This window comes from Kogia breviceps, chromosome 6 (assembly GCF_026419965.1).
Source record: "Kogia breviceps isolate mKogBre1 chromosome 6, mKogBre1 haplotype 1, whole genome shotgun sequence".
Taxonomy (NCBI): domain Eukaryota; kingdom Metazoa; phylum Chordata; class Mammalia; order Artiodactyla; family Physeteridae; genus Kogia; species Kogia breviceps.
In genome coordinates this window covers 72,658,816-72,780,711 of record NC_081315.1, presented here as the reverse complement: position 1 = coordinate 72,780,711, position 121,896 = coordinate 72,658,816, and the positions used below count along the sequence as shown (strand labels likewise).

General features: G+C 36.7%; 1 protein-coding gene across 2 annotated transcripts; it reads left to right on the top strand.

Moving 5' to 3' along the window:
• The first annotated feature begins 7,520 nt into the window (after positions 1-7,520).
• Positions 7,521-92,415, top strand: GABRA4 (gamma-aminobutyric acid type A receptor subunit alpha4). Of its 2 annotated transcripts, none has more exons than XM_059065965.2 (9): positions 7,521-8,087; positions 8,492-8,610; positions 23,223-23,290; positions 24,262-24,482; positions 24,655-24,737; positions 27,398-27,541; positions 28,987-29,139; positions 36,079-36,338; positions 69,900-74,364. In XM_059065965.2, the coding sequence occupies exons 1-9, from the start codon at positions 8,002-8,004 to the stop codon at positions 70,431-70,433; spliced, it is 1,668 nt and encodes a 555-aa protein (XP_058921948.1). In that variant the 5' UTR covers positions 7,521-8,001; the 3' UTR covers positions 70,434-74,364. The 2 variants fall into 2 exon arrangements, with proteins under 2 accessions (XP_058921948.1, XP_066892144.1); XM_067036043.1 differs by lacking the exon at positions 69,900-74,364 and adding an exon at positions 91,232-92,415 and having other exon boundaries at positions 7,824-8,087.
• Positions 92,416-121,896: the final 29,481 nt, after the last annotated feature.

Below are 121,896 nucleotides of genomic sequence, written 5' to 3'. Positions count from 1 at the left end.
GAGTCGCTTCATATCACAAGTAAAAAATGATAAAAATAATGCGAATACATACAATAAAATTGCATAAAACACACAATGTGTTCCACATCTTTACTACCTGGGCTTATTTAATTGCCAAATATTTTCACTACATACTGTTTTTCTTAAAGTTTGCATAGCAAATAGTGATATTTCTTCAAAGGCTTAAGCCCTTTTCTCCTTAAAGAAAGTTAAAAAGTGTTTTATTTAAATAATTGTACTGTACATATCTATTTTTGCTAGTGTTATATATTCTCTGAAATTTCTATAATGAACATATATTATTTGGCTAATTAAAAAATCAAAGACAAACACTACATTGTAAATCAACTATACTCCAATAAAAATTTTTTTAAAATCAAAGAGACAAAATTAAAATATAGTGATTCATTTAGAACCTCAATTATGGCTCATGTATGTTTAACATTTATACATGCTCACATATCATAAGTGAGTCTTTACCTGTGTCACAAAAAAACTGCCCATCCTAAGAACAACAATGGCAATAAATTATTACAAGATAACAGTCAGGATTCTATAATAATTTCATACCACTTATTTGGGGAAGGATTTGATGGCATTTGAAAGGTAAGAAAATAATTACTTGTTGAATGGACACAGCATTAAATTTTTCTCATACCCAAAAGATTCAATAAACATTTAGTCTTATATCCCCAGACCACTTGTGTCAGATTAGGGCTGTGCAGATAAACAGAACCAATAGGGATTGAGAGAGAGAGAGAGAGGGAGATTTTAAGAAATTGGCTCACACAATAATGGAGGCTGGAAAATTCAAAATCTATAGGATAGGTTGGCAAGCTGGCAACCCAGGGAAGAGTTACAGGTTAAATCTGAAGGTCTGCTGGTAGAATTCCCTCTTCCTCTGGGTAGGTCAGTCTTTTTCCTTAAGGCCTTCAACTGATTGAATGAGGCCCACCCACATTAGGGAAAGTAATCTTAACTTAAAGACTTCTGATTTAAATGTTAACTTCATCTAAAAAGAACTTTAACAGAAACATCTAGAATAATTTTTGACCACATATTTAGGTACCATAGCCAAGCCAAGTTAACACATAAAATTAACATTCACACCACTCATATAAAATGCTATTCAATTTTTCTATGAAATATTTCAGGCACAGAGAAAAGTATATGTGATAACTAGTCTTCAAATATAGCCATCCAATGAACCATGCCTCCCATGTGCATCCTCTTTTTATGGATGTGGTTTGGTCCTATAACTGGATTTGACCAATAGAATGCAATAGGGGTGACACTCTAACTTCTAAGGCTTGTTCTTAAGAAGTTTTGCAGCTAAGTCTGACTCTCCTGAGACCATCCTGTTGTGAGGAAATCCAAGCTAACTAAGTAAGGAGGCAAAAGACAGAGATCGAGAGCGATCTAGTCAACCCTCCAACTGTTCCAGCTGTTGTGTCAGTCACGTGAAGCATTAAGCTATCTTCATAGACAGCTCAGTCAAACCTTCAGAGGACCACAGCCCCAGTTGCCATCTAACTGCAACAGGGTGAGGCACCTCCATGGAGAACCACCAGATGAGCCTGATCAAACCATGAACACTGAGAGATCATCATTAATTGTTGTTTCAAGCCAGCGAGTTTTGTAATGGTTTGTTATACAGCAATAGGTGGTCAGAACAATACCAAAAAGTAATATAATGAAGACTCAAGTCCTAACAACCAGATTTATCAATATTTAACATTTTGCCGTATTTGCCTCATTAGATAAATAATTGAAGTAGCCAATGTTCCTCTTCCTATTCTATTCCTTTCTTCAGAGAGCCATTATCTCTAATTTGGTGTTTATTTTTTCATGCAGGTTTATCACTACATGTATACCCATAAATACTGTAAAACATTATTTTTCATGTTTTAAATTTTGTATAAATGGTAATTTATTGAAGGTATTATTCTGCCACTTGTTTATTTTGCTTACATTATATTCTTGGCATATATCTATATTGATATATACCTGATTTCCTTAATTTTAATTGCTTTATAGTGCTTCATTTACACCACAGTATAATGTATCCATTTCCCTGGTAAAGGATATTTAATCTGTGGTTATTTCCCCACTATTACAAACAATATACTATTGTGTAGGTCCCTTGTTGTGAATATGTATGAGAGCTTCTATGGGCTATAAAACAGGCATGGGATGGCCTCATCATAGGTTATGATCATGTTCAACTTATGTATACGTTTTGCCAAACAGCTTTCCAAATTGGTTGTAATCCCATATTACTCTTGAAACAAGACAATACAGACAGAGAAAGACAGATACTGTATGATCTCACTTATATGTAGAATTTAAAAATTGAACTTATAGAAACAGAGTAGATTGATGGTTGTCAGGGGCTGGGGGTGAGGGAAATGGGGAGGTGTTGATCAAAGGGATTTCAAACTTTCCATTAAAAGAAAAATAATTTTTAAGGATCTACAGTATAGCATGAAGACTATAATTAACAGTACCATATTGTACACACGAAATTTGCTGAGAATGCTTTCACCACACACACACACACACACAAGGTGTGAAACTCTGTGAAGTGATGGATGTGTCAACTAACATTATTGTGGTAATCATTTTATAATATACACATATATCAAAATAAAACAACGAAAATAAATTTTATCAAGTGGTTCTTCAAGGAAATGGAATAAAATCTTGACCTTTCCATTCCCCGGTCATGTAACCATGAGAAAATTATTTAACATTTTTAAGTCTCAGTTTCTTTATCTATAAAATAAGCGAAATAATACCTAACTGTAAACATATTTTTCTGAAGATTTAAATGAGATTAACTATTAATAAAGGATAATTGCTATTATTATAATAAAGATTATTATTATCATCATTATTACTATTGACATAAACAAATCACATATGTCGGGGTTCCCGGGTGGCGCAGTGGTTGAGAGTCCACCTGCCGATGCAGGGGACACGGGTTCGCGCTCCGGTCCAGGAAGATCCCACATGCCGCAGAGCGGAGGGGCCCATGAGCCATGGCCGCTGAGCCTGCGCGTCCAGAGCCTGTGCTCCACAATGGGAGAGGCCACAGCAGTGAGAGGCCCGCGTACCGCAAAAAAAAAATCACATATGTCTTTGTGGCTTAATGAATTTAAAAAATCATTACATACACATTACTTTCATTTTGTTTACTATATATAGTTGAAGGCAGATCACCACTGTTATGTGCTGAACTGTGTTCCCTCCAAATTCATACATTGAAATCTTAGTCCCAAAGCCTCAGAATGTGACTCTACTTGGAAATAGACATTTTAAAAAGGTAATTCAGTTAAAATGAGGTCTTCAGGGTGGACCTTGTAAGGTGTGGTGTCCTTACAAGGAGAGGAAATTTGGACTCAGATGCACACGCATACAGAGAAAAGTCCATGTGACACAGTAAGAAGACGACCACCAATAAGCTGCAGAGAGAGGCCTCAGAAGAAACAACCAAGCTGACATCTAGATGTCAGACTTCTAGCCTCCAGAATTGAGAGAAAGTTAACTTCTGTTAATTTAGCTAAAAAAAAAAAAGAAAAAAGAAAAATAATCAAGACAATATACTTATCATACGATAGGCACTCGGCAGCAAATGTAACGATATGTTTAATTTTGAGCTCTATTGGTTGTGCATAAATTGCCCTTGCTAATCATTACTATTAGATGCTGAAAAAAAACTATCACTCAGTATTTTTTTTCAGAAACTTTGAAAATACACACATGTACATAAATGCAATCAAGGGAATGTTCCTTCTAATACTTAGTATTTTGTATAAAGTTTATAGAATATTCACACACAAAAATACAATCTTGACTCTTTGGAGTCTGGTATAAAATAGTACCTCTGTAATTACTCTGAGAACTCGCTCCAGAATTCAAGGTCTAACAAATAAAAGAATGCTTTGTGCATCATTAGTTATTTGCAACTAAGCCTAAAAGTATTTATTAAATTCATTACTTGGATTCCAAGCCCTTAAAATGTATTCTTTCTACTTATTACAGACTATTTCAATGATCAAATGACGCAAAAGCTGATATTGGAGAGCTAGTATTTCCTATTATAGTTTAAATTAATGTGGGACCTTGGAGACTCTTAAGTGTGGATATACTTTCTTCAATGTCCAACTTGGTCATGGACAATCACAAAAATATTCAATTAATAATTTAAAATATTTACTATAATAGCTGACTCTCCAATTTCATGTATAGAAATTATTTGGATAAGACACACATATTGCTTAAATGTTATTTTCTTTCAAGTAATCTCATTGGAACAACTAAATCTGCATTAACTATATGGCCAAGAAAAATAAACGTATTCTGTAAGTAGTAATCAATTATGAAATATTTATTCAAATAGATTCTGTTAAGGTCCCCTAGCTTATGTCATTTTTGATATAGTAACCATTAAAACAATAGACACAGTATTGGGATGTCTTAATAATAGAGATAAAAATCTACAACTAGACAATAATAACAGATTAGCAAACAGGTAAATTTTTGTAGAAGTGTTGTTTTAATACAAATGAGGAAAGGCATGATTAGAAAGCATCAAATCAATTCTTCTCACCTATCCTAAATATATAGGAGAGAGAAATGCATTAATGCAAAAATAGTCAATAGCTCCTATATTCTCAGAATTGAACTATTTCAACTAGATGTATATCCACAAGCCTTCAGAATTTAAAGCAGTAATTCACATCATTACCCTCTTCCAATAGTTAAAATTGGTTCAATCTTTTACCAAAAATAATTATAGAAAGAGAAACAGGTTGAACTCTTACAAATTATTCATTTTATTATCATCCCAAATTTTTGTGTACCAATCTAGTTGCCATTTAATAAATTGATAAAAATCAGGCTGAGTACTTTCAAAGGAGACTCAAGATCTACATAATAGTCTATAGAAACTGGCAATGGATAACTTTATCAAATGGGATAGAGATGTTTGTCACATATTAGTTACAAATGTTTGTTTGCCTGTTTGGTTGACTGTTCTGTTATATATGTCATCTTTTACATTAAAACATTAGTCCATACTATGGGTGTTCATAGCCTTTGAGAATCTGATAACAGTTTTGAAGAGTCACACAGAAAAAATGCACATGCTTACATGAATACAAAGTTTTGTATTAATTTTCAGGACATTTCATAGGCATTGTGGACAAAGTGTCCATCCTAAGACTTTAGCAGTAAGGTGATCTGTATTACTTGCATCCCACCATATCAAATGTAGACCTTTATGATACATTTATAATATGTTGCTGACTTAACATAATGATGTTTGGGGTTAGTGCCCTTGAATATAGCAATCAAAGACTTATGTCAACTTTAAAGACGCAAGTTATAGGTACAATTTTAATACCTTCATACTTCTACACAGCTATATACAGGAAAAGTTCACTCACAATCTAGGCTATAATGGATAGGAGTTTATATGGAAAATAATAGAATATTTAATGATATTTGTAGGTGAAAGTAAATTGTAATTTTTTTGAATACTGGATTTATTTTAAAACTCATAGAGACAAGAAATATATATATATGTATATATATATTTTAAAGATTTTAGACAGCAAAACCCAACATATAACCTTAATAATATAAAGGTAGCATAAATGAAAGGCTGTGTTATAAAATAAAATGAGATATAAATGTCTCTACTGTTATCTTCAGCTGATCTTAAGTATTATATACCAGTTAAGAAAAATATAATTGGAAGTAGCTACATAAAAGGAGGAATCTTCTTTTTATCCCTTTGAAGGTTTTAGTTTCCCATACTTAAAATTGGAATTTTAAAGATAATTTGTCTTTAACTATGTGGAACTTTTTTTCCTAAGACCATTGATTTCTATTCTTTATATATATATATACATATATTTAAGTGGAATTGTAAGGAAAAGTAGAAAATACTGAATTAGGTTTTAGAAAGTATAGGAAAGCACTAAGATTGGAGAAATAATATACTATGATATAATAATACTATAATGTATTAGCAGCTTTTATGTGGATAATCTGAGGAGACAAATGCTTTCACAGCATATTTGGGGAATACACTAGTATGTCCATTTTTTTCTCCAAGAGAGTGAGCTTGAATTTCATCCAAATTAATTAAGATGGATCTGGAAACAAGCGATTCATTCATTTGTTTAATTGTTCATTCAATAAATATTTATTGTCCTTGTACTAGGTGCCATGCACTCTAATAAGAGAAAAAATAAACTCAGATAAACAAAAATCACCCAGCCCTGGCCCTCAAGGAGATTACAGTCTTTAAGAGAAGAATGATACAGATAGAATTAGGATGAAGTATAATAAATGCCATGAAGGAAGCAATATACAATATTATGAGAGTACATACCTCTGGCTATTATGCACTTTTGGCAATCAGAAAAGGCTTCGTCTTTGCAAGAAAACCTTTAACCAGGAGATTGAAACAAACAAACAAAAATAAACAAGCAAAACTTCCATACTCCCTTGGTTTGATTGTTTCCATATCAAATCAGTCCACCAGTCATCAAACTTTGAACAAACTGTCAAAGTCCTAAACAGAACATAATTATTGGTAGTGACTGGTTCCAGGGACCTAACTTTACAGAAATTACTTAGGTTATTGATCCATCATATAAACATTTCCATATGCATCACTATTAAGGTGAAAGACACCTTTTCCCCTTGGAACCAATAATTAACATTATTGAAAGTTCTATTGGAAGTGCATATCTCTGTTCAATAAAACACTAAAGTTATGGTGCTTAGTGTTCCCTTGCAAGTCATTAGTGAACTGTGAGGCTTCCTTTCTATTTTAATCTCTCTCTGTCTCTCTCTCTGTCTCTGTCTCTCTCTCTGTCTCTCTCTCTCTCTCTAACACACACACACACACACACACACACACACACACACACACACACACACTTTCTCTTTTCCTGCTCTCTCCTCTCCCCAGCCATCCTTTCCCCATCCCTGAAGCATTCTGGAAGTCAAGTTAGCTCTGTTGTGAAAGAAAAAGAGCGTCAACTGTCTCAAAAAGTGCAAGTGATTTTGACCAGATGTCCTTTTTCTCCACCTTTTTTCTGCCCTCCAGAAAAAGGATGGAGTAACAAAGCAAAGGGCTTGTGCGTGCCAGGCGGCTACGGGTATCATAAAGGAATTTGGTATCTTTGCAGCAACAGCTTGGCAAAGGAGTTGACTACGGAATGAGGCTCAAGTCCACTTCCTAACAGTTTGGTGAGAGTCCGCCCAGTGAGTTGCAACCCCTTTTACCAGGACGAACCTTCTTTCCTTCGGCGCCCCCCAACACCTGAAGGGGAGAGTCCCAGAGGTTGTTTCCGTCCAGATTTGATCCCCTCTCCCTATTCTGGTCTCCCACTCCCCAGGCCAGCAAGCCCTGCCACGTCGCCCTTTCTCCACCTCCAGCCTTGAAAATGGGTACAAACAGGTCCTCAAACAGCCTGAAGAGAGAGGAACTTCAAAGGTTCAATCCACATCCCAGCGGGAGGGCGAAGTGGAGGCTAAGCTTTGCTGTGGGCGGGGACACACCTGTGGTGGGGCGTTGCGAGCGCGAGGAGGGGCGGAAGCCGCTGGTTCTGTTCCCCGGGGTTAAAGGTCGGAAACAACTTGGCTCAGCCCTTCTGTGCCAGCGCCCCAGGGTTAACCCCAGCAGGTTCGGGGTGCGGGCACGAAAGGGTGTGAAGGGGATACACAGCTCTCCATACACTGGAGAGCTCGGCAAGGAAAGGAGGGGGCGAGGCAAGGCAGGAACCGCCTCCCCGGCCCGCGTGCACACACGCGCCCACCGCGGCTGGGGCTGGCTGAGCGCAGGCGAGTGTGAGCGCGGGCGAGTGTGAGCGCGAGTGTGCGCACAGCCGCGGAGAGCCTCTGCCCTCGCCTCGCACCCTGCTCAGGGCATCTGGAGAGCCTGGAAACCTGAACAGGCTTAAAGTATGGCATGTTGCAAAGATGGTTTCTGCCAAGAAGGTACCCGCGATCGCGACGTCCTTCGGGGCCAGTTTCGCCCTCCTGCACTTCCTGTGCCTGGCGGCTTGGTGAGTTCCCCGAGGTGCTGGGGGCCAGGGGAAGGTGGAGAAGGGGCCAGCTCTGGGTCCCCTCTGGCCGCCAGCCCCCTTTCCCCCCCAAGGGCGAATTAGACCCTCTGGTCTCCGCTGTAAGGTCAGAGGCCCGGAGCCGGGCTTTGCTCTGACCACGTAGACGCCTAGAGCAAAAGGGGCGCGGGGTGCAAGAAGAGTGTGGATACTGGGCTCCGTGTGCGCGGGGTGCGCCTTTCCTGACCATTTCTCTCTCTCGCCCCCTCCACCCTGCCTCCTTTAGTTTGGGGCAAGAGACTCTCTTCCTAGAAGATAAATCTGTTTCCACCTGTTCGCTGATCAATTCTTAAAATAACCCCCTCCTCCCCTGTTTTTTTTTTTTTTTTGTGTGTGTGCGTTTGCAGTTTAAACGAATCCCCAGGACAGAACCAAAAGGAGGAGAAATTATGCCCGGAAAATTTTACCCGCATCCTGGACAGTTTACTCGATGGTTATGACAACAGGCTGCGTCCTGGATTTGGGGGTATGAACGATTTCAAACGCGCAAGTGTGTCCTGTGTGTCTCTCTCTGCGTCTGCCTGTCTGTCTGTCTGTAGGAATATCATTAGGTATGCGTCGCGTGCAAAAATGAAAAATCTCTCAATCTCTCCCTCTCTCCCTCTTTCCCTTTCCCTCTCCCTCTGTCTCTTTTCTCTCTCTCCCCCCTTTTGATGAGACCTCTGACCAGAAACCCGCCCCCACCCGTACTTTCCCATCTCCCTGCCCCCTCAGAAGCTTGGCCTCTCCCGAATACTAATTACCTTCCGGGACCTGACAGCCGGGTGGGCGAGGTTGAAGGGGAAGTGTCCAAAATGGGAGCTCAAGGCTCAGCTGCCCTGCTGCGCTGCGCCCTGAGAATGGACGGCCCCCTAACCTGGCCACTGCTCAGAGCAGGTTACACTTGAGACAGCTGATCCGAAGTCCCCTGTCCTCCCACGTGGAATCAGCCCCTCTGCTAAAATCTCGACCCTGTTCTGCCTAGGACATGAATCAGGGGCACAAGCTGCCTGCTCTCCTAGAGAACCCAGTCCTTTCCTATTCTTTTCTACCTTGGGATGAAAGTACTTTATTTGGAGAGGTGGCATTTACTACCCTCCTAAGACTTTGGAGTCGGGTATTTCTGCTTTATTTCTTCTTTCAGTAAATGTGTATAAAGGGTCTAATAGAGGCACATCATTAACAGCACTGTTGTTCTTTTCCATATTCATAGTCCCTTTGCTTATGTAATGAGAATCTATGTGGCAAGCATTGTGCTAGGCACCAGGTTCACAGAAATCTCAAGATATTATGCTTAACCTCAAACACCCTCTCAGTCCAGTTCAGAGAGTGAACATGTGTCTTCACCCAAAGTGTTGGCCCATGGCTTCTCACCACCAAGTTCCTGTTCTTCCCACTACTCTGAGCTAGTTACCCTCTTGGGGAATGAGTTGAATAAGACATAGGCTCTATCTTAAAGGATATAGATACTTTACCGTTTAACCCTCACAGCAACCCCCAAAGAAAGCTATTACTATTCCTATTTTACAGATGAAGAAATTGAGGCTTGGAAAGATAAGCGACTGGTCCAAGTTCACAGTTAATAAGTGGAGTGGGCAGTATGTGAACCCAGATCAGGGTGTGTATTTAAAAGACAAACCCATGAAGACTGGGATGCTACCAGATGCTCTGTGATGAGTATCATAATATTAGAAGCACTGAAGCATTTCATTTAAGCTTCCTATGAAGGGTGTTTAAGAGATAAGAAGATGGGGAGTGTAGAAGGTAAAAGGGAACAGGATGTTCCTGGGAAAGAGTATAGAATTAGACATTATTTCAAAGGTGTTTGGTCCCAGCCTATAAAGAATTGTTGGAAATAAAAGAGAAGTGGATAGATTAGAGCTGGATGAGTCTTTAGAGTCTGTCTGGTCTTGTTCTCCTCAGTTAACAAAGGAGAACACTGAAGATTCAGAAGAGAAAGTGATTTATACAGGAAACAGCATATTAATGATAGGCTGGAATCCGGTCTTCTGGAATCAGGAGCCATTTTTTTTTCTGGATTTTATTGAGAAGGTTACAGGGCGCCACTGAAAGTTTTATTTCAGTTTTTGCATGTTGACTGTGATAAAGATGGATGAGAAGGATGAAAGATTCTCTTGGTTCTTTTCACGTTGCCTCTCCAGGGGTAGGATGCTTAGCACCGCATTTGGCTTCATGCAAATCTGAAAAGAGGCTTCCTTACAGAAGTGAATCATTTGTCAATGCACGATCTTTCATAAGTGACTGGGAAATTATCACTTTAGATTAAAAATAATTTTGTAGAGAAGGTTTCAGATGATGTGATGCCATTTAAGGCTATATTATATCAATAAAAGATGATTTATCTGCCCATAAAGTTTTTAAGCTTGACATTTCAAGTAAAGAAAAAAATGATGGAAGTATGAAATCACATGTAGTTTAAATATTCATTAGTGAATTGATGTCCCTGAACCTAAATTAAAGTGAAAAGTTATCATTGAAATCATATGGTTTTATTATTTAATGTTGAAAATTAAAATCATATCTATGCAGTTGGTTATACTGCAAGTTATAATACAAAAAGAAGAAGGGATCCATTGGAGTTGCATCTTTTTTACCAACGACCCTCTCCCATGATAATAGATAGACAATAGAATGAATGAAATCAACCTATGTAAGACATTGCTGGATTTTGGTTAGCTGCAGTACTGCTAAAATGTTTCAAGGGCAATATTAGTCATCTTATTTGTCTCTGCCAAGTGATCTTCATTGCCCACCTGGAGATCCTTTTATAGCTTTATGGGAAGGGATTGAATTCATGTTACTTTAAGTATTAGCAGTTGATTAATTATTAATAACTTACCATGTAGCACAATTTTGGGGGTTGTTGCTCATAAATATTTGTGGTAAATGTGATTCATTTTTTACAAGTGGGTCATTCTCTGTAAATACGTAGTATTCCAAATGTGACAGAGGAATAGTAATTCTCACCTGCAGAAAATGTGTAATCTGTTTACAAGATGTTATAAATGAGCATCACTGAAAATAATAAGAAAAATCATTGCTAGCAGAGACTCTTGGATGCCACAGGTATGATCCCTTCTTTGGCATTTTATACTTTGTGGAAAGTTTGGCATTTTATAAATGAAATGAAAACAATTCCGATTTTGACCAGTGTGCTATAAATACAGATTTACTCCCTGGTTCCTTTAATCCTACTTGCTCTCTGTAGAGCATTTACTTTATATCTGTTTATACAACTTAGCAGTGTTCCATATAAAATAAAGCTAAAAACAAAGATCTGAATTGAAATTGGAAGGTTTGTGATTGCTCAGTAGGCTAGGCAAGGGTTGAAATAGATTTGGAAATGAAATTATATATTTTTAACTCAGCAGCACAGATTGCAATGGGGAAGTAAAAGGAACTGAAATGGTTCTTGCTTTTCAGCCCTCCAAGATCTCCTTTCCCTTGTCTCCCACATTCTCCATTAGAGAAGGAAAGGGGAAAGGTGAGAAGGGAAGGAAGGAGGCAGAGTGAGAGAAGCTAGATTGGGACATCTGAAGGGGTACAGTTCTTCCAGCCGTTGACAAATCAGTCTGCTACCATCCAAAAGTAACTTGCACCTGCTTAGAAGCAGCACACAATAAACCATTCCACAAAGGAGCTAGAAAATCATCCCCTTGGCTGGTATCCACTTTTCAACACTGTTACACACTGTCTTAAAAATACATAGCTAAGGTACTAACCACCAGGAGATAGCTTAGGAAGCCAGCCCTTACCCATTTATTGAAGGATTATACAACCTTTTGTGCATGTCAGTCTTTTGACGCAAATGATCTGGAATAATAAATGCTTCCAGATACATATAAACGAGATGAGTGCCTTAGATCATCTTCTACGATCTGTCTGAAATGGCAATGGAGCACTTGGGTCAGTTTTGCAAGGTTGTTCATCAACACAGTAGGACTTCAGATGAGTAGAGTTTTCTACAGTTTTGAAAACATTTTCACATACAGTGTCTAATAAGATTATCACAACAAGGCAAAAAGATAAGCAGGGCAGGCATCATCCTTCTGTCAGAGAGGAGGCTGAGAAAAGTTGCAATGAGTTACCCAATAACCCTGTAATTGACAAGTAATTGACAAGCAATTGACAAGGCCAGAACTCACTTCTCACTCTTTAAACACTTAGGCAGCTGGTCTTCTGCTACAACCACTTTTAAGACTTTTTTGCATCCTTCTGTTGAACAAGAGTCAAAGTTTCATTAACAGACCTTCTTGTTACTAAGTAGGTCATTAAAATAAGCAAAACTACATTTCCCCCAGAGGAGTGAAATGAGAACTTTTATTTTAAAGCTCTAATAACATTTTAAAATGGAAAAGCAAACATTGGGGGAGAGTATACACTTAGGTAAATTTGGAAGAATTTTCCCACAGAAATGAAAACATCTTTGCAGTGGTTTCAAATGATCTATATCTCAACCTAAAAATTAAATTGATGTGCCATGTGCTAGCTTTATTAATTGAACATTGAACATTGAGAATATATTTTTTAAAGTATATAGATGAAATGAACACTTGAAATGCCCAGGGCAACAGAAAAATAAAGCTTCATTCTCTTCTGACTTGTCACGTTCATTCATTCATTTGTTGAACTAATAGATAGAGACTGTTATGTGCCAAGAACAATGTTAAGTTGTGAAGATATAATTCTGAATCAGATACAGGCTAAGCAGTGTAAAGAGATAAAGATAACAAGGACATAAATAACAAAGTAAATAAAGACAATGCTATGGAACAATCCAATAGTATGCTAGAATAAATCAGGTGAGAGATCTATTTCAGATACAGTGGACAAGGAAGTCTTTTAAGCTAAGACCTAAAGGTGACAGACATGGAAAGAGTAAGCAAAAGTTGTTCTCAGGCAGCAAAAAAAGCAAGTGCTAAGATCCTAAGGTAGATAAATTGGTGAGATTTAGACAGTGAAGGGTGTCCAGTGAAGGGTGCCTGGAATCGAAAAGCAAGAGGAAGAATCTCACGGGACTAGCTTGGAGTTGTTAGCAGAGGCCAGATCATACAAAACCTTTGGTAAAGGAGTTTCCTTTTATGAACCTGGACATCATTGGAGATTTTTAGGTGGAGGGAATGACATGGTATGACTTAGATTGTAACATGATTCCTCTGGCTGCTACATAAGAAAAAGAAAGGCTTAGATATGAAGTTGGAACAATATTAGAAGCAAGGAGACCAATGAAAAAAACTTTTTATTCCTTGGTTCTCTCCATTAAGTTAATGGTAGCTTGGAATAAGACAGTGGATGTAGCAAAGACGAATATAAACGGATAAAAGTGAGATCTATTTTGAAGGTATAATTCAGCAAAGAATTGGTGATGGATTCCATATAGGTGGTAAAGGAACGGGAGAAATCAAAAATGACTTGTGGATTTTTTTAATAAAATGGACAGAGAACAGTGTTATTTAAATTGGAGAGGATTGGAGGAGGAACAGTAATGGGAGGGAGGGTGAAATCAAGACATCCATGGATATGTTAAGCTTAGGATATATGTGTGGCATCCTAGTGATTGTACTTGTCTGGATATCAGAGGAGAGTTTTGTCTGGGGTCATCAGTATGTAATGCTGTGAGAATAGATGTCTAGAGAAGAGTATAGAAAGAGCAGAGAAAGGAGCCCACAGCCAAGCCTCAAGGAACATTGACAACTGAAATAAGGGCAGAAAACGTAGAATTGTCAAAGGAGAATGAAAAGGAGTAGGCTGTGATATAGGTGAGCACTAGGAGAGTGCGAGTTACAGTCAAGAGAATGGAATATCTTAGGAAGGAGGTATGAGACACCTCTCAAGTTCTTCTAAGATATTAAGTAAGATAAGAACTGGCCACATGGAGATATTTCATTTTATTCACTTTCATCAAAAATTCATTGATCAGGGCTTCCCTGGTGGCGCAGTGGTTGGGAGTCCGCCTGCCGATGCAGGGGACACGGGTTCGTGCCCTGATCCGGGAGGATCCCACATGTCGCGGAGCGGCTGGGCCCGTGAGCCATGGCCGCATGGCCTGCGCATCCAGAGCCTGCGCTCCGCAGCGGGAGAGGCCACAGCAGTGAGAGGCCCGCATACCGCAAAAAAAAAAAAAAAAAAATTCATTGATCATATAATATATGCCAGGCACTGTTCTAAGATATCACTGGGGATACACTGGTGAACAACGGAGACACTGTTTTCTGCCCTCCTGAGCTGATACTCTAGTGGAAGAGACAGAAAAGGAGCAACAGAAATAAGCCAAATATAGAGTATGTGAGGTGTTGATAACTCCTATCTAGTAATGCAAAGCAGGGGAGGAGGTTGCAATTTTAACTAGAGTAGTAAAGAGGGAAGACTTGAATGAAGTGATATTTGTTATTTATTTATTTATTTATTTATTTTTGGCTGCTTTGGGTTTTCGTTGGGGTGTGCAGGGTTTCTCTAGTAGCGGCGAGCAAGGGCTACTCTTCGTTGTGGTGCGTGGGCTTCTCATTGCAGTGACTTCTCTTGTTGTGGAGCACGGGCTCTAGGTGCATGGGCTTCAGTAGTTGTGACATGCGGGCATAGTGGTTGTGGCTTGTGGGCTCTAGAGTGCAGGCTCAGCAGTTGTGGTGCATGGGCTTAGTCGCTCCGCGGCATGTGGGATCTTCCTGGACCAGGGCTCAAACCCGTGTCCTCTTCATTGGCAGGCAGATTCTTAACCAGGGAAGTCCCTGAAGTGATATTTGAACTATGATTCAAAGTAGATTAGAGCATAAGCTGCATTTGGGTGGGGTCTTCTGGTTAGAAGTAACTCTACGTGCGGACATGGTAAGCATGGAATTGTCACTGCAGTGAAGGTAACAGGGCTGAGGAGTAAGAAGGGGTCAGTGTGATATAAGGATGAGGTAGTATAAATCTTTGCAGGCTGGTGAGAACTTTGCTTTTACTCTGAATCATATCAGAAGTAAATGGAGGGATTCCATTAGGGGCGAGACCTGAACTGGTTAATTTTCTAAGGCTCACCTTGGTTGCTGGATTGGGAACAGTGAGTCAGGGTCAAGGGCAACTGCAGAAAGGTTTTTAGGATCAACCAGGCAAGAGATGATGGACATTTTGACCAAGTTGGTGGCAGAGAAGTTTGTAAAATCGTAAGAAATGGTTGGCTTCTGGCTATTTTTCAAAGTTCTAGTCTACTGGTGACAGCTAGAATATGGGATGTAAGAAAAAGGGAGGTGTCAGGTGTCACTCCAGAGTTTGGGACTTGAACATCTAGAAAAATGGAGCTGCCAAGACTGTGGCAGAAGCAGCTTAGGAATGTGGCTGAACAATTTGTATGTGAATATGTTACATTTGAGATGCTCATTAGATGTAAACTGAAGATAGGCTTGGGATTCAGGGATACTGGGTATGTCAATAATGTATGGTATTTAAAGCCATAAAACTAAAGAGATCACCAAGGAATTAATGGTGATAGGGAAAAGGTACAAATATTGAGCTCCGAAGTCCCCAGTGTTAAGAGGTGGGGAAAGAGGTGGAGGAATCTCTGTCCCAGGAAGACTGAAAAGTAGTGACCTTTGAGGTAGGAGGAAAACCTCAAAGAGAATGTACATACCAGATGTTAAGTAAAGAAAGAAAACAGTATTTCAGTGTGGAGCAGGATTGGTCGATTATGTCTGATGCTCCTGGCAGACAAAGAAAGATAAGAACATAAAATGGACCACTAGATTTAGCAATATCTACATTTTCAGTGAGTTTGACAAGGGCAGCTTTGGTGGCATGATGAAGGTGAAAGTCTGACTGCGTGGGTTCCAGAAAGAATGGGAGGAGTTTCTTTCTGGGCATTTTTACAGAGGAGCAGAGAAATGGGCTGGTAAATGGAAGGAGAAAGTAGCATCAAGAGAGCTTTTTTAAAAATGAGAGAAATAAGATTTTTTTTAAAGTTTGTGGGAAAAGTGCTGTGGATAGGGAAAAACTGGTGATATTGACAAAAGGAATTTTAGTGGATCCTGAGCATGAAAACTAGATTATAATAGATGATGGCGTGAATAGAAAGGGGAGAATTCCAGGCAAGAGGCATAGGTTTTTTTTTTTTCCCCCAGAAGTTTAAATACGAAAGAGAATAGAAAGAGGGAAGGTTGCCTTTTTTAAAGCTGTTTGTGTACCACTGGAAATAGACAAGTAGAGAATAATATTAGAGTGGAGGGAAGGGATAACTGAAAGAAAGATGCCTGTGTGACAAGAAGAGACTGTAGAATCCAGAACACAAATTTACTTTCTCATGCTCTTAGTTTAAGAAAAAAGATGTACTGGTGCTAATATATATTTACAGGTTCTTTAGGGCAAGAATATACAAAATGCATTTGTTGTTTCCTAAAATAAGCACTAAAAATCTAGATATAGGTTATCAATAACTTCGTGGACATTTAGATGATATTTCACTGGGATGTTAGCTTTCTTTTAGATGAAAAAATACATCAACTTGCATTTCGTATACATTAAAACAAATAGCTGCTTTATTGTCTAGGTCTTTTTTATGTATTTATTTTAAAAAAGCTTCTGCTGCACAGAACTGGATTCTGAATTAATAATCCAGGGTTCATGACACACTCCCATGATTGGTCCACATATCTGTGGACCTTCTTTTTATCTATCCATCTATTCATTCATTTACTATAATAAAATAAAACCCACTTAAATAATTAAACCTTGACAACTTACTCTACTATATGATCTCCATCATCCTATTTGCCTGTCTTCCCCACTCAAAGTAACCACCATTCTGAGTCCTTTTTAAATTATTGCATAGCATGGGACTTAAAGACTTTAAAAATGGTCCGCGTCAAAAAAAAAAAAATCTTAAAAAAAATAAATTATTGTATAGCTTTATTTGAATATCATTTTGCTCAACTTTACTCTTTAATAAATTGAAATTTTTAAAAGTTAATTGTTTTGAACATACTATTTACAATCTTTTGATGCTTTTTTCACTTAATTGTGTATTCCTAAGACTCATTCTTATTGTTGTGTATTGCTATAGATCATTCATTTTGACTGCTGTGTGATACACTCATTGCACAGGAACCAGCTGATTCATCTGCTCTGTTGGCAATAGGCATTTTGCTTGTTTCCAGGATTGTGTTGCTGTGAATATTCTGGCCCAAATTTCCTGCTGTAAATGTGCAAGAGTTTCTTTTGCATATATATCCAAGAATGGATTTTTCTGGATCTTAGTGTAAGTGGGAGTTCAACTTGATGAGATAATGCCAAACTGTTTTCTGTGGTAGTTTTACAAATTCAAACTCCCATTTACAATGAATATGAGATTCAGGATCCACGAACCCTTCAACACTTTGGAAAATAATATCTATTTGTGTATATATATATGTGTATATATATACACACATATATATGTATATATATATATATATGTGTGTATATATATACATATATATGTGTATATATACTTGAAATGGTATTTTAATGTGAAATGATTTGTATTTTTCTGAGTTCTAATGTGGTTGAACATCTTTTCAAATCTTTATTGCCTACAAGAATTTTCCTTCTGTGAATTGCATTTTCATCTTTTGCTCACATTTTATTGTTATTTTTAGTACTTTATTCATTTATTTGATGCCTTTAATATTTAAATAGTAGAGCTGGATTGATAGGATCATACCATAAAGGAAGCACTAGTCTTTAAGGTCATCTAAATAAAGCTCTATGGTTATTTGCTTTCTCAACAATATCAATAGACATCTGTTCCTTGTTTAATATGCAGGAATGCTAGTTTTTCTATATTTTGTAAGTGACAAAGAGAATTAGAGCCTTATTTAAATATTTCACTAAGATTCCTTGCTGTTGTTGTACCTCTTAAGTACTTTAAGTCTCTTGATTTGGGAAGACACATTAATAGTGTTTTGTAAGATGTAGCTGGATGCATGGATTTAGGTGGCTGAAAACCCAGAAATCTTTCCTCAAGCGCATGGCTGGGGAGGCAATGTGGAGAACAGGGAATGAGTCGTTTCAGCATCTGCAGAACTGCTTAAGTCTCTTTCCTGGGTGTGATAGCAAATTGGATCCTATTACTGGAGAAGAAATTAAAAAGTGATATTTTTGTCCAGTTCTCTACAGCTGAAGTAAATAGTGGGAAATTTTCTGAAATGTTAATTGCCTTCCCACTTTCCAAGCAAGTTAGATTCATTAATAAGATGGGAGTATTCCTCTGAATTTTTTCCTGGTGGTGTTGGCTCCTTCTTTCAAAGACTGTTGAAGATCACTTTTGCCTTAGGAACTGTCCACTATATTTGGGGGATTAAAAACTATTTCCCTATTAGCAAAGTAGTAAGATTTTAAAATAAAAGATGTCTTTTATGTTACACAAATGCATAGAAAATTATGAGAAGTCCTTCCAAGCTGAAAATTATCTGGTTTCTATGTAATTATGCTCTTAGGAGGGTTGATTTGAACATCCTAAACAGCAGTGTTAGAGGAAGCGTCTCTAAGAATTATTCTTAATTGCATAGCGACCGTGATTCACTGAAAACTGATTTATTGGAAACCTATTACATGTAAGGCCTGGGATTTGTTCAGGGAGAGGATATAAATATAAATAAAACACGAATTCTACTTTAATCAGGAAATATTTTTAGCTTAACTGATGTAACAAATGAATCCCAGTACTTTTTCCTTTGGGGAGATTTTAAAATCACTGCTGGAATAATATTAAGAACATAATCAAATACATAGTTTTCACTACCTAGTATGTGTAAAGCACTATGCTCATTTGGGATTTCCAAGAGGATTAAGATTGGTCTTTGCTGTTAAGGAGAGAAAGACTCAAGCAGGCTATAATAAGAATAAGAGCAATGCATAGGAAGAGCTGCAGTAGTAAGGTAGTTCAGAAACTACTCATGAAACAAAATGGGAGAGGTAAGTATGGCATGTTATGTACTAGTTGGAAAATTATGTGTAAGTAATTAATGGTTGATTTATTATTTAATGATATAATTAGCATAGTAAATCTAGAACATACTTTGTAGATCAATCCAGGGGGTTATAATTCTGGCTCTGGAATATAATATTTAACCTCTGTGAGCTCAGTTTCCATGTCCATAAAATTCTCATGAAATATCATCCCTGGAGGGTGTTGTGAGGATTGAATGAAATAGCATATAGGAAGAGCTTAGTATCCTGCTTGGCACATAGTAGGCCTTAAATAAATAGTAATAGTGTCTCTGCTTATTGTTCTTTGGGAAGAACCCCATTTCTTGAGGGCAGTTCCACACATACATGCCCCTTGATCTGTCCACTCTCCATCCCGACTGACACATCCTTAGTCCAGAACACTGTCATCTGTCACCTGGCCTAGTACAGCAGCCTCTTAGAAAAACCTTCTTCTACTCTTGCCTCCCTATAATTCGCTGTCCATACAACTGCCAGAGTGATTCAGATCATATATTTAGATCATATATTTTCCTTACATCAAAACTTTAATGGTCTGCCAATGATAACGGGATACAAATCAAACTTCTTACCACAGCCTATAAAGAGGCAGAGCTGGACTGCATATCAGAGGGAGAACACTTGGGGAAAGAACACAGGACAGATGATTAACCTCTGTGTTCATTTGCTTCAGCTGCCGTAACAAAGCAGCACGGACTGGGTGGCTTAAATAACAGCACATTTATTTTTTTCACAATTCCGGAGGCTAGAAGTCCAAGATCAAGCTGTCAGCAGGGTTGGTTTCTTCTGAGCTCTCTCTTCTTGGCTTGTAGATGGCCATCTTCCCTCTGTGTCTTCACATGGTTTTTCTTCTGTATGTTTCTGTGTCCTAATCTTCTCTTCTTATAAGGGCACCAGTCATTACATTAGGGCCCATCCTAGTGACCTCATTTTAAGTTTATTCCCCTTGTAAGGACCCTATCTCAAAATATAATCTCATTCTAATGTACTAGGTGCTACTTCAACATATGAGTTTAGGAGGAACATAATTCAGCCCATAACAACCTCTCTCATGAAGATTTATACAAGTTTAAAACAGTGACAATAACATATAAATATGTTGCTTAAAACATACCACTTTCAGGATATGGCCAGAGAAGTAGGTGCTCTGTCCGAGCCTTTCCCCTTGAGTTCTCCTCACCTGAAATGCATTCTCTCAGCTCTTCCAAAAGCTTGTGACCATCATCCAGATCTCAGTTTAAAAATCACTGCTTTGAAGAGTGGCTAAATAATCTGGAGTGGCTTTCCCAGACTTTCACTCTGTTACTGGCCTCTTTTGTTTCTCTTATGAATGACAGCATTCTTCCATTTATTCATTTCCTTATTATTTATTCTTTCACTCCCCCAGTAGCATGTTAACTCCCTGAGGCAGGGAACTTGCCAGTCAGGTTTACCATTGTATCACCAGGGCCTAGCATGGAACCCGGCATACAGCAGGTGGTCACTCTATAAATGTTGACTGAATGGGTATCCAAATGAAATTTCTCTACCAATTATACGTTTTTAGGATCTCATTCAATCTCAAAGACCTTTGTGATCTTATAAAGCAAATACTGAATAATGTCACAAATACCAAGCAGTTTTCAAGAATCATTGAAAAAGTAGTATGTTTTGTAAGAATTTGAAAAGATTCATTATTATCATGGAATCATTATAACCTTAAGAATTAGCATAAACCCACACACCTTAAAATAAATGTATAAGGAAAAATATTATTGGCCTAAATCCTCCCTCTCCTACCCTTCCCCCACGTCAATAGAACACCTATGGTATTAGTATTTTACAGGACATGGTTTGGTAAATAAATACTGTTCTAGAAAACAGATAAATGCTTTTTGTGAACTAAAGTGAACAGCATCACCTAGGAACTTGTTAGAAATGAGAATTGTCAGGCCCCACGTTAGACCTAATCTAACAGCAAGTCTTAGGTGGAGTCCAGCAATCTGTACTTTAACAAACCTACCAGGTGATTCTGATCCAGTTAAAGTTTGAGAACCAGTATCCTAAATTGATCTTCAAAGTAACTGGATTTCTCAAGATTCTCATCAAACAGTCCTGTTGTCAGGACCTACTCAACCTTATTTGTTCTGAGTAACTTATCTCTCCTTGTCCTGACTTGCACTGAAGTAGTGTTTTTAACACTTTAGCAGTTGTCTTTAAGAAACAAGCAGGGGCTTCCCTGGTGGCGCAGTGGTTGAGAGTCCGCCTGCCGATGCAGGGGATGCGGGTTCGTGCACCGGTCCGCGCGGATCCCACATGCTGCAGAGTGGCTGGGCCCGTGAGCCATGGCCACGGAGCCTGTGTTCAGCAACGGGAGAGGCCACAGCGGTGAGAGGCCTGCGTACCACAAAAAAAAAAAGCAGAGTGATTTTTCCCACTTTTGAATCTTTTTGAATGAAATCTCCATCTACTAGGATTCAACACACATTACTTGCTTCCTGGATTACCTATCTATTCCTGAAACGCTTTGGCTTTAATAAACTTGTTACTATCATATTTTTGTTGTTGTTTTCAATTTCTCATTCAAATGAAAATTCAATTAACTTCTCATACTTATTCTCTCTGTTTTCCAAAGGTGTTATTTTTTAAAAATGAAAACTCATGGCAGATCAGCCTGATCTCTACTTTTTCTCTTACTATACTTACAGAGGATATATTTTTCTTAGGATACTTATTCAAAAAAAAGAATTTTCTTTCTCCTTCAAACTATTTTTCTTTCTGTGGCTCAATCTTCACCATATAGAGGGAGAGGTATTCTCATTTGTTTTATGAGGGTAACTTTAGACCTAGGGCATTAAGCTATCCCAATTGTTCTTTGTCTTTTTTGGCCGTAGTCCAATTGCCCAGCCATTATTCAAGGGAAATAGTCCATCTTCATAGCAGATGTTATTCTTTCCAGTATGGAATAGGTAGCCCCTGGACATACAGTGTTATAAACCATCATTTAAGAAATGATGTTCAAGATTGCAACAATTTAAAATTTTTATTAGTAATTAAAATTGATATGTATAATAACAATTGCTATCATTATTGAGCACATTATGTTCTGGAGACTGGGACAATTGATTTACATGTATTATTTCAGTTAATAGTCATTAAAACCTTTACCTCTGATGATATGTGACTTGACCAAGATCATATAATTAGAAAGTGTTAGAGCCAAAATTGAACTCCAGAATTTCTGATTTTAAGCATCGTGCTAAACCCAGATTGCAGCAACTTTCCTTTGTCTAAAATCTGTGTCAGCCCATTGTCATGATGCTCCCACTTTTCTCTTCTGCCAGACACACCCATATACTTGTTCCTGAACCAGTTTTATTTAGACATAGGAAAGAATCTCAGTAATGGCCATTATTGGAAGAAAAGAGAAACTAATACCGGATAAGTACTTTCATGAGAGAGTAACTGTGTTCATGATCTCATAGGAGCAATTTCATTTGATCTCCGTCAACAGTCTTGCCTGATAGTTATGGTTGCTGCTGTTGAGGAGTTAAGTAACTTGCCCAAAATCACACAGCAAGTAGGTGGTAGAGCATAAATAGGTCTAACTTTTAGGAGAGCTTGACTTTGGTCCTAATTACCAGTGGATGGTTTACCTGTTGTTAAAGGTGACATGACTCATTTTTGTGTTTATTTACCAATATCTTTAACTAGCCAAAGATGCATTCCTTACAGCCATTATGGTTTATCTCCTCCTCACTCTTGTGGTTAAGTTCCCTCTTTTTAACAGCTCACTTCTTTACTAAAGGCCAATCAGATGATGGACTAAAAAAAATCACAAAGGCTAAAAGCTTTTGTTCCCTGCACTGCCTGTTGTAACAGTGCCCAGGGGTGATGTATCTTTGAAGAAATAAGGTTCCTGGTAAGTAATTGGGGTTTCTTTTTGACTGTAAGTAAACATTGCTTTCTGGTTGTGTTGTTCTTTTGTCTTCAGTTTTTGTAGAGCTTCATTGTCCCACTGAAAATTTAAGATGCTAGTAAAAACGTGATATATAACCTCTCTTTACTTTTTAATTATCAAACCCACCTTGCCTATAAGATTCGTAATTATTTTTTCACACTTATTTACTTCATACTTACTAGGTCCTGTTACAGAAGTGAAAACTGACATATATGTCACTAGCTTTGGACCTGTTTCTGATGTTGAAATGGTAGGTATTTGGGAAATTAAATGTACTTTTTGAGGTTTGAAAAAAAACATGCAGAAAAGAGGGCAATTAGCATTTATTTTTTAATCGATCACACAGAGCTATAAAGTCAAAGAACAGCCTAAAAAGTTTACAAAAGTAAGACGTTGAACTTGCATTTCAGCTCTAACATTTGAATATTTTTGGGTTTGGAATCATTCTCAACAAAGGAAAGAACGTTCTATTACTAGTCCCCATAGTACAACATGTATGTAGTATTTTTTTCCCTTAGAAAATTATTGAGGAGGAGAAAATTAGAGAGTGTAATTTGTTTTGGTATGAAACTGTATTGTAGTCCTAACTGCATTTAGAATTCCTTGTTGGCCCAAGTGCTCACTACCCTGCCCCCCACTTCCATCTCTCAGGCATAAAGAGCTTAGAACATCAAGCACTGGTCAAGATAAATTTGTTCATTCAGTTGTGTTCTCTAATATTAAAGATTTTCAGTTTCCAGGTCAAAGAAACTATTTTACTTTTTTCCTTAACTCTAGGCAAGTGTTAATAAATTCTGTGGTCATAAAATTTCTCTTACATATTTTACTTTGCCTTAAAGAGATCCCTACAATTTTATGATTAATTATGCAGTGATATTTGTTACACATTAACTAATTTTGCCGCTTGATTTAAAACAAAGTACAACCGTAATTACCTGGTGCTGGTGGTTTTATTAAATTATAGTAATTATTCTTGAATGATTAATATGTATGATTATTTATCTAACAAATGTAGAAGATTAAGGTATAAAGATGGACATAACATGCTTTAATTGCTGACACTTTTTTGCTCCGTTGATTTTTTTTAAAAAAATTGCTCCTATTTGTTTTTATTTGGGATAGTCTTTCTGGAGTGGGAAAGAGGCTAGAATTTAATACATTTTTCTGCATATTTATGTGTAGTCATCTGTGATTGAATATGTCACCAACTAATTTCCCTAGGAATACACAATGGATGTGTTCTTCAGACAGACATGGATTGACAAAAGACTAAAATATGATGGCCCCATTGAAATTCTGAGATTGAACAATATGATGGTAACAAAAGTATGGACTCCTGATACTTTCTTCAGGAATGGAAAGAAATCTGTCTCACATAATATGACAGCTCCAAATAAGCTTTTTAGAATTATGAGAAATGGCACTATTTTATACACAATGAGGTAGTCATTTTTCTTTTTTGCTTTTTATCTTTTTAACTCTCTTTTTTCCTTTCTTCCCTTCCTTCCTTCCTGTCTTTCTTTTTTTCCTTCCTTCCTGCTTCCTCATTGAGGGATCTTTAAATTACTTTTAAAGAAAGTGTTGATTTTGTTTAATTGCCTTTTTCCATCATAGACTCACCATAAGTGCAGAGTGTCCCATGAGATTGGTGGATTTCCCCATGGATGGTCATGCATGCCCTTTGAAATTTGGGAGTTGTAAGTTACAATAAAAATGTTGTTAGAATTTATGATTATCTCACGCAAGTTGATATTTTTATATGTGCATGATTTTCCATAGTCCAACGTTTAAATCACTGTCCCTAACAACTGTCCAAGGTCTGACTTACAGGAGACTGTTTATTATCTAATATATTTAAATAAAGAAGTAAAAACAACCCCTTTTCCCCAAAAAAGCAAAAACATATTTCTACTTACCTAGCCTACCTAGATAGCCTAGGTAGATTGACTCATAATTAATAGGTTGGTGATCCGTGGTGAAATTTAGGGGCCTCTGAACTCCATGTGATGGTGGTGTAACATAGAAAGTATAAATGATTTTTTTTTGTTTTTGTAATTTAATAGTTTCTGTTACAAGCAGAATCCTTTATGGCAGACTTGAAAAAAGCAGAAGAAAGTTCGGGTCTTCCTGACATGACATAGGTTAGAATAGCGTAAGCAGCACTATTAGTATAAAAGCTGCCGAAGCATGACCAAAATAGAGTAGGAGGTGTGGTCTGATATGTAGACAGAGCAAGACAGTATAGTGCCTTATAGACCACATTAAGGAGTTTGGATATTATTCTAAGTGCTTTAGAACACCTTTGGAAGGATTTACTAAGGGGTGTGGCACTCTTTGATTGACATTTCACAGTTTCACTTCAGCTTTTCTATCTAGAAAGGATTGTAGAGATGCTAGAGAGAAGCAGAGAAGAGTAGGAGGCTGTATGTGTTAATATTGATACAAAAATGGTGGTGGCTTAGACTAGGATGGTACCAGAGGAGATGTGAGACAGATGGATTTCGGATATTTTGTGGACCTGAAGGCAAGAGGATAAAATGAATGGGTAGGACAAAATATGGAATTCCTTTCCCCCAAGCTGCCTTCTCAGAGATGGCAGCAAAATGTGATCGTCTCTTCTAATGCCTGCCTCAAATATTTGACTCAATCAGAATCTACCAAAAATAGATGCTGACTTTTACTATTGCTTCACATTCTTAGTCTCACTGATTGTGAAACTGTTGCCTGCTGTTATCATTGCTCATTGCTTAACTTAATGAGACTCGGCAGTCACCATTCTTTTTATAACCCACAGTAATCACAGTATTCCGTTGGCCTAACTTGAAGCTAGAGAGGGTCCTTTGCTCCCTGACCAGTGATTTAATGAGAGGAGATAAAAACAGAAAAAAATACGTGGACAGAAAGGTCGATCTTACTGAGGCCAGAATTTAAAACTATTTGTGCTATAATTTAAATTTCACCCAAGATAGCTCTAATCTAGGGAAAGTCCTTTCCCACCCATCCACCGCCCCCTCTCCACCCCCAGATCTCATGGAACACTCTTCAGAGTGACTTGAACATAGTTGGTCCTCCATCAGGGTTTGTATAAAATAAAGAAATCATTCCTTGGAAGCTGATGATTTGGGGTGGAGAACTGAAAAGAGAGGCCCATCATACTTATCAAATAAAGATACTTAATTACTTTGGAAGGAGAAAAATAACATTTCACTATGTTTACAATTCATAGGCATAAGAAAAAACGGGGGAAAATGGTTATAAGATAACCAATAGTAGGATAACTGATTTAAAATATCATGCAGGATCATAGCATTCTGGGACTTTAAATGTATGATTAAGCATAAATATACTTCAGAAGATAAACTTTGACACACAATTGTATAATGCTAAATGACAACACAAGCCTTACAGTTTGTTTTGCAAAGTCGCTTATAAAGATAGTCTCCCTAGGTATCAATTCCTTTTGTAGAATTAAACACTTTCACTGAGGACCTACTGTGCTCTAGGCCTTTTAGGAAGGTTTGCAGAGGGTAGCATACAATTCATCTTTGCTCTTCTGAACTCATTTGTGTGTGAGCCAAGCTATCTGTTCTGGGTAGACTGGTAAGCAAGCAGCTGGTCTCCATTTGTACTGAACACCAAATAATAGAAAATGGGCTTGAATTGCCGCTGGGAGGGATTTGTTGAAGATGAAGGGAAAATGGTCTGATTGTGAGAGTTTAAAGGTAGTGGAACTGGTTGTGTAAGTACATTCCCTGGAGAGCTTGATAAACAGCATAGCCAGTTGTTACTGGCAGAGTGGTTCCCAAAAAGCATGGGTATTGCCCAGAGGCAGAGTCTGGAATAGGTGACCCCTGGAGAGCTCTCCCAACAGTAGGATTTGCTCTTTTTGCTTTTGTTGTTGTATTATTATAGGCAGCATCTGGTACATTTCTAATTGGCAGAGCTGCATTAGGATGGAAGAAGTTGATATTGGTCAAATACTGGAAGTGAGTTAGAAAGGAAGGGAGTAGCAGTTGTACAGTACTTTTAGGGGTTTATTATTTCTGCTTTTCAACTTTTTATCCTATTAGTATGGAAACATACCAAGTGCACTGATGCATACATACCATTTTAGTTGCCTTAGTTATAGTCTCCCCTCCAAAACTTTGGCATAAAAATAAGAAATATGCCCAATTGCAAGGCTGTTTATTTCATCTTTACAGTCTTCTCAATCTTAAACGTGTTTGAATAAATCATAATGATTCTTGTTTTTATTTATTACATCTTTCCCGAACATGTGTAATATTCTTAATCGTTGACCATCACTGCTGATGGAAAAGGAGCTCTGAATCTAACCACATTCTGTACTCTCATCCAGATGCTTATCCGAAGAGTGAGATGATTTATACGTGGACAAAAGGTCCTGAGAAATCAGTAGAAGTTCCAAAGGAGTCTTCCAGCTTAGTTCAGTATGACTTGATTGGGCAAACTGTATCAAGTGAAACTATCAAATCCATCACGGGTGAGATGTTTAACAATTTGAGTCAATATGCTACCTGGCATTAGCAATGGAGTTTTGTCCTAGCTTCTTCATTGAAATGTCTCGTGTTTTCAGGGAACAACTGAAAGTTTCCAGAAATAAAGTTGATACATAAATCACAGTTCAGACTTTCTTTATTTATATTTAAATCTTGTTTTAGTTTAAAATAAATTCTGAGTTGGTGACATGTGAGAAGTGATGTGGTTTTCTTATTTAGAAACAAAAGCCAATAATCAAATATATCAAAACTGTTTTCAACAGAATTCTGAGGCGGGAAATCTGACCATTAATTTTTGAGCACTGGATTTCCCTGTTTTTTGGTGCTTTCCCCAAAGCATTTTTTTAAAATCTTGCACAATTTTTGTGGTGCTACGCTACCCTCTTTTCAAAAGTAAAAGCAAAATATAATGCTTAATTATAAAAAATATTAAGAGTGTATATTAAAGCTGTCACATGAGTAGATGGATGATTATTATTGATGATTCTTGGTCCGTACTTGCTTTGGGGATGTGAATGGTAAGAAGCATAGGATTTAGTTTTTGTCATATTCAGTGGGGAAAAACAGCTAATTATTGCTTATTCTAAAACTATTCCTTACATATGCATATCACCAGGAAAAAATATTGTTTTTGAAGACATTTCTTTTCCAGCCTGTAAGTGGGATTAAAAATACATTTGGGGAGGATTTGAGGCTTCTGAATCTTGGACTTCACAGTCTGAGAATAAAGCTACTGCTTCCTAAGTAACTTTCTCAATACATTCCTTTCAGATGTAACATTAAAAATATTATCAAGAGCTACCAGAAATCTTACGGTATATTTACTTATTAGCTTTTTTGGTTTTTGTCTAAATGCCAATAAAACATGCCTGAACTCAGGGATGTTACATATGGCTCTATGTTATATGTGTTTCTTTGTATTTTTCTTCACATATACCACATTTAGAAATAAAGCTCTTTCCTAAAACTAAGACAGTAAGGTAACCTTTCCCTAAGCATATATGTATATATAATGTATACCTGAGTATTCCAATTCTTTCTAAAATTAAGCTTTATATTTTCGTGTGTGTGTATTTTCATTTTTTTCTAGTGATTTTCCATAAAAGTTAGGTCTAAATTCTGCTCTAGAAAATGCTGAAAGTGAAGGCTAATTGCTTTAAAATAGAAAGCACTGTAAGAATTTTTATAAAGTTATAGCCCAACTTATTAAATTGCTTAATTACTACATGCAACAGAAATGTTTTTCTGTGTAATGACGTGCAGTATCATTCCCCCACAGTTGGAAACTACATATTTCTCAGTGCTTGTGTTGTTACGCAATCTGATACTTTCTTTGCCTAGAATACTGTTAGTCTGAAATATGATTATAAAGCCATTGAATAATTGCCTGCAGAACCTATAACATATTTTCCTCATGTTTCATTCGCAGGTGAATATATCGTTATGACGGTTTACTTCCACCTCAGACGGAAGATGGGTTATTTTATGATTCAGACGTACATTCCATGTATTATGACAGTAATTCTTTCTCAAGTTTCATTCTGGATAAATAAGGAATCAGTTCCAGCTAGGACTGTATTCGGTAATTATAATCATTTCTTGGGTATTTTTGTCCACTTGACATTTTGATTATGGGAATAACCTTTAGATATCATCTCTAACAAAATATTAAACAGAAATATATCTGGCTGTGCTAAGTAAAGAATTACATAAGGTTTCATTTTTATCAGCCAATACAGAGTAATAAAGCTTGAGAGGATATGGGCAGTCCATCCCTTCCTTTGGGGCTCCACCAGATTTCCTTTATTGGGAACTGGCAGGTGAAGACCAAGTGTGAATCTGAATATAATTTCACTTTGGGTGATGTTCTTGGATTCCTAGCTTAATGCTGTGTAATTGAATTAAAAATCATGTCTATGTGTTGAAATGAAATACATTGGGAGCTTAAAATAAAACAAATAAAAGTTGTGGATGAATGAATATGAAAACCTTAGAATAATTTGCCTTTTAATGAAGAGGAACAAAAGGCAAATGGTTTAAATGCATGGAATTGGAAGTATTATATGCTTAGTTTATTAGCTCATTGTTATATTCTACCTACATCTTTTTTTTCAGAATACTACACATTTTATTCTTTTTGTTTTTACAGTGGCTTCCTATATATCATATTCTTAACCATATGAAGTCCAGAACACCTGAGTTTTAAATTTTTATAGCTGAAAATAAGCCTTTTGCATATCAGTCTTGCTTTTAAATATTAAAATTAGTTATAATGATATTTATTTAATTTAACATATCTCTCTATTCTTTTTCTATTGATTGTGAGTGGCAAAAGCATTCAGTTATGGGATGAAAATGATCAGAATTGCTCTGGAATGGAGGTATAGTCCTCATAAGAGATGCCAATTTCCCTTTGCTTTTTCTACTTGGTAGAAAGCCAAATAGAAGCCATGGTATAATATCCCTCATCACACAACAGCTGAAAGGATGCTGGTGAGAAGGAACTGGAGAGAATGGGAACTTCTCATCCCACCTCTGATCCATTTAGAGAACTTCTGATATAAGGGCATCTTAGTGTTCTCAGTGGACCTGAATGTGGGGTGTTTGCCACGGACACCCTCCCCCACCCCTTTAGGTTCACTCAAGAAGGTTTTGGAATCCTACCAGGGATACTCTTAGAGGAGAGTCAGTGCCGGGGGTAGGATGTGACCTCACGAAGGCAGTGAACAGGTGTTATGGCACTACCTACTTCATAGAGTTGTGAAGGTTCATTGCAAGTGTTGAGTAAATTTTAGCTATTAAAAATAGGTGTGAAAATGAAAGAGAAAAAAACACATCTAAGCTTTGGACTCCAATAGGTCAGGTTTTAAACCCACATCTGCCACTTATTTTCTCCATTCATAAAATTGTCATAACACATGTCTCCTTCATAGACTAGTAAAGATTTAGAATTATGTGCAGTATTCATTACAGGGTATATGGAGCACTTAGCACATATTAGTTACTCTTTCCCATACGCTCTATTGCATAGGGAAGATTTATTTTGTTATGACCTGGTTTCCTTGATTATTAACTGTTTTTAAAAGGAAATATGCATTATTATGTAATGCCAGACACTCTGCTAAATTCTTTTTTATTAATGAAATACAGTTTATTTGCAGTGTTGTGTTAGTTTCAGGTGTACAGCAAAGTGACTCAGTCATATATATATATATATATATATATATATATATATATATATACACACACACATATATATATTCTTTTTCATATTCTTTTCCCTCCGAGGTTATTACAAAATATTGAGTATTGTTCCCTGTGCTATAAGTAGGTCCTTGTTGTTTATTTTATATATAGTAGCTTGTATATATTAATCCCAAACTCCTAATTTATTCCTCCCCCCACTTTCCTCTTTGGTAACCATAAGTTTCTTTTCTACATCTGTGAGTCTGTTTCTGTTTTGTAAATAAGTTCATTTGTATCATTGCTTACATTCCACATGTAAGTGATATCCTATGATATTTTTCTTTCTCCGTCTGGCTTACTTCACTTAGTATGATAATCTCTAGGTCCATCCATGTTGCCGACAAGGGATTAATCTGCTAAATGCTTGATGTCCATTCTCTCATTGAGTGCAGTGAGCGCTCAGTTAACCTTGGGTTTACACATCATGTCCAGAGGCAGCCTGACTGGTCAGGAAGTATCTGCTGAGGCTGAGAACCAGATCAAAGTCCCTTAACTTTTCTTCGTACAAAAAATATTAATATTTCAGGAACTATCATCATTGAAGATAAAAATAAAATTACTTTAACACATATACCATCTTTTTTCTATGTTCTTAAATAATTTCTAGAACAGATAATGTTGACCCATTCATGTCAAAAGTGCAGACTCTGGAGCGAGACAAAAGTTGTAACCCCAAAGTCTACCACTTATTAGCTGTGAACCTTCAGTGAGTTATTTCTGCCTGTTTCCTCACCTGTTACAACAAGATACATTGTTGCTACTACATAGGGTTGCTAGGAGGATTCAATGAGTTAATTTGTTTTTGTTTTTTTTTTGTTTATTTTGGGATTTTTTTGCTTTTTAAAATATTTTTATTTATTTTTGGCTGTGTTGGGTCTTTGTTGCTGTGCACGGGCTTTCTCTAGCTGTGGTGAACTGGGGCTACTCTTTGTTGTGGTGCACGGGCTTCTCAATGCGTTGGCTTCTCTTGTTGTGGAGCACGGGCTCTAGGCACCCGGGCTTCAGTAGTTGCGGCACATGGGCTCAGTAGTTGTGGCGTGTGGGCTCTAAGGCATGCGGACTTCAGTAGTTGTGGTGAGCAGGCTCTAGAGCACAGGCTCAGTAGTTGTGGCACACGGGCTTAGTTGCTCCACCGCACGTGGGATCTTCCAGGACCAGGGATTGAACTCGTGTCCCCTGCATTGGCAGGCGGATTCTTAACCACTGCGCCACCAGGGAGGCCCCCAATGAGTTAATTTGGATAAAACCCTTGGAACAATGCCTACCACACAGTAAATACTATTTTTAGTGTCATTGATTACTATGACAGTTCATGCTGCCATCTCCCTCATTTGAGAATCACTACTTGATACTATAATGTGAATGTTCTCCATATTTTCTAGTTACTGTGATTGGTTGATAAGCTTTGAATGCTTTCTTGGTTGATTATAAACTCATAGCCACTGTTTTGTCCCATTTGTCCCCAAATAATAAAGATTTCCAGCAGTATGGGGAGAGATAGCATTGATTATATATTGTATTGCCCACCCAACATTTCCTATCCAGATAACATACTGTAAGGAAATTAAGTAGCATGTGGTAAGGATACCAGTAACACTAATAATAATGATGATAAGATTTGCCATGTACTGATAGGGGTCATCTTATTTAATCTTCACAATAACTCAGCAAGGTAGGCATTATTAATTTCATATGGCTAAGGATCTAGACTCAAAGAGATTAAGAAACTTGTATAAAGTCATATATTTAAGCGATAGACCCAAGACAATTTCTGCCTAACTTTGAGAACTCTCCCATTTCTACTGTGCCTTTCTTTCTTTACAGGGGGTCTGGGGACATGGGGGCTTGTGGAGAATTCCAGAGCTGCTGAGTGAAATTGTATGGCTGTATGCTGAGGATACTTTGTGGGTAGCTTTTTCCATTGGTTTCTTTCTGATTGTGCTTATGGACCGAGATATTGGTTTTGATTGACCAGGGAAATTATGCCCAATAATTAAGTCTTCTAAGACCTAAGATGTGTCAGAATGGTAATTATTAAATTGTTTATTGATGCTTTCGAAGGTATTTCCTTAAGGAAGTTAAGTTTTAAGTATTTGCGGGCATGTAAGCACTCTTTCATTTGAGATTCAGGTAAAAAAACTAATTCTGGTCTAGTATTTATCTTTCCTAATCCTCATTTTGCTCTTCACTCAAGGAGAGAATTTTCTGGATCAGGCGTGTTTTCAAGATCATGCAAAAACAAAACCAAAAAAATCAGTGTAAATATGAGAAGTAGAGTGTGCTAAATTCTCTGGAAAGGGCTTCTACCTCTAAAGTTGTATGCCTCTAAGTTTTCTAATTATTCCAGTATAGTGAAACATGAAATCTGAGTAAATGCCAGCTGGCATATGTACATCATTACTAGTTCATTTTCTAGGAGTGGCTAGCCAAAAATTCACTCTTGTGTACAGTCTTAGCCTACTCATACATGTCCTCTTCCAGCTTCTGGGCCAACCAATATGGTGCATATTCAGCACTCTAAAAACAAGAACTGGCGTCAGTACTTGAACGTGTCAAATAAATTCCATGGTTATTAAAGTGCCTTCAGGGTAGATGTGGTAACGGATGTACTATCTTCCTCGATGCAGAGGAAGCATGGCTTCTTATCTGAAAAGTTGGTATCTGTTTGCTGTTGAGTTGGTGTTTATTTAACCAAATGTTCCACCTAAAAACAGGTGTAATAAGCCCATTCCTGTTGTGCTAGTGCTTTCTTAAATTTGAACTCCAGGCAGAGAAACTTTTTAATGTCTAAAGGGATGGCAACTTCAAACACTCAGCCAATTGTTTATGCCAGTTACTTTCCTAATTTTGCCAACAGTCATAAAATAGGAGCCATAATATCTGAAGGGTCTTTCTACAAACTTCAGAATCAAGTTTACCCTAGACAATGAAAGAGAGATGGAAAGCGGCCACATAGCCAATGTTTCTGCGTTGATGTCCATACATTATTTAACATATTCATAAACATGGTGATCCACCCTCCTTAACATTCAGAAAGTAATTTTTGGATTCATGGCTCAATAATTGAATTAATACTCTGCTTATTTGGCATTAATAATGGAATTTCTTCTCATACTGTAGGAGAAGAGGAAGACCACTACTTCTGGTCCTCAGGAGAAATCGTTCTATTACCAAAAAAATGTTCAAAGCAACATGGAGAATCTTAAGTTGCTTATATTTGAGTTTCAGTTTCCTTTTTGATTATCACAGTATGGTCTCTGTGAAATTTTCTGATTTCTGAGCAGTATTCTTATTTACACTGCACTGTTCATTTTTTATTTTCAAGTGCTTTCAGCACAATTTCTATGCTATTAGAGGAAATATGCTTAATAAAGTTGTAGAACATTTTTGAATTCTTAATAGGCCATTAAACTTAAGTTGTTATGATAAGAAGAAAAACTTTGATATATCTTTAAATTTTGTAGCTAAAGTTTTTCAGAATTAATTTAGGGTTTATTCACATATCTCACAATGAGCATGGGAATGGTGCCATTTTCCTGAGATTTAAAATAGAGACCTAAAAGTCCTGAGGTCTCTTTTCGAAACAAAGTCTGCTAAATTCACAAGATTGCATTTTCATAGGCATTTAGGTATTTATATATTTGACTGAAAAAACACATTTTAAAATCTGTTTTTGACTAATAAAATGCTAAAAATAGCCTGAAAAATTTTTTAAAGGGATTACAACCAAATTCTCAACTTTCTTCCTCAGTATAGTTTATGGAATGTTTTTGAAAGATCCATAGCTCAGAAGCTACACAGTTACTCTAATTTTTCATGTTCTAAACATTGACAATTCAGAAGGGACTAGAAAGAAAATGGATTGGTGAAGAGCTGAAAAATGTATTTTTATTTACAGTGCATTTATCATGTGCTGGGCACTACGTGAAATAAGGTAAATCCTGAAGCAGTGTTAGACATTATGCCCTTAAGTCTATGCTCAATCAAGTAGTGGAAACAAAACTCACACAAATGGAACAATTAGGGAACAATACAAGGCAGAACATAATTAAGTGCTGAGTTGGGAAGACAGTATTATTTCTCCCTACATCAAAATATAATTATTCTTCTATTATTGCATGGGACTCACTATTTTTTCAGTTTAACATGTGTTATTTGGCTTTCAGCTACGGATTAGTATGGACTGGATATAGTTTATGCCTTCATCATTGTTATTGTTGTCTTCATCACCATCCCCAAACACCTGGGTGTGTCAATTCAAGAGATTTCCTAGACATTACATAGAATGAGTTTAAATGGATATGGTAAATCTCCATGTAAACTTCCAAGCTTAACTACATAACATGGATTAGATACACAGAGAGACAAAGGTTCAGAAAGGGACAATTGTGCAAATATTAGCATCCTTACGTAATGCATTTCTCTATAGTTTCAGTGGCAAGTGGAATTCTTCCATTGAGAATGGGGACTGACTTTTTTCCCAGGCTGAGAAGGCTTTTCTGGAGATGATATACTTCAGAAGCCTATTGATGCGTGAGAAGTACCTCTATTCTTGTTGCCAATATTTTCCTGCCAACCATAAACTGATGGGCAGTAGACGTCCAATATTTTTAAAGCCAAATTATTCTAGAAGTCTGTTTCTCAGGAGTATACCTATGTTGTTTTATATAAATTAAGCTATTTTACAGCTAGCAAATTTATTATTTTAATTCAGTAAGTAATATTCAGGTAAAGACTATAAATACATACAACTTGTGCTTTTTCTGATAGAGATTCTCAACAGCAGTGGGCCATGCCTACCCCAGGAATTCTGATGCTTCAATTTTCATTGCTACCATCTTCCCACTCCTGGTTGAGAGTCAGTGCTTCAATGAGTCACACTTCCTGTTAGGTGTGTGTTGAATTTCTCAGGTACATTGGCCCAGGTACTAACATCAACCCAATATACGTTAGGTGCCTTACATACTTTTAATCTTCATTGTAAACCCAGTAAGTGGGTATCAAATGAAACCAGTGAGTTTTCCTAACTTAATCCAACTCACACTGAGCCAGTGATTAGAAGAGCCAGGATTTGAACCATATCTGTCTCTCACTCCAAAGCCTGTGCTAATTTCACTGAACCACTATGACTGGAATCTTACATCAAAGATGGTTTGGTTTGAGTTATTGTAAACTTTGTCACCCTCACCCCACCAAACTTCCAGGTTTTTTTGTTTGTTTTTTTGCACTGAAGTAACCATAAAGTATTTTGTCTCTTTGCTCTTTTGCTTTGAAGGAATAACCACAGTCCTCACCATGACCACACTGAGCATCAGTGCACGGCATTCTTTGCCCAAAGTGTCCTATGCGACTGCCATGGATTGGTTCATAGCTGTCTGCTTTGCTTTTGTGTTTTCGGCCCTTATTGAGTTTGCTGCTGTCAACTACTTTACCAATGTTCAAATGGAAAAAGCCAAAAGGAAGACATTAAAAGCCCCCCAGGAAATTCCAGCTGCTCCAGTGCTGAGAGAAAAGCATCCTGAAGCACCTCTGCAGGTATTTGACTTAATATCCTTTAATTTAAGATTTCAGCATCTTGGTCAAATTTGCACTGCCAGGGAAAAGCTAAGAAGTTGAAGATCCCAATGACAATTTGTAAGTCATTTAAAAATCCAGAAAAATATTAAAGGATAATCATGCATTTAAACTTTAAAACTGTGATTAGTGGCTTAAAAGTTAAACAGCTTTGGATGAGCTTGAGGTACACAGCTAGTTGTCTGAAAGTTCTTTTCAGGATTAAAAAATTTTTATAGAGAGGGGAAAAATCTTATGTATGTGCTTAAAAGAAACCTGTGGATACCTTTAAGTGGGTTGGAAAGGCATCTCAGTAGAGTTCATTGAACAAAGTAAAGCAGCAGTTCTTAACATAGCTCCACATGAGAACGATCCCATGGGGCTGTGCCCTTGTACGTAAGAAGAAAACAAAACCAATAAATAAGAAGACCCATAGTTGTAGGTTATGCACATCCAAGACTGAGAATTCTTGTCCTAAAGAGACATATCTAAAAGGATATGAAAGAGCCTAATAAGAGCTAGTGTAATTTACATTGGGCATTAAGTGATTTTGTGATTAAAAAAATTAAAAAGTGACTTTTTCCTCATGGAGGCCAGTTGTACAAAACTAGCAAGATCCTCATGAAAATGAGAAGGCTAACAGCCATCCCCTCCTCCTTCTCCTCCTCTTCCTTCTCTACATTCTCTCCCTCCTCCTCTTCCTCTGATACTCTGCTCTCTCTCTGTCTCTTTTTCTCACTCTACTTGGCTTCCTCCTTGAAGCAACAAAATGTCTGTGTTCACATGCACAACCTTATTGTGGTTGCCACCAGTGGTAATCTAAAACTCCTTTTGTCTACATGTGCCCAGATCAAAATATATATAAATCATCAACTTTATTCTCTATAGGTGTTAACTCATTCCCTTAATTAGTCATACACGCATTCATTCTTTGTTTTCACTCATTTAACAAACATACATTTAGGACCAACTATGAGCCAGACACTGTGTCTGATGTGAAAAGCAAGGCTATACAAAGCCCCCTGACAAATATCCTACTTTATATAACATCTTTCAGTGTGTAGGGAGACAGACAATTTAAAAACATATATAGTAAAACACTTAGGTGTGTTAGATGGTGATAGTGCTATGACAGTGCTGAAGCACCAAAGTGGGAAGGAAGTGCTGGGGCCTTGTGACAGGGGTGGGATTTGGTTCAGAGACCAGGCAGGCAGGGAAATCCTGCCATAGAAGATGACAGTAGAACTATTAGGTTAGGGATTTAACCTGGCAAGGATTAACTGTTAAGGCTCCTACAGTTTATAGCTCTCCTTCCATAGGGCTCTGGACACTGGTTCTCTAAGGATGGCATGTGAGCAGATAGGAAAATTATCGTCCTTCCATTAAGTCTGGATAGCTTACATTTTCCTCTACAGGAATCAGTTTCAACAAGATTTTCAAAATTATTAGAATGAATTTTGTATACTATTTTCAGTCAAAAAAACCCCCCCTGATTATCTACAGTTTTATTCCCTTTCCAAGTCCCCATAAGTAATTTTATGCCCTTTCTGCCTTTTACTGTTGTTTCATTTGCTTTGCTTTGTTGTGTTGAGGCCTTGGTAGAAGAATTCTATTTACTCTCCCTTTAAAAAAATTATCTATCTTGTATTTACTTGTTTACTTTACTCTTTTTTCTAATTACTGACAAGATTTATTTTAATTTCATCCTTCTGCAGGTTAATGTTGTTACTCTTTTTCAGCTTCTTGAGTGTAGTTCTTATTAATTTATTTTCACTCTTTCTTATTTAATAATAAAGTTTCCTTTATTGCAATGAGATTTGCTTTGCATGTAGCGTTAGCCAATTCATAACTTTTCATATGTTATATTATTGTAATTTTTTGCTAAGTATTCTGCAGTATGTTGCTGTTTTTCTCTACAAGCTCAGAATTATTTGGAAGATAATGTTAAAGTTTCCGAATGGGATTTTATTTGTCTCCATTGTATTTTTCGTTGTATCACTTTATGTTCAGAAACATTACTTGTACATATTTGAATGTTGTTATTTTCATTGTGCCCTGAGTTATGCTAAAAGCTTATAAATGTTTGATGGCAATTTAAAGGAGTTGACTGTTAGTTATTAAATTAATTTTACCTAAAACATTATTATTTTACCCTCTTAATAAGTCACTTCTTGATCTTTCAAATACCAAGAAAGTTATGAAAAATTCTCCCACAAATATTATGAGATTGTGATAGTGTGTTTTGCATTTTAACTATTTTTGTTTTATGTGTTTTGATGCTTCAGTATTCAACATGTAAAGATTTATAACAGCTCCATTTTCATATCACTCGATTAATTTAATCATAAAATAACCTTTTTGGGGAGGTTCCATATAATGCCCCTTGAATTCTATTTGATCTGATTTTATTATTATTTTTTAATTCTTTCTTAATATTAACTTTTGTAGTATATTTTTATTGCTAAATTTTCCTATTTTTTCTTTTCTCATGTACTTTGGAAGCTATGTATCATATTATTATATAACCAGTGGTTATCTCTAAGTTTTAAAATGATATATTGTAACTTATGATTTTCTAATATTGTTGAAATTATAACATATACTGACTCTTCCATGTAGCTGTTAACTCCCCCCAACCCCAGGATTGCTCAAGTCTAAAGATTCTGCATTTGGAAATATTTTATATATAATTTTTTTTTCTGTTTATAATGAGTTGATGTAGTTCCCTTTTCATTTTTGCAAGGTGATGAGGCTCCTTGCACTAGTGTTATAACAGTATAAATACTTGAAATTACCCCTTAATCAGTGAAAAACCATTCTGCAGAATTTCCAAAGGTGGGATGAGAACCAATAGTTCCTTGAAACGTATCTTTTGACTACTACAGCATCACTGGTGAGTGGTAGGTTGAGTACATCCAGTTGGCTAAGTCCACTCTTGGCAGCATGGGCCATATGCTGGGTGCAAATGGCATAATCAGGATTAAGAAGATGATGAAATTTGTTTGTGAAGGACATAGAGTCATAATATTTAAGGGTTGAGAAGGAGTTTATAATAAATCTCATCAAAATATTCATCATATGTTTCATGTCCTCTATGGTGTATAACCATATATGTATCGTAACTTAGATTGCCACAGCAGCTTCCTGAAGAATATCTATGTTCTAAGGGCAGTGATTAATGGGTTGGCCCACGCATCCTCCAGAGTACATATTGCTGCCAGAGCACAGCTGGCTTTGGAGTGTCAGTTGTCATTGAATAGTTTAACTTTGAAGGTTGAGAACATATTAAAATTGAGGAAGGGAGAGAGAAAGAGAGAAAAATATATATATAGATAAATAGGGAGAAGGAAATCAAGATGATGAAAAAGTATGTTAAGAGCAAAATTTTAAAACATGTTACTGGAAGGAAATATTCTAATAATCTTATGAAGTTTGGAGTTTCAGTAGAGATTCTAATCAGACAGTTGAAATTTGCTTATTCTAATATGTGTTCCAACTTGTATGGCTATTTGCTAATTTGAATGATGCTGCTTTGTTTAAACTGTGTTTAAACTCCTCCTTTGAAATTGCCTTCAGTCTGCACAGTACTTGATAATTCAATAGTCCTTTGGGTTAGCTCTCTAGTGGTTTGATTCATTGTCACCATATGTGACCTGTGGACTGTTAATGGCCTGGCAGAGGTTTGTGGTGACCATTTTTATTTCTTGGGAATTGGAAAGCTTATGGTTTATGGAATATTCATGAAGCAAGGAGAAGAGGCCAACTGGAAGACTCTAAGAGCAGCTATGGGCAGCTTGAGTACTTGTTAGAGTACCTACTCGCTCACCGACTCAGGTGATTTGGATTAATAGGATGATTTGGAAAATAAATAACTATAAAATAAAATGTGGAGATTTCTTAATAAAATCATACTTAAAACTTACTTGAAAATATATGCTGTAGCCCTTGTTCAGTCAGAAAGTATACATTAATGTATGCATGTTGTACGTTGTGAAAAAATCCAATGATATAATGACTAAAATTACTTGGACTTTTAAATTGTGTCAGGTACTATGTGATATGCTTTACATGGGCTACTTAATTTCAAGCTCACAATAACTATTTTATAGATGAAGAAACTGAGTCTTTTTAAAAATATCTTTATTGGATTATAATTGCTTTACAATGGTGTGTTAGTTTCTGCTTTATAACAAAGTCAATCAGCTATACATATACACATATCTCCATATCTCCTCCCTCTTGCATCTCCCAACCACCCTCCCTATCCCACCCCTCTAAGGCTTGAAGTTTTTAAGTGATGTAATCAAGATAACACAACTAGAAATGGTAGACCAAATAGAATAGAGAAGAGCAGTGAAACACGTTTAATGAAGAAGCTAATTAGTTCGCATTTAGACACATGGAAATTTCCGGAGTGGGACATTTTCTCCTATCCCATGATAATGACGACTTTCTTTTTTCGAACTACAAGTGTGTATTTCTCCACTGTGCACCTTTCCTTTCCAAGCTACCTAATTTCTTTGTCTATTTCCATTTTACTGTAACTATTCTTCATGGACTTCTCAATATTAAAGGGTTCATAGAGTCTTACAAGGGTATTTGTAAAATTAAAGAGCTATTTGCTCTGCTTAGAGTCTTTAAGAAAAAGGTGATACAAAAAAGAATATATAAATAATTCAAGATACACCTTGGATTCAATAATTCAACTGTACTCATGAGAATCTCTTTCTTTACTATCCATTCTTCAAAGTCAAACTCTAGCCCTATTTCCCAGATGAGGATCATTTTGATAGAACTTAAGGATGCCAAGGATATGGTGTCAGGTATCCACATCTACAAAGTAATAGAATCTGCCAGAAAGACTGATAATGAAGATTAAATTACATTCTGCATGTAAAGTACATGGTACAGTGCTTAGTACTCAGTAAATAATAGCTGTGATTATTATTTTTTAAGTACAGTTGATTTACTGTATTATACTAGTTTCATCTGTACAAACAGTGATTGAATATTTTTATAGATTATACTCCATTTAAAGTTATTATAATATAATGGCTATATTCCCTGTTTTGTACAATATATCCTTGTAGCTTACTTATTTTATACATAGTAGTCTGTATCTCTTAATCCCCTACCCTCATCTTGCCCCTCCCTGCTTCCCTCTCCCTACTGGTAACCACTAGTTTGTTCTCTATACCTGTGAGTCTGTTCTATTTTGTTCTATTCATTCATTTGTTTTTTAAAAAATATTTATTTTATTTATTTATTTTCCTTATTTTTTTTTGGCTGCATCGGGTCTTAGTTGTGGCACATCGGATCTTTGTTGAGGCATGCAGGGTCTTTTCATTAAGGCGCACGGTCTGCTCGGGTTTCTCTCTAGTTGTGATGCACAAGCTCCAGGGCGCATGGGTTCTGTAGTTTGTGGCATGCCGGCTCTCTTGTTGAGGCGTGTGAGCTCAATAGTTTTGGCGCACACGGGCTTAGTTGCCCCGTAGCATGTGGGATCTTAGTTCCCTGACCAGTGATTGAATCCACGTCCCCTGCATTGGAAGGCAGATTCTTTACCACTGGACCACCAGGGAAGTCCCTCATTCATTTGTTTTATATTTTAGATTCCACATATAAGTGATAACATAAAGTTTTGTGTTTCTCTGTATGACTTATTTCACTAAGCATAATACCCTCCAGATCCATCCATGTTGCTGCAGATGGCAACATTCTTTTTATGGGTAAGTAGTATTTCATTGTGTATGTATACCACATCTTTTTAATCCATTCATCTTTTTTTTTTTTTTTTTTTTTTTTTTTTTTGCGGTACGTGGGCCTCTCACTGTTGTGGCCTCTCCTGTTGCGGAGCACAGGCTCCAGACGTGCAGGCTCAGCGGCCATGGCTCACGGGCCCAGCTGCTGTGCGCCATGTGGGATCTTCCCGGACCAGGGCACGAACCCGTGTCCCCTGCATCGGCAGGCGGACTCTCAACCACTGCACCACCAGGGAAGCCCCCATTCATCTATTGATGGACACATAGGTTGCTTCCATATCGTGGCAACTGTAAATAGAGCTGCTATGAACGTTGGGGTGCATGTATCTTTTCAAATTAGTGTTTTGGTTTTCTTTGGAAATATACTCAGGAGTGGAATTGCTGGATCATATGGTAACTCTGTTTTTAGATTTTTGAGGAACCTCCATACTGTTTTCCATAATGGCTGCACCAATTTATATTCCCACCAACAGTGTACAGGGTTCCCTTTTCTCCACACCCTCTTCAGCGTTTGTTATTTGTGGTCTTTTTGATGATAGCCCTCTGACAAGTGTGAGGTGATGTCTCATTGTGGTTTTGATTTGCATTTCCCTGATGATTACTGTAGCTGTGATTATTATTATCCTTTATTTCCTTAAGCATCTTCAACATTTAAAGTCTGTATCACATAATTTATCACTTATAATATCCTGAAGTATTTTGCATAAATTGTTTCATATGTGATTGCTTTATTTACCTACCTAGATGGTGAGCTTCTTAATAAAATTGGTTATGGCTTCATTCTGTCTTCCCATACAGCCCATAGCACAGTGTTTAATAGTCACAGTTGTTTATTATAATGAGCCGACTATAGGAATCGAACAATAGGAAATGTGGGGCCTCTAAAAACCAATATATTTATCAACAGTTTCCAAAAACATTTGTATTTTATGTAAAATTCTTCTGTAAATGTGAACATTAGGTGGATGTTAAGTAGTGAGCTAGAGCTGGGTCACTGTGAGGATTGAGAACAACAGCTACTCATTCTGAGACACACTTGTCAGCAGTTGGACTTTGCTAGTGGACAACAACAGGGAACTGAGGACGATGCTTTGAAAAACAAAAGAAAGCAAAACAAAAAGCCTCTGTAAATCTACAAGTGCAGCTGTGCATTAGGAGAAAAGCATAGTTTGTTGTCCTTGGGTCATTTTAGTCACCTCACTTACACCGGTATCAGTGCCTTTGACACCAGTGTTAAATACAGTGATATCCCAGTAAATGGTAATACACAAGCTTCATTCCATTCTAACAGGCTCTACAAACTAGGTCAGTTTCAGATTTTCATTTCAATCATTCTCAAAAGTCCTCTTAGAAATGCTGTGCTTTAAATAGTTTAAGCTAACATGCAAAAAACTTTCATTTTTCCATTTATCCTTATTTCTCTCATTTCTTAACTTAGTTTAAAATCTCTTTCCTTGGCAGTTTGAACAGGGACATGATGAAGTATTGTCAGTTCACTTGACATTTCTGTGTGTTGGTGACAGAAGTTTAATGACATTCTTTGAATCATATAAATTGTACCTCCCGGAAGCCATACCTTTTTCAGTACAGAATGTTCTGTAGTTAGTAATGCTCTTTAGGCAATGAGTAATTGTTTAATTGTACAATTATTAAACTGGGTGATTTAAGTGTCAAGAATATCAGAATTATGTTTCATTTCCAACCATATTTTTCACATGGTAGTTTTGTTATGTGACACACGCTGATTCGTAAGAAATCATCATTTTGCTAAGGCAAGAGAGCAAATCTCAGGTAGTAATTTAACAAGTGTTTACTAAGCAACTACTATGTACTAGTCACCATGCAAGGCACTGAGGATTCAAAGAAGACAAAACCTGGGCACTTAGTCTAGTGAAGGAGACAGGTTATTAATCTTGTAAGTGACTATATGTAGTATATAGAAGTATGGTCTGAATCTTGGTTTTAGAATACTTCAGGCATGCTTATAGTAGTATAATCTTACTCTCAAATATTCACTGCTACCTTAGACCTATGTGCTGAAATACAGATCTATATATCCAATTACATACTGGGAACCTATTTTATTTATGGCTACTTTTATGGAATACCTATCAAGTGTCAGTAGGCTGGGAATACTCTGAGGGTAGTGGGGAGGTTGACATTCAACAATTAACTTCAAATAGTTAAATAATGATAAATGTGAAAAATGCTATGAAGGAGAGGTAGAGAAGGTCATGATAAATTACATCAGATAGTTAATTTGAGACTTCAAATTATCCTTTGAAATGCAAAAAGTGACAAGGTAAGGGATGTCATTCAAAATGACAAAGGGAGGAGAAACGATCAGTTTTAGTAGCTTATTGAAGCAATATCGTGTATATCTTGGTAATTGTTGGTGATAACATCACAGGGAAGAAAAATGCCAACATTAGCATCATAATTGAATGGCTATTTTCTCCTCCAGAAGGGGAAATACCATAATTTCAATGCTGCATCAGGAAGGCTTGATATATTGCTAGTGTTCAAGGAAGTAGTAAGGCATTTTGTAAACCTAGTATAACATGTTTAGGAGTGTGTGTGTGTGATATAGATATAGATTAATGGTAAATTTGTCCATTTATTTTCATGTATTCTGTGTTTACAAATATCATGACAAAGGAAGAAGCTGTGAAGCGTATTTATGTAGTACATAGATTGGGGGAGGTAGCTTGTCACCATCATCGTCATCATCACATTGTTATTTATTTATTGTCTTCTGTGTGCCATATATATATACATATATATATATATATATATATATATATATATATAGTTCTAGTTGCTTTGCATGTGTTATCTCTAATCTCCACAATACACCCTGAGATGAGTTGTTGTGTTTTTATACACATAGTTTTATGGTTAAGGACACTGAGCCTTGGTGAAGTGTTTTGGACACTTTCAGATGCACTGTGCTGTCTCTCACCTAGAGAAAACAGGCAGGCATCGAGGGATTTTGTCTCTACTCTCAGTTTTCCAGTGTAGCTTTGATCATACAACCCAATATTTGAGTTTGAATTTCTCTGTTAGATGACAAAGTTAAGCAAGATTATATCCAAATTCCCTTCTAATTAAAAAACCTGTTACTACAAACTCATCCACTATCTATAACTGATGCCATCTTGCTTTATACTGTTTAACATATGCTTACTTTCATAAGAATGGATTCTAGTGAGGATGGTTCTTTTGGGGTTCACTGAGACAGGTCAAATTAAATATTCAGATTATTTTATGCTCACCTACACAGCAAAAATCCATACTGTTCCAACAGCAATAAGAGCATCAACTGATCCTGTGTTTAGTATGCACCAGAGAGTATTTTAAATATTTTACATCTATTCACTTATATAATTGGCATAGCAATCCTGTCCCATTTTCATCCTGTTTTATAGATGACTAATTGAGGCACAGAGTGGCCTAAGTGATTTGTCCAATCACACACCTCCTAAGTAACTGAACCAAGATTTAAACCCAGATGGTCTGGCTCCAAAGTCTGGGTTTACAGCCCCTAGAAATTGCCGCCCCTCCGTTGTAACCTCATCCCACACTGCTGACCCTCTGCTGTGCCTACCCTCACACACTCACTCCCCAGTCCATTCCTCATTTTTCTGAAGCTTGTCTTAATGTTCACATTGTTGAAAGTGTAAGCTGTACTATAAAACTCTACCCCATTTATAAACAAACCCTATCCCTTAGCTGGTGGTTCAGCTTACATAGAAGCCCAAATCTCAGAAAATTAGCCACACTCTCCAAATTTCTAGTTTTGCATAAAATATATGTGGATTTTCTCCAGGCTAAAGATCACCAATTGATTGAGGTCAATTTGACAGTAGACCAATCTGTAGTTTTCCCATTTTTTTGACATTTTAAACATCTAAAAATGTTAAAAAGAATTTCTTTTATTTTTGTCTTGAAATAACCGATCTAACATGCATTAATATATTCAATCAACAGTATTTATTTACAACATATGTTCAAAAGAATTCCGTTGTAAAGGTGGTGCGAAAAATTTTAAAGAATTTCAAAAGATAGTTTTTGCCCTAAATGAATTTATACTATGTCAGGTGACAGTATATTGATGTAAATAATGAAGAGGAATAGGTATTCTGTAGGGACCAAGAGATGTAAAAAATGTGCTGAACTTTGGGAGGGACTGGTAGGAGAACTCAGTCTGGCAGTGAGAGGTGTATTTTACTGAAGGTCAGCAGACAAAGGAAAGTAGCAAGGAAATAAGCCAATTCATTACTATAAATATCATTAGTTTGGTTTGTGATTTTTATGGGCTAGCTTGAGGATCACTCTAGAATTGCTATACAATTAATAAACTTTTACACATTGTTGGAATTTTTATTACTTCTCCATTTACTCTGTTCCTTCTCCAGCACATCTGGCCCAAATTTGCTAAGAATCTAGCAGTTTTGCTAAAGAAACACCTACTGATTGGTTTCATTCCTCCTATAACTGAGCTAGATGCTCAATTGTCAGGGATAGCAATATGTGAAGGAACTGTATGTTTCCCCAGGTGAAATTTTTGTTATGAAAATTTTTTCTTAATGGTGTTTCGAATTATTATTAATTTGGTGATCTTGTTCTGTGTTAGCAATGTGAGTGGGCCAGCACTTCTTTTTAGAGGGGAAAAAAATTCAGTCAGCTTCAAAAATATACAGACACTTGAAACAAATTCCCTCAATGTTTAGCTATATTTTCCAGCAAGTTCTCTTCCCTAAGCTACTGAGTAAGATTATTCATTCCTTCTGGTTTATTTGGCTAAGCTGCCAATTTCCCTTTTGCTATTTTGAGGGGCTAATTTTCCCACAACATAATATACATTGCTAAATCTCCAGCTTTTCTCTCAGCCTCAGATAATTTAGAAGTTTCAAGATGCATCAGTTCGGCTATTACTTATTTCATTTCATTTAAATAAATCAGAGGTTATTATGCATAAAAATGTCTTTGGCAGAAGGCAATTATTATGTATTTTGGTCAATTTAAGGAGAGGGCATTTTCTACTCAGATTGTATGGCATGATGTGTTTTTCTTAATATTTTCTAGTATCTCACCTTTCAGGAGATTCTTACCCTGCCTAACTTTGCAAATACATCATATTCTTTCACAATGTCTCTTTTGCTGCTTTTATTTGTGAGCCTGAATTTTCACATTCCTCTTGCTTAGCTATTCTGTAGGATTCTATTCTTTCTCCTTCATTAGCTTTCTTGAACTTTGACTTTAATTTTTAAAATCTACTGTCTTCATATAGACAACTAGCATGGGCATTTCTTTAGTCTCTCCAGCGTCATGACTCCCTAATGATGTACTCCAGTGAATTTAGCTTCTCTCTCAAACTCTCTCTCTCTTTTGGGAGTAGTTTGGCTAAAGCAGACTTTTTTACTTACTTTTACTTACTTTTTGTTTGTCTAATTGAAAACAGTTGTAGGTTGCATAGTCAGAGAAAAGTCTGTCTTTAGGGGATTCAAAGAGGACAATGGGGGTGTGAAGATGAGGTTGGGGGTTAGTTTCCCTGTGAATGCTTTCTGTTTTTGCTTCCCTAAAAAGTTTTTACTAAGTCCAGTCAGTTTAATGGAGATATCGAGGGGTCACCTGAAAGTAAAAAATTGTACCATGAAAATTTTAGATAAAGGGAGGGAGGTAGGGAATAAGAAGGACGCCCACCATTTAGCACGTCTGCACTTTTTCTTTGGCCAGGTTGTTGGCACTTGAGGATTAACACTTCCAACATTTCTTGGCAAAAGGTGGTGAGAACTCTGTATCCAAAGAGCAGAAAGCCAACTCTTCATATACAAAATGAGTGTATTACTGTCTCCAGCTTATCCAACTATGAACACTTGTGTATATCTGGGATTATTAGTCTGTTGAACAGATTTTTATTTTAAAAGAAAGCAATTTGAAGAATACAAACTATAAGATCAATGCTTAACACAGAGCCTGGCACCCAATAAATGCCCCTCCAATATTTGTTGACTGAGTCAGTGAATAAAAGAATGAACGCAATGTGGTCTCTGTAAAATATTACTACTAATAATAATGACCGAAAAGAGAAGTCCTAGATGACAACAATAACAGAGAAAACTCCCATAAACCCATTCCAGCATTGCATTTTTATTTTTGAGGCCCACACAGAGCTTTGGGATTACTGAAGGAAGTCTAGTAAAAGAGTTATCTCTTTTATTAACCTGAACCTACCTGATTTCTTTGGAACTCTTCCCTAGGAAGGGGCTGCTTATCCCTGCCTTTTCATTGTCTGTGCCTTTGACTCTTAGTTTTGTTGTTTGGGTTATCTCTGTGTCTTAATATAGATGAGCTACTAGATGGGAGGTGAGAGTCATGCTCAACTCTGTTGTTGAGGCTATATCTAGAAAACGAGAAAATGTTCTCTGGTTGCATGTGGAAAAAGGATCTAATCAATAGTCTTCTGAGAACTGGTTTGAAAGGAGAAGCTCTGGGGAGGGCATCCTGCTTGGAAGGTGAAAAAAAAGAAGCCTCTGTGGAGCTTGAAAGGTGCTTTCCTGGAAAGTGAACAAGAGCTGGATAACCATGTAGTAACTTGCTAGTTAGAGTCTCAGAGCAGATCCTTGACTGAAGAAATGTCGACAGCAGCCATGAGTGGACAGCTGGGCACTTGACCTTCCCTGGCTACCCCTTCCATGAAGCAATGAGCCTCTCATTTGTTTTGAGAAAAGCCAGGTTTGTTGTTTTTTTTTTTTTTGCAGTACGCGGGCCTCTCACTGTTGTGGCCTCTCCCGTTGCGGAGCACAGGCTCCGGACGCGCAGGCTCAGCGGCCATGGCTCACGGGCTCAGCCGCTCTGCAGCACGTGGGATCCTCCCGGACCGGGGCACGAACCCGCATCCCCTGCACCAGCAGGTGGACTCCCAACCACTGCGCCACCAGGGAAGCCCCCAAATCCAGGTTTTATGTGGTTGAACCATGTAAAAACACCATTTTTGCTGGTTAAAAACAATTTTTAGAAAGTCAAAACTGGTCTTTTGAAGTGAAGATGAGGCCAAGATCTTTTAATTTCCTTTATCAACTGCCTCTTTTTGACAGCAAAACAGGTAATTAGTAAGAAATTGTGCTAGTGATTATAGTGATTAGCATTTTAAAATTTATTAGTTTATTTGTTTTCAAGACAAAGATTGATTTTGGAGCTGAGAATGTCAAAACTTTGGAGCTGTACTCCTGGTGCCTGATGGGGGCACATCTCTGTGGGCATCTTAATGCTCTCAATAGGATTGTTTTGTTGGTTTGTTTATTTAATTTTGACTTGAAGCCAGAGGAGCTTCAACAGGCACTTTCCCGGGTGCTGAGCTCATTCTTGCTGCTTCTGCAAGCAAGAAACCCACTTTGCTAAAGCCTTAGCTGATCCTGAAAAATGTTAACATGCTTTCTGCTTAATGTTTGCCAATGGGCTGATCTAAAAATGGCACCAAGGAGGTTACCTATTATCCACAGAACAAGAATACATTTCAGGACAGAAATAGATTATGGTCAATGGAGACTTGATCTGCTGACAGGAAGTTATACTAGTATCCCTAAGCAATTCATAAAAATAGGAGATTGTATATGGTGAATCCTGTTTTTTTTATTTAAAAAAAGCTTTCAATATTTAAGCTGTTTTTCTCTTATTTTTCCACAGTGTTTATTTGTTGAATTGCATTCATCTTTCAAAACTCCATAAATCACTCATTTCTGCACATTTGCAATGGGTTTGTACCATAGCCAAATTTATTTTATCAAACTCATTACCTCATATACTTGAAAGACGTTTATCGAAGCATCAAATGAGGTAGAATTGGGGATGATTTTAAAATAATTTTTTAAATGGAACATGCAATTATTTTCTATGTGATCTTCAAATTTTTAGCAAATTGGAAATTTTTGTTATTTTTTTCAGTTAATGTATGATGGATAGGTTGACGCTCTCTTTGCCTGTAACTACGCAAGTTTCTGCCTGTTGACCTACCAGTAAACATTTGTTCTAGACAAAATATCCTGGCTTGACCAATGGAGTGTATGGATACCCTAATGATGGAGCAAAAGTCTTCCTCTAGCACCGAAAATTTGCTAAAATATTTCAGTTAAATGTTTTCCAGATAACAATCTGAATGTATATGACTGTAATATGCATTCTAAAATGGAGTCAAAGGTTAAAATTACAATCCGTAGGGAATTTCAGAACCTCATGAGGCAATCTGAGATCATTATTTGCTACAATTAACTTCCTGGTTACTATCCAGTCATTCTGTAGCCATTAAGTGGAACTAGCCACTCACAGTATTAGAAATTAGAGCATCTAAGTTATGTAAAATCTTAGTGTCTAACTTCCAAGACTCATAAAATTGAAGAAAACAGAGAAGTAAAAAGGATCTCAAATCTTCATTGTTTGTGCAAAGTAGGGGTGAATTGTTCTATAATGTAAAACAGTTAGATACTGTTGCTTCATTCTCAGAGATTTTATTATTGGAGTGTCTTCCTCATTTTGGAAAAAAAAAAGATACAGAAAGATGTAAAATTTGGGGCAGAAATATGTAGGGTGAAATCAGAAGTATAAAAGTTAGAAGAGAAATACTGAATAAGATATCTCTTCTTCTGTGTCACTTGTTGGGCTCTGCTTTGTGTATTACCTAAGCACTTCAATTTTTAGGGTTTTTTTCTGTGAAGCACTAATTGAGGAAATCCTAAAGTTTCAGCATATATGTTGGCCTGAATGAGAATACATGTTAGACTTGTACTGGGAAGAGAGGGTACAAATCCAATTGTCACATTCTGGATAGAACACTGCTGTTATTTGGGATTCTGGGATTCTGCTGGATAGACCTGATTTTTCACTGAGTAGTATAACCGGACTCGTTATAGAGCGGTTCATCTCAGCAATAGCTACTTTAAATATGAACATTGTATATGTTTATCCCAGGCCAATCTGCCAGCACAGTAGAGCTAGCACAATCATACACTCTCAGCAAGGCAAGCAACGAGACTGAATCTGTTGTTTTTTCATTAGCTCGCCATAATGTGCTTCCCCAGTTTGAATGCTTTCTGCAATCTGATTATTGTGTTTACTCCGTGATGTTCTTTCTTCATGTCATTAATATCCTATTTTCTGGCTGAGGTTCTCTTTATGATAAGAGTTTGATAGGTTTCCAAAGGATAAACAAGTGTGCTTATTTTAATGGTTCAAGTACAATTTGGAAGTTGAGTGGTGGTCTTATGGCTGTTTCAGATCAGCCAGATGTGTTCATGGCCTAGGCCCCAGCTATGTTCACTACTAGAACAATTTAAAGGGTGCTGAGATGATAAAGACATTAGCCAGAAGCCTCCTGATATATTGATGGTAGATGATAGATTAAGATGACAAGAACATATGTCCAAGTGGACTATGTTACCCCTTGTAACAAGTCATTCGATGCTACCATTTGCACATATGCACTCCCCATGCTGAGCAGATATACCTGTAATTCAGGTCAGAAAATCCCAGTTATCCAGGTACCAAAAAGAACCAAAAAGCTAAAGTAGGTAAAAGCACTTTTTGGTATACTGTATAGTGCCAACCTATATGAATATGCCACAATATATTTAGTTTTAGTGCAAAGCTAGTTTTTATGATACCCAAATGCTTCGAAAGCTGACAACACATGAGTAAAAAGGGACTCTCTGTTAAGGACAAAAATTTAATCAGAAACTCATTCCAAAGTTTAATTTCAGTGTTCAGGTTTTTTTTTTTTTCAGTAATTCAGCAAGCTGACATTAAAAGTTGCTCCAGTCCTCTTTTGAGACAGATCATTTTAACTGTTCCCTCCCTAATTACTCCACCAAGCAGAGAGAAAGAGCCTGTGAAGACTGGCTCCCGGGCTTTTTAAGAAATTAATGAATATTGCAAAAATTGTGTTGTGCCAGAAATCATTTTTCAAGACGGCTGCAATGAGAACCCCCACCCCCACACCTGCCACAGGCTATCCATCTCACATGCATTTCTTACAATATATGGCGGACTCTTTGTTACCTCACCCTTGAACCTGAGTGGACCCAGGCTGGCGACTCAGGACTGCTTTCTTGGATCCAGTCACCATGCTGTAAGGAAGCCCAGACCACATACAGAGACCACAGGTAGGGTATTCTGGCTGACAGTCCCAGCATCAATGGCCAGGCATGTGAGGGAGGTGACTCCAGTACCAGCTGCTTTGACTGAAACCACATGAGAGACGCTGAATGAATGAGAACTGCCTAGCTGAGTCCAGCCAACCTCCAAACCCACGAAAGATGGTGTTAAAATTATTGCTGTTGTTTAAGGCCATGATCATTTGGGGTGATTTGTTATGCAGCACTAGATGGCTGGAAAACACATCTTTTAAGTCAGACATACTCAAGTCAAATACTGACTCTTCCTCCTGCTAATGAGATGATGTCAGCCAAGTTCTCAAATTTCTCTAATTCTCTTTGTTCATCTTACAGATGTTTAATCTGGTATACTGCAGGTGCTCAATCAACATGAGTTTCCCCAGTCTCCTCCCTCCCTCCCTCCCTCCTTCTTCCTTCCATCTTTTCCTTTTTTGCTTGCTTACTCCTTTCCTCCCCTTCCTTCCCATGTAAATTCAATGGAGTGCAGCTGCTTTTGTGGTAGGCCATTTTAAACTGGAATATGTTAGTACCAGGTGTGGATTTAATTGGACCTTTACTTAGAATGCAAGCAGACAGAATTCAGGAGGCTTTTTTTTTTTTTTTTTTTTTTTGGTGAAAACTGCTGAATCACTTGTTCCAAAATCGCCACAAAATATGCTCAGACCTTCCACAGACAGTGTGTGTGCTGTGATCAAGTGCCTTGGGGGAGTGGGGTAAATACATTTTTTAAAAAGGAAATGTTTCCATCAGTTCACAGTGAACATTATCTGAATTCAGTTCAGGCGAAGAATATCTTAAAAAGCTAGATAAAGGAAATGAAGGCATGAGCAACATGTTATTTGTAGGAATGACATACATTATCTCCTTGGCAACTGCAGGGTGGCATGCAATTTGGCAATCTATGTTGTGTCATCTTGGATGCCTGGAAGTCACTGTTTCCTATGGAAACAAAGGAAAGAACAACATGAGAAAAAGAGTTCTGATTTTAGTATGCTGAGAAAGTATTTTAAAACCGAGGGGCCAGCAGGCTTTCACAACAGAACCAGAACTCAAAATGGCATTAAATTTTCATTTATTAATTCCACAGTGCTTTAGAATATGGATGAGAACCAAATTCGCTTTGGCCCTGCTGAGCTTTTTATTCATGCTTTGTGGTCAGATGATGACTCCAGACATTTGTGTGGAACTTTCAATGCCCTGGGGTGTAGTAGGTCTTTCAGAAACATTAGGACGTCAGCTTATGCACGTTCATTTGTTTACTCATTCAACAAATATTTGTCGAGTGTCTAATTTGTGCCAGGCATTGTGCTGGGTATTGAGGCTACATAGACCCTTTGCCTTACGTCTTAACATCATCTTGTCATATTCATGGGATATTGTGGTAGTTCTTTATTTGAAGTGAATCAATAATTTAGAAAACATTCATTTAGCCCTGGCCTGGAGAGCCTATTATATTGGAGCCAAGGGATAGCAGAAATGAACCACATGGCTGCACAATATTTGATGGGGCACAGAACAGTTCTCACCATGGCTTTTCTTTGGTCAGTGACTTTGGTGAATTTTCCTAGGTACAGTCAGCTTGTTTTCATCGCCAGCTTCCAAGTGAATGGCTCCAAAATATTTATGATAGCGACTTATGCTCGATATAATTTCATTTGGTAGGTAATTTGATGAAAATGAATGTCTTAAATGAAGGAAATTCATACTGCAATATAGCTGGCTAGAGTCTAAAAGTTTCCACCTTGATGAAATTCAAAGAAGTATCAACATTATAGGATGCTACAAAGGCAGCCCACATGGTTGCAGTGGGACCGCTTGATCACAGTAGGAGAATGAAACGGCTGGTGAGGTGAGATTAAACTGTGACCTCAGTGTTGCCAGTGTTACCAGTGGGCTCCTGGGAATTCTTCCACAGTAGTGCTGGAGATAAGGACTTGAGATTCACTGTGGAATAGAAGCCTGGATTCAAGAGTCATCCTTTCCAAGGATGATCTTGCCTTTCATTAATCTGTTTAGTGTCTCCAAAGCATGGCCTTTCCTGCTTATTCTACATCCACTCCCAACCTCATCACAGCAGAAGCTGAGGCATTTATCCATGTTTCTGAGACCTATAAAAGAATGACTGTGAAATAGACAGTTAATGTCCACCAAAGAGCCTCACAAAAAAAGGCTTCTAGACTGACTATTCTAAATAGTGATTTCAGGTGTTCTAGCTCTGAGGAGTCGAAGCCATATGGCTGATTTTATAATTTCAGTATTAAAATTAACGACCAGATTTCACTTCCTGGATTTTTCCTCCCTAGGGTCTTATTTTACTATGTCCTCTCTAAGAGCAATATTTTAGCTTAGAATTTTCTTGGGTTTGTGGATATATTCATGGAAGATTTAAATAGCATTGCAGCTGTACAGAAAAGCTGTTCTAGTGTGTGCTTTGAAAATCAGCTTTTCAATAACTGATAGCTTTAGAACTGTGATTGAGAGGAAAAATCCAGTCCTTGTTAAACAAGCTATTTCAGCCACTGGCTCCGTGTTTCAAGCAGTTTGAAGAAAGAGTGGCTTACAACCTCATCACTTTGCTCCCAGAGAGGCAGGTTGGTGCCCATGGCCCTCATGCATTTCCTGTGTGGCAGCAGAGGGCAGGAAGAAGGTGGGACTAGATCCGGGAGGTGACTCTCTTTTGCTCCATAACGATCAATCAGCCATACTTTTAAACAGGCAAATGCATGAAATGGGAGAGGAAAGACATTTAATTCTGGTTATCAGTTAATATTCCAGTATTGACTCATTAAACAGTCCATTAACTACTGTAGTGGCCCAGGAAGTATTATCTGAATAGAATAAATGACTGTCGTCTGGTTTTCAAGTGGATTTAAATGGGCTGCTTTTGGCTATATAGCTTTGCCAACTACTTATCTCTAGGGACACGTTGTGTGAGACTCGTTTTTGCTGTTTTGAGTGCACAGGAGTGAATGATTTTGTTTTTGATTTATTTCAATACAGCTAACTCATCACTTATTTAAATATTATTTAGTCATTGGACTTATTTTGATTGAATGCTTCTTAGTTTGTGGTACTGTGCTGGTCAGCAGGGAGAGGAAACTGGTAAGGCAGTGTTGCAGCCCTAAAGAAACTCACAGTTGGGAGGGGCACTCATGCAGCGTGTTGGATGCTAGGCTAGGAAGAAGCATAGGATACTGTCCAGATTAGTCCAGATTAGTGTCCAGATTAGTGTCACAGTCCAGATTAGTGTCTCTGTGGTGGGAGATTCTGATGAGGGTGGAGGGGCTGTTAGGTTAAACTTCTCAGAGGAAGTGATGGCTAAGTACTATCTCAGAAAACACAAAAGAGAGGCAAAGGTGATAGAGGAAAGGGAGTGAGAAGAGGATGTGACAAGACCCTGAAGCAAGACAATACAGCTCATCCTTGTAGAACTAAATGAAGACATCCTGGCTAGAACCCAGGTGTTTTAATTGGGTTTCCCCCAAAGCAGACTTTGTTGCAAGGATTTGTGTGCAAGCAATTTATATTTGAACTGATCCCAAGATCACTGTGAGGAAAGTGAGATGGCAAGGAAGACAATCCAATAAAGTGCTACTAATGAGCAGATTTACCACTGTGCGCTCATCGCACCAGAGGGTCTTCCAGAATACGTGTGGAACCCACCTCAGAATTGTCCTGTTGGGTGGCAGAGAAGTTGAGGTACTTATTTATCAGCTCTTATCTCTTGTTGATTAGGTTTATTCAGGAGATGTTAACTTTCTTCTACTTCTGGTCAAACCCTCTCTCCCATTCCAGTCAAGCTCCTGTAGACAGAGCTCCCCTTAGGGGAGAAAAAGCTGGTAAGACACAGCCTGTCTGGAGTGATGTCTGGGTAAACCAAATGAATACAGACCAGGCACTCATAGCATATGCTACACTAGGGTACCCAGAGTGGTTAAGAGGAGGGTTTGGGAGTAAAGGGGAGATGTAGCTGGACTGGAAGGCAGGATGCAAGTCATGTAGAATGTTACGTCATGTAGGTGTGTGTGTGTTTAGAAAAACAGTAGCATGCCAACTGAAAGACTTTAAACAAGGAAGTGGCATTATTGATGTTACATTGTATAGATATTATTTTACACATAATAGAAGAGAGAGTAGAGAGAGGGAATGTTCATAAGGATATGAGGTCTGAGAACTTTAATAACCTCTGAGTAGCTAAGTGAGAAATGTTGAATGCCTTTCCATGGCTTTGAAGAAAAATAGGAAGATTGGAAAGATACTGAGGAAGCTGGATGGAACAGAGTCAGGCAGAAGGAGGCAAGAATCATTGAAGTTTTGTGGCTTGCAAAGCTAACTGGAGCATGTGCTAGTCTCTAAAATCTAGCATGTTTGTTTGGATAAATGTATTGGTTACAATAGATATGAATAAATTTGTACATAGGTTTGACTTTGGTTAAGCGGGTTCCTTAAGGTTAAGAATTTGGGGCTTTCCCCCCACCTTAAAAAAAAAAATTAATCTATTTATTTATTTATTTTTGGCTGTGCTGGGTCTTCGTTGCTCCGTGCGGGCTTTCCCTAGTTGTGGTGAGCAGGGGCTACTCTCCCTTGTGGTGCGTGGGCGTCTCATTGCAGTGGCTTCTCTTATTGCAGAGCACGGGCTCTAGGCACACGGGGTTAAGTAGTGGTGGCTCACGGGCTAAGTTGCTCTGCAGCATGTGGGATCATCCTGGACCAGGGATCAAACCCGTGTCCCCTGCAATGGCAGGCAGATTCTTAACCACTGCACAACCAGGGAAGCCTTCCCCTACTTTTGTATCACCAGGGCCAAGAACAGTGCCTGATATACAAATAGGCACTCAATAAATATTTGTTGACTAATCGAATGAATGAATGAATGAATGAAAAGTTTGTTATGCCCCTATTACATGTCCTGCTGGAGATATGGTTCTTCAGGTTGGAGAAAAATTTTGGAAGCAGACATTGATTTTATGATATTGATATAAAGATGTTAATCTAAGCCACTGGACAGGTTTATTTACCTGAAGACTGGAAAAACTGAGATGTCTGAGAGTTGAACCCTGTGGAAAGGTGACAATTTAGGATTGGGTAGAGGAAGAGCATTCCACACTGGAGACTGAGAAGGGTGAGGGGAACATACCTAGATTATGGAATTTATAGGACCAATTTAAAGAAGGAAGAAGTGATAAGCAGTGTTAGATGCTGCCAAAACAGTATGTAAGAGGCAGATGTCAAAAAGTGTCTACTGGATTAATCCCCAAAGAGTTCCAAGGGAAAGATGGGAAGGGAAATAAAATAACAATGGGTTGAAGAGTAAATGACAGGTGAAGAAGTGGAAACATTAAGTGTAGACAATTTTTCCCTAAACTGGCAGTGATAGAAAGAGTGGTAGCTGGAAGGGGTCAAAGGTTAAGGAGTTGTGGGACTTGATATTTTCATTTCCTTCTTTGTAATATGAGAAAAATTTTGGTATGTTGAGAAAGTGCAAATATTTTTTAAATTGCTAATATGATTAAGTAGAACAATATCCACAGGATTGTTGATTTTATGCTCTCTTCAAATATCCATCAGCCTAGAAGGAAACCTCTTAAATGGGAATCCTCAATTATCTCTTCCTACAGTTGGCAGATTTGGGCAAGTTGGGTTTTAGCTAGTTAGCATTGCTGCAAGGAGTGGAGCTAATTATTTTCACCTAGGAATAGAAAGTAAGATGAATTTTGAAGAGAGCACAAAATGTAAGGTTCCCACACATTCCCAACATTTTCTGAGGTGGATAGTTACAGTATTAATTTAACACTTAGTTCTGTTGAAAAACTACAATGAATATCTGAGTATAGACATAATGGAAACTTCTATTATAATATTTTATTTCACAGTGACTATCTACATTTTTGTCTTAGACTATGGATAACAATATCAAAATAGTATTTAACAAGTATTGATCACTTACTGTGCTTCAGGTAGGGTGTTAAGCACTTTATGAATACTAATTCATCAATAACTCTGAGTAGTTATCATTATTATCTTCATTTTACCCAGGAGAAATACGTAGCACAGAGAGGCTAAATAACTTCCCCAAGATCACACAGCTAGGATTTAGCAGAGGTCAAAGCTTGAATCTACCTGATTGTAGAACCTATGGTTCTGACATTGGTTTTTAACTATCAATATACTGCCAATAAGGATGAAAATGAAGATAGATACTTGGTAGCTTTTGGTTTTAGGATTCATTTTATAGGTGTCTATAGAGGGCACATTTCTCTTCCTGCCTACCAGATACTTGTGTCTTAGTTTCTGGCCTGCTTGGCTGAAGTGGTTACATTGGTGATATACATTAATGTGCTGATGAGCCATTTGCCATAAATTGCAACTCAGCTACTGGTTTAATTCCTGCTAAATTTGCAATCTGCCTTTACTGAAGTGCAAAATTTCCTTTCTTGTCATAAAGTGGTAGAACATGCAAAAGAGTCTAATACCTTATTTTCTAGCTCAAGTAAAATTATCTAGGCTCAGAGAGAGTTTTAAAATTTTCACTTTGGAGGAACAGCTGTTTCAGCATGAGAGCCTTATTAAATGTCGAATGGTTTTGCTAATGCCTCATTGGAAACTATAGCTGACAGCATGGCACTTACTCCTCAGGACAAGTCAAATTATTTCCTGGAGAAAATCAAAATGGCTTCAGCTGTTTAGGGGTTGTCTGTTTGACAACTGGTGTGGTAGAATATCAATTTCTTCTGCTGACTTAATATGTTGTTTTACTATGGATGGAGATTTGTAATGAATTGTGTTAATAGGATAATTCAACATATGCTTTATGACCAATTGACTGTGCTTCCATTTGTAAAGACTAGGGAATGGGATTGATTTTTAAAATATAAGAGCATACACAATAGGTGCTTAATGAGTACGTTTCTGCTACATACACATGAGTACACACATTAACTTTATACATAATTTGGCGCATGTATCGCTCAACTTCATTAACTTTAATTATTTGTAGATACTTACATATTTGAAGAATCATTTTCAAGTCAGAAACTAGAGCTAGTGCTTATGTTGATATCTTCCCTGGGTTACAATTAAAGTTGAAATTGCAGTTTCCTATGCATGGTGGGGGAGTGTTTTAGTTTTTCCATATATTTGAGTAGTAATTTTGTAAACGTCTTTTGAAAATTCTGTATTCAAACTTAAGGGGAAGTCTGCGGAAGGAAGTTGAGGCACAGCTTCCCTCTTGTAGAAAAACTTCATAAAAATGTGTTTATCATATAGAAGATGCATATTTTGAGTGGTGATGCTGGTTCATTTTTCAAACAACCTGAAGAGAAGTTTTCTTCAATTAAAAAAGAAACTTTGCACAGCTAGATTATATTTGTGGTTAAGATAAAATTTTCTGTAAAATAAATCATCTAAATGTGGACCTATTTATAAATATTTATTTAGGCCTGAATGTAGAAGTTATATGGGATACAAAGTCAAATCCATAAGCACATTATGACAACTAAGCACCAAACAAATTGAACGAATATCAAGAAAAGCAGGAGCAAGAACAGTTCATAAAAACTCTACAACTTTTACAGATACTGGAAAGGAAGGATTAATCAGAGGAAGATTTTTCATGGGATAATGTGGATCAAACAGTAGTACAGTATTTACCTTATAATAGAAACTAAATAAATGTAACTAAAATCCAAATCTGAAAAACCAAGCTGTTCATAAATGTCACTTAATCTGGTTTGGGTTGTGTGGACATTTTTCAGGTAAATTCTTTTTTGCTTTCTTTTAATCCCATTAGTGTAGCTTTTTAACGTAGCAAATTAACATATTTGCTGTTGTAAGGAGCTTCCTGAAGTGGCTAAAATTGTTAGCTTGGGATGCAAATCATGACTCTAACCCATTTTAACTGTCTGACTTTAGGAGAAGTACCCAACTTTCTTAGGCTTCAGTGTCCTCATTGGAAACATAAGAATATTAATACTATTTCCTGGGTGATTGTAGATGGTGTGTGAGGTTATTTGTGAAAATCATGTAGTGTAGTGCTTGGTCCATAGTAAGTGCTCAGTTCATTGTAGAGATGTTGATAAAGATTCAAGATTTCTGTCTGACAAGTGCTAATATCAGATGTTAATTATTTACAGTAGCCCCTGAATGTGAAGCATTGCCTTAACAGTCTATTTCAAAAAAATGTAAACGAAAAGAAAAGGAAGCTATTAGAACATCCTCAAGGTATTTCAAATTTTAATTGACAAGGAAAGTTATTGGTCTTCTTTATCCTTGGACCACTGAGGGAAATCTTTGAAAATTGTTCCCCTACCACCAGGCACTTTGTTCCCTTTCCCCACAGCCCCTCTTCCCCCTTATCCTTAAATTTCAGCTTATGTGTCACTTTCACAAAGAGGCTCTCCCAGCAATCAGGCTATGCCATGTACTCCCTAATTTTAAAAAAGTTTCCTTGATAGCATTTATCGCTTGTTATAACTTTTTAATAATTCCTGGCAGAAGTTGCAAGGCCTATACTTTTTCACCTCTGTATTCCCAGTTTCAACAAAGTAGTTTGAAAAATTGGACACGCAATACATATTGTTTAATGAATGAATGAATTGGGTAAATCATTACCTTTAATGAGTCCTTCATTGCTTTTGAGCTTAAACGTGGATCTTCTATTACTCATTTCCAGCAAGAGATGAAGGATGGGACTTGAGCCTTTTTTCCTAAAAATAAATCTATTAAAGCTATCATGAATGTTTAGATTCAGTAGGTAAACATTATCTAATATTTCAAAGAAATTCAGCCCCCTTTAGGTGAGATTCGTAGCTTATCAAAGACTTCCTTACACAGCACAGCTATGATTTTACAAAATGACTTGGATGATAATTCTTGAGCTTTGGAATGTTCCCCCCAAGCAGAAGTATAATGAAGATCTGGCCTTGATAAATTATTCCTTTTTAGACATTGCCCCTGTTGCCTTTGCTGATGCAGATAAAATTATGACTCAGACTACTTGCTATGCCAGCCTCCTATAGGGTTGGCAGGGATCTGAATTTTTCTGGATGGCTATTTATTATAGCACAGTTTCATTATGATCAAGTCATATCAAGTCTATATTAAGAAAAAAAGCATTGTCCAAATGTTTTCTAAGTTCAAATATAATTTTCTGAATATTTTAAGGTTGAAACAAATCATTTCCATAGGTTGATTGCTTTAAAAAATGAATTTATTTGGACACACAAGTTAGGAATTCAAAAACGTAGTAAGATTTCTTTTGCAATATTTTATCAGATATCTACTTATATTACCCCTACTTTTAAGGATTTAAAAAATATTCTTAATGTAAAATGTGAACAGAAGTTATAAATTGTTATTAATGACATTTTTCCAATATTTAAACAAACACATGCTCTGCAAGTCACAACACATGTACACACACTGTGACATAAAAGTCATAATCTGCAAGGGAGACAAAAATATTTAGGGAAAAAATATTGGGTAGTTAAAGAAGGATCTGGAGCTAAGTCCAAATTAGAAGGTTAAATGAAAATCCCGGTTAACTGAAGTCCTCAGATTTGGGTGAAGAAAAGCTGAAAGGAACTCAAGAGGTATCCTGGGAGAACTCATATGCAGGCAACTTGGACAGTTTAGAAAGATGATGTAGATGCCCCCTGGTGGATTTATGGAAGTATTTTCATTCACCAAGGACAAGTAAAAATATTACAAAGAAATCAATGCTTAATTCCTGTCAAAAGCATCTCAATTTCTCTACATGTCTAGTATCTTAACTCTACCTAGGATTTGGGGTTATCGGAAAAGGATACTGGAGAAGAGAGAACAGACTAGAAACAAAGAAAATATCTGAGAAGAGAAAACTGCAAGTTTGGTTAGGTTTTATTTTTTTCCTATGAGAGGGTTAACATTCACTATTTAAAAATCTTAAGATAATTGTGTCTTAAGTTTAAATTTATTAAAGTTAGATGATTGTCTTAGTCTCCTCAGCTACCTTAGTCAAATTACATACATTGGATGGCTTAAATAACAGAAATGTATTTTCTCATAGTTCTAAGGGCTAGAAAATTGAACTAAGAGATAAAGTAAAAAGAGTGCCAGACCAATAATGCCAGACCAATGTATCCATAGATACAATTCTTTTTAACATTCCATTACATTTAGAAAGTGGGCCAGCCAAACTGCTGAAGTTCTAATTGTGAGACAGTGTTCTGTGTATGTCTTTTCATAGCATCTTGAGGTGTGAATATCATCCTGTAGGTTGGATTACAACAGTTCCTCCGGTCTTTACTGTTTCCCTGATTACCAGTTTATAGACTTTACTGATAGGTGGAAAGTTCCGGAAAGAGATCAGTGATGTGATACGTTAATACAATAAGACGCCTTTTTTAGACAACCCACATCTTTTCTCGACATCGAAATATCTGTGGCTGTAGGTATTTCCTACATGTAGCTTTGACATATGGTTGTGGCAGCTGGGTAGTTAAAAGCATGTGAGCTGGGTGCCCGGTACAGAAGAACCGCTCAGTAAAAATTAACCATTGTTGTTGCTGTTGCTTTTTTCCTAGATGAGCTTTTTATGTTTGTCTTACAACATCAGTTATAGGATTTACTCTAGTGTTAATCCTTACCTTTACAATGTCTAAAATGTATTTTAATTTTGTTAATTGAATTTTATATTTCCTTGTGTTTATTCTTATTTTAGCCAGCAACATTCTTTTCATGGTTGACTTCACCACAGACTGTCCTTTGCTTCAGTGGTCCTCCACCTTTCTGATTATTCAAAACAGTGGCCTTATTTTTATAGAAATATAGAAAAAATATTCTAAAATCTTGTCTATCATGATTTGTTCATGAGTGACATACTTTTTTATTTTGGAGGAAGGATCTTGTTATCTGCCTTCTGGGTTATTTCTATATAATGTTCTTTTGATGCCTATTATGTACTAAGCGCCTTACAGGCGTTATCTTATTTATTCCTTATGAAGAGTTACCGTTATTACTCCTGTTTTAACAAGGACTTTGAGGTTTCAAGAGGTCAACTAACATATCAAATATCCCACAGCTAGTAAATGGCAAATTCAGTATTCGAGTCCAGGTCTGTCTGATTTGACGGTCCACAATCCTAACTATTTAGCCAATGTTTCCCAACTTCTGATTCCTGATGACTGGCAATAGCATAACTAATAATTAAGACTTCCTCCAAAAAGGCCCTGAGACTGATCCCAGGTTATTCTTATAAACACTCGGTGTGACTGTAATGCTACTTATTGAGCGAGAGAAGATTCATCCAGCTCAGTGTTTGCATTTGGAGAAAGTGAGTGGAGTGTGCTTTGCCCTCTACCCTCTCCAGTGTTATGTTGGCAGCGTTGGTGAACATAGCTCCTGGAGCATTTCCAGGTAGCATTCTGGTCAAGTCCAGGGCTGCTTGATCAAGCTGAGAACTTCTGCTCTGACTGGTGAAGTCTCTGACAAAAACATTTCCTCTCCTAGAGCCATGTATTTATACAAAGCCTTGGCAAATAAAAAGAAGCCCTAGGAATCACTATGAAGTAAAACTAACTACAGAATCGCATATCTTCAAGAAACCCTACTATTTTAAACTTTCAATTTCTAAATATGTAAAGACAAAAATGAATGCATTCTGTAAGGCATTGTTCTCTGGTAATTCCAAATTGAAGACATAAATTTCTTATCCCAGTGCCAGATATTGAAAGTAATATTTCTATAGCTTATGGAAATCCAGACGTTGAATTAAATGCTAACATTGGGAGGAAATGAAATACAGTAAATAGAGAACTCGGTGTTTTCATTTCTACATTTTGTTGTTCAGTGTGTAACAATTGATGAAATATTTAGCATGTTTATTTGTAGGGGATGTTTTTCATTTCTATGTGATAGTGTCTTTTAAAAACACTACTGATGGTCCTCCGTAAATCATTACCTTGGGGTTTAGTTCCAGCTGCTCTACCATAGTTGTTTATTTCCTTATTAAATAAGATGTGTGGCGAACCCCTGAAGCCCTGTCAGAACAGCCTTGAATAAATGTCTCTGCATTATTGGATTTTTTTTGTTATGTAAATCATTGATATTCTAGAAGATAAACCTGTTCATTATTAGCCTTGTTTGTTTTTAATTTAGAAGGGCGAAATTACATTTTATTAAACTTCATTAGCTTCTCAAGCAAGCAATATGAGTGTAGCTTGGCATTCTGCAAACCTCGTCATAGTCACTTTATCTCATTGCTGCTAGAGTAATTAGTTGAGTTGAATTTTCTTTTTGCAATTGATAAGACTTCTTTAGAAATCATGTCAGATCACAGTCATGATTGACCAATTACTTGGATTTGCTCCTGTTTGCCTGTTGCTGCTTTAATTTGTTGGTAATGTTTGAATCTACCACCTTGCATCTCTATCACACCAGTTTCCCTTGCATCTGACTATTGTGACAAATGACAAAATGATTTCAAACTAAATCATCTTTTAAAATTCAAGTTAAGCTTAGGTGCTTTTCTTGTTTGGAACCACTGTGTGTCTGCTGAATACTGATGGAGCCACTGTACACTCTGTGTGAAACATAACATCACTCTGACTGTTGCATTTATTGTTCCAAAACTTGAAGGCTGTATGAGTATTATTCCCAGTGAGTCCCGTGCCAGGTAGCTCAGCAGATTTTTCAATCCTTTCATAGTTTGTCATCATGGAGAATGACAACTACTTTTTACATAGTAGACCTTGAGACATCAGTGTAAAATAACTTGAGTATCATTTGGCTGCCTGGCAGAGAACAAAGATTTAAGCCTCAAATCAGTCTAATTCTCTTTTCCATATATAGGTTATGATATTTAGACTGTTGAGACTTCTTAGGCATTCTTAGTCAGCCTTGGGATTGAGTCAGGATAACTCATATAATTTAGGTACTACCTGCAATATTCTAGAAATATGCCTGTAAACAAAGAAATAGTAATCTGAAGGTCAGATAGAAAGTTTCTGACACTTTCTCTTTAATTTGAAAAAAGAATCTTGACTCTGTATTATATCCATTTCAGTGAAATTTATTAAAAAATGAAGTAGGTGCCTGCTGTGTGCATTAGCCTGCGATGATTAATAAGATAGTTTTACACTCTAGAAGTTCACTAATACTTTAAAACTGGGAATAAAAAGATTTGACCTTTGTTTTCAGATGTTAATCCTAGTGGCACACTTCATACTGCTTCCTCCATTTTCATAAAGTCTGGTGCTTCATTGATTCTTTTTTCTGGCCACCTTGGACTGATCCTTTCTCTGACTTGGGATCACTGTTTTCTCCAGACATATTCTTCAAGTCTATGCTTACATTTCTTTGATACTGAACTTGCGTAGCAGTGGATGTTGTCAGAATATAATTTTCAAACCGTTAGAAACATGAGTCATGCAAATATGGAATGAACGTGTATCGAAGTTTTATCTAACTCATTAATTAAGGAGTAATTAAGTAGTAAAACTGGTTCAAAATCTTTTTTGAGAAATGCCTATAAGTAGCCATTAAATTTTTTTTAAAAAAGATACTAGAATGAGATTACTAGATTAGATACAGAAGTAGTTAATATCCTTCAGGGCATCAAAACCATAACCTTTGGGGCTCTTTTCTACTGAACAGGAATCTATAAGTTAATATGCAACTTCACAGTGTTTGGTGTCAAATTCAATATTAAACATTAAACTCAAGTATCTTCCCCTAGAGACTTAATAATCCTTGGGTGGACTTCTTAAACAATACTCCATACTGACATTGCAGGGACATGCTGTACTCCTTTCTGATTTCCAAGTCTTGAATAATTTTTTAACATTATACTTGACTATTACAAATACTTGACTGACTCAAATATATAGGTGTAGTTTATCAAGTTCCTTAATGCCTCGTCCACATTTGTGCCTCCAAAGGCTGTGCAACATGGCAGAGCACTCAGTAGGTCACTCAGTCTATGACTTTCATCCACCATAACACTTCTGCTGTTATTCTCCTCTACCGTAAAATGAGAAACTGGAATAAGTTGATCGCTAGAATCTCTCCTAGCTTCAAAGTACGGTTATTCTTTAAGAATGGAATTATAAAGGGCAAAATATCTTGGTCCTTTAAAATAACATGGAATAGACAGTAGGGTCCCCTAATGGTCTTTGATGAATTTGGGGCAGACTAGCTCTCTAATTATCCCAGAATGTCTGAGAAACTTCCCCTGACAAGAGGGGTGGCAATAGCTCCTGTTAGGCCCTTGATTTAATTGGTCTATATACGTTGTCTAGTGCCACAATAATGCTGCATAACAAACATCTACAAAGCCTCGGTGGCATACGAAAAAAACATTTATTTTTGTTTTCAAATCTGAGTCAACTGGGAAGTTCTGTTGATCTTGATTAGGCTTGGCTCAGCAGTTCATCATTTCTGAGCCGGGACAAACACAGGTGTCTAGTGGTCAGCTATCTATTGGGTGATGCAGGATAGCCTCACTAGGATGACTGGCTCTGCTCCAAAGGATCTCTCCAGCAGGCTAGCCCAAGCTGGTTCTTGTGGTGTTGGTGGCAGTGTTTTGAGAAAGAGTGGAAGCAAGGAAGATAAAATAAAATAAAGCTAAGACTCAGAAATAACTCACCCCTGCTTCCACCACACCCAGTTGGCCAAAGAAAGTCATAGGAAGTTCTGTGGGGAAATAGGGTCCATTTCTTGATGGGAGGAGAAGGGGAAATTCATTTTACAAGGGGCATTAATATGGAGAGGGAGAACAAATTGGTGCCATGTTTGTATTCAGTCAGCCATATTAGAACATAATTCACAGTTGGGATTTCAGAATGTTCCAGAAGGATTCTGATCTGGAGGGAAGGAAGACAGGGTCCTATAAGTGTTCTTGTGCTTGCTTCTGGGGTGCAGTTAAGTCACTTAGAGTTAGTTTCATCTGTTAAGGTCTTACTTTTAAAATTCATTAGGCAGGATTAGAGCAGTTTTAGGGGGTAATTATTCCATATTACTGAGGCAAGGCCCTTCTGGGGACTTTACCAAATTCTACATGAATGTTGAGATTTTCCATTATGTCTCGTGGGAAAATGTACTACTCCTGGCTTGGTATGTGTTAGGTACCATTTCTTCTAATCCTTTCAGGTGGTTCTTTTTGCCTTGGGTAGTTACACTCAAAAATGGATCTGTGCTTAGCAAAATTCTCAGTGGGGACTTCAGATTTTTTGGACTTTTCTTTTCGGCATCAGCTTCTCTGGTACCTTTTCCTGTGAACTCTAGCCACCTTGATTTCCTCACCTTCTCAGCTTCATATCTCCTCAGTTTAGGTGGACTGTCAGATTGTTCCTGGATTCTCCTTTCCCGCTGTACAGCATGCAGACTCAAGTTTTTTTCTTCTCTCTCAATGATTGTGTCCTATGTTGCCTAATGTCCAATGTCTTCAAAAACAGTTGTTTTATAAATGTTTTTAGTTTTTTTTGTTATTTCGTGCAGGAGAGTAAATTCAGTCCCTGTTACTCCATTTTGGCCAGAAGTAGAAATCTCCAATTCTTAGAATTTAGTCTGAGGGAAAATATGAGTTTCTAAAGATTATGGGCAACCCAGCTTTTGGTGGAAGAGGGCAATATGCAAATATCAGACTATATTTGAAAATATATATTTCTCTCCTGCTTATCCAATTGGTCCTTTATTACTTCCTTCCCTTCCTTCTTGGTATATTTAGCATTTTGCCACAGTTTGACCCATCATTCTGTTTTACTTTTTGTATATTTTTGTTTGTGTCATGTGTGGCTGTGCATTTTATCTTCCTAGTGATATTGTAAACTCTTTAAATGTTGTGGATATACCTTAGCCTTCTTTATATTTTTCACCATGTGTATAACATTTTAGAATTAATTCTAATTAATTGATTATACCTTTCTGCAAAGAGGGACTCAAAATCTGAGGATTAATTAGGTGGTGTTTACAATGTGCTTTGTAGAGGAAAAGTACAGGGTAAATAATGGTACCTTTAACTTTGGTTTCACTTGTCTCCACCTACATTGGCTACCATATGTTAGATTACAGTTTCTCATGAGTTCAGCTGCAAACTGTTTAGATGAATACTTCAGGCTGACATGAATACATTCTAAACCTCTCAGAACCTGCTTTGGCTCTGCATGTTGTGAGGCTTTTTCTTCTTTCAGGGAACTTGAAGCCATAATTCACAAGTATATAAGATATGGATTGAACACTTTCAACCTGCTTGATAAGTGTAGTATTGAAAAAAGGTTCTACTTGTAGAATAAACACTTCTCTGTAAGGGAGCTTACAGTTCATTGTATATAATACTATCCATAAAATTCCTTGCAGACTGGCTCCTTCTAATCACCCACCTGTGAGCTGTTCTTCCTCTCTCTCTACTCTACTTCTCCACCTCCTCACCCACCATTTATTTCATAAAATGGTGGGGGAAGAGTGTAGAAAAAGTAATTACAATATACCCTTAATATAACTTAGAATAAACACAATTAAGGGGAAAAAATGGTTGCAAAAAATCGTAGTATCTTCTAAAGACAGACATAATTATTTGGGGAATCATTTGAGCAATTACTTTCCTTCATTAGTATGGACAGTCTATAGTTGGCTGTATGGTTATTTATCATGCCTGTCAAATTATAAGAATTAATTTTAATACTGACCATCTGTAATCAAATGCAGTCTTGTTCTACAGATAAAATAATTTTATGGAAAATAGTGAATTCCATTTTGATTTAAACACTCTTTATTGGTAAATAGTTTGAACTCAGATATTTATGCAATGATATGGTGATGCTGATTATATGTATGATACAACATTTTATTTAAAAACGATTTTCCTTTTTTTCGGCTGTGCCACGCAGCATGTGGGATCTTAGTTCCTGACCAGGGATTGAACCCATGCCCCCTGCATTGGAAGCGTGGGGTCTTAACCACTGGACCGCCAGGGAAGTCCCAAAAATGATTTTCCTTTGTATTCGCATTACTAATTGTGGTGAAAAACTAAAATGCATGAGGATTTCTAGACTTTATATAATAATGTCTATGTAAGATTATGAAAATAATTCCCATGGATTTGGAAATTAAAGCTTTTGGAGCTTCTGTCTTTTTTTAAGGAATGTTATACACATGTGGATGGTTATTATTGTTTTTATTCTGTGCCCAAAGTAGATATAGTTCTTCCTGTTTATAAAGCAAACATGTACAAAACTCACTGAAATGTGTACAGCATATCAGAGAATATTATTTACAATAAAACTCGACAAAGAAGTTGTACAGCTATCATCATGAATTCTTAAAGTCAAATCAAGTATAAATCTAGCTTATAGTCCTAAAAGCCTAACCCTTCTATAGATTTAAATTCTAATAATTTATAAGAATGGATAATATTTTGAAATAGCAGATGTTTGATTCAGAGTTTCACATATATATATATATATGTCCTTTTTTAGTTAGGTATTTTTAAGCTTTTCCATCAAGTTGAGTGACTGTAGCATATTAATAAAGGTTTATTTTATGAAAACAGCTAATTTGTAATTATTTGACCCATTTAAATTTTGTATAACTCTACATAAAATTACTTAGCCAATATAATTTTTAATATACCTTTTCAGAACTCAAATGCCAATCTGAACATGAGAAAGAGAGCCAATGCCTTGGTTCACTCTGAATCTGATGTTGGCAACAGAACTGAGGTGGCAAACCATTCGAGCAAGTCTTCCACGGTTGTTCAAGGATCTTCCGAAGCCACACCACAGTCTTACTTAGCTTCCAGTCCCAACCCATTCAGCCATGCAAATGCAGCTGAAACTATATCCGCCGCAAGAGCAATTCCACCTGTTCCTCCTTCTACTCCTAGTAGAACTGGGTACGTGCCCCGACAAGTTCCAGTTGGATCTGCTTCTACCCAGCATGTGTTTGGATCAAGACTGGAGCGAATTAAGACCACAGTTAATAGCATAGGGGCTTCTGGGAAGTTGTCAGCCACTACTGCTCCCTCGGCTCCACCACCTTCTGGATCTGGCACAAGTAAAATAGACAAATATGCCCGCATTCTCTTTCCAGTAACATTTGGGGCTTTTAATATGGTCTATTGGGTTGTTTACTTATCTAAGGACACTATGGAGAAATCAGAAAGTCTAATGTAATTTTGTTGCTATAATAGTTTCCTAAAAGATGATGAACTTCATGCAGAATGTCTTTTTAAATGTTTTTAAAGATAAACAGTTGTTCTTCACTAAAATAAAAATTCAATGTCAGTTTTCCATTTAAAAACTTCACGCCAGTCATTGGGAGAGTTAATTAATTCCTCAGTGAAGGGAAAGTGAGCCATCTTTCATTTCAGAAAGATGATTTAAATAGAATCAATTCAACATTCAAATTAGACAGGATACAGACCATCCTGGAAAGTTGGGACAAGAAAAATAGGGCTATTAGAGATCCATGGTGCATATTTATGCATTGAAATTTGAAAACAGACTATGACATTTTCTAATACACACTATGAATATCAACCAGCCACCCTAAATTTCCCAGTGGCACTGCCCTTAATCAGAATTATCGGATATGATATGCGGTGACCTTTGGAGATCCTCTTAGTATCTTCAAGAAAAGGACTTTCCCTGTTAAATGAAACATTTTAAAAGGAAAATGGAACACAACAAATACTGACCAATAGAGTGAAACTTCTGCTGCAACAAAGACAGAGACCAGGGAAAATGTGTTCCCTGCCATATGTTGGCCAAACAAGACTTAACAGTTGACTTGAAAATTTGTGCTTTGAGCCAAAGTTTAACTTATTGTATGGATTCCTTTTGATAATAGTTCATTCAGTTATGTATTCTTTCAACATATAGTTATTCAGAGCCTACCACGTTCCAGGCACTATGCTAGACACTGTCTCTCTAGATAAGCTTATTCACCTTTACCTGCAATGTTACTCAAATAGTAGAACAGTCAATGCATGCTAATGAACCATCAGCTAGCAGCAGACACTGCATTCTTTAATGGAGGAAATTTATTTAGAGTCTGATGACATATTCAAAATATTTGTTTCTCCTATATTGATAGAGGATAACAAGTGTATTGTTCATATAGCCACTTTTGAGATTAGTACACATTAGCACAACTTCAGCAATTGACTTCAGAGTATAATGAAAATGTGGTACAGATTGTTCTCTAAGTGAAAAGCACTGTGTACCTCAAAGTAGAAATCTGGGCACTGTAAGACCTTAGATTACCTGTCTCAAATTTGATCAGAATCACAGAATATCATTTGATCAGAATCACAGAATCATCAGAATTAGGAATCCAGTACAAGGCTTTTCCCAACATAGATCTATATCAACTGGTGAAATGCTAAGCTTCTAGGGAGTTTTTGTGTCCATAGTTCTGTATTTCTGGGCAGTTCTGTGTTTATTTTGGAGGGGGGTAGTTTTTGTATAGTTTCATAATGAAGGTGAGTATTTTAAAATTAAAAGAACAGCAAAGGACTGGAGTAAAGAAAAAAGCTTATAGCCAGGGCGTAGAATACTGCTGACTCTGCTATGCAATTTACCAGGATTTTCATGAGCTGATTTTTCTTTTTCGTTAGGTAGGCTTAACAACTTAATTGAATTTCTTGCAGCAGTCCTGTGCCACTAAATCTGGGTCTAGTTTTTTATTGTGTTACTTCCAAGATTTTTCTTCTGTACTTCTCTCTTCCTGATCTGGGGTATGTGAATGAATGTGTTCTGGATGTTTGGGGAACATTTTGATAGAAATGGCCACCTTGCAAACAGGATCTCTTATTTTTTAGAAAAGAAATGATATTAATTAATCGGCATTAGTTTTTTAGTTGTTGCATTGCCTTGGAATGGTTGTATATGAGACCTGTAAAATGTGCAAACGCCTAATATTAATTGTGGGTCATATCTGAGAATTCCTTCTTGGATATGTCTCTAGGTATTTCTTAGAATCATCAATAATTTTAAGGCTGAAGAATACTTTAGAAATCATCCAATCCAAACCCCTCATTTACAAATTGATGCCAGTAATATGAAGCCCAGTAAAATCTGTATATATGTATATATTTAATAAAGAGTACTTATACAAAAAAGCTGATAATAAATTATTTCATAAATGTGAGTAGATTTCTAGACTTGAGGACAATGTTTGAAATTGTGGTTGGAAGCTATGATTAGTCTTTATTCCCAAAAAATGACCTTATTTCTTTGGTAAGGAATATACTCCTTGCTTGTCTGTTAGCCTATTCTTAAGAAATAGTTCATTGGCTTCCTTTTTTAAAAAGAAATTCTTTTCCTATAAATTTTTACAGATTTTTAAAGGGTTAAAAATAAATGATTTTAGATTTGTAGGTCAGTGATACAGGTGGATTGACAGTTTTTTCCTTACCTTTGTATTAGAAAAAGGTTTTAAAATAAATCAGGTGGCCAAACAAAGAGAAAGGACAAAACTTAACCAAGGATTCTTAATTGTTAATTGGAAGAATAAATTGACCAGTATGTTTTATCATTCATATGAAAAGAAATTATTTCAATTGCACACAACATTAGTAATAAAAACGCATAGTTTGCTTTCCTTAACTCAATTCCATCAAATTAATTCAAAACTAATTTTTTAATTTTGCTCACCATTTCTATCTTTTCAGTAACTCAGAGCTGCATTAAATGGAACACTTTTGTGAAGAACCAGTCACTTTTCACTATGAGAAAACGTAACAAGAGTCATTATTAGATCCTAAATCCTGGCAATTTGTGAAGAAGAATGGCTGAGAATGATACCTTTGTACGTCTCTATCTTTTAAAGATGAAATTCAGAATTGTTTTCTTTAGTATCAGGATCTATATTCTAGCTTTCAACTCCAAGTTGGCCACTAAATGCTACATAATAACTTCTAGTTTCCTCCAGGCATGACTAGGTATGATAATATATTTACATGATTAATCCACAGTTGAAAATGACTTGCATTTGTGTATATACAGAGCATTTGAATAATGTGTACTTTAAATTGGACCTCACAAATCTTGAATTCAAGTCGGCAGAGAGTAGAGTCACCCTTTTTCACAGATGGACATGAATCATAGAGAAGTTAGTGACAAGGATAAAAGTACCGAGCTGGAATGAACTTTGAAAGGTCATTTTTCAATCATTTAAAAAAATCAAAATTTATGCAAAAATTGATGAGGAACAAAATACCCAAATTTTAAATAAATATTGGATCAGTATTAATAATTTTTCCTTTTGCATCAGGCTCTAATATTACTTGGCATGGCATTGGTATAGATGGTGGGAAAAAAAGATGCATGTAATTTTATGACTGCTGATGTGGAGAAAAAAGAGTGATGGCAGGGAAGGCGCCACAGAGATATTAACTGAATTTTGTAGAATGACTAGGAGTTCTTGCCCCTCTGCCTACTCCCACAGGCAACAAAAGCACATTTGTACCGCCATCTGAAGCTTGAAAAGAGATATAGATTTGGAACTTCAAGGGAAACTCTTACTACAAATAGTTCAGGGTATTGGGAGGGAAGGTGAACGTGGGAAGTGAGAGTTGCTGATGTTGGAAAGACCTGCTGGGGTGGATTAGAGAGAGTTTTGTGTAAATTACCTAAGAGATTAGACGTGATCCTGGATTAGTGGCAATTTATTGAAAATCTTGCAGGATAATAAGATGAAAATGAACATGCTATATTCTGTTTTAGAGAAATCATTTGATTACTGTATGAGCTATGGAATGGAGGGCCATGAATCTAGAGGTAGTACAAAAATTGAGATATCTCATTTTTCTTTTCTCTCTCAATTAATCTTTGCCTTCTAATTCTTTTTTTAATCCCAGTGACTTCATTGTCATTTGTAACAATGCTATGAGATTGTTAAAAATAAAGATGGGGGCTTCGCTGGTGGCGCAGGTTGAGAGTCCGCCTGCCGATGCAGGGCACACGGGTTCGTGCCCCGGTCCGGGAAGATCCCATGTGCCGCGGAGCGGCTGGGCCCGTGAGCCATGGCCGCTGAGCCTGCGCATCCGGAGCCTGTGCTCCGCCACGTGAGAGGCCGCAGCAGTGAGAGGCCACGTACCGCAAAAAAAAAAAATCCAAAAAAAGAACAAAAATAAAGATAGGTATTGCAGAAAATTAAAAAGTCTCAAAATCCCACCATGGAGAAATTGTTAATATTTCATGAGTATCATGCCAGACACTTTTGTATAGGTATTTGTTTTAAAAAGCAGACTGATTGATTAAAAGACAGAATTTTGTAAATTTAGGAGCCAAATATGCCATATATGAATGCTGTTAAATAATTTTAAAGCATTAAATTTACCTTTGTCTAAATTTAAGATAAAAATATAAGGGTAAAACTTAAGAAATTATTGAAATTTTTATAGTGTTTAATCAAAGCAGAAGATTTGATGGACACCATGTCTTTTTATCCCAGATTTCAGTCTTTATTTCAGGAATTATTTTTTTCCTATTACGTGTCTAAATGATTTTTTTCAGAATGTTGTTTTGTTTCCATATCTCCTTATAGTATTCTATACAATCACTTTTATGTTTTTAAACTTGTTGTCAACTTTCGTCAGCCATAACCCAAGTGAGTTTTCAGTTGTGTTTACTCTGTTTTGTAACCTCTAAATTAATTTTCATCTTCATAATGGTTTTCTTCTTTTCCCTTGCTTTCTTGGTCTATGCCACTTCATTTTTTCATTTCTTTCTGCTTGTTTTTATAATCTCTTCATTCAAATATCTCTTCTTTGAGCTTCTCACTCTCTTAATGAGATCATGTCTATAATTTATTTGAGACTACAGAGAACTATTTATAAAAATTTTTACTCTGTTTCCTGAAAAAAATTTTTTCCCTGGTATAAACTTCATCTGCTTTTCCATTGTGTTTTTGTTCTTTGCCTATGTTCCAGGCTGGTTTCTTTGTATTAATCACTGAATGAAGCCAGCTATTTACTGAACTATAGTGTGGGAAGTGATGGGAGAATGAATCAGATCAGCCCACAAGAGCTATTTAAATTTCAGGTTTCAAGCCCACCTCCCCAAATCTGTTTTATCTTCTGCCCAGGGACTATATTATTTCTCTGTGGTTGACATCTGGGTGGTCTATTTGGCTCACAGTGTAGAACTCTCGGTTTTACTTTCTCTGTGTTGTTAGTGCTTTAATGGTTATTGCCACTTCTTCCAACTTTCTCACTGTAATGCCAGTAATCCATATCATCCAGCAGGCTGTTTCACAGCTATCAAGTAGAGTCCACGGGCAATTTTTTCTTTACCCCCATATTCTACCATTTGGGAATAAATAACTGGAAACCTATGCTTTTCTCTTGCCTTTTCATACTCCATGTCATGGGGGCTTCAGTCTTTGGAGGACATCTCAGGACCCTAACACTCAGTAAGATCTATATCCTGTCAGGATATGTGTGCCAGTCAATATTCTTTCTCCTGTTAGTGCAAATGTCTCTTCATTTGAAAGGTATTTATTATAGTTTATGGTCAATTACTTGTAATTACAGATATGGTTTTCATTTTTCTTCCCAATTTTTCATTATTATGCAATTTTTGGAGGGATTTCATAGCAGAGGAGTGAATTATAAATGCTTTTATTTCACCCTTTTAAATTTAATTCATCTATCATTTTTATTTCCATTAGATCAAGGTTGACCAGATTATCTTTTGCTGATATCTTTTACTAACAACCAGAGCTATGTGGTTTTTCCCTTCTGCTTATCAGGTGTCATTGGAATCAGGTATTAAAACTGGATTAGGGCTTCCCTGGTGGCGAAGTGGTTGAGAGTCCACCTGCCGATGCAGGGGACACGGGTTCGTGCCCCGGTCCGGGAAGATCCCACATGCCGCGGAGCAGCTGGGCCCGTGAGCCATGGCCGCTGAGCCTGCGTGTCTGGAGCCTGTGCTCCGCAACAGGAGAGGCCACAACAGTGAGAGGCCCACGTACAGAAAAAAAAAAAAAAAAAAAAAAAAAAAAAAAAAAAAAAAAAAAAAACTGGATTAAATCTGTTATAATACAGTTGATAGAAAGGACTTCCCTTTGGGGAAGGAAAAGAAACTATAATAATAGAAAATAAATATTTAATATTATTGCAGTTAACCATTGGCTGACATGTTCTTTCTCAGCCGTTTGTATCTGTGAATGGTAGTCTGCATTCCATCTTTGCAGATGTTTGCTGATATAATGGAGCATGTTTGTTGTCATTTTACTATTATGTATACTGTTTCCTAGTTCAAACATACAGTAAATCAGGGCTTTCATTTTTCAAGATACATATAAATTATTGTTGGTTGATGAGGTAAGGCTTTATGATTTTACTAAGTTTCACTGGAAATTGAATCAAAATCCAAAGTTTTCATGCAAAGCCATGCTCTATGTTATAAGACATTGAATGGCCATAGTAAATAAGAAGTTAAATTTTCCTCTGGTTTATCCTTAATGATGAAAACTTAACAATTTTCTGCTAAAAATGTTGAAAACTGAAGAAGAAATATAGTATTCTGTTTGGTTTTTCAAGTGGAATATTTCACAAACCAAGGAATAAAAGCTTATCTGCTTGACCTCTGAATAATTTTAAGTTGTTTGCTTCATTGTACAATTGAAAATATTCCTTATCATGAAAGTAAAGAACAATAATACATATTTTATCATAAAACCTAATTTTGTCATCCTTTGAGCTTCATTATTCTTGCTCAATCAGAAAGCAGATAATAAAGTATGATATTTAAACAGTTCAAAATTTGGTAAGAGATACAGGTGTTTTGATTTCATGGGAATACAGTTTTCTTACAAATTACACATTTCTGGAGCTTATAGCAATCATGTTTGCCCCCCTGAAATTGATGATTTTATTCTATGTGAGTATTATAAATTATAATGAGGTAAATTATAATGAGGAGCACATAGTCATTATGATTTTGTTTTGGCAGATTTATTTTGAAAATAGGGATATTATCAAATGTTGGTTTAGTATTTTTAAATAATTCATCAGAAAGTGATTTTTTAAATTCTATCTCTTTAAACAAACTTCCCTTGCTTCTCAAAGTTAAACTTATTACTGATGGTAATGAACTTCCTTTGCTTCTTAGAAACAAAATTTTTACCTGAGCATAGCGTTGGAAATAATTCAGGTTTCAGCTTCTACTGGAGAAGGAGTATTTAAGGTAATAAGGATTAAAATTTCTATAAAATTTGATCACAGATACTTATATTTTAAGGTACATATACTGGAGCTAAACTCTGGAATCACTAAAATACAAATATTGTATCTATCTAATGCACTTTTTCTATTTCAATTTAAAACAATAAACATAAATATCTTTGGAATATTTGGGGAGCTTAAGAAGTATTTTTTCTGCATATAAATATCCTTCCTTTCAATTCGTCGCAGTATTGTTTCTGACATAATATTTCACGTTTGAAGCCCTGTTTTTACTTACCTTTAATTCCCTGCATGACCAATACCATCATCTAGGTTGTAGTTTTGCAAAATTCTCATGGTTAGGAAATTTCTTTGTGGGTGACGTGGAAGAAGAAAATTTATAAGGTCCATGAGATCTAATGTGACACAGCAAAAGCCTTTATGTGGTTTTTGATTAACTAAAAGGGTATCAACTGTGTGTGTATTTTATATATATATATATATATATATATATATATATATATATATACAAAATTTCTTTTCTGATGAGTCAAAATGAATAAAGTATAGCTATCTATGACTTAATCCTAACTTGTGAAACCAAAGTTCTGAGAAACTGAAAAATGCTAACTTATAAAAATATGTGAGCTTATGTTTTTAAATATCTAGCTCAGAATATTAGTGTAATTATTTTGATGAGATGAAGCACTTTGAACATTTCTGATGGTCTTTAATGAAATTTTTTTTAATATTTTATAATGTACCATGGAACATTTTTAATGTAACCTTTCTTGTTCTAAAACAATGGTTTTCTGAAGAAAAATTCAGCTCTTTGATTTATATCTTTAAAAAAGAGAACATACCTGAGAGAAAAAAGGTTGACCACAGATTTTCCACAACATACACACACATGTTTGTGTATGATGCACACCCATAAATTACATAGTGTAAGTAGTTTCCTTTTTTGTTGTTCACTTTTACGATATATTAATTAAGTCCCCTTCATACTTAATTGTATTTGTTCAGTTAAACATGATTCTTGTTATGGACTGAATGTTAGTGTCCCTCCAACATGCATATGTTGAAACCCCACCACACCATGTGATGGTATTAGGACATGGGGCTTTGAGGAGATAATTAGGATTAGATGAGGTCATAAGGTTGGAGCCCTCAAGAATGTGATTAGTACCCTTATAAGAGTCAGGAGAGCTTGCTTCTTCTCTCTGCTCTCTGCTACATGAAGATACAATATAAAGCTGGCAGTCTGCAACCTGAAAGAACCCAACCATGCTGGCACCCTGATCATGGACTTCCAGCCTACACACTGTGAGAAATACATTTCTGTTCTTTAAGCCACCAGTCTATGGTATTCTGTTATGGGCAGCCCAAACTGACTAAGGTTATTCCCTACTCTTTTTAAAAACTTTTAAAATTTTATTTTATTTTATTATTTATACAGCAGGTTCTTATCAGTTATCTATTTTATACATATTAGTGTATACATGTCAATCCCAATCTCCCAATTCATCCCACCACCACCACCCCTGCCACTTTCCCCCCTTGGTGTCCATATGTTTGTTTTCTACTTCTGTGTCTCTATTTCTGCCCTGCAAACCAATTCATCTGTACCATTTTTCTAGGTTCCACATATATGTGTTAATATATGATATTTGTTTTTCTCTTTCTGACTTACTTCACTCTGTATGACAGTTTCTAGGTCCATCCACGTCTCAAAAATGACCCAGTTTTGTTCCTTTTTATGGCTGAGTAATATCCCATTGTATATATGTACCACCTCTTCTTTATCCATTGATCTGTCGATGGGCATTTAGGTTGCATCCATGACCTGGCTATTGTAAGTAGTGCTGCAATGAACATTGGGGTGCATGTGTCTTTTTGAATTATGGTTTTCTCTGGGTATATGCCCAGTAGTGTGATTGCTGGGTCATATGGTAATTCTATTTTTAGTTTTTTAAGGAATCTCCATACTGTTCTCCATAATGGCTGTATCAATTTACAGTCCCACCAATAGTGCAAGAGGGTTCCCTTTTCTTCACACCCTGTGCAGCATTTGTTTGTAGATTTTCTGATGATGCCCATTCTAACTGGTGTGAGGTGATAAGCTCATTGTAGTTTTGATTTACATTTCTCTAATGGTTAGTGATGCTGAGTGGCTTTTCATGTGCTTCTTGGCCATCTGTATGTCTTCTTTGGTGAAATGTCTGTTTAGGTCTTCTGCCCATTTTTGGATTAGGTTGTTTGTTTTTTAAATATTGAGCTGCATGAGCTGTTTATATATTTTGAAGATTAATCCTTTGTCTATTAATTTGTTTGCAAATATTTTCTACCATTCTGAGGTCTGTCTTTTCATCTTGTTTGTAGGTTCCTTTGCTTTGCAAAAGCTTTTAAGTATCATTAGGTCCCATTTGTTTATTTTTGTTTTTATTTCCATTACTCTAGGAGGTGAATCTAAAAAGATCTTGTGGTGATTTATGTCAAAGAGTGTCTTCCTATGTTTTCCCCTAAGAGTTTTATACTGTCCAGTCTTACATTTAGGTCTCTAATCGATTTTGAGTTTATTTTTGTGTATGGTGTTAAGGAGTGTTCTAATTTCATTCTTTTACATGTAGCTGTTCAGTTTTCCCAGAACCACTTATTGAAGAGACTGTCTTTTCTCCATTGTATATCCTTGCCTCCTTTGTCATAGATTAGTTGACCCTAGGTGCATGGGTTTATCTCTGGCCTTTCTATCCTGTTCCATTGATCTATATTTCTGTTTCTGTGCCAGTACCATATTGTCAATGACTGCAGGTTTGTAGTATAGTCTGAAGTCAGGGAGTCTGATTCTTCCAGTTCCATTCTTTCCCCTCAAGACTGCTTTGGCCATTCGGGGTCTTTTGTATCTCCATACAAATTTTAAGATTTTTTTTTCTAGTTCTGTAAAACAATGCTGCTGGTAATTTCATAGGGATTACACTGAATCTGTAGATTGCTTTGGGTAGTATATTCATTTTCATAGTATTGATTCTTCCAATCCAAGAACAAGGTATATCTCTCCGTCTGTTTGTGTCATCTTCGGTTTCTTTTATCAGTGTCTTATAGTTTTCTGAGTACAGGTATTTTACCTCCTTAGGTAGGTATATTCCTAGGTATTTTATTCTTTTTGTTGCAATGGTGAATGAGATCGTTCCCTTAATTTCTCCTTCTGGTCTTTCTTTGTTATTGTATAGGAATGCAAGAGATTTCGGTGCATTAATTTTGTATCCTGCAACTTTACCAAATTCATTGATTAGCTGTAGTAGTTTTCTGGTGGCACCTTTAGGATTCTCTATGTATAGTATCATGTCATCTGCAAATGGCGACAGTTTTCCTTCTTCTTTTCCAATTTGTATTCTTTTTATTTATTTTTCTTCTCTGATTTCCATGGCTAGGACTTCCAAAACTATGTTGAATAATAGTGATGAGAGTAGACATCCTTGTCTTGTTCCTGATCTTAGAGGAAATGCTTTCAGTTCTTCACCATTGAGAATGATGTTTCCTGTGGGTTTGTCATATATAGCCTTTACTATGTTGACGTCCATTCCCTCTATGCTCACTTTCTGGAGAGTTTTTTTTTTTTTTTTTTTATCACAAATAGGTGTTGAATTTTGTGAAAAGCTTTTTCTGCATCTATTGAGATGATCATATGGTTTTTATTCTTCAATTTGTTAATATGGTATATCACACTGATTTGCATACATTGAAGAATCCTTGCAGCGCTGGGATAAATCCCACTTGATCATAGTGTATGATGCTTTTAATGTGTTGTTGCATTCTGTTTGCTAGTATTTTGTTAAGGATTTTTGCATCTGTATTCATCAGTGATATTGGTCTATAATTTTATTTTTTTTTAGTATCTTTGTCTGGTTTTGGTATCAGGGTGATGGTGGCCTCATAGAATGAGTTTGGGAGTGTTCCTTCCTCTGCAATTTTTTGGAAGAGTTTGAGAAGGATGGGTGTGAGCTCTTCTCTAAATGTTTGATAGAATTCACCTGTGAACCATCTGGTCCTGGACTTTTGTTTGCTGGAAGATTTTAAATCACAGTTTCAATTTCATTGCTTGTGATTGGTCTGTTCATATTTTCTGTTTCTTCCTGGTTCAGTCTTGGAAGGTTGTACCTTTCTAAGAATTTGTCCATTTCTTCCAGGTTGTCCATTTTATTGGCATAGAGTTGCTTGTAGTAGTCTCTTAGGATGCTTTGTATTTCTGTGGTATCCATTGTAATTTCTCCGTTTTCATTTCTAATTTTATTGATTTGAATCCTCTCCTTCTTCTTGATGAGTCTGGCTAAAGGTTTATCAATTTTGTTTATCTTCTTAAAGAACCAGCTTTTCATTGTGTTGATCTTTGCTATTGTTTTCTTTGTTTCTATTTCATTTATTTCTGCTCTGATCTTTATAATTTCTTTCCTTCTACTAACTTTGAGTTTTGTTTGTTCTTCTTTCTCTAGTTCCTCTAGATGTAAGGTTAGATTGTTTACCTGAGAGTTTTCTTGTTTCTTGAAGTAGGCTTCTATTGCTATAAACTGCCATCTTAGAACTGCTTTTGGTGTATCCCATAGGTTTTGGATCATCGTGTTTTCATTGTAATTTGTCTCTAGGTTTTTGTTGTTGTTGTTGTTGTTGTTTTTGCAGTACGTGGGCCTCTCACTGTTGTGGCCTCTTGCATTGTGGAGCACAGGCTCCAGACGTGCAGGCTCAGCGGCCATGGCTTACGCGCCTAGCCGCTCCGTGGCATGTGGGATCTTCCCAGACCAGGGCACAAACCCATGTCCCCTGCATCGGCAGGCGGACTCCCAACTACTGCGCCACCAGGGAAGCCCATCTCTAGATATTTTTTTATTTCCTCTTTGATTTCTTCAGTGATCCCTTGGTTATTTAGTAATGTATTGTTTAGCCTCCATGTGTTTGTATTTTTTACAGTTTTTTTTCTGTAATTGATATCACATCTCATAGCGTTGTGGTCAGAAAAGATGTGTGATGCAATTTCAATTTTCTTAAATTTACCGAGGCTTGATTTGTGACCCAAGATGTGATCTATCCTGGAGAATGTTCCGTGTGCACTTGAGAAGAAAGTGTAATCTGCTGTTTTTGGATGGAATGTCCTATTAAATATCAATTAAATCTACCTGGTCTGTTGTGTCATTTAAAGTTTGTGTTTCCTCATTTATTTTCATTTTGGATCATCTGTACATTGGTGTACGTGAGGTGTTAAAGTCCCCCACTATTATTGTGTTACTGTCGATTTCCTCTTTTATAACTGTTAGCAGTTGCCTTATGTGTTGCGGTGCTCCTATGTTGGGTACATATAAATTTATAGCTGTTATTTCTTCTTCTTGGATTGATCCCTTGATCATTATGTAGTGTCCTTCCTCGTCTCTTGTAACACTCTCTACTTTAAAGTCTATTTTATCTGATATGAGTATTGCTTCTCCAGCTTTCTTTTGATTTCCATTTGCATGGAATATCTTGTTCCATCCTCTCACTTTCAGTCTGTATGTATCCCTAGATCTGAAGTGGGTCTCTGGTAGGCAGCATATATATGGGTCTTGTTTTTTATCTATTCAGCGAGCCTGTGTCTTTTGGTTGGAACATTTATTCCATTCATGTTTAAGGTAATTATCAATATGTATATTCCTATTACCATTTTCTTAATTGTTATGGGTTTGTTTTTGTAAGTCCTGTTCTTGTCTTGTGTTTCCCACTTAGAGAAGCTCCTTTAGCATTTGTTGTAGAGCTGTTTTGGTGGTGCTGAGTTTTGTTAGCTTTTCTTGTCTGTAAAGCTTTTGATTTCTCTGTCAAATCTGAATGAGATCCTTGCTGGGTAGAGTAATCTTGGTTGTAGCTTTTTCCCTTTCATCACTTTAAATATATCATGTCACTTGCTTCCGGCTTGTAGAGTTTCTTCTGAGAAATCACCTGTTAACCTTATGGGAGTTCCCTTGTATGTTATTTGTTGTTTTCCCTTGTTGCTTTCAGTAATTTTTCTTTGTCTTTAATTTTTGTGAATTTGATTGCTATGTGTCTCAGCATGTTTCTCCTTGGGTTTATCCTGCCTGGGACTCCCTGTGCTTCCTGGACTTGGGTGTCTAATTCCTTTCCCATGTTAGGGAAGTTTTCAACTATAATCTCTTCAAATATTTTCTCGGGTCCTTTCTCTCTTTCTTCTCCTTCTTTGACCCCTATAATGCAAATGTTGTTGTATTTAATGTTGTCCCAGAGGTCTCTTAGGCTGTCTTCATTTCTTTTCATTCTTTTTTCTTTATTCTGTTCCACAGCAGTGAATTCCACCATTCGGTCTTCCAGGTCACCTATTCGTTTTTCTGCCTCAGTTATTCTGCTATTGATTCCTCCTAGTGTACTTTTCATTTCAGTTATCGTATTGTTCATCTCTGTTTGTTTGTTCTTAAATTCTTCTAGGTGTTTGTTCTTTAATTCTTCTAGGTGTTTGTTAAACATTTCTTGCATCTTCTCAATCTTTGCCTCCATTCTTTCTCTGAGGTCCTGGATCATCTTCAGTATCATTATTCTGAATTATTTTTCTGGAAGGTTGCCTATCTCCACTTCATTTTGTTGTTTTTCTGGGGTTTTATCTTGTTCCTTCATCTGGTACAAAGTCCTCTGCCTTTTCATTTTGTCTGTCTTTCTGTGAATGTGGTTTCTTTCCACAGACTGCAGAATTACATGGCAATTCCCTACTCTTCTGTAAATATTTTTATTAAATTTTCAATATTTAAAGTATATAGCCCCTTTATTGTGTAGTAATTTGTGCTTTTTTTTTTAATTTCTGAAAGTCTCATTGATCACCAGATCCTATTTCCAACTAAACTGAATACTAGTTAGAAAGTACCTGCCTTTTATTATCAGTATTGGCAATAGAGAGGTGTAGCTAATGTAGAAGAAAGTTGAAGTCAACATCAAACAAAGCTATTCTCAAACACAAGCATGAATAGAGAGGTAAGAAAAATAAGTTAATGGAACATATAGAGGTATTATGACTTTTCAAATTGGATGACATCAATTATTTAAATTATCCTAGTTTCATTTGTTTTAAACTTCTATGAATAATTTCTATGTAGCTCATATTTAAACATTAATTTTCTTTCTAATTTGTAGCAGAAGCTCAATGCTGGCCACTTGGTTATGAGAATAAACCCTGGGCTGGTTCAGTAATTGTGAACTTGCTTACAATATTACTTAATCTGTATTATCATCCTCTGTGCATTTTGAAAATTAATCACTCTTCTGAGGTAAATTATATGAAATTCTTGCTATTATATTCTAGTATGTTTTCTTGATGTCAAATATGCATCCATCATGTGAATTCTTAAATGTTATCCCTCTCATTTTATTCTAGAGGATATAAATAATGTCATTCATTTAACATTGTTTGGAAAGATAAATGCTAATCAGTGGTATCTTTTATTAAGTAAGGCCCATATGTCTGCTTGTAGAATATTATTGTCATGATGTGCCACGTGCATTTATCAGTTGAAAACTAAACAGATTGATACATGTGTGCTCTTAACAGAGGGAGATATCTCAGTTGGCATTTATTCCAGCACTCTGATACATTTCCATTTCTTCCTTTGCTCTCCTGCATTTTGCCTCCTCACTCACTAGTGTAAACTTATAGTGCCAAAACTCCTTCCCTCATAGTTTATGGTGTTCCTACCAGTGTCATGGAGAGAAAGTAATGAAAAATCCTGTCTTCTCCTGAAAATGGAAAGGGTAAAGTCATCATTCTATTTTTGTGTATTTTCAAGTGCATAATTTTCTAACCAATCCATCATATAATATATAATACTCCCCCATAAATGAGAACAATACATTCTGACTCATAAGTAAGGCTCAGTCTAATGTTTCTTTTAGCAGAAAAGAAAATGTGAGGCGAAAAGCTATTGCTTTTTATTTAGGAAAAGGAAGCATTGTGAATAGAATAATACCTTCTGGCCACTCTAAGAATAAACCATAGAATTGAAAGTGCCCTGTAGAGACTGTGCTAACTGAATTATTCGAATACATCCTTCAAAGAGCAGATCTAAAATACTGGCATGCATCATAAAGGTTGAGTGATATGTAATCCATTTTTCATTACACAATTACTCCTTGCATTTCTGCTCAAGTGGTGGCCTTATTTAAGCTCCTTGATCTCGCATCTCCAGCCCCACCCATTCTACATACTGATGTCAGGATATTTCGGTTCATTTTACATTTACCTTTAAGTCTCTGTTGGTTGGTTGTCCATCACCTTTGGAATAAAATATTAATCCTGACCATTATATTCAGGGCCCAACACAATCGAACTCTGATGTCACCTTCATCCCCTCCTTCCACCTCTTCTACCATCTAGCAACCCAGGACAACATGAAATTCTCTGAACATATGCATGACTGTACATTGGTGTCTTTTCAACCTATATCCTTTGCCGTGATTGCCTTTCTTCTACTCTTGTCTTGTTGACGAACTCCTATAAATCACAGCACTAATATCCCCACTCACTGAGTGCATTTATGATTCTCATTAGTAAAATTAACTCATGCCATTTCCCATGTTTCCTACATCTATTTTTGTAGTAACTTTCATATGAAATTATGATTATTTTATAACATTTGTTTTTTATCTGTGAAGTGACTATATTGGATAATCATTGAAGGGACTGTGCTCCCTGATCACAAGTTCAGTTTTATCTTGTAAGTTTAACAAGATTGAAATTAATTTGCCCATTGCCTTATAACAAACTGAGGATCATAGGATAGTGCTTGGCTGTTTATAGGTTTAGTTTATTTTATAATTTGAATTTAGTTGACTACTAAAGAGGACAGTATGCCAACAATAACTTTCACTTTATTTGTACATTTTGATAAAATAATGCATAATTATTTAAAAGAAGTAGGATAAACAAATTCCTTCACACAATTCCAATTTAAGATTGTGTACTATGATTAAAACACCAATTTTTTAATGTGAAAAGGTCCCCCCCACAGTTTTATTGAGATATAATTGACATACAGCACTGTTTAAGTTTAAGGTGTACAGCATAATGATGACTTACATACATCATGAAATCATTATCACAATAATTTTAGTGAACATCCATCATCTGATATAGATATAAAACTGAAGAAATAGAAAAAAAGTATTTTTCCTTGTGATGAAAACTCTTAGGATTTACTCTGTTAACAACTTTCATCAATAACATACAGCAGTGTTAATTATATTTATTATGTTCTACATTACATCCCCAGTACTTATTCACCTTATTTATCTTATACCTAGTTTGTACCTTTTGACTGCTTTCATCCAATTCTCCCTCCACCTTGCTCCCCACTCCTGATAACCACAAATTTGCTCTCTTTTTCTATGAGTTTATTTGTTTGTTTTGAAGTATAATTGACCTATAGAGTATGTTAGTTGCTGTTATACAACATAGTGATTCGATATTTCTATACACTTCAAAATGGTCACCGTGATAAATCTGGTTATGTCACCATACAAAGGTATTACAAAGTTATTGACTATATTTGCCATACTGTAAATTTCATACCCATGACTCATTTATTTTACAACTGGAAAGTTTGTACCTTTTAATGTTCCTCACTTATTTCTTTTCTCCCCCCCATGTCTCTCCCCTCTGACAACCACCCATTTGTTCTCTGTATCTATGACTCTTTCTGTTTTGTTATGTTTGTTTGTTTTGTCATTCAGAATCCACATATATATGAAACCATATAGTATTTGTCTTTCTCTGTCTGACTTATTTCACTTAACATAATACCTTCTGGGTCCATCCATGGTGTCCCCAATGGCAATATTTTATTCTTTTTTATGATTTATAGCTCAGTAATATTCCATTGTGTGTGTGTGTGTGTGTGTGTGTGTGTGTATCTTCTTAATCTATTTGTTTATTGATGGGCATGTCAATTGCTTCCATGTCTTGGCTATTGTAAACAGTGCTGCAGTGAACATAGGGGTGTATACATCTTTTCTGATTATTATTTTCATGTCTTTGGATAAATACCCAGGAGTGGAATTGCTGGATCATATGGTCATTCTGTTTTTATTTTTTTGAGGAATCTCCATACTGTTTTCCATAGCGGCTGTACCAGTTTACATTCTATCTAACAGTGCAGGAAGGTTCACCTTTTTCCACATCTTAGCCAACACTTATTATCTGTTGTCTTTTTGATAATAGTCATTCTGACAGGTGTGAGGTGGTATCTCTGTGTGGTTTTGATTTGCATGTCCCTGATGATTAGTGATGTTGAGCATCTTTTCATGTGCCTGTTGGCCATCTGTATGTCTTGTTTGGAAAAATGTCTATTAAAATCCTTTGCCCAGTTTTTAATTCAGTTGTTTTTTTGATGTTAAGTTGTATGAGTTCTTTGTATATTTTGGAGATTAACCCTTTATTGGATATAGTATTTTCAGATATTTTCTCCCATTCAGTAGGTGGTCTTTTTGTTTTGTTGGTGGTTTCTTTCACTGTGCTAAAACTTTTAAATTTGATGTAGTCCCATTTGCTTCTTTTTGGTTTTGTTTCCCTTTCCTGAGGAGACAAATCCAAAAAACTATTACTAAGACTGATGTCAAAGAACATTTTTTTTAACTCACAGAACTGATGCATGGACTGAGAGGCCTACAGTCGTGGCTATTTGAGGATTTCTCTCTGTATGTGGCTACCTTGTGCCTTCCTATGGCATGGCAGTCCCATAAGTCACATTTCATACAGGGCAGCTAGCTTTCCCCAGAGCAAGCATTCAGTGATAGGAAGTAGAAGCAGCAAGTCTATTAATGTCCATCCTACAAACTGGCACAAATATGGCACTTGTGCCATATTCTATAGGTCAAAAGAGAGTCCTCTCAGATTCAACAAGAGGAGACTCAGACCTTACCTCTCAATGGGAGGAGTGTCAAACAATTGCAGGCAACTTTATTCTGTCACACATATCAACATTATTCAGTGGCCTATTTAATGAATACCAATGTTTCATTACTTCTTGGCAGTTGATAACCTCTGTGGAATTTAGATACATTTGCCCTAGTTCCGCCACATTGAGATATTTTTTAAAACACAGTATTTGGATAATTTATAATCAATACAGAATTTTGGCCTATGAAAAAATAACCCCAGCCTTATTCCCCTTTGACCTGTGTTATTTGGTGTGCTGTTGTATGCACTGCCATTACCTAATAACCAAAAATCAGTCCAGAGGACAGGACATAGAGGAAGAAACCATTGTCCTTCAATAAAATACATGTCTCTAGACTTATAGTACGTGGAACAAGATTGTGAAGAGAATCATACATGTTTCTCTCAGCAGGGTGTAAAAATTAGAGGTCATTCAGGTTCCAGGGAAAAGAATTACCAGGGCAGAGTGGCTTCTTCTGAAACGTTAGCTAAAAATGGCAGTACAATTAAGGAAAGGGACTCCAAGCTTTGGGACTGTGACGTGGAGATATAGCCTTCTACTGCTATTAAACCATTCCCCTTAACCATCCCTTTATTTAGCTAATTGACTCCAGACCTTAGTGAGCAGGTACTTGAGCCAGTTAAGTGGCAATTTGAAACAAGGAAATTTTTAAATTAGTTTTTGAAGTGCAGTATCACAAATTTAGGCAAGCATTTCATATGATCTAGATAAATGGAGATGTCAGTTCTGTCAGATAACCTGCAAAGTATTAGTTATAAAGAAAATAAAAACTTGCCAGGAAGCATAGAGTCTCTCAAGAAATTGTGTATGAATGGTCAAGCTGTAAGGCTGTGTAGCTTGGTTTCATAGACTAAACACATCTTACAAGTGCTAATATAGTTAGATAATTATTCTAAACTTGAATCATTTCTTAACCAAGACATATTTTATGACATTTTCTCCTGAATTCCATTGTTTGTTTCATTTTTTATCCTATTGAAATCATACAATTGCAGTATGATGGTTGTAGAATCACAGCACAGCAATTAAAAATCAATTTCCAAGTAAATTAATTTATTCACTTGGATTTCTTAAACACCTTGAAGTGTATGCATATATAGAAATGAACACTTCTTAAAATTCCCTTTTATATCCCATCCATTTCCCTATATTCCACAGTTATTCCCTTATCCCTGCCTCCAAAACTCTCCATAAATGCCTCCCCAAGACCTATATCATGCACTTCTCATCTGTTTTACCTTTACTGTTTTCCATCTAGCTCTCTAGTTGAATTCTTCCTCATATTCCATTATGAAGAAAAGAACCAATCTGGCAATTGACAAGATTTTCCTTAGAGATTTCCAATCGCTCTTTCTCCTCAACATGGATTTATGAGTGGGATCTAAACTGAGAAGTGGGGAGGGGAGGTCAGTATTCAGAGACAGAGGAGAGAGAGTTATGGGAAAGGAAGAGAGGCAAGCATAGTGTGCCACTTCTCACTTCTGAGATTCAGCTCTATGACTGAACAAAACAAAATCTGTGTAGTTAGAAATAACTATCAAGGGAGGGAAGTAAACAAAATATATGTAGTTTGTTTAGAGAAGATCTTCTCAAATGGGACTCACTTCCACTCCTTATCTGGAGAGTTCTGAAGGTGTCAGGCTCACAGAAGCATGCCACACCAAAGAATGTATATCCTATTTCTTGGCATCTTGTCAAATATAGTATTTCTCCCAGATTTTTAATTTTTGATGAAAAATAGTATTTACTTTTGCATTAAAATAAGTCAGGGAGGATTCGTTAGTCTTGACCTTATTCTTTTAGCTTCTGCCATGATCTCATTTAGAAATGTGTAAAACATGTATAATAAACAAAATTCTGATGTTAACACATGGTCAAACCTCAAAGACAACCCAACAGCAGATTGTCTCTGGTTCTGATCTTTCCAGACTCAACATAACCAGGATCTTTCTCTTAAGAACATTATGGAAGACATTCACTAATAAAGCAATCTGGTCTGGGACACTAGCAGCTCAGGACAGCTAGGAAAGCTTGGTCATGGTGAGCAAACTATCTGATGCTGTTCTGCTTACCGTCCAGTTGGGGTACCATCCAGTTGTGGCCTGGTTCATGCACAGGCCTTTGAAAGGCAGGGGGCCTCCCTAAGGTACCGAAAGGTGGGCTCAGTGGAACACTACAGATAAGGGTACCCAAAACATGCCTGCACAGCTGAGGCTAACTTATACTACTCTTGAGCTCAGACATAGTAGGCTGAATTTTCTTATAGTTGTTCTGTCATTTACTATATACTATAAATACATAAGTATTTTATTGTTCAGTAAAACTTAAATTTGGCAAAAAGCCTTTTCATGAGCAATGAGATTGAAAAAAAGGAAAGTTCATGTTTAATGAGATTTTAGATACTAAATTTCTGTTTTTAAGTGAGTTGATAATAAGTACACAAAATATATGACTCTTTATCATCCACCATGAGAACATTAGTGATATCACTATGAAAACCAGAAGACATAGACTTGCAGAAGAATCATCAGCATCTACTTCAAAGGTTAGTAGTTATTTTAAGAGGGTGTACTGGAAGATAAGAAATTACACACATGGCTGCAGAGGGTACCTCTACATATAACATTGTGAAATAGATATTTTCCTTTAGAGTAAATGATTATTCATCTAGTTAGTTTTTCTTATTTTCAATCCCCATTTTTCTAGTGCATGTAGTTTGAGACATTGGCTGTTACATAAGGCCAGTTTTATATTGTTGCTATCAGATGCTTCAAGAAGAAAACAAGTTAAATAACTTCTCATGCTTTTTTTTTTTCCCTTTCAGCTCATGGAATCACATTACAACTTGAAAATTCATTCCTCAAAAGTAAAATGTCTGCTATTTTTGTGAATGTTATTTTGTATTAAGTTAAAAGGATTATATTTAAAATAAAGTTACTTGCAATAATATGAATTTAAATTGGGCAGGGCATAATGTCATAGTAAAAAATAAAAATTCTTGTTGAGAAATGTATGCAATGACTACATTTGCAAAATTGCCTGTGGTGTGTACATAATTCATAAATGCATCCAAACTGCAATTGACTTATAAACTGTAATTGTCAAACTTCACAAATATTGTTATAATGCATACGGACATACCTCGTTTTATTGTGTTTCACGTCATTGCATTTTGTAGAGGTTTGTGGCAAATTGGAGGTTTGTGGCAACTCTCTTTTGGGCAAGTCTAGTGGAGCCATTTTTCCAAGAGCATCTGATCACTTCATGTTACCAAATTACATTTTGGTAATTCTTAGAATATTTCAAAGTCTTCATTTTATTTTACTTGTTATGGTGATCTGGGATTAGTGATCTTTGATGTTACTTCTATGACTTGCTGAAGGCTCAGATGATGATTAGCATTTTTAGCAATAAAATATTTTTAAATTAAGGTATATACATTGTTTTTTAAAAATATATTGCTATCATACTTTTAACAGACTACAATATAGTGTAAACATAACTTTTATATGCACTGGGAAACCAAAAATTTTGTGCAACTTGATTTATTTCAATATTTGCTTTATTGCGGTGGTCTGGAACTGAACCCAGAATATCTCCAAGGTATGCCTGTATATAGTTGGCCGTCAGTATCTGCGGGTTCCACATCCACAGATTCAACTATACACAGACTGAAAATACTTGAAAAAAAATTCCAGAAAGTTCCAAAAAGCAAAACTTAAATTTGCAGTGCACCGGCAACTATTTAAATAGCATTTACATTGTTTTAGATATCATAAGTAATCTAGAGATGATTTAAAGTATATGGGAGAATGTGCGTAGGTTAGGCTATATATATATATACGATGGCATTTTATATAAGGAACTAGAGCATCCATGAATTTTGGTATTCTTTGGGGGTGGAGGGGTCCTTGGAACCAATTCCCCAGTACCAAGGTACTACTGTATATAACAATTTGATGAACCAAACTACCAAAACTCTTTGTGATAAAACCAGAATTGAGTACCAAAAAAAGAAAAAAAAAAGACTCAAACATAATAGCATATGTTTTTCTCTTTGGTTGCTCCTAAATAGGATTTTATGAATATTTAATTCTTTACAAATACATTTTGTAAATAAATTTCAGTGGTCTACAGAGCTACTCGATTTTTTATAAACAAAATTTACAAAATTTTGTTGCATTGTTTTTAAATCATTTAGAAATTTTAATTAAACAATTAAAAATTGTGCTAATAAAATTCAGGTTTTGAAGATTTTGTAGACTGCAGTTATTGAAAAAATGTTTGTGACACAAGGAAGGCATTTAAATTTACCTCTACAAAATCAAAGAATAACCTAAACAAGTTCAAGTGGATTTTAAATTTTGTATAATATTATTGCAGGAAGGGGAACCCCTTCCAGGGCCTGAGAGTGGGCTCTTGTCTAACACTCAGAAATGAATTGTTCAAGGAGACACACATGCTGACAAAGCAAGAGACTTTATTGGGAAGGGGCACCCGGTCGGAGAGCAGGACGGTAAGAGAACCCAGGAGATCGGCTCTGTCACATGGCTCGCTGTCTCAGGTTTTATGGTGATGGTATTAGTTTCCGGTTATCTCTGGCCAGTCTTTCTGACTCAGGGTCCTTCCTGGTTACACGCGCATCACTCCGTCAAGATAGATTCCAGCGAGAAGGATTCTGGGAGGTTGGTGGGACAAATGGACTGGCATCTCCTCTCTCCTTTTGACCTTTCCCGAATTCTTCTGGTTGGTGGTAGCTTGTTAGTTCTGCATTCCTTACCAGGACCTCATGCCGTGATTACTATGGTGCCTGGCCAGGGCTTGGCGGTTTCAGTCAGTGGTTCCCCTAACAAAATAAGATTTAATTTTGAAATTCTCTAATTGTTCCTTGGGATATTTTAACCCATGTGAAGAATCTTTTGATGGAGCTCCTATTACAACAGGATAAATTCACGTTCTTAGAGAAATAAAATGAACTTTAAAAGGCTTTCCAATTTGCAGCATCTAAATTTGGCAAAAGCTTCAAAAGGATCATAAATAATGGAAAATTTATTTTATAAAGCTTGTGTCCTACGAATGTTTGCTGAAGATTGTTACTTTGACTAGAGGCAGAAAGACAGTACTTGGGAAAATATTTGAACTGAAAAATTTACATAATTTAAGAAAAAATAGGAATGAGATTTTGTTTAGCATAATTTCTCTGAGTTTTTCTTAAAGTATTATCATCCACAGTGAAGAGGAAAGATGTCAAAATTTCCTGTATATCAACCATAAAATACATATTTGAGAAGACTATAGGAAATTTAAAAAATTTAAAAACAATAACACCGTATTAAAAATGTATTCTTCAGAAAAATATTAGTGACACTATTACAGGAGATAAAGGCTGAAACACTAATTAAAATGCATTATTATGTGCGAAGAATTATCATTCTGTTATTTTTAATGTTCATATTATAATGAAAACATTTTAAAGTTTTGCTTAAATATATCTGCTTTAATTTTTAGAAATAATTTTATTTTACAAAATGAATTTTGAATTGCCCTCTGTATAAACCCATCAATATAAAATCTCAAAAATTTATAATTTTAATTAATTTTATTACCCCCTTTCACGTTCAAGGGTCATCGTTTGGAAAACATTATATGGTTACCATAATTAACAACCTGGCATGTTTAGGAGAGGTCAGATACACTACAAGACTTGTAGCTCACTCTCTGGTTACAGGCAAAGTTCCCTTGCGGCCCAGGGGCATTAAGATGTAACAGAAAGAAAGAAATAGTGAGTTTGCCAAAAGATTGCTGTGATATGGAAGGAAAAGATTCCCACCGGAGAGACTATGCATTATGTAGAGGAACGGGATCACCTGTGCCAATGCTGTTTCCTTCACTATGGAGGGACATAAATGAGAACAACACGCCTAAAGCTTCTCCGTCTTTTTACTTCTTCCCGTGGAGCCGGCAATCAGCTATCTGATTGGTCAGTGTTGAAAGAGAAAGTCTGCGTGTGTGACCCACCCCTTCCTTTCCTCTTCGGGAGGAGCCGTCTCTAGAAAGTGCCTACTTTACTCCGCCCTGCGGCCGGCAGTAAAGTTGACAGGTGCGGAATTTGCCTGCGCGCCATCTTGCCGTTGGCTGCTGTATGTGCCGTAGTTGGTAAGTCTGTCTAATTCTGGAGTTTAGTATCAGCAAACCTGCCGTTATGAGCCAGAGTCTTAAACATCTTCGCTAGCATTTATAAGGAAATAGTTTGGTTTTCCTGCTAAGTTATTTCTTCTTCTTTTTTTTTTAAATTTCTCTCTGGGTAAAAGAGAGACGTTGCCCGCATGACCCTCCTCACAACCCAACATCTAGGATATAAAGTGGGGATAGAGAGAAAACGAAAAAAGAGGAATTCTGTGCTGTAGAGTGTTTATGGAGTAAAACTTTGGGCATGCTTATGACATGGCTGGAGTGGGAGGTGTTAAACTTGGACAGTTTTGGACTAGGCGCTGACCACATATTTTCAGCTGTAGTGGGTAGTTGCAGTTTGTGGCGATTTTGTTTACAAGAGAGTGGCTGGTTTTATATAAGCAAACACCGATTTCTGTAGAGGCAAGTCTGCAGGCTCTGGGCTGTAAGCAAAGGCAGGCAAGCTTTGATAGGCTCAGCAAGCAAAATCTGACCGGTACCGCTGAGATATCGTTATTAAGTGCATCCTAACCAAATAGTTGCTGCTGCTTGACCATAAATTCTGCATACCTGAGTTTTTCCAAGGAGCCATGTCTGAGACAAGGGTTTAATTATAGAGAGTCTTTTCATGTAGTGGCCTTTTTAGGTCTCAAAGTGTTTCTACTATATCCAGCGGTATCTGCAGGACGTGTTTAGTGCCAGGCTTAGGTTGGTGACAGAGAAAGTCTGCTGAAATTCTGCTTATCTTTTATATATATATTTTTAAAAGATTTATTTATTATTTATTTATTTAGGCTACGTTGGGTCTTAGTTGAGGCATGCGGGATCTTTCGCTGTGGTGCTTGGCCTATTCGTGCATGGGCTTCTCTCTGGTTGTGGAGTGTGGATTTTCTCTTTCTCTTAGTCGTGGCTCACTGGCTCCAGGGTGCGTGAGCTCTGTAGTTGTGGCTCTGGAGCTTAGTTGCCCTGTGGCATGTGGAATCTTAATTCCCTGACCAGGGATCAAACCCAAGTCTCCTGCATTGGAAGGTGGATTCTTTACCACTGGACCATTGGGGAAGTCCCCTATATATATATATATATATATATATATATATATATATATATATATATATATATATATATATATTTTAAACTAAATTTATTTATTATTTATTTTTGGCTGCATTGGGTCTTTGTTGCCGTGTGCAGCTTTCTCTAGTTGCAGTGAGCGGGGGCTACTCTTCATTGCGGTGCGCAGACTTCTCATTGCAGTGATTTCTCTTGTAGAGCTCGGACTGTAGGCATGCGGGCTTCAGTAGTTGTGGCACATGGGCTCAGTAGTTGTGGCGCGCAGGCTTAGTAGTTGTGGCACACGGGCTTAGTTGCTCTGTGGCATGTGGGATCTTCCTGGATCAGGGCTTGAACCCATGTCCCCTGCATTGGCAGGTGGATTCTTAACCACTGTGCCACCAGGGAATCCCCTCCCCCCCGTTTTATATTGTTTTGAGTCTCCTTCAGAGTCAAGAGAGGGAACGTTGGAGGAATCATGTGACTTGTTGGTAAGTTTTAAAGTTGCTCCTACCTCTTGATCTCAGGTGGCTCTAAATTTGATAATTTCATACAATCTGACCATGACTTTTCACTGCTGAGATTCAAACTGTGACTCTACCCATAGGAGGTTGATGGACATCAAAATTTTAAAAAAATGGGGACCCTTACTCTAAAGAGCATATAATTTCTTCTTAAATTCAGAATGAGAAACAACTAAATAAAATTATTGCAAAAGGCTAAGAAAGCAAGTCAAAAAGGCTTGTGCTTGGGGTGCTCTAGTTCTAATAATGGATTTTGCTTAGGAGTTTGTGATGTTAGAGTAATTTAAAATTTGTGCTTCAAGTTAATATAGAACAATGGAAGAGTGGAAATAAAAAGAAAAATAGGGTGGAGGAAAGTAAAACTTTTTTTAGAAGAAAACCTGAGAAATTAGGGAGTGAATTGACAAAGGTGACATAGGAAATGACCCTTTGAAGTTCCTGTAGACGTCTATAAGAGACAAGTGGAGATTCAAGAGGATCTAAATGCTGTACAACAGAGTATTGGAAAAGGGAGAGGTGTTTAATTGTTACTAGATTGAAATAGGGTCCCCAGGTCCCAAATTAATCAAAAAGAGAAAGAGGCAAGATCTCAAATGGTATGACTCCTTCAAAGAGAGTCAAGGAACAGGAAACCATTGAGAGGTCACAGATAAGAAATGATGTAAAATGCATTAGAACAGAATCTTAAACAGTGAGAAAACTAGGAAGATATGTAGAATACACCAAATATCATTAGGTGATTTTCAGCTAATATAGTTTTTGTAGGTTTGCAGGGAGGTATATAGTTTGTGTCTCAAAGGAACATGCCCAAGAATTAGGACTCAAGACAAGCCTCAGCAAGATAAGGCATACTGAAAGGAGCAAGGCAAAAACATGAGTTAAGTTGAAGCTTGAATGGGCTTGATATCATTCTGATGGGAGAAAAGTTTTTTTTGTGGAATTATTCATCTCAGGGAAGTGGAGGAAAAGAGTAAACAGTGGATACTTTCAGTAAACTCAGAATTTAGTGATTTCATCATTCATGGTAGAAATGATTCTGGAATTTAAGAAACAGAGGAAAAAATTAGGAAAATACTGATGTCTAGAAAAGATAAAAAGGAAGGCAAGTATTCATTTCCAGCAAACAGCAATAATCTTTTATATTTTGGAGAGGAGAACAAATTAATAAGCAGGGTAAGCTGTTAGAAACTCAACTTCCTAAACAGATTAAATGGTTAAAAAATTAAAACTTTCGGAAAGGTGTAGGAGAAGGAGAGAAGAAAATAAGAACTAGAGACATATTTCATTGCTGCAGAAAAATATGTAGCAGAAAAAAATGCTATTCAAGGTCTGAACAATTCAGTGATGAAAGACACTGCCTACAGGACCATATGGAAGGAGTATTAGTTCTCCATGGGCCCCTAGGGTCTCCGCTTCAGAAGCGTCAGTTGCAGCTTCAGTTCAAGAATCTGTTGAGAGTGATTTTCCAGCCGAAACAAATGGGATAAGAAAGAAGCCCTCCCTGAGAGGCAGGTTTCACCAGCTTAGCAATTCTATAACAAGAGGCAGTGGAAAGAGTCACTGTGGTGTAGGATTGAAAATATCTGCTTACTGGAGATAGTAGGGCTTGTTTAGAATCTCCACTTCCAGCAGTACCAGAGAGCCAGAAACTGGGACTTAAAGGAGGGAATGGAAATGAAGAGGTTTTTAAAATATGTCACAGAGGGAAAAATTGTACTTCAAATAAAATCTGGTGATCTTGAGTGCAAATTTTTAAACTTTTCTGGAAGGCAGGAATGTTTCAAATGTCATTCTTTCAGAGAGGCAATGGTATGCTAAGTGCATTTTGCTCCTGCTTCCCCCTTTTTGCTCTTACTTCTGTTCTATCCCCTGTAAGTTTTACTTATTTAAACATTTCTATAATACTTAGTAAACGCCCAATACTGTCCTATGTCCTTTGCACATGTTAACTCATTTATTTTATATATCAATCCTATGCAGTAAGAATTCCTATAATTCCTATTTTATAGATAGGTTCAAAGAGTTTAATTAATTTGTAAGTGGGACAGACCCAGGCAGTCTGGTTTGAATCAGACTAGTTAGGTAAACTCTTTAGTAGGTCCTATATTATGTGTGCCTCCTGTGTCATTTTTTAAATGCAAATGCATGCAAATATGAATATATATTCTTAATTTTTCCTTTTCTCTACAAAGGAAATCTAATTTTGTACACTGTTCTGTACCTTGTTTTTTTCTCTTAATTGCGAATTCTGGAAATATTTACATATTGATATGTACAGAGCTTCTCATTCTTTTTCATTGTATAAAATATTAATATAGCTGTAGTATTAATATTTTGTTATGTGAATGTATCATAGTTTATTTAAATATTCCCCTGTGGATGGACACTTGGGTGATTTCCACTCTTTTGCAATTAAAAATAGTAGTGTGATAATAAATAAGCTTATATACTTGTCATTTCTGGCAGGTATATCTATAGTATAAATTCTGAGAATTTGAATTGTTGGATCAAAAGATAAATGCATGTGTAGCATTGTTTATATATTGCCAAATTCCATAAGTCTTTTACCATTTTGCATTCTGCTTACAATATGCTTCATCATAGCCTCATTAACAGAGTGTTATGAAATGTTGAGATTTTTGCCAATCCGATAGGTGAAACCTGTTACTTCAATGTTGTTTTAATTTGTATTTATTATTTAATAATAAGATACGAATGAGTTAAATATCTTTCCATTTGTTTAAGAGTCATTTGAATTTCTTTTTCTGTGAACTGGCTGTCATTTGCCCTTTTTCTAGGGAACTTTTAGTGCTTTATTTCTGTTTGAAATCTAGCTGCTCTTTTTATATGAGAGAGATGGACCTTTTGCCTCTGATGTGAGTTTCAAATGTTTTCTCCCATGTCAATCATTTGTTGCTTATTTTTTTAATATAGTAAAATATATAAATATTTTCTTTTATGGGTTTTGAGTCACATTTAGAAATGTATTTCTCTAAGTTTATAAAGGAATTTGTCTGCTTTAGTACTTTCGTGGTTGCATTTTTTTCCTTTATACATTTAAATCTTTGATTCTTTTTGAGTTTATCAGTGGTCGTGGAGTGTGATGTAGATTCAACTTTATTTTCTTCCAGATGACTATCCTTTGGGCTCTTTAAAATGTGGCTAGTAAAAACCTGTCTTTGACATGATACAATTTATGAATCCTTGAAGGAACTATACCCATTTCAGATACTGAGAATACCTCTGACTGAGAGGAAGCAGAAAAAGAAATTCATCAACAGGAGTTTTGGACTTTTTCCGAACAGTCTGATTTTTAACATTTTCAAGCTACAGCTCACAAAGGCATGAGAATTTGACCATAGACATTAATTCCTTTGAACCTTAAAGTTTTTTGTATTTGAACTTTCAAGGTAATCTAATGTTTGGACTTTAATTTCTCCTTGGGAATTTAATAATTTAAAGAGGTTACTTTCAAATTTGGGATATGTCTATAATGTCAGAATTTTATTCTTAGAATTTAAGCCATTTGATATAATTGATATAATTGCAGGACCTCTGATAGAAAGGGTGAAAATTTGGAATAAGAAATAGAAGTGGGAATAAATTTTCAGCTCTAGATTTAGAATGACTACATATTTAATTTAGTTAATGTGGTTTTTGACCTGTTTTGGAGTATTCTGGGCTCGAAAATCTAAATTGCCAACAGTGGTTCCAGAAGGATACCCAGAATCATAGTTGGGGTGGGTGAGTCAGTGATGGGAGCAGGAAAGTCTTGATAGGCTGCTGATTCCTTTCTCTCAGGGGAAGCCACTCCCCTAGCTGAGCTGAAGCTTAATGATAAAGCTCAGTGGTTTAAGAGAACAGAATGCTAGAGAATATTGGTGTATGGGAGGGATTGTAGAGTGCTTCCTCCCTATCTCTAATGTTTCCTTTATGTGTAAGATCCATTGTCATAACATGTCTGGCCTTTCAACCTAACTTCTTCCTAAGTAGTTCAGGGAGTTATTTGATTGTGGAATTGAGAAGAAGAAACTGGGAGCACCTTTATCTCCCCTTGTTCTTGAGATTGAACTGTCCTCAGGAAGCTGCTCTGCTCTTCCATTTTACAAGGGTGGGTGAAGGACTGTCTCCATACCATATTACTGAGACTAAAAGGGAAACAGCATAATTTTGGATTCAGTGCTAGGAAACATGTTAATGGATAAACCACACTCTGTCCCATCTGCTTTAATCAGACACAAAGGTAATATTTGGATCTCCCAATAAGCCAACTAATTTGTATTTCTTAATTCTTCAAAAATTGAGTAGGAGTGCCAATTATTGACCTTCCTCACCTCCAACTCCATCAAGGTGGGAAGCCCATGATAAGGACAATGGGGTGACTGAACTGAAATTTCAGATGCTATATTGTGTCTCATAACTGAGGTGGGAATCAAGTCAGCAAGGACATCACCATTCAGTACACTCAATACATGCTCAGTAGCAATCTATGTTTAATAGCTGTGTGGAGGGAATATATGCAAGTTATAGCTCCACAAGATATCTCCAGAAAAATGAGCAAGGATCATATGCATACCACCCTTGATGCCTTAATTTTACATATACCTTTTCTGACACCAAAGTGTGAAATTACAGGAAAGTCTAAATTTAAAAACCAAAATTGAAGTTTTGTGTTAGGCTAAGTTTTTAGAAGCAGAAATAATGAGACGTAGAAATAAAGTAAGTTATATGTTATACACCTGAGTGTTTAGAACTGCCAAGACTGTAAAGTCACATCATGTTGAGTTTTGGGTTTTTAATATCATCTTTATTAATTTTATTCTGAATGAGCCCTTGGATATTTTGTATCAGTGACAGATTTTTATTAATAATAAAAGCACCATCCCCACCTCTGCCCTTTGCCTTATATTTCTGGTGACACCATGAGAGCCAAGTCAGTTGTTCCACTCAAGTAGCCAATCTGTAGGCAAAGAACATATTTTTTCTCCACTTATTAAGTGATAAAGAGGTAGCTATCTTCCTCCCCTCCTGAAAGAGTCTCCTTGGAAACATGATGGACCTGATTCATAATTATAATACTTTTGTATGTAAATAAAGTCTCCCCAGAAGCCAGATAGCCTTGGGTATCTCAGACTGAGAGACGTCTCTAAGTCCTGGGTCTCATTCCTCCTTGAAATGTAAATACCTAGGAATACTCCCCTCAGTGCTTTCACCCAGTACTTACAGACCTATGCTAGAACGTAACACTTTGGCTTTGGAGGAAATAATTTTTATTATCCTTCTGGATCAGAGCAATTTAGTACCATTATTAGGGAAACAAATGGCTACAGATTTAATCCTATGATATATGAAAATGTTTCTAGGAGAAATGAAAGAAAGAATTCCTTAACTTCATAATTAATTCATTCTCATGTGGCAGGAAGATTGGACTTTTTATAGGAAATCTTTTATTTCCCACACATCCCTTACATGATTTTTCTGTCATTTCTGCTGGATAAAGATGTTAATACTATGCTTGGGGCATAGCAAATATTCACAAATGATAGCTATTATAATAATTATTATGCTTATTATTTTAAGATCTCAAAAATGCCTATATCCGTGTTGCAGAAAGAATCATTAAAATTTAAATTACTTTTTTTCTGAATTTTATTGATTTTTTTTATACAGCAGGTTCTTATTAGTTATCCATTTTATACGTATTAGTATATATATGTCAATCCCAATCTCCCAGTTCATCACACCACCACCACCACCCTCCCCGCCTCTTTGCCCCCTTGGTGTCCATACATTTGTTCTCTACATCTGTGTCTCAGTTTCTGCCATGCAAACCAGTTCATCTGTACCATTTTTCTAGGTTCCACATATATGTGTTAATATACAATATTTGTTTTTCTCCTTCTGACTTACTTCACTCTGTATGACAGTCTCTAGATTCATCCACATCTCTACAAATGACCCAATTTTGTTCCTTTTTATGACTGAGTAATATTCCATCGTGTATGTGTACCACATCTTTCTTATCCATTCGTCTGTCGATGGGCATTTAGGTTGCTTCCATGACCTGGCTATTGTAAACAGTGCTGCAATGAACATTGGGGTGCATGTGTCTTTTTGAATTATGGTTTTCTCTGGGTATATGCCCAGTAGTGTGATTGCTGGGTCATGTGGTAATTCTATTTTTAGTTTTTTAAGGAACCTCCATACTGCTCTCCCTAGTGGCTGTATCAATTTACATTCCCACCAACAAGAGGGTTCCCTTTTCTTCACACCCTCTGCAGCATTTGTTGTTTGTAGATTTTCTGATGATGCCCATTCTAAGTGGTGTGAGGTGATAACCTCATTGTAGTTTTGATTTGCGTTTCTCTAATGATTAGTGATGTGCAGCTTTTCATGTGCTTCTTGGCCATCTCTATGTCTTTGGAGAAATGTCTATTTAGTCTTCTGCCCATTTTTGGATTGGGTTTTTTTTTTTAATATTGAGCTGCATGAGCTGTTTATATATTTTGGAGATTAATCCTTTGTTCATTGATTCGTTTGCAAATATTTTCTCCCATTCTGAGGGCTGTCTTTTCGTCTTGTTTGTAGTTTCCTTTGCTTTGCAAAAGCTTTTAAGTTTCATTAGGTCCCATTTGTTTAGTTTTGTTTTTATTTCCATTACTGTAGGAGGTGGATCAAAAAAGATGTTGCTGTGATTTATGTCAGAGTGTTCTTCCTATATTTTCCCCTAAGAGTTTTATAGTGTCCGGTCTTACATTTAGATCTCTAATCGACTTTGTGTTTATTTTTGTGTACAGTGTTAGGGAGTGCTCTAATTTCATTCCCTTACATGTAACTGTCCAGTTTTCCCAGCACCACTTATTGAAGAGACTGTCTTTTCTCCACTATATATCCTTTCCTCCTTTGTCATAGATTAGTTGACCCCAGGTGCATGGGTTTATCTCTGGCCTTTCTATCCTGTTCCATTTATCTGTATTTCTGTTTTTGTGCCAGTAAAATCTTGTCTTGATTACTGTAGCTTTGTAGTATAGTCTGAAGTCAGGGAGTCTGATTCCTCCAGCTCCGTTTGTTTCCCTCAAGACTGCTTTGGCTATTTGGGGTCTTTTGTGTCTCCATGCAAATTTTAAGATTTTTTGTTCTAGTTCTGTAAAAAATGCCATTCCTAATTTGTTAGGGATTGCATTGAATCTGTAGATTGCTTTGCGTAGTATAGTCATTTTCACAATATTGATTCTTCCAATCCCAGAACGTGGTTTATCTCTCCATCTGTTTGTGTCATCTGGATTTCTTTCATCAGTGTCTTATAGTTTTCTGCATATAGGTCTTTTGTCTCCCTAGGTAGATTTATTCCTAGATATTTTATTCTTTTTATTTCATTGGTAAATGGGAGTGTTTCCTTAACTTCTCTTTCACATTTTCCATCATTAGTGTATAGGAATGCAAGAGATGTCTGTGCATTAATTAATTAATTAATCCTGCAACTTTACCAAATGCATTGATTAGCTCTAGTAGCTTTCTGGTGGCATCATTAGGGTTCTCTATGTATAGTGTCATGTCATCTGCAAACAGTGACAGTTTTACTTCTTCTTTTCCAATTTGTATTCTTTTATTTCTTTTTCTTATCAGTTTGCCATGGCTAGGGCTTCCAAAAGTATGTTGAATAATGGTGTTGAGAGTGGACATCCTTGTCTTGTTCCTGATCTTAGAGGAAATGCTTTCAGTTCTTCACCATTGAGAATGATATTTGCTGTGGGTTTGTCATATATGGCCTTTATTATGTTGAGGTAGATTCCCTCTATGCCCACTTTCTGAAGAGTTTTTTATCATAAATGGGTGTTGAATTTTGTGAAAAGCTTTTTCTGCATCTATTGAGATGATCGTATGGTTTTTATTCTTCAGTTTGTTAATATGGTGTATCACCTTGATTGATTTGCGTATATTGAAGAAACATTGCAGCCCTGGGATAAATCCCACTTGATCATAGTGTATGATTCTTTTAATGTTTTGTCACATTCTGTTTGCTAGTAGTTTGTTGAGGATTTTTGCATCTATATTCATCAGTGATATTTGTCTGTAATTTTCTTTTTTTGTAGTATCTTTGTCTGGTTTTGGTATCAGTGTGATGGTGGCCTCATAGAATGAGTTTGGGAGTGTTCCTTCCTCTGCAGTGTTTTGGAAGAGTTTGAGAAGGATGGGTGTGAGCTCTTCTCTAAATGTTTCATAGAATTCACCTGTGAAGCCATCTGGTCCTGGACTTTTGTTTGTTGGAAGATTTTTAATCACAGTTTCAATTTCATTACTCGTGATTGGTCTGTTCATATTTTTTATTTCTTCCTGGTTCAGTCTTGGAAGGTTGTACCTTTCTAAGAATTTGTCCATTTATTCCAGGTTGTCCATTTTATTGGGATAGAGTTGCCTGTAGTAGTCTCTTAGGATGCTTTGTATTTCTGCAGTGTCTGTTGTAACTTCTCCTTTTTCATTTCCAATTTTATTGATTTGAGTCCTCTCCCTCTTTTTCTTGATGAGTCTGGCTAATGCCTTATCAACTTTGTTTATATTCCCAAAGAACCAGCTTTTAGTTTTATTGATCTTTATTATTGTTTTGTTTGTTTCTATTTCATCTATTTCTGCTCTGATATTTATGATCTCTTTCCTTCTGCAAACTTTGGGTTTTGTTTGTTCTTCTCTAGTTCCTTTAGGTATAGGGTTAGATTGAGATTTTTCTTATTTCTTGAGGTAGGCTTGTATTGCTATAAACTTCCCTCTTAGAACTGCTTTTGCTGCATCTTGTAGGTTTTGGATTGTAGTGTTTTCATTGTAATTTGTCTCTAGGTATTTTTTGATTTCCTCTTTGATTTCTACAGTGATCTCTTGGTTATTTAGTAACATATTGTTTCTCCTCCATGTGTTTGTGTTTTTTTATCTTTTTTTCCTGTAATTTATTTCTAATCTTATAGTGTTGTGGTTGGAAAAGATGCTTGATGTGATTTCAGTTTTCTTTTTTTTTTTTTTTTTTCTTTGCTGTACGCGGGCCTCTCACTGTTGTGGCCTCTCCCGTTGCGGAGCACAGGCTCCGGACGCGCAGGCCTAGCGGCCATGGCTCACGGGCTTAGTTGCTCCGCGGCATGTGGGATCTTCCCGGACCAGGGCACGAACCCGTGTCTCCTGCATCGGCAGGCGGACTCCCAACCACTGCGCCACCAGGGAAGCCCGATTTCAGTTTTCTTAAATGTACTGAGGCTTGATTTGTGACCCAAGATGTGATCTATCCTGGAGAATGTTGTCTGTCCACTTCGGAAGAAAGTGTAATCTGCTGTTTTTGGATGGAATGTCCTGTCAATATCAGTTAAATCTACCTGGTCTGTTGTGTCATTTAAAGCTTGTGTTTCTGTATTAATTTTCTGTTTGGATGATCTGTCCATTGGTGTAAGTGAGGTGGTAAAGTCCCCCACTATTTTTGTGTTACTGTCAGTATCCTCTTTTATAGCTGTTAGCAGTTGCCTTATGTGTTGTGGTGCTCCTATGTTGGGTGCATATATATTTATAATTGTTGTATCTTCTTCTTGGATTGATCCGTTGATCACTGTGTAGTGTCCTTCCTTGTCTCTTGTAACATTCTTTATTTTAAAGTTTATTTTATCTGATATGAGTATTGCTACTATATCTTTCTTTTGATTTCCATTTGCATGGAATATCTTGTTCCATCCCCTCACTTTCAGTCTGAATGTGTCCCTAGGTCTGAAGTGGGTCTCTTGTAGATAGCATATATATGTGTCTTGTTTTTGTATCCATTCGGCAAGCCTGTGTCTTTTGGTTGGAGCATTTAATCCATTCACGTTTAAGGTAATTATCAATATGTATGTTCCTAATATGATTTTCCTAATTGTTTTGGGTTTGTTTTTGTAGGTCTTTTTCTTCTCTGTGTTTCCCACTTAGAGAAGTTCCTTTAGCATTTGTTGTAGAGCTGGTTTGGTGGTGCTGAATCCTCTTAGCTTTCGCTTGTCTGTAAACCTTTCCATTTCCCCATCGAATCTGAATGAGATCCTTGCTGGGTAGAGTAATCTTGGTTGTAGATTCTTCCCTTTCATCACTTTAAGTATGTCATGCCACTCCCTTCTGGCTTGCAGAGTTTCTGCTGAGAAATCACCTGTTAACCTTATGGGAGTTTCCTTGTATATTGTTTGTTGTTTTTCCCTTGCTGCTTTCAATAATTTTTCTTTGTCTTTAATTTTTGCCAATTTGATTACTGTGTGTCTTGGCGTGTTTCTCCTTGGGTTTATCCTGTGTGGGACTCTCTTGTTTCCTGGACTTGGGTGGCTATTTTCTTTCCCATGTTAGGGAAGTTTTCAACTATAATCTCTTCAAATATTTTGTCGGGTCCTTTCTCTCTCTCTTCTCCTTCTGGCACCCCTATAATGCGAATGTTGGTGCATTTAATGTTGTCCCAGAGGTCTCTTAGGTTGTCTTCATTCCTTTTCATTCTTTTCTTTATTCTGTTCCACAGCAGTGAACTTGACCATTCTGTCTTCCAGTTCACTTATCCGTTCCTCTGCCTCAGTTATTCTGCTATTGATTCCTTCTAGTGTATTTTTCAATTCAGCTATTATTCATCTCTGTGTTCTTTAATTCTTCTAGGTCTTTTTGGTCTTTTTCAAACATTTCTTGCATCTTATCTATCTTTGCCTCCATACTTTTTATGAGGTCCTGGATCATCTTCCCTATCATTATTCTGAATTCTTTTTCTGGAAGGATGCCTATCTCCACTTCATTTAGTTGTTTTTCTGGGGTTTTATCTTGTTCCTTCATCTGGTACATAGCCCTCTGCATTTTCAACTTGTCTCTCTTTCTGTGAATGAGGGTTTTATTCCACAGGCTGCAGGATTGTAGTTCTTCTTGCTTCTGCTGTCTGCCCTCTGGTGGATGAGGTTATCTAAGAGGCTTGTGCAAATTTCCTGATTGCAAATTACTTTTAAATTCATTTATTTCACTTTTGAAATGAATTTTCATTGAAATTTAGGTGGGATGTGTATCTTGAGTGTTGAAAATTTCAGAGAGGTATCTACATTTTTCTCATGGAAGACCACTGTTTGGCTCACAAGTACTTTTTCTTGGCTGTTTGGTTCACAACTACTTTTTCTCCCTCCTTGGTGGAAGAGTACCTACCACCCCCACAAACATACATATCTGTACAGATGTCATGTATACACACATACACACGTGCATGTCTTCAAGTGCACTCAGGTTTCTCTCTCTCCACAGCTTTATCACACTGGATTGTATGCCTTCTAAGGCATTGAGACTCTTCCCTACTATTTGCTAAACCCAATAGTTGGGGGATGATCTCTTATTCACTTGCCTTTCTTAACTCATCTTTTAGATTCTAGTTATAAGGATTCAAATTCATTTTATTTCCTGTGTAATATGGTGACAATTTTTCAAATAGACAGGGTACAATAATATCTAGCTAAAAAGACAAAGCTACTTCTGGTGAAGTGGAAAATAGGGTATTGTAAAGCTATAGTAGTTGAAAAAGGAGAAGGATCAGGACTTCCCTGGTGCTCCAGTGGTTAAGAATCCACCTTCCAATGCAGGGGACTTGGGTTCGATCCCTAGTGAGGGAACTAAGATCCCACATGCTATGAGGCAACTAAGCCCACACGCCACAACTAGAGAGAAGCCCACATGCCACAACAAAAGATCCTGCGTGCTGCAGCTAAGACCCAATCCGGGCAAAAATAAGTAAATAAATATTTTTTAAAAAACCTAACACAAATTACTCTTTTTTTTTTTTTTTTTTTGCGGTACGTGGACCTCCCATTGCTGTGGCCTCTCCTGCTGCGGAGCACCGGCTCTGGATGCGCAGGCCCAGTGGCCATGGCTCACGGGCCCACCCACTCTGCAGCACGTGGGATACTCCCAGACCGGGGCACAAACCCGCATGCCCTGCATCGGCAGGCGGACTCTCAACCACTGTGCCACCAGGGAATCCCCACAAATTATTCTTAAAAAAAACATTAAAAAGTGAAGGCTCAATATAGGTTGGAGGATTGATAATATTTATTGGAGGAGATGGTACAGGATTTGGACCTTCCTTTTTATAAGAACTAAAGAAAGAAGACAGCATATGAGGTATGGAAAATAATATGAACTAAAGCCATTTCTTGAACACACAATAAATTTTTTCTCTAAGAATAGTGAAATACAGCGATAAACAAGAAGTGATGAACAGCCCCCCCCTTTTTTTTCATGATTTTACAGTGTAGTAATTTTACAGTACACTGTGATTCATTGATTACTTCTATGTTTAGGGAACAGAAGGAGATATGCTGTCAGCAATGAACCTGTCAGGTTAGACCAAAGAATTTAAGATAGTTGCTATACATAATGTAGGATCAACAAAAATTTTAAACCAGAAAGTGAAAGAATGAGCAGCAGTACTTTACGAAATTTGGTCATTGATAGATTGAATGGAGAGAGTCTTGAGTCAGGAAGACCATTTAGGGAAATAGTTGAATAATCTAAACAATAAATGATGAGAACATCTAACTCAATTTTGACTTTTTGAACAGAGAATTCCAAAGAAGAATCAACAGTTCTTTTAGACTTAGTTTATGAATGCAAGGGAAGAGGTAATTCTTGAAGCACGCAGCTTCAAGGCTTGGAAAAAAGTATATAAGTTTGGAAGAGAAAGAGGCAAAGTCTTCTTTATGCACATGTGGATGTTTGTAAGTGGCTATATACTGGAGAAAAATCCCTATGTAAATAATGAACATATGTTACTGGAATTCTAGGCAAGAGATGAAGGTTTGGAATTCACCAGCCTAAAGGTGCTAGCAGTCATGAGAGTAAGTAAGCCTTCTAGGTTATAAGGCTAAAGAGTATATTTTAAAGGAATAGCTCACAGAAGGTTAGGAGAAGAAACAGTAAGGTGAAGGTCAGAGAACATTGCCAGTATAGTTAGGGAAGCTGAAAAAAATTGTGATGTCAAGCGAAACTGTCATATGCTGCTCTTAGCCTATTGATAACTAACTTGGCTGGACCGGCCTTTGCAGTTTTTATTCAGATAGCAAGATGTCCTCAGTAATAACTCAGGAAACTTTGAAAAAAAAAAAAAAAGCTTTATTACTTACTGGTCTTGGAAATTACATGGCACACCTGGGGCCATGCAGTGAGGGTGCAGTATGAGAGAGGGAGCTGGGGGGTGGGCAGGAGAGCTTGCTCAAGGGCATAGATTTGGGGTTCTGCTTTTATTGGGGTTGAGGGTGAGGCCTAGGGTTTTGCAGGCTCACTCCTTACTAGTGAATTTAAATATAAAAGGAGGAATTTAGCAGGAAGAGAAAAACCAATGGACCCAAATGGACAATTATCCAAATCAACCAAGATCTTCCAAACAAAGGAGCCTGGGTGAGACCTTGGTCTTTATCTAGCTTATGTGTCTGACAGTGTGTTTGAGATAGCCATCTTTGAAGGGGATGCCCTTTGAAGTGGATGCCAGGGCAATCAAAGCTTAAGTCAGGCACTTGCATTACAAAAAGTAGAAAACTCAACTGTCAGGGCTTACACTACAAGTGGTGAGCTATATCAAATTTTCTTGTGAAGTAAAAGAAAATGAGATCTGAGAAATTCTAATTAATCTTCAAGTTTAAAGTATTACCCGAGGTGGGGTGCGTGTGAAATGAGGAGGCCTGAACTCTTATATGCATATAAATTTGCACATTAAAACATCATCACCCATTATTTGTCAGATAAATTGTGAATGAGCTATTTAGTTTGAGCAGTGGAGCAGGATTGGGGGTAGCAGTATGGGTGGTGATAGGAGGGCAGTGCTGAGTTGGCAGCCATAGGGGTTATCCTGAGGGCTGCTTGAGAAAACAGAATACTTGTGTAGGGGAGGAGAAATAATTTCCTTTACCCTTCTACGTTCTTGGCTGAGACACCCTCTATAATAAAAGAGATTAACAGGAGAAAAACAAATTTAATTTTGTACATACATTGGCCCTAAAGATATGAGACCCTAAGAAGTGACCAAAGCTGGCAGCTTTTTATACCTTTCAGGCAAAGAAAATGGACTGAAATAAAAACACACAATGTAAGAGTTGTGAGTTAAGTTTTATTCAGGGACCTTATTGAGGACTATAGCCTGGAAGACAGTCTCTCAGATAACTGTGAAGAACAGCTCTGAAGAGGTAAGGGAGAGGCCAGGATATATATGAACTTTTTTGCTGGGAAAAACATGTAGTCAAGCATAAAATAGATTCCTGCTAATTACGAGGAACAGACATCTCAAGTTAATGATTATAGTGCTTTTCTATGTATGGGAAAATGTGAAATATGGGATCATTGAAATTTTTCCTTAGGGTGTGTGTCTTAACTCTCTAGGGACCAGCATATCCAAAGCACAGAATGCTTCTTGTTCTTCTCCATCCTGAATTCCTCTGAGTGCAGTCAGTGGGCACTGCTGTGGCAATGGCTTGATCCTTGTAGAACTGGAATGGCAGGCAATATTTTTTCTGTTCAGTGCCCCTTGTTGGTCATAAATTTGACCAAGGTTTGGGAGGCCTTTCATGACTAATTTGTCCCATGGCCCTAATAACTTACTCCTAGGTTAGGGGAGGATCTTGGTGATAGGCCATTTATGTGCTGTATCTGGATTAGCCCCTGTTAATAAACTAAAATTCTGTGGACCATCTGTCTTACTGGTCTGTTATGATCCATGAATTGCTTTTCCCTGTTGCTTCTTCCCATATCTAGTGTTGCATAATTATAATTAATTTTATGTAGAGCTAAATAAGTGATCAGTTGCCTCAAGACATTTAGCCATCATTAATTTTGTTGAAGTTCTGGTTACACAATGGGTAATGCAAGACACAACAATCTAATAAAATAGACAAAATATAAGTAATATAGCTAGTAACACATTAATAAGGTCATAGTACAGCAGAGTGAGACACAAAGCACAAACAGTTTAAAAACAACAAGGAGTGAACAAGTTAAAACAATGATTAGTATAACTAGTTGCAGTCTGGATCACAGTAAGCCAACAGGTCCTGAGGGGAGCCAGCTGGAGAAGCCAAATTCTGGAGGGCTCATATAGAAAAAGATAAATGTTTCATCATCATTTATAAAGGTATACTTTATTAACTTGCTATAGGTCATAGCATAAAAAGAAAGGTTTTCTGGAAAACAAAGATTAAAATCCCGTAATATTTCAGACAAAAAGTCATAAAATTATAAATCATATTTATCAGTTCATGCAGTCCAATTTAATTAATTTTTGTTTCACCGGATGAAGCCATAAGGTTTTCCGTTAGAGTTTTGTAATTTCTTACCTAGTTCAGCGGTATGATCTAAAAATCACCAGAAATCTGTATTTGTCAAAAATCCTTTTTATGAATTTTCTTGAAGGTCTTCATTTTTATAAAAGCATCTGAGTAAAATAATAACTGTCTATATATGATGAAAGACTTAAAATGGCATGGTTAAAGATCTGATTACAGTGCAGTTGAAAAAGAAATTTGGTTAATTCTGTGAAACACAGCATTTTAAGATAACTACAATTATGACTGATAACATTATACCAGCACATACCAGATTTTTAGGAATTCCATGTAATTTCTAGAATATCTATATTAATGGCATTTACCCATGCAATATAACCTAAGAAAGTTTATTACTACTTATTTGACATTTCCCAGGTAATTGAACATACTACTAAATAGACCTAATTAATTTAATATCTCTCTTTGGAATGTATCAGGGGCCCTCTGAAGCATCCCAAAGTTAGCTAGATGTCAAAAGAACATTTAGAATTTGATTTGAGGAAGTTTGTCAAAGATAGATAGCAAAAGGCTTAAAAACACTTGGTCAACTAGGATCATAGGTCATTTGAAACAGCACTTATTCACTCACCCAAAGGGACAATAAAAGATTTGAAAGGCAAATACAGAAAGTTACAGTGAATTAAAAGGTACAGAAACTTTACACTCTGTTATCAAAAGCAGATCAGTATTCCAAGAAAACTTTGTTCTCTTAACACAGAGACGGAAACAAATTCTAGCTTTGTACCAGCTTATTTTTACTATTAAAACTTATTTACTCAAATTCTATTCTAATCTTAGCCAATCAAGACCACGCACAAAACTTTTTCAGGGTTCCTTTCCACAAACCATCTATGACTTTCTTATTTACATTCTGATTTTGTCCTACATTTTCCCTTTCTTTTTCTCTCTCCAGGACAAAATCACTTTCTTTTCCCTTAACGAAATGCATTTCCATTCCTTATATCTTTTTTCCTTTCATACACAGGTGTTTTTATTACTACTTTTAGTATTTTAATTACATATATTAGAATTCTTTTTTTGTTTGTTTGTTTGTTTTTGCGGTACGCGGGCCTCTCACTGTCGTGGCCTCTCCCGTTGCGGAGCACAGGCTCCGGACGCGCAGGCTCAGCGGCCATGGCTCACGGGCCTAGCCGCTCCGCGGCATGTGGGATCTTCCCAGACCGGGGCACGAACCCATGTCCCCTGCATCGGTAGGCGTACTCTCAACCACTGCGCCACCAGGGAAGCCCAGAATTCTTAGTTTTTAAAGGGAAGCCCAGAATTCTTAGTTTTTAAAAACCTTAATTTCTAGTGAAAACTAAGAAGTAAACAATTATGAACTGTTTTTTACAGTAGCATTCTGTCGATTGGCAAACATAAATATTGTTTATGATTTCTAAAATGTACTTTTTTAAGGAAAAATTTTCAGTGTGGCACCAAACATTTTTATCAATAATCCTAAATATCTTTAGTTTTTCTACAAACAGAAGCCTATGTTCATTAATTAATGTTTCGGGGATTGGCCAAAAAGTTTGCTTGGGTTTTTCTGTAAGATGTTATGGAAAAACCTGAAAGAACTTTTTGGCCAGCCCAATATTTTATTTTGGAATGATCTGGATATTTAATAAATTTCCATCATTTAACTTAGCAAAACTCTATTTACCAAAAATCTGAACAAACTATTTTTTAGTAGGCATAGCATAAAACATAATTATTTTTAACAAGTTCACCTAAAAGTTCTTACCCCGTTTATATCTATTTAATTCAGTTCTCAGCAATTATGTTTAGATTAGCCATGAAAATTTCATGAGACAGTAGACCAAGTCAGCCATCATGCCAACCTATTTTTTTGTTGATAAATTTTATAACAGAGATAATATGACTTTATTTGACTTTTAGTGAACATAGTTACAATAAAAGTAAGACATGTCTGTATTAACTAAACCAACAAACAAACTTTAATACCATGTATTAATTTAATATAGAATATTTCTCAGATCACATGAACTTAAATTCATTTGGGTTAGTTTCTATTACATTTAGAAGTATTTAATTTATAAGCACTTACTCTTAAGTCAATTAAATAGAGCTCTTTTATAAATTAATTTTGATAATGCTATCCAGAGGCAGAGAAATATCAAATTTATAACATACACACAGGCATATAAACAGACATAACCAGCGATCTCATAGCTTAATTTCAAAACTTAAACATGAATCAGGGATTACAATATAAACTTACTAGTTTATAAATAACAGTTGGAATAAGTTAAATTTATTTGCTTAGATGACTAAGGCTTTTTACTATTTGTGGAAAAGACTTTTAAGATTTTTATTTGTCCTTGATAAATCCTTAAGTAAGCTGTGAATTAGAATTTGAGCAAGGAAGCCTTTCCAGTAGTTTGTACTTTTAAAAAGGCCTCTTTTCCTCTTTTTTTTTTCCCTTTGGTTTATGTGATTGAGTTAACTAGGCTCAGTCTCAGGTCATTGTGGGCTGTATTTACATTTCTGATTTGTAGAGATTTGCAAGACAAACACAGTTGCTTTTAATTCTCCAAAGAACTGGTCTGCCGCCTGAATGATAACAAAAAAATTGATTTGCCCAGCTACATTTTCTTTAATTTGCTTTTTTATATCAGTGAGAATATTTCCAACTAAACTGGAAATCAAGAGTTCTATCTTCTAGAACTTCAGGGTTCATTTTATCAAGCCTTCAAAAGTTTGCACAAGGCATTCAACAAAGGCCTTCTTTCTGAGTGCACAAATTAAACCCAGAGCAATTCACCTCAGAGGCAAAAAACATCAACAACAAAAACCCCTCTGTTATTGCCTTTATTAGCCCCTGAATATTAGTCCCCAGTTTTAACTTCATTTTGTATGGGTTCAGGTAACCCTATTGGTTTCTTTTAGTATATTTAATTAATATTGCCAGAGGGGGCAGGTTTATATGCCCTGTTTTATAATACCAGCAGGGGAGCATTCCCCAGTGAGACTTAATAATCTGTCCCACAATATTATAATTAGGTAAAAGAGTTTTAACCATCTTATATAAAGACCGTTCAAATGCACTGATTTTTATAAAATTTCGTCTAATTCTCTCAACTCTTATACCTTAATTTTAGCCTCCATTAGGACCCCACCAACAAGTCTTATTCCTACAAGGAGTCCCAGAAACTTTCCCTTTTATCCCCTGGCCATTTAACCTAATTTTGTATAAAAGGCATTGAGGGGTCGAGCCAAGGGACCGAGACCCTTTTGTCAATCTTTAACTTGATTAATTGGCCTAAATGTTGTACCAAGCAATTGCTGGTCTGGTATCTCAGTGTAATTTTGTCTTTCAGCCTTTTAAATTTTTTCTAAACTGGGGTTAAATAGAGTGGACTTGTTTGGGGCCCTTTAATGTGGGGTGAATAGGGGGTCCCTTTGGACCATTCAACCTTAGGTAGTGTTGTATCACAGCCTCTGTTTTTATCCCATCAATGTCTATGTTATTTATCTCATTTAAAATAATCATCTAAAGATTTCCATCCTGTTGGGATGAGTCCCTTTAAGAGTTCTACCTTGTTGGGAAGAAATTGCTTGACTTTTGCCTTAGCTTCTTCCTGTTGCCTTGTTAATCATCTTAATTAACATTAATTAACCTAATGTTTTTATTAACATCTGTAAGACTTATTAAAAGGAAGCTGAGACCACAAAATGGCTTCCAAACCATTCTTTTTTTTTGGTTAGTTTGTTTTAAAATAAAGGAGTTTTTCAGGTTAGCCAATTATATTTTTTTTGTATCCACCTTTTATTTTTTTTCAATAAAATAGCTGTTTATAATGAGAACTCTCTAGAAATTTACCAATTTAGAAGTATTTTTCAATTTAAAGGATCCATCCTCTGGCAATTTGCAAGTAGTATTAATAGTGACTCAAACCAATAAGTCACAAGAGTCATCCCACAAGAGAGTGCAAAAGATGCAGCCTCCACAAGGTCCAGAAAGATTACTCCCCTAAATAGTCTAAGAAAGTAAAGGCCTTTGTTGCACAGGTGGATACAACAAAGGTGGAGGTGAGGCCTTTGTTGAGATGACACCCCTTTTGACAAATTTCCCTGAGAGCTGGCACAAAGAGACTGCTCAAAATCCCAGTCTATTCAACTGGCTACCAAATGTTCACCTTAGGTGTACCTTCCAAATAGCAGAGACCGAGCTCTCAAAACACGGAACAGAACACCTAAGAAGATCAGGTAGAACGTTTATATCTCAAAGGCATAGGGAGAGAAATGCAAGTTCCTCCTAGAAAGGTTTTTCTTCCTTTAAGATGAATTCTAGAAAAATGTTTTATCAAGGTAGCTTTCCTTAACTGTGTACACAAAAACCAGTTTGGGAATGTCAAAAAGAGTCCCATCCTGGCCATTTTTAAGGTGAGATTTCCTTAGTTCCCAATTAAGTAAGTACTTGCAAATATGTTTTGTAGGTATTGTACATGAATCTGGCTGGGGTGTTAGGTCGGAGGCTGTCTGTCTGATGCCCCTCATTTAGGAAAGATGTTAGGCCAGCTTCCTACCTAATTACCCAGTCCAGATGGCTTAGCGGGTTTTTTTTTTTTTTTTTTTTTTTTTTTGCGGTACGCGGGCCTCTCACTGCTGTGGCCTCTCCCGTTGCGGAGCAGAGGCTCCGGACACGCAGGCTCAGCGGCCATGGCTCACGGGCCCAGCCACTCCGCAGCGTGTGGGATCCTCCCGGACCGGGGCACAAACCCGTGTCCCCTGCATCGGCAGGCGGACTCTCAACCACTGCGCCACCAGGGAAGCCCTGGCTTAGTGTTTTTTAACTGAGCAAATTCCAGTGTCTTTCAGCTGGGGGGCACCCCCACCCCCAGTATCTTTCAATTGGGTAAATCTTCCTTAGTGTCTCAACTGAGGAGTCAGGTATCTTTTTATTCATCACCAAAAAAAAAACTGTTCTGGGTCCCTTCACAGTCACCAAAACTGTTGACTGAAAAACACACAACATAAAAGTTGTGAATTAAGTTTTATTCAGGGACCTTACTGAAGACTGTGGACCAGAAGACAGCTTCATAGATAGCTTTGAGGAGCTGCCCCCAAGAGGTAAGGGAGGAGCCAGGATCCACATGAACTTTTTTGCTGGGAAAAACATGTAGTCAAGCATAAAAAGATTACTGCTAATCATCTCAAGTTAATGATTTTAGTGCTTTTATATATATGGGAAGATGCAAGAATATGGGGTCTTTGAAATTTTTCCTTAGATATGCATCTTGAGTATCTAGAGGCCAACATATCCAAAGCACAGGATGCTTCCTGCTTTTCTCCATCCTAAATTTCCCTCAGGGTGCACAGTCCTTGAGCAACTGCAGTGGCTAATGGCTTGATCTTCGTAGAACTGGAACAGGCAGGCAACATTTTTTTCTTTACAAAACAAATTTGTGAAGAATTGGCAAGGTGAAGTAGTCTGAACTTAGGGTAGTAAATTTGTGAGGAAGAAACAAGTTTTGTTTATGTGGTCTTCTTGGCTCTGAATTCCCTATATCTAGTGATAAGAATGTCTCTGTATCTCCTGGTTCAGGGAGGATACCTTTCTTATGGAAGATTTATTTCCTGCTTTTCGGGGGACAGAGGGTCAGAGTGTCCTTGAACCAGCTATTTTTTAAGTAACTTTAATTCAAAATAATCAGTATGCCAAAGGGGCATATTTTGGCAGTGGCCTGCCCTGCTCTCTATCACTTGAGAGTGGATGGTAATGGGCTGGTTCCTAAATTAGTGTCTTCTAGTACTACTGGGGGTAAATAACTACTTTGTTTCTTAACAGAAGTCCAAGTGATATTTCTCTGCCTTGGCATTTTCCTGTTATAGAGAGAAAGAATCCCAACTGAGCTGATGTTGAATTGTTATCTTTTTTACATGGATAAAAATGAGAAGAAATATGAAGATATATCACCACCTCTTCTGTTTAAAGACCCCAAACAAGAGTGGTGGTAGGGGAAGGCAGGAGAGAAAGGAGTTGGAAACTTAATTTTTACGAAAAAGCTAGCAGTTCATGACAGGGCCCACAGCTTGAGTGGCCTGTATTTCCAGACAGTTGCACCTGTCTTGACTGTTTCTGGTTTTGTTGTCTGTGTCCCTGGGGTGAGGCTAAGGACAAAGGACAATTGGGAAGCCAGCCATGGCCCACAAAATAAGCCTCAATTGTCATTTTAATGTGTCTACCATTTCACCTTAATTTAATTTCCCTATCTCCAAGAATATATCTTGTTTTGTAAATTCACAGGCTGACACATCATCCAGAGAGACTATTTATTTTTCCTATCTTTTTCACACAAATGCTGAGATTATTCTTGCAACAGTAATCAAGATCTTCTGTCTTTGGGTTGCAAAAAAAATGCATTCAACTGCACTTGAAGGAGAAAATTGAAATTTGGCAACAGATGATAAAGCACATTCTCCTTCTCTTTCAATTCTGTGTGCTCATATCAGCTGAACTGCATTAATAAAAGCTAAAGGGGACTGTTGCTTGCTATTGGCAAAATATACAATATTCAATTGCCCAAAATTCTGTATTAGGTGTGTTGTGGTTTACTCCTATTATGGAACCTTGTGCTTTTAGTCCTTTTTTTTTTCTTTTTTGTCATGGTGCAAAATGAACTACGAAAGCAGTCCCTAGAGGAAGGTGTTTCCCACTAGCTTTAATAGCAGAGCTACTGTGAATTTTCTAGAAATATGATCAAATCTCAAGTATTTGAAATTGCCTTGCCTATCTGCTTGCTGTAACCTTTTTACATTACTGGTGTAATTATTTTAGGAAACAACTCTGTAGATTTATTAGCATGCTTAATGCTAGCTTTAATTATTTATTGCATTTATTGGGTATGCAAGTCATGAAATTGCCACTGGGTACGTTTACGAATAACACAACCACCACAATAATAAAAGGCATCCAAAAATAAAAGTAGCTTGGTACCTCTGAGAGAAAGATTTCCATAAATAAAGGGCGTACTGCAGATTTTTCTTTTCCCGCCATCAGACAATCTCATGGGCATGCCAATTGTGAAACAATAGTCTAATTTATAGAAATGCATGGGTAAGGACAAAATAAAAGTTCATACTCATATACATTCAAAATAATTCTTTTTAGTCAGCCCTGTAACAGGAGGCCAGTGGCTCAAATATAGGCAAAATTTTGAAGTAGGAATAGTTTAACTTTAGGTGCCTTTAGACTCGTCTTTGTGTGCCTAGCAATATCTCCTTCTCCAGAAGACTCATTAATTTTCTCTCCCCTCCAAGATTATTTATGCTCAAGAGGAGATGAAATGCATTAACACTGAGGTTTAAATGATGATAGGAGCTCTTTGAGACCAAACAGCCCTAGCTTCAAGTGCACTTTTTATCATTTTCCAGCTATGTGATTTTAATGAATACTTTTTACCTCAAAGAGATGAGGTTTTAGTGCAATTTGAGTTTATACAATTTGGGGGGCTCTTTTTCGAAAAATTCATAACTATGTCTATACACTTAGGTAAGAAAGTGGATATTTATAATTACACATTGAAAATGACAAATAAAACAAAATTCAGAAGAATAAATTTAACTTGGTGTTCACCAACCATATTTGTCCATAAAAATTTTTCCACAACAATAAGAATGCCTTACCAAAATAACTAGTGGTCTTGGGATACAGTGACCTATTCTGATTATTATTTTCTGAAGATGTAGGGGCTACTTTGATTTTTCTGTCCTTCTAATGAGTCATTTTTCTTTCTGATAATAGAAATTGATATGGGTAAGAAGGGCAAAGTTTGGGATGAGTCAGGCACCATTGAGCAAATCATCTCTTTAAGTGCACTAAGCTCTACCTTTCATATAAAGTGGTGGCAAGTCCCCAAAGTAACTCCTATGCAAGCAATGCATGTCTTGTGTGCTTCAGTTCCTGAATCATGGCCAAACCAGTAAACACCTCTTGTAAGATGGATCATAAAGTCCATAAAGGATTATAGAAATAAAGATATATGACAGTGACTTAAAAGATGCTCACCTATGCTGTTTGCCTATATTATCATGTGACATTTCTGATAAACTTGTCCTACTAACATTATGAAAAGTATCAGTGAAGTCTGATACCACGTGTGATACTGCTTTTCTTTTCCTTTTAGGCTGTATTATAATCTCAATACCAATAGTCCCTGCAGTTGGTATCAAAGTCAGGAAGACTCACAGGCTACTGGAGTTAGCAAGGAGTACTTGTCCCTCTTGGGAGGAAAGGAGTTCTTCCCTTTCCATTGATGCATTAAGTAGGCTGTTCTTTGGAACCTTTGGGTTGTACTCGATAATAGTCCTTAATATTTGCCTCTCCTAAAGGATGCCCAACAATAGCTAAAAATAAATTTAACTGAATAGGGTGAAAGAGTAAGGAAATAAGTGAATACATAAGAGGTCTGTTGCACAGAGCTGGAACAAAAGAAACCTACTTACATCTGAGATTCATTTTCTCTTCACTGCATCATAATAACATGCCTAAAATTTAATTTGGTTTTACAATGTTCACAATCAAGCTTGGCTTTCAGGATGTTGTATTCTGAAAAATCTGTGGTGTCTTCAGCTTGTGCTGAATCCAGTGTCATTCACTAGTGACACAGGCAGGAGAACAAGGGGAAGAAGAAAGAGTAGGCTCAGGGTAAACAAACTAATCCATAAGGGGTAGCACTGTATTCACTAGTCTACTACTTAGATTTCAAAGGGATGGGGGAAACTGAAATTTGATATAAGCTCATGTCTTTTCTCCAAGTCCTCTGAGATCAGAGACAAGACAAGGAAAGTTTACATAGTTGTCTTATTCAAAGTGCATTCTCTTAGACACTTAGTTCAGTTGGCTCTCGGGGCGTCTGTCTTTCTTCTGATATTCTTTTCTCACTGCTTCTCCCTTTCAGTCTTCTCTGTTGGATCCTCTTCCTCATTCTGGCCTGAAATGTTGAAGCATCCCGGGACTCTGTCCCTGGACCTCTTCTCTTCTTTAGACACTTTCACTCCCTAGGTAATCTTTTAATTACCATTCTGACACTGAAGGCTCCCCAGGTTCCATCTCTGACCTGAATCTTTCAGACCCATATCCAACTGTCTACTTAAATCTAACATATCTGAACTTGAATTCTTGATTTTTCTCCACTAAGTCTGTTTCTCTCAGCGTGTTCCCCTTAAAGTAAATGATAACATTTGGTTGCTCAGGTCAAAAAATTTGGCATCACCCTTGACATCACTCTTCATTTCATATCCCACATCAGCAAAACTGTTGGTTTTACACTTTTGAAATTTATTCTGAGTCTGACCACCTTTCTCCATTTCTGTTGTCACCACTTTCATTCAAGGCACCATCATCTGGAACCTAGTTGTTTACTTTATCCTTCTACCCCTTGTGTCTACTCTTGCCTCCATTTAGCTATACTTCATACACAGCCAGAAAGATCCATTTAAAGTGTAAATATGCTATTAACTTCTGAGTAAAACCCTCAAATGCATTCCTGTCACACTCCGTGAAATAATAAATCCTTATTCTGACCCAAAGGCCTTACATTATCTGCTTCCAGACTCACTAGTTTCTATCTGTACTCACTCTTCTCCAGATGCTCTGCTACTCTTCCATGCTGGAAGAACTTTACCTCAGAGTCTTTGCACTTCTGTTCCCCCTGTCCAGAATGATCTTCATCCAAATGTCCACGTGGTTTGCTCTTTTATTTCTTTCAGTCTTTGTCAGCTTGTCAGAGAAAACTTCACTGCCTGCCCTGCTCAAAGTAGCACCTTTACCCTGCTTTATTTTTCTTTACATCTTTATTTATTGTCTACATCTCCCAGTAGAATGTAAGATCTATGTGGAAAGAAATGTGGCCTGATTTGTCTTTTATATGCCCAAAGTCTCAAATGTCCTGGCATAGTATAAGCATTGAGTAAATATTTAGGGAATGAATGAATAAGGTGTCATTAATGTTCTGGGGGCTCCATTTGCTTTAGAGCAGTATCCTTTCTGTTCCGTAGTCAAATCCATTATATTGATAGTTCCCAGCCAGTTGCGAGACCTGGCTTTTAGCAGCTAATCTGTACTAGAACAGAAGCCAAATCCTTGTGATTATGAAAACATGACACGTACTGAGGAAGGCCTAGACTTAGGCTACATTTCTACTCAGACACACCAGAGTAACATAAAGCTTCAGGACTCATTACAGATTCTACTTAATTGAGGCTATCTTACAACCTTCAGCTAGAACCATTGTTTCTGGAGTTTGGCTCAGTTGGCTGTGCTGGTTAGAGGTTTCAAGGCTTAGGTGAATTTCTTTAAAAAATGCTGCTGGTATTTATTCCTTTGTGTAAATCATTTTTATCCCTTGTAGTAAAAGTAACACAGACTAGATTAATGAGGAAACATTGGGGAAAAAACA

Excerpts from the sequence above, each read along its gene's own strand:
- GABRA4 (XM_059065965.2), top strand. The coding sequence starts at position 8,002 with ATGGTTTCTGCCAAGAAGGTACCCGCGATCGCGACGTCCTTCGGGGCC. Across the intron at positions 23,291-24,261 it reads CTGTTTCTGATGTTGAAATG|GAATACACAATGGATGTGTT; the intron begins GTAGGTATTTGG and ends TAATTTCCCTAG. Across the intron at positions 24,738-27,397 it reads CCCTTTGAAATTTGGGAGTT|ATGCTTATCCGAAGAGTGAG; the intron begins GTAAGTTACAAT and ends ACTCTCATCCAG.